The sequence below is a fragment of the Phocoena sinus genome, chromosome 19, assembly GCF_008692025.1.
Source record: "Phocoena sinus isolate mPhoSin1 chromosome 19, mPhoSin1.pri, whole genome shotgun sequence".
NCBI classification, from domain to species: Eukaryota; Metazoa; Chordata; class Mammalia; order Artiodactyla; family Phocoenidae; genus Phocoena; species Phocoena sinus.
The window spans coordinates 4,308,841-4,418,313 of record NC_045781.1 but is presented as its reverse complement, the minus strand read 5'-3'; the positions used below and the strand labels follow the sequence as shown (position 1 = coordinate 4,418,313).

The 109,473-nt window shown below is 42.2% G+C and overlaps 3 protein-coding genes, 1 non-coding gene and 1 pseudogene across 15 annotated transcripts; 2 read left to right on the top strand and 3 right to left on the bottom strand.

Annotated features, from left to right (window-relative positions):
- Nucleotides 1-35,277: 35,277 nt before the first annotated feature.
- Nucleotides 35,278-61,606, bottom strand: LOC116743762 (zinc finger protein 665-like). 11 transcript variants are annotated; one of them, XM_032612687.1, is made up of 6 exons: nucleotides 60,322-61,535; nucleotides 55,974-56,152; nucleotides 55,414-55,748; nucleotides 53,944-54,430; nucleotides 52,305-52,431; nucleotides 35,278-38,311 (listed from the first exon to the last, which is right to left on the bottom strand). In XM_032612687.1, exons 4-6 carry the CDS (start codon nucleotides 54,013-54,015, stop codon nucleotides 36,351-36,353), a joined length of 2,160 nt encoding a protein of 719 aa, XP_032468578.1. In that variant the 5' UTR covers nucleotides 54,016-54,430; nucleotides 55,414-55,748; nucleotides 55,974-56,152; nucleotides 60,322-61,535; the 3' UTR covers nucleotides 35,278-36,350. The 11 variants fall into 11 exon arrangements, with proteins under 11 accessions (XP_032468578.1, XP_032468581.1, XP_032468579.1 ...); XM_032612690.1 differs by having other exon boundaries at nucleotides 53,944-54,033; XM_032612688.1 differs by lacking the exon at nucleotides 55,414-55,748 and having other exon boundaries at nucleotides 53,944-54,033; nucleotides 54,260-54,788.
- Nucleotides 61,607-65,412: 3,806 nt separating this feature from the next.
- Nucleotides 65,413-86,350, bottom strand: LOC116743772 (zinc finger protein 677-like). 2 transcript variants are annotated; one of them, XR_004346876.1, is made up of 5 exons: nucleotides 86,216-86,350; nucleotides 80,683-80,750; nucleotides 72,607-72,760; nucleotides 68,301-71,249; nucleotides 65,413-66,658 (listed from the first exon to the last, which is right to left on the bottom strand). XR_004346876.1 is itself a non-coding variant. In XM_032612719.1 (5 exons), exons 2-4 carry the CDS (start codon nucleotides 80,695-80,697, stop codon nucleotides 68,347-68,349), a joined length of 192 nt encoding a protein of 63 aa, XP_032468610.1. In that variant the 5' UTR covers nucleotides 80,698-80,750; nucleotides 86,216-86,339; the 3' UTR covers nucleotides 65,413-66,658; nucleotides 68,301-68,346. The 2 variants fall into 2 exon arrangements, 1 of the variants encoding a protein (XP_032468610.1); XM_032612719.1 differs by having other exon boundaries at nucleotides 68,301-68,369; nucleotides 86,216-86,339.
- On the top strand, nucleotides 75,335-79,204 carry LOC116743865 (annotated as a pseudogene).
- Nucleotides 86,351-88,024: 1,674 nt separating the features above from the next.
- LOC116744052 (protein FRG2-like-1) lies at nucleotides 88,025-91,146 on the bottom strand. The gene is made up of 6 exons (XM_032613337.1): nucleotides 90,995-91,146; nucleotides 90,789-90,877; nucleotides 90,594-90,674; nucleotides 90,284-90,361; nucleotides 89,558-89,992; nucleotides 88,025-88,122 (listed from the first exon to the last, which is right to left on the bottom strand). Exons 1-6 carry the CDS (start codon nucleotides 91,144-91,146, stop codon nucleotides 88,025-88,027), a joined length of 933 nt encoding a protein of 310 aa, XP_032469228.1.
- Nucleotides 91,147-100,934: 9,788 nt separating this feature from the next.
- Nucleotides 100,935-101,041, top strand: LOC116744852. The gene has a single exon (XR_004347180.1). It is a non-coding gene; the product is annotated as a U6 spliceosomal RNA (small nuclear RNA).
- The last annotated feature ends 8,432 nt before the right edge of the window (nucleotides 101,042-109,473 follow it).

Here is a 109,473-nt window from a genome sequence, read left to right as displayed (position 1 = left end):
GGGGACACGGGTTTGTGCCCTGGTTCAGGAGGATCCCACATGCCGCGAAGCAGCTGGGCCCATGAGCGATGGCTGCTGAGCCTGTGCGTCCAGAGCCTGTGCTCTGCAACGGGAGAGGCCACAACAGTGAGAGGCCCGCGTACCACAAAAAAATAAAGAGGACAATGGCCAGCACACCCTGACGAAAGAGGTGGCAAGCGCCCATACCAAAAGAGCCCCTGCACCAAAAATTTTGGACTCACACACACAGCCTATTCAGGGATGCTCCCGCATAAAAGCAGCCCTTCAACAGTAGATAACTGTTGCTCCTAAATTCATAGAGAAATATAAATAAAATGAAAAAGCAGAGGAATACTTCCAAGTAAAAGAACAAGATAAATCTCCTGAAACAACAAAAAAATTAAACAGACCTCTTCAGTCTATAAGCCCCAAGTTCACAAAGGAGGTAATAAAAATGCTGAAGGTATTAAGAAAGACTCTCAAATAGAAATGCAGATCACTGTAGCAAGGAACTAGAAAACATAAAGAGGAGCCAAACAAAACTAGAAAACTCAATCGCCGAGATAAAAACCGAACTAAAGGTAATGAATAAGTGATCTGGAAGACAGTGTAACAGAAATCACACAATGAGAAGAGCTGAGAGATCTACACCAAGACATATTAAAATGGCAAAAGTTAAAGAGAGGATTCTAAAGGCAGCAAGAGAAAAACAAAGTCAGTTACAAGGGAACCCCCATAAGGCTATCAGCTGACTTCTCTACAGAAACTCTTGCAGACCAGAAGATAGTGGCAAGATATATTCAAAGTCCTGAAAAGGATAAACCTGCAACCTAGAATATTCTACCCAGCAAGATGATCATTTAGAATAGAAGAGGTAAAGAATTTTTCAGACAAGCAAAAACTAAAAAAATACAGCAATCCTAAACCCACCCTAACAGAAATATTGAAAAGATCTCTAAATAGAAAAGAAGAATCTATAGGAAAGGGAAAAATCACAATACAAAAGGTAAATATATAAAAGGATTGAAAATCACATAAATGAGCCAATTCATGGATTAAAAAACAATCAAAAAAATTTTATGAAAGCAATTATAACTACAACAAACAGCAAAAGGATAAACATGAAGATGTAACATAGGACACCAAAATCACAAAATGTGAGGGTTAACATCCTTGAAAACCTGGGTAACCACAAATCAAAAATATACAAAAGAGTCACAAAAACCAAAAAGAAAGGAACTCAAGCATAATGCAAAAGAAAACTATCAAACCACAAAAGTAAAACCAAAAAGACAAAAGGAACACAGGAGAAATACAATATCAACTGGAAAACAAGGTTTAAAATGGCAGTAAGTACATACTTATCAAGAATTACTTCAAATGTCAATGGACTAAATTCTCCAGTCAAAAGACACATAGTGGCAGATCACAAAATAAAACAAGAACCGACAATATGCTGCCTATAAGAGACCCACTTTAGGGCAAATAACACATACAGATTGAAAGTGAGGGGATGGAAAAAGATAGTTCACACAAATGGAAATGACAAGAAAGTGGAGGTAGCAATACTCATATCAGACAAAATAAACTTTAAAACAAAGGCCATAAAAAAAGACAAGGACCCTATACCATGATAAAAGGATCACTACAAGAAGAGGACATTACACTTATTAACGTATACGCACCCAATATAGGAGCACCTAAATACATAAAACAAATACAGATATAAAGGGAGGAATCGAAGGGAATACAATAATAATAAGATGCTTTAATACCCCACTAATATTAATGGACAGATCTTCCAGACAGAAAAACAATAAGGCAACAGAGATCCTAAATGACACAATAGAACAGTGAGGCTTAATTGATATCTACAGGATATTACATCCAAAAAACCCAGAATACACATTCTTTTTCAAGCGCAGATGGAATATTCTCTACAATACACCACATACAAGGACAAAAAATAAATCTCAACAAACTTAAACGGATAGAAATTATTTCAAGCATCTTTTCTGACCACAACAGCATGAAACTAGAAATTAATCGCAGAAAGGGAAATAAGAAAACGATTACATGCAGACTAAACATGCTACTAAAAAACCAATGCATCAATGATTAAAGCAAAGAGGAAATCAGAAAATATGTTGAGACAAATGACAATGAAAACACAACCATAAAAAAAAAAATCTATGGAATGCAGCAAAAACAATCCTAAGAGGGAATTTCATAGTGATAGAGGCCTAATTCAAAAAAGAAAAATCTCAAACAACCTAAACTATCACCTAGAAGAATTAGAAAAAGAAGAACAAAACCTAGTCAGCAGAAGGAAGACAATAATAAAGATCAGAGAGAAAATAAAACATAGTGATAAAAAAATTGAGAAAAATTAATAAAAACAATTGCTGGTTTTTTGAATAGATAAAAATTGACAAACTTCTGACCAGCCTCATCAATAACAAGAGAGGACCCAAACAAACAAAAGAAGAAATGAAAGAGAAATAACACCTGATACCACAGAAATACAAAAATTCATGACAATTCTATGAAGTTATATGCCAACAAAATCAACAACCTAGGAAAAATATACAAATTTCTAGAAACATACAGCCTTCCAAAATTGAAGAAGAAACATAATTTGAACAGACTGATCACTAGAAATGAAATAGAATCTGTAATTAAAAAAAAAACAAAACAAGAGGGGCTTCCCTGGTGGCGCAGTGGTTGAGAGTCTGCCTGCCGATTCAGGGGACGTGGGTTCGTGTCCCAGTCCGGGAAGATCCCACATGCCGCAGAGCGGCTGGGCCCATGAGCCATGGCCGCTGAGCCTGTGCTCCGCAACGGGAGAGGCCACGACAGTGAGAGGCCCGCATACCACAGAAAAAAAATAAAAAATAAAAAAGTTGGGTAGAAGACCTAAATAGACATTTCTCTAAAGACATACAAATGGCCAATAGGCACATGAAAAGATGCTCAGAATCACTAATTACTAGAGAAATGCAAATCAAACCTACAATGAGGTACCACCTCACACTGGTCATAATGACCATCATTAAAAAGTCTATAAGTAACAAATGCTGGAGAGGGTGTGGAGAAAAGGGAACGCTCCTACACTGTTGATGGGAATGTAAGTTAATGCAGGCACTATGGAAAACAGTATGGAGGTTCCTTAAAAAACTAAAAATAGAGTTACCACATGATCCTGAAATCCCACCCCTGGGAATATATCTGGAAAAGATGAAAACTCTAATTCAAAAAGGATACATGCATGCCAATGTTCATAGCGATATTTACAACAGCCAAGACATGGAAGCAATGTACATGTCCACTGACAGATGAATGGATAGGGTGGAATATTACTCAGCCATAAAAAAGAATGAAATATTGCCATTTGCAGAAACATGGATGGACCTAGGGATTATCATACTAAATGAAGTAAGTCAGACAAAGAAAGACAAACATTATATGATATTACTTATATGTGGATCTAAAAAATGATACAAATGAACTTATTTACAAAACAGAAACAGACTCACAGATATAGAAAACAAACTTACCAAACAGGAAAGAGGGGGAAGGATAAATTAGGAGTATGAGATTAACAGATACACAAGGATGGTTCAACACATATATACTACTATATATAGAATAGATAAAAAACATATATATACTACTATATATAAAATAGATAAAAAACAAAGATTTACCATATAGTACAGGGAAGTATATTCAATATCTCATAAAAACCTATAATGGAAAATAACCTGAAAAAATGTGTGTGTGTGTGTGTATATGTATGTATCTGTATATATATAGATATAAAACTGAGTCACTTTGCTGTACGCCTGAAACTAACACAATATTGTAAATTAAGTATAATTCAATAAAATAAACAAGCAAATGAACAAATAATTTGTAGAGTGAATTAAAAAAATGTTGAGGAAACTGAATATCCATATGCAAAGAAGGACCATTATCTTACACAATATACAAAAATTAATGGAAAATTGATCAAAGACCTAAACATAAGACCTGAAAGTATAGAAGTCCTATAAGTAAATATAGGGAAAAACTTGTTGACACTAGATTCAGCAATGATTAATTGGACATAACACCAAGAGCACAGGCCACAAAGTAAAAACAGATAAACTGGACTACATCAAAATCCTAAACTTGTTCATCAAAGCACACTCAATCAAGTGAAAAGACACTATGAAATGGGAGAAAATATTTGCAAATTATATAACTGAGTATAGGTTAAAAATTGAGAATATATAAAGACCTCTAAAAGGGTCTGATCGCCAGTTCCAACACGGCAGGGGGCCTTTCCCCAATTCAATCTTCAACACTAATATCATAAAAAATACAGACCTGATGACTAAATAAACAAAAATCAAGACCATACATAATGCACAGAACTGTACAAAATGAAAGTAGCAGTGCCTTAAACAAAACGAACTATAGCTTATCATTGAAGGTATCACACCAATTCATAAGCTTTTATTAACATGCTTCAAAATTAGGTGTTGAGGTAGAATGAATAAAGGCACACACAGGTGACAAAATATGGAGCGTGAACAACAGTTTAGTCAACAGCCTCACAGCTATGAGGACGAGAACCTGGGCAATGTTATTCGTAGGAGAAATTCCTATACCATTTACTGAAGTTCATAAAGGATGGTCATTAGTATATGTAAGCAACATTGTCACAGTGCCCTTGAGACATGCTTCTGTGACACTCCTCAACCAGAATAAAAACCGGGAAAGACTTATCAGTCAGGCTCTCATGATACTTTCTATCTCACACTGTAGAACATGCTGTCCACTCCAGTAAGTAGCTTCAAGTGGTGATTTTGTATGCAGCTGGAGTATATTGCAACATATGAGGGAAAGTACTCTCCATAAAAGCTTTCTGTTGCCAAGTAAACCCACTCCATAGAGTCCACCAGAAGTTGTCCACTAACTAAAAGTGGATTATCACAGTAAAAAAAAACTGGACAAACTTTCAGACCCTAGGAATATCTATTTCAGAAGCAAGTTTTAGAGTCAAATCAAGCAAACTTAAAGAACATATGAAATCAGGAAGTGTCTACATTACCCAACTAGGAAGAGCACTCCAAGAGAGAAAAAACTAAGATACGGGGGTCAGATATGATAGGATCTTGAGATGGGACCATGTTCTCTACCCACAGACGCCAAACTAAGAGCCTGAAAAGGTTCACATATGCTTCTCTTGTAGGACTGGGGATCAAAGATTGGACGTCTGTCCATGGTCCTTACAGTTTTCCTAAGTAACAATTACGTAAGGTTCAGTCAACCTGGCCGCCACTCGCATCACTGAAGTATGCGGCAAAAGCAGGATGGAGGAAATGGCTGGGAAATCTAACTAAGCAGACAGGGCTTCAGACAGCTCCACGTAGGTTATGAGGTCCAGACGGAATTGAACAGCCAGTGTTTACTATCTGTTACTATCTGTTGATTACATCTTCTCAGAACATCAAATTGGGATTAAACTGACATAGGTTCAAGGCTTGGACTCCGGAGGCATCAACTCTTGTCTCTATGGACTAAGAACTGAGCATCCAGTGGAATCAAGACCCGAAGGAGAGATGAAGGGGCAAAAGACTCCTTTAAAACAGCCCACCTCACGCTTCTTAAAGTCAAGAAAGACTGAGTTCACAGAAGGCATATAACAAAGTGCTGTGGATCAAGATATAGACTGACTTTACCTTTGTTGCAGCTACAGCACCACTAGAAGGCGAGGGGGTAAATTTCACATGTTGAAGCACAGAGTGATAAGTTGCAGAGAAAAATTTCCTCCGAGAGTTCACAAGAAATAAACTTTTGTTTTCCCAGAGAACTCTCCCAACAATGGGAGTTTCCCAATGCCCTTCTGACATCTGACCTGTGTTCACACTTTTGCTACTTTCCCACTCATTAGGTTTTCTGATACTTTCATGTCACTCTTGACAGTCCAGGGCTCATTCTCTTGCTTCTAGATGGAGATAATATTCAGATCAGAAAGAGAAATTCCTGCTTATTAGAAGTACGAAATGTGAAGTGCTGTGGCTCTTCCAGAATCCCAGCTCTTTGTTCAGCTGGGTAGTAAAGACATTACAGGTGGGTCTGCAAAAACATTTCACAAATTCATCCACCGCCTCCTTTTGAACGCAGAGGGAACAGTGTAATACGCACACACCTAGCTCTCTTCCTAGAACTACTGAATCTAAAGCACAGGGGTAGAAAACACAGGAAATTGGGTATTTTACAAGTTTCCCATTGCGCTTTATAAATACTCAAGCTCTGGAACAACCCCCGACGTATCATGAAATGGGCAGATCACCTGAAGAAAAGGATAGTTTAAACTACTGACACTGCACATCCTGAAGCATTTCATGTCCAAGTCAACAGGGATTTCAGATCAGTCAAGCAAAACAGGGGCTCCCAAGAGGCACACAGGAAAAATGCAAAGATATCCAAGAGCAGATCCCATCTTCTAGAGGGAGGGAAGTTATCCTCACCCACAGAGAGCAGGCTCCCGGAGGTCTCCTCCATCACGTCCCTGTACAAGGCCCTCTGAGCAGGGTCCAGGCGTTCCCACTCCTGAGTGAATTCTACGGCCACATCCTTGAAGGTCAACGGTGCCTGAAGTGAAAACACATTTCACCAAGGGGCCATGAGGAGAGTCCTTAATTTTATACAATGTGAGAAGGGGAGAGAGGTGTAACAATCAATCTGGTTGAAATATGTAAATGGCAAAGCTATGTAAAGGTATTTGGAGCAAATTATGTGTCTCTAATTTTAACATCTTATGTTTTATGTAAGAGAGTATGATATCTTCCAAACAATGTGGACTTTTTCATGTTTGTCGACAATACATGGAATGCACACAAATAAAACAACACCAGATTGTCTATACAGATATTATGTTCTACACACTGAGATATTCAATATCTAGATGAGCTACATTATGAGTGGTGTTTTCAGAGATGACAAAGTCCAGAGTGGATTTAAAGAAAGGTCAGAATCTTAAATTATGATCAATAACAACCGCAATGACTAAAAGGGTCTGAGTACTTCCTATATGATAAGCGGTACTCTAAATGTTACATGTATTAACTTGTTATCAACAGAATAGCTCATTAGAGAAAGATGTGTTCCCATCAGACAGAGGAGGAAACGGTCAGAGACACTCTGAGAAACTCGACTCAGGTCAACAGATAAGAAATGACACAGCAAACAGCTGAACTCAGGTGGCTGGGATCTGGAACTGAAGCTAAAGAGCGTCAAAGAATTGGAACTGTTACAATTCACAAATCTAAGGACACGTATAGGTTAAAAGGATGGAAGAAGATATTCTATCCTACAGAGAGTACAGGTGGCTACATATTATGAGACAAACTAAAAACAAAAACTGACACAAGGGACAAAGGATATTATATAATTAAAAATGGTCGATTCAATAAGATTCAACAATTATAAATACACACACACACACATCTAAAATCAGAGCTCCCCAAAACGTGAAGTAAAAATTAACAGAAATGAAGAGAGAAATGGACAGCAGCACAGTAATAGTATGACATTATAAGACCCCAGTTTTATTTATGGATGGAACCATACAGAAGATCAATAAGGAAACAGAGAACGTCAATAACACTACAGACTGACTGGACGGAACATACACGTACACATCACAACCACCCAACAACAGCAGAAAAGACATTCTTCCCAACTATCCATGGAACATTCTCCATAACAGACCACATGTTGGGGCACAAACTAAATCTTAAATTTAAGAAGACTGAGGTCATAAAAGTATCTTATCTAACCACAATTAAATGAAAATACAAATAAGCAGATGGGGGAAAAAAAACACCAAAAACGTGGGGCAAAAAGCCAAAAACCAATGGGCCAAAGAAGAAATCACAAAGGAACTTTAAAGTATCTGGAAGAAAATAAAAATAAAACATACCAAAACTTATAAGATACAGTGAAAGCTACACTGAAAAATGCTTATAATAAAGATCTCAAATCAGAAATCTATTTTTACACCTAAAGGAAACAGAAAAAGAAGAAAAAAACTAAACCCAAATTTAGAAGAGGTAAATCAGAAAGATGAGACCACAGATAAATGAAATAGAAAATATATAAACTAACAAACCAAGAGTTGGTGTTTTGACAAAATTTACTTAGCTATACTATGAAAAAAACAAGATTCAAATAACTAATATAAAAGGGGAGAGATTGCAACTGATGTCACAGAAATTTTTTACGGGATTATAAGCGAGTACGATATACAATAATACGCCAAAAAATTACACAATATAGAAGATAGAGGAAAATTCTCAGAAACATATAACCTACTAAGCCCTAATCACTGAGAAAAAGTCTGAACAGAAATATAACTGAAGAGATTCAAGCAGTAATCAAAAACTTCAAAGAAAAACCTAGGACCAGATGGCTTAACTGCAGATTTTACCAAATATTTACGGAAGAATTACCTCATATCCTAATAAAGATCTTCTGAAGCGTTGAAGAAAGAACACTGGCAAACCTGTTCTATGGAGCTGGCATAATTCTGATACTAAACTCAGAGAAAAACACAAGAAGGAAGGAAAACTACAAACTAATAGCCCCGATGAATACTGATAAGAATATCATTAACAAAATACTAGCAAACCAAATTCACAGCAAATTAAAACAATTTTACATCATGACCAAGTGGAATTTATAAGGCGAGGATGATTCAACATACAGAAATCAATTAATGCAATGTACCACATTAACAGAATAAATCAACCCATGATCATCTCAACTGCAGAAAAAAGCATTTGACAAAATTCAACAACCTTTCAGGATAAAAACCTCAACAAACTAGGAACAGTAAACTATCTCAACATAAGAAATGCCATATATGAAAAGAACACAGTGATCAACACATGCTCAATGGTGAAAGAGTGAAAGCTTTCCCTCTCAGATCAGGAAGGAGTCAAGGATGCACACTCTCTGCGCTACTGTCCAAAAAAGTGCTGAAAGCCTTAGCCAGAGTAATTAGACCAAAAAAAAGAAAAAAAAATCAAAAAAGTACAATTATCTTTTTTAGTAGATGATGAGGCTTATAAAACTGTAAAGATTCCACAAGAAAACTGCTACATCAAAAAACAATTTTAGAAAAGTTGCAGGATATGACAACATGCAAAAATCAGTTGTATTTCTATACACAATGCAAAGTCAAATGAAAATTAGAAAACAATCCTACTTCTATAGCATCAAAAAGAATTAAATACTTAGGAACAGATTAGCCAAGGAGGTAAAAGACTTGCACGCTGAAAACTACTAAATGTTGCTAAAAGAAATCTAAGATGATACAAATAAATAGAAAGACATCCTATACTCATGGATTGGAAGACTTAAAATACCCAGAAAATCCTAAATGTTTTATAGATTCAGTGGAATCCCTATCAAAATTCCAATGGCAATTTTTGCAGAGATAGAAGAAAACATGGTAAAACTGATAGGGAATCTCAAGGGACCCCAAATAGCCAAAATATTCTTGAAAAAGAAGATGGAGGCCACCCTTCTTTAGATTTCAAAACATAGTACAAACAAAGTAATCAAGAATGGTGTGGTATTGGGACTCATCTGGCGGTTCAGTGGTTAGGACTCACTCTCACTGCGGAGGGCCTGGGTTCCATCCCTGGTCGGGGAACTAAGATCCTACAAGCAGTGAGGCTTGACCAAAAAAAAAAAAAAGATGGTGTGGTATTGGCATAAACACAGATACTTAAACCAATGGAACAGATTAACTCAGAAATAATTCTTGGAATATATGTAAAGTGTATTTAAATATATATATAGAATTTATTTATTTTTGGCTGTGTTGGGTCTTTGTTGTTGCACGCGGGCTTTCTCTAGGTGTGGGAAGCAGGGGCTACTCTTCGTTGCGGTGCACGGGCTTCTCTTGTTGCGGAGCACGGGCTCTAGGCACACGGGCTCAGTAATTGTGACACACAGGCTCAGCAACTGTGGCTCGCGGGCTCTAGAGTGCAGGCCCATTAATTGTGGCGCACAGGCTTAGTTGCTCCGCAGCATGTGGGATCTTCCTGGACCAGGGCTCGAACCTGTGTCCCCTGTATTGGCAGGCGGATTCTTAACCACTGTGCCACCAGGGAAGTCCCTTAAAATGTATTGACAAGGGTACCAAGACTACAATAAGGGGAAAGGACAGTCTAACAAATGGTGCTGGGAAACCAGGTATCTACCAGCAAAAGAATGAAACTGACACCTTACCTGCATCAAACGCAGAAACTTCTTTGTGTCAGAAGAGGCAATCAACACAGTGAAAAGAAAACCTCTAAAGAACGGAGGTGATGCAAGTGATTTAAAGAATTTCTAAAATCAGTGATGGAATAAAACACCCTCTATCGCTGATGTTCCTGAACTTTCCATTCCATTCTCAATCATGAAGATTTTGAAGTCAGTGACTCACTCATTTAAATTCAACTACATTAGAAAAAGTCAGAGCAAATTTCTACTTACTGGTCTCTTTTCTAGCACCTACCAGGTATTGTGCATATTAATACCATCACTTCCATGTGCAGCTTCTTTATCCCGGTTTACAGAGAGCAGACAGTGCATCCCGATGGCGCCCTAAGAAATCCCTGCTGCCCAACAGCATTGACACCACGTCTCCAATCCATGGATGTGAAGCCCTGCCCAGTGGGGACTCCTCACAAGTTCCAGGTCACTGGGTCATGGGGAAATGGGATCTAAGTGGAGATGACAGGCCCTGAGGGAAAGACCCGGGTGAGTGTGAATGTACAGGTGTCAGGCAGGATACTTCAGAGTCAGAGATTAGCGAGTCCAAAGAAGGGCATTTCAGGAAGGACAGACAGAAGAAATAACTGAGAATATGACTTTACCTGAGAAACAGCCATTTCTGACTCCTTTTCTTTCCTCTCTCTCCTCTTCCAGGCTTCCTCCTCAAGCAATAGGAGTCTTTAGAGGTCTATCTTGAAAGTTGGAAACAGGCTGTTTAATGCTTGGAATCAACACACCCCCTTCCTGAGTCACCACCACACACACAGGGAAGCCCTCAGCATGTGGAACAGACGGTCCTCTGCTGCCCACTGTCCCAGGAGGGACTCAGGACAGTAAACTCCCATATAGAGTCTAACAGGTGAGTTTTCCCACCCTTTCCTTCAGTTCAGGCTCCCCTCCTGGTGAGGCCCTCACGTACCCAGCAGCAGCGGGCACCTCAGCTGGACCCGACGATCCCCTGCAGGTCACAGACCAGCCCTAATCCATCCCCAGGCAGAGCAGAGCCCTCACCCTCAGCCCAGATCTCAGCCCTCAGGAACGGGGGGACCCGGAGTCACGATGCTCAGTGACGGATCCGGATTAGAGTCATCTGGGGCACGTTAAATATTATTGAGGCTGGGCCTCACCGCAGCTATTTAAAGGGGAATCTTTGGTCAGGGGGCACAAAACATGTATATGCAAAATGCCTCACTGATCTAATGGGAAGCCTGGGTTGAGCACCACTCAGAGGAAAGCCCAACACACCTTCTTTTCCTTTTCCAGCTTAATCGAGGTGTAACTGACGAATAAAAATGGTGCACATATAAGGTGTACAATGTGATTATTTGACAGATGTATACACTGTGAAATAATTATCACAATCAAGTAATTTACACTTCCATCAACTCACAATTACCGTTTTGTGTCTGCGTAGTGAGAACACTTAAGTGATACTCCCTCAGCAAATTTCAAGTATATAGAAACACAGTATGGATAACTATAGTCAGCATGATGTATATTAGAGCCCCAGAACTTATTCATTTTATACCTACAAGTTTGTACCCTACGACCAACATCTCCCCATTTTCCCCACCACCCAGCTCCTGGTAACAAAACCACCTTTCTACTCTGTTTCTATGAGCTTGACATTTCTAGTTTCCACAAAGAATGTCTTTCTCTGTGAGGCTTATTTCACCTAGCATGTTGTCTAGGTTCATTTATTTTGTAGTAAGTGGCAAACTCCTTCATTTTTCTGACTGAATAACGTTTGCGTGCGCACACACACACACACACACACTTTCCGTATCCATCCTTTTGTCGACATCTTGCTTCTCTCCGCATCTTGGCCGTGGCGAATGATGCGGTAATGCTCACAGGAGTGCAGATATCTCCCTCAAAAGAGCAGTTTTGTTTCATTAGCTGTCTAGCCGGAATAGCCTTTGATAGATGGTGTGCCTGTTCTTTTTAAGTTTATTGAGGAACCTCCACATTGTTTTCCATGACAGTCGTACCATTTACATTCCCACCACCAGTGCACAAGGGTTCCCTGTTCTCTGTATTGTGCGTGCGTGTGTGTCTGCATGTTTTGGGACAGAAAGGGAGAGGATAATAGAGTAACCAGCACTGGCCTGGCAACAAGAAAGTCTCATACAGCTTCCCAGGGATGAGCCTCTGGACCGCAGATCACTGTGGTGTTCCTGCCCTCTGATTCTTGGAAAAATCTTTCCCTACATCACAGGACTTTGTCTCCTGTTAAGTTGTGCCCATAGACCCATACATAACAAGACCTCCCTAACGAAAACCTTCTGCCATTTGAAGCTCAGTACTCATAATTTCCCTTCTGGACTCAAACTTACAAATTCTCATGAGGTCCAACACACTCTCCATATACCTGATAATATCCCCCTCCTATCCTGCTATAAAATACCAGAAAACATTCCAACCTCTAATAACTGGTGCATTCATGCTGGAATAATACATATGAAGACACCTAAGGACCCTCTAGACCCAAGACACTATATTTTAATATAAAGCATTATTTTTTTTAATTAATTAATTTATTTTTGGCTGTGTTGGGTCTTCTTTGCTGCCCGCAGGCTTTCTCTGGTTGCGGAGAGCGGGGTTTTTTGTTTGTTTTTTGTGGTATGTGGGCCTCTCACTGTTGTGGCCTCTCCCGTTGCGGAGCACAGGATTCAGACACGCAGTCTCAGCAGCCATGGCTCACGGGCCCAGCCGCTCCGCGGCATGTGGGATCTTCCCGGACCAGGGCATGAACCCGTGTCCCCCTGCATCGGCAGGCGGACTCTCAACCACTGCGCCACCAGGGAAGCCCTGGGGGCTACTCTTTACTGCGATGCACAGGCTTCTCATTGCGGTGGCTTCTCTTGTTGTGGAGCACGGGCTGTAGGTGCGCGGGCTTCAGTAGTTGTGGCACTCAGGCTCAGCAGTTGTGGCGCACGGGCTTAGTTGCTCCGCAGCACGTCAGATCTTCCCGAACCAGGGCTCGACCCGTGTCCCCTGCATTGGCAGGCGGATTCTGAACCACTGTGCCTTGGAACCAGGGAAGTCCCAGGACACTAATATTTTATTTCACAGTGCCCCTAGCCCAAACAATGTCATCTCCAAATCTAATAATAAAAGCAAGATGTCTCCAACGATGCACATGCCCCAAATGAGAACATACATCTTCCAAGGAAACACTCCAACTTCTCTTTTGTATCTTTCAAAGTACATCTAAAACTTTCTTCACTTGCAACCCAAAATACTCAAAAATACCAAAAGTAACCCAGAAAATGATTTCTGAGACTTTCCCTATATTACTCCATGGGTTGCATGATGATGACGCTTGCCCCCCAAAAAACCCAAGAAAAGTCAGTGTGTGGAGTGGATGCTGGGGGGCACCCTCTAGATCCAGCACCTCGGGACTAAGGCACCCATCCTCCTGCATCCACAGCTCCCTGTGGGCTCAGCTCAGGCCTTGGTTCTACCATCACTGCATGATATTTATTTCCCTCTGCCTAATTCCACGCCTTACATTCCTCCTCAGCTGTGATCATGACTTACCCAATTAAAACTAGTACATGCAAAGCCGTTTCAGCACGTGTGTCCCAGGCAACCTGAGTTGACACCAGGGCACCCCAAACCATTCCATGCAGCCCACAACCACCCATAAACCCACTTGCAGATGCTCCAGCCAGAACTGAGACATGCCTTCCCAACATTCCACACACCCACTGATCCCACAAAGAACAGGAGCACGCAGCATGCACTGGGCTCTTGTGTTTGACCACACCTGCTGCCATATCCCTCCTGCAGACCCCTCCACTTTCCCCATTTTACTACCTCCCGTAAGGGCACAGCTGAGCAAATAGGGCTAAAAGGCACAGAGGCTTCTGGGCACAGACATCACAGTAGGAATGCTGCCACCCAAAGGATGCTAGGTATTCTGTATGAATATCAAGAAGTTGGCCCTCCCGGGAAAACTTGCCAGCAACTGGGGACGATATAGAGTCCAGTTACAAAGGCTACTGAGTTCAGTGAGGAAGTCTCCAAGAGAGAGGGTCCCCAGGTCTCACTGTGTCCTGATCTCCCCACACACAGCTAACTGCAAGATACCCTAGCTCTTTATGAGGGGCCTCCTTCATGCCCCTTACGTTCCTGACTCTCTGCCTGCCTTTAACACAGTGAAATCAGTATCCCCAACTCTGAACAGATGAACTGCTGGAAGGCAAAAACCTCTTGTCAAGGTGGCAATTGGTCCCTGGATGTTTAGAGCCTGGAAGACCTGAGAACTATAGTGGATCAATGACACAGCGGACTACACGTGAGGACACCTCAGCACACTGCCTGCGGGTACCAGTCTGAAGTGCTTACTAGGGTTCTCTAAATCGTTTTGTTCTTATTTTGAGTAATAAGCAGCCACAGAGGATAAGGATCAATTAAAGTTGAAATTTCCAAATAGAATTACCATATGATCCAGCAATCCCACCCCTGGGCATATACCCAGACAAAACTATAATTCAAAAAGATACATGCACCCCTATGTTCATAGCAGCACCATTCACTATAGCCAAGCCATGGAAACAACCTAAATGTCCACCGACAGATGAATGGATAAAGAAGATGGGATACACACACACACACACACACACACACACACACACACACACACACACACGAATATTACACAGCCATAAAAAAGAACACAATAATGCCATCTGCAGCAACGTGGTTGCAACTAGACATTATCATACAAAGTGAAGTAAATCAGAAAGACAAAGATAAATACCATATGATATCACTTATATGTGGAATCTAAAACATGACACAAATGAACCTATCTACAAAAACAGAAACAGACCCACAGACATAGAGAACAGACTTGCAGTTGCCAAGGTGGAGGGGCTAGGGGAGGGACGGAGTGGGAGGTTGGGGTTAGCAGATGTAAGCTTTTATATATAGAATGGATAAACAATAAGGTCCTACTGTATAGCACAGGGAACTGTACTCAATATCCTATGATAAACCATGATGGAAAATAATTTTTTTTAAAAAGTTCAAATTTCCAGAACAAATATGCAAACCATCATCATCACTTGTTCAAGTCCCTTGGTCTTCCCTGAGGATTACTCAGCCCAACCCACAGTCCTAGCATCTAAACACATTCTCAAAGTGATGTACTGCAGTCATCCTGGGAAAAAGAGGAACGCTGTGTGCACTTCAATGGAGGGAAAATGGGAAAGACTCAAAATAATCAATGGAGAAAGGCATTTCTGTTGATGACAATTGATACAGAGGCAATAAAACCTGGGTAACCTGACAGAGATTGTCAGCAGGGGATGGGGAGACCTCCCTGAGCCTAGACCTGAAGGAGCACAAGGGGCCTGAGCCATGGTGACTTCAAGGCCAAAGGTAAGAACAGGAACTAAGATCTGACAAAGAAAAGGTGTTGGTGTTTGGAAACAGAGAAAAGGTGAGTGTGACTGGGGCACAGTGAACCATGAGAAAAGCTCCCAGGATGAGGCTGGGGACACTGACAGGGCCCTGATGACACAGGGCTGAGCAGCCACAGGGAGGAGTCGGGATTTTGTCCTGAAGACAAATGGAGGCCATTGGAGGTCTGAGTGCCAGGACCGACATAAACTCCCTTTAGGTTTACACTTAATGCAGAGAAGGGTGACTGACTACGGGCTCTCTGACTCGGAGCCTAGCTTCCGGCCTCCATCCTAACACTTTTGTTTTTCATTCTGGGAGGGCTGGGACCCATTTAAAAAATTCTAATTACAACTGCACACTCTTTCCAAGAACCGCCACACACGGACACACACCCAACTTGGCCAATCCTCTCAGGGGTCACTGTTGCTCAGATGGAGAATTTCTGGGCTAGTCTGTCATCTCATCTCATCTCCTTGAGGCCTAGAGGGGAGACGTTTCTGAGAAGGTCAGAGTTTACAGAACAGACCAGGTGGAACTGAATTCTGAAAAGGTCACCTGAAGGGCCAGTGGGCACAGTTTGTCCTTATCACCTGTCCCATTTATTTATTTAATCACAATAATGAAAGGGACATTTTTTTGGAGAAGTGCAACAATTAGAAAATTCCAGCTTACTTTTTTTTTCTAATGCTTAGACAACAACTTCTTAATTTGCACAAGTCCAGAGACACTCAACCCACAAGAGGGCAGAACCCTCTGAATTCTTCCTAATAAAATGAAAGTCTGTTTTCCCAGAGTACTCAAAAATATTTATGTGAATGAAAGAGAAAATGAGTGAGTTATTGTTATACTGAAATAAGCCCTTACAGAATTAAATAATTTGCTTTATTAAATTTTCATCAGGGTATTTCTTCTCCCTAAAACAGGCAGGAATTGAATAGAAAGAAAGAAACAGAAGTGGGTTGTTATATTCTTGGAAATTACATAAACATGCAAAAGCAAGGGAATGATTAATAAATAAATCTCCAGCTCCAATCACTTCCTGATTCTGGATGCTATTATGGGTTGAACTGTTTCTCCTCAGAAAAGATATGCTGGAGTCCAAACTCCTAGTACCTCAGAATGTGACCTTATTGGAGACAGGTCTTCATAGAGATGATCAAGTTTAAATGAGGTCATTAGTGAGTGTGCTAATCCAATATGACTGGTATCCTTATAAGAAAAGGAAATTTGGACAGAGAGACACACACAGGGAAAATGCCATGTGAAGATGAAGATTCTTCTTAGGCAGAAAAATATCTATGCCAAGGAATGACAGTGACCATCAGGAAACCACCAGAAGCTAGGAGAGAGGCAAGTAACAGAGTGTCCCTCGCAGACCTCAGAAGGGACCAACCAGGCTGACACCCTCATCTCCGATTTCTCGTCTCCTCAACTGTAATGCAATACACTTCTATTGTTTAAGAAACTCAGTTTGTGGAACTTTGTTGCAGCAGCCCTAGCAACCTCATACAGGAGCCTAGAGACCTAGTTATTTTTCTACATGAAAATACTTTCCTTTTAATACTATTTAATTTCTTTATGAAATAATCAACAGCGATATTTTTGGAAGAAAAGAATTCGTCAAAAGGTCAAAAGTTAGAAACATCTTACTCTCAATTTGCTTTTATATGTAACTATTAAATCTATTTTTGAAGTTTCTTTTATGAAAATAGTGTCATTTTCATAGGAAAAACAATTTCTCTATTTCATCATTATATTCTAGGTAATAAAATGGCAAATGCCATTTTGATTCTAACAATTATAAAAACTTTTATACACAATGTATTCAATTTCAGACCATGAGCTTCAAGAAACTATAACAAAAATAAAGTTCTCAGAAGTAGAAAAATAGAGAAGTCAATGTGGTGTTATAACATTAAATTAAAATCAATTACACACCCACTTACCTAACACAAGGGATATAACATACAAATAAAGAGAGAATTAATAAGAGAATTGTTACAGACTTGCAGGATGATCTTCAGAGGATGACTAAAATAGAATTGCATCCTGTATTTACTGATGCCATGATTTTCTCCCCATCTTCATCTTGGGAATATATATGAATAATTCAATCAATAGTAAGTTCTACTGCTGTGTGTTTTAAAATATTTTCCTGGCTCAAAATGTTTAGCAACAGGGTCCATATATAGGATGCCAGACTGACTGCCATCAGCAAGAAAATAAAAACATTTTCTTTGGAAATCTAATCATTAATTTGGATTTGACCGTGGCAGTTACCACATAAAGATTAAGCACTCAACTAATAGATAACTATTATCTTTCGTCCCCTCTTAGCAACAAGCTACTAAAGCATAAAAGTGTGTATAATTTGAGTGAAATTATTCTCCAGTTTAAAAGTGAGTTGCGGGCTTCCCTGGTGGCGCAGTGGTTGAGAGTCCGCCTGCCGATGCAGGGGACATGGGTTCGTGCCCCGGTCCGGTAAGATCCCACATGCCGCGGAGCGGCTGGGCCCGTGAGCCATGGCCACTGAGCCTGCGCGTCCGGAGCCTGTGCCCCGCAACGGGAAGGGCCACAACAGTGAGAGGCCCGGGTACCACCAAAAAAAAAAAAAAAAAAAAAAAAAAGTAAGTTGCATGTGAGTACCTGATAGAGCTGTAGCAGCAATAGGATTTGTTTTTAAATGTTTATCAGAAACCTTTTTGTTGTTTAAATCTACCAGCTTACTAAGACAGATGTGTTTGTTCAATTTTCAGAAGAGGGAGCAGATGCTCAAATTCAAAAATAATGGATATGGCTGATTTTAAATAGCAAAGATGAAAGTTGATTTCCCAATCTTATTTTCTTGCCAAGCAGCCAGGCAGCCATAAAGCACGCTTACCTAATTGGTGCCAGTTAATTACCATGTGGGTTCAGTTTAGTGCTGAACACTGGTTCAGAAGCCTATACCATTCAGGGACTCATCAGACACCTTCAGAAATGCTACAAACATACTACTTTTCAAAATGCGGGTGGCAACTCCTTTAATGTCTCACTGTTAAGGGAAATATGTATTTAATAAAATACTGCCTATGAGATCAAAGCCCCTAGCACCCATCCCTCTCACTAATTACAATAGTAAATTTGGATACATTACAAAAGAAAACTAACACCATGAGGACTCTGGAAGGTAAACAAGAGCAGAGAGGTGATGGGAATGAGCCAATAGTTGGAGAAGCAGCCCAGCCGCATGGTTTTGCACCAAGGGTAGACACCACTTGCACGGTGGCATGTAGCACGTGCAGCTAAAGCTCTGACTGAAAATTTGGATATTTCTGGCCAGGGAACAATGCAACAAAGTCAGTTGGTTAGACCAGAGTATGGGAAGAAAATCCTAGAGGAGAGGAAGCTTGAAAAGAGGCACCAGCATTTCTGTGCAGAAGCCCATAATACTCCCAGCCTAACATGTGAACCACACGTGCTTTGCACAAACCCAAATCAGCATAGCAACAATTTTGAGCACTCAGCTGACATTTAACCACTTGCAAAATCTCAGCCTAGCCTCAGCCTAATCCCTGAACCTAACAGGTTCAAAGGAGACAGGCCAAATCAGCAATGACCAAGGTTTTGAGAAAACAACTGAGACTTGAGCTACTGCAACAAAAGGTTAAACACAACTGGCAGTCTGAACAAAATAAACTCGATCTCCTACAGAAACAAACCATCAACATTCTTCAGAGGATTATAACAAAGCCCAGAGTCTACACAACTCACAACATCCATGAAATAATAAAACAACAGTTAACATACCAAAACTGAGGAATATAGAAGTCATTCTCAAGGGAAAAGGCAACTGAGAGACATTGATTCTGGGATGACTCAGATGATAAAGTTATCAGATAAAGATTTTAAAAGCAGCTATTATAAAACCATGCTCTGTGTGGCAAAGAAACATACGTGAAAAAAATTAAAAAGGTAGAAATTTTAAAGAAATACAAAATTTTATAAGAAGGACAAAATGGAAATTTTACAAATAAAAAAATATTATTTAAATAAAAAACTCCCTGGCAACTCCATGAAGACATGCCAATTTGTCTTCAAACTGTATTTTAACCAGCACTAGTAACAGTTTCTGCTCAGAATAGGTCCATGAAAATACTTAATGAATAAAACCTTAAGTCTGGTAAAATGAAATGTTATTTAAAATATTTTAAATAGAACATATAATTCACATAGGCTGAAAAATTTATATGAAAACACATATAAATTTTTAATGGAGAAACCTCAGTCCTTTATAACAAGGACAAACCACATTATCATCTTTACCTTTTTTTTTTTTTTAGGTACGCGGGCCTCTCACCACTGTGGCCTCTCCTGTTGCGGAGCACAGACTTCAGACGCGCAGGCTCCGCGGCATGTGGGATCTTCCCGGACCGGGGCACGAACCCGTGTCCCCTGCATCGGCCGACGGATTCTCAATCACTGCGCCACCAGGGAAGCCCCTATTTTTACCTTTTGAAATACTAAATATCCCATACTAAAGACAAAATACAAAGTAATCTATTAACGTCCTAGATATATAAAAAAATTAAAAATTTCCCATGTGTCTTGAATCTGCTTGAAAGGAGACTGGAAGTTGCAACTATGTTCTAACAAGGCTGAACGAACCAAAAAATCAACAACTTTAAGAAAAGTAAGGTCACAGAGCCAACAACAATTTTCAGTTGAACCAATAATTGGAGAGACAGAGAGGCAGACGAAAAGAATCACAACTTACCGCAGTGGAAACTCATGAGTTGAAACTCCACCATAACCTGGTCCCAGAGTAAAACAAGAAAAAAACCCTGAACTGTAATTAACAAATTGCTGGAGGCTCCGAGCAGACAAGTCCAAGAAGTAAAAACTCCAAGGGACCCAGTCATAGGTGGGCCTCTCCATGCAACTGTTTCACCTGCAGGAGCTCAACCAAGTTCTCATAGTAAATACTGGAGAAAAAGACTCTGGAGCTTCCAGCGGGGACAGAGAAAAAGTTACTATTTTGAAATACACCTGAGCATACTGTTCTTTTTAAAAAGGCCTGCCCACAGGTAAGACTATTTAACCATAGCCTTACCTACTGGGGTTTTGAACCTAACTGACTTGCTGGGAGGGAAACACCCAACAGCAGACCATACTAGTCATCCTGTCCCACAAAAGGAAGGGAGAATGAGAATTATATACGCAGTTCACAGTGCAGAGTTATAGGCCCACTAAAAGACTGAGACCCACTCATTGAACTCTGAACGCTTCCCGTCCCCCCACACCCCACCATCACATTACTAAAGGCCTATTTACAGCAACTGCTTTTACCCAGTGCATCATGTCTATCACGAGAAAAATTACAAGGCACATCAGAGGCAGCAATTACAGTTGGAAGAGGCAGAGGAAACATCAGAATCAGACACGCCAGGGATGTTGGGATTATCAGACTATTTCTGCTAACGCCTGTCTCATTTAAAACACTGGGACCATCTTTCATGTTCCTGAGCAAAGGAAACTTCTTTCAAGGTCTGATCACACTGATACCAAGCATTTAATTCTTCTTTTCCAGAAAAATCACAGTAAATACTTTAAAAATACAGAATTGCAAAAACATAGCTGTGGAAAACATAGCAAGGGGTCAACTTAGAAATAAGCTCTGAGCAAACTTCTTCATCATGAACACAGGGGCTCTGTTGGAAGATTCCAAGTCAATCCAGCCCATCCTTCATCAACTGCAGTGACAATTAAGAAGGACCTGAGGGGGCTTCCCTGGTGGGCCAGTGGTTGCGAGTCCGCCTGCCGATGTAGGGAACGCGGGTTCGTGCCCCGGTCCGGGAAGATCCCACATGCCGTGGAGCGGCTGGGCCCGTGAGCCATGGCCGCTGAGCCTGCGCGTCCGGAGCCTGTGCTCTGCAGCGGGAGAGGCCACAACAGCGAGAGGCCCACGTACCGCAAAAAAAAAAAAAAAAAAAAAAAAAAGAGGGACCTGAGGGAAACATCTTCATGTCACCTCACAGCTCACGATTTTCACAGATCACATAAAAGGGAAGGCAATGTATTATTATTAAGCTAACTGGTTAAACTAAGTTTTAACTGTTAATAGAGAAGATCACTGACATCTTTCCAAGTCCTTATCAAAATAGTCAAATTATTTACTAGTTACCAAAGAACATTTCCAATATATAACTTAATGAAGAGAAAGCAGGCAGGCCTCGAATAAGCCTGAAACATTTTAAAAAGAAATATTTTGTGAAATTAAAAAAAAATATATTTATTTATTTTTGGCTGCGTTGGGTCTTTGTTGCTGCGTGCGGGCTTTCTCTAGTTGCGGCGAGCAGGGGCTTCTCATCGTGGTGGCTTCTCTCACTGCGGAGCACAGGCTCTAGGCATGCTGGCTTCAGTAGTTGTGGCTCGCGGGCTCTACAGCGCAGGCTTAGTAGTTGTAGCGCACGGGGCTTAGTTGCTCCGCGGCATGTGGGATCTTCCCAGACCGGGGATCGAACCCATGTCCCCTGCATTGGCAGGCGGATTCTTAACAACTGCGACACCAGGGAAGCCAGTGAATTATTTATAAATCTAAAAATTCTGGTGTCAAAGTTTAAAAAACTTGAGAATATATCATATTTAGAAAAGTAGTACACGAGTTGATTATAGAAGGCCACCAAAGCTTATTCCAGAAGTTAAGAATTATTTACAGGAAAGTTCAAATTGTACATACTAAAATTTAAATCCATCACAAAAAAAACAACACTTCCAATTGTTCCTTTACAAAGATACCGTGTGGTGACAGATTCAATCATTTCTTGCCCCACTTGTCCTCTCCCTACTCCTCTGCTCCACATCAAGAAAAGGGAAGGGGGTGACTCACAACTGAGTGAATCAAGTCACTGCCCCCTGGCTGAACATGGTGGGCAAATGTTATCTTCGCATACAAATAATTCCAAAATGTACAAGCCTTGCAGACAGCAGCTTTGCAATTCCCATCCTCATCTGCAAAATTTAAACAAAAAAAAAAAAAAATTTTTTTTTTTTTTTGGCCGCACCGTGCCACATGCAGGATCTTACTTCTCCAGCCAGGGATCGAACCTGTGTCCCTCGCAGTGGAAGCACGGAGACTTAACCACTGGACCACCAGGGAAACCCCAATTTAAACAAATTTTAAATGTATTAGATTCTAAAGACACAAATCAGTATTATCACAACTTAATCATCCATATCCAAACAACTCACCACCCATCTGAATCCAGTTTCCCCTCTCTACCTGCACTACTAGGTATTTCCATTTCATTCTGTTTCTCTGTCTCCCTATTTCTTTCTCTGTCTCTATTCTTGTTCCCCTCCACTCTCCTGTTTCTTCCCTCCTCTCTATTTCTTCCCTCACACCTGTCCTGCTCTGCAACCGTTTCCCCTCTTGTTGCTCTTTCTGCCCAACCAGACTGCCCTCAATGTCCATTACTACTTCTTCTTTCTTCCCCCACCCCTCCTCCCTCTCTGCCCTCTCGGTTACACCTTTTCTGAGACAGGACAGAAGGGGACAGGGCGCGACCTTTAGAAGAATGACACAGCTGTTGAGAATACGACAAAAACTGGTTATAACCGATCAGGCCCGACTTCCAGTAGACTGAGCCTCGTTATACGCTCACTGTAATACATTAGCTAAATGACACACCCACAGGCGCCATGACAGTTCTAAGGCCAACTATAAAAGGTCCAAAAATGGGCAGTTGCCCAATTCCTGGAAATCTCCGCCTCTCCTCGAAATAGTTGGAATAATCCTCCCACTCATTAGACTATGAAATTACTCAGCCCCTAAAAACTAACCACGCCATAGTTTGGGGCCGCTCTCACCTTCTGAGACGGACTGCATTCTGTCTATGGAATGTGCATATCCCTGGGCCTCCCGCCTTCTGAGGGCCTACATTCCGTCTATGGAGTGTGTATCTCTCTCAATAATCTACTTCTTACCTATCACTTTGCCTCTCGCTGAATTCCTTCTACGCTGAGATGTAAAGAACCTGAGCTTCATTAAGTCTTGAGACCACGTGTGCAATGTTAATTAAAAGACAGTGGGTTCGGGCTTCCCTAGTGGCACAGTGGTTAAAGAATCCACCTGCCAATGCAGGGGACATGGGTTCGAGCCCTGGTCTGGGAAGATCCCACATGCCGCGGAGCAACTGAGCCCGCGTGCCACAACTACTGAAGCTCGCACACCTAGAGCCCGTGCTCTGCAACAAGAGAAGCCACCGCAGTGAGAAACCCTCGCACCACAACGAAGAGTGGCCCCACTGGCCACAACTAGAGAAAGCCCTCGCGTAGGGATGAAGACCCAATGCAGTCAAAAATAAATAAATTATTAAAAAAAAAAAAAAAAAAAAAGACAGTGGGTTCGAGTCCCAATCTGAGGTGTGTGGTTTCACTTCTCTCCCTGTTACACTCCCTTCCTCCCAACTCTCTAGCACCCCGTGGCGATGCTTCTTTCCCGCTCTCTCTCTCTCTCTCTCTCTTCCTCTGCTCTTCTAGTCACTAGTCCTCTTTCTCTCCCAGCACCAAGCTGCTCTGAAGGCCAAGGTTCCAACTCTTTTATTCTCTCCCCCAGTTCCATGTGTGAAGGGCCTCATCACTGTTACTCCCCCGCTACCGCTGATCCAGAGCCCCTCTCTCTATGTTGCTCTCCAATCCCTGGAGATCCGGCTTTTTAATTGACTTCTCTATTATATTCACCTGCTACAATCAAGGCTTAATCACTTTCATTTTCCGTCTCTTTACAAGTCCTCGGCCACCCTCTATGTTCCCATCGGTTCTCCCCCATTCTTTTCTCCTTCTCAGTTTTTCTATTTCTCTCAGTCGCTCTGTCTCAGCTTCTTCTGTTTCCCCTCGCCCCCATATTTACGGTGATGGCGACTGAATAAGATGCCCGCGGACAGGAAGTGACCATTTTCCAATGGAGGTGGTGTCACACGGCTGGCCCAGGTCACCTCCCCCTACACGGGGTGAGGGGAAGGGCTGACTAGGAAGGGGAGGCCTGGGGAGCAGAAGGACCGGCCTGAGGAGACGCGAGGACAGAGGCGCTGGGAGGGAGGGAGGGAGGGAGGGAGGGAGGGGGGCCTCAGGAGAGGAGCGGGCTTTCCAGAACCCCAGGACCGGGGAGAGGACGCGGCCTGTCCGGGAGCGGGGCGGCCGGCGCTGCCCTCCAGGGGCCGAGGAGCGAGGCTGTGGGGCGCCAATCCTCGCGGAAGAGGACTTTATAGGGGAAGGCGGAGGTAGTAAAGGATTTAAAGCAGGAAAATGTCACGAATAGAGGTGTCTACCTGGACCGAAGGTAGAAAAGCCAAGGGCACCGGGACCCGCCTCAGAACGATTTCAAACCCAAAGGAAAACATACCCGACCTGTAACGGCGATGTCTGGGTTTACTGGGTCGGAGGACCGGCTGCTGGGAGTTAAGGTCCATAGTGACTCCTAAGACCCTGAGGGTGGAGTCAGCGGGACCGCGCAGCACAGATTTACACTACAAACGAGAAACACTCTGGGCAGTGCCACCTCCAGTCCGCACTGTCTGCTTCCCGGTCCATAAAGAGCTGCGCGCGCAGAGCCTCCGGCGAGGCTTCCGGGGGCGGGGCCCGGGCGCCATCCTTCGAGGGGCGGGGCGAGGAGGGAGCGGAACCCAGTGCAGGGAACGCGGGCTGCGGGGCCGGTGATGCGGAGGGAGGGGTAGTTTCCCCTGCCTCGAAACTGCTCCTTTTAAGTGTCTGTCTGGAGAGGGAACTGCGAGGCGCAGGTTTAAGCTAGAAAAACAATGTTAACTCACGGCTCCCAGTGTGACCTTGGCTCCGCACTATTCGCTTCCCCGTCTGAAAGAAACTGCGCGTGCGCATCCGGGCTACGGCCGGGACCTGAGCGGAGCACCACCACCAAGGGGCGGGGCGTGAGGAGCCCAGGCCTGCGCAGCGACTGCGAGAGGGAGGGGCGCGTACCGGCTAGGGGCGTGGTCTGCGCGTCTCTTAGTTTCCCTCCCAAGCTCTTTTCAAAGTTTAGACATGCTTGAGGGTCTTTGTGTCGTGTGAGGTAGCATTGCTTCCAGTTTAGTTTAAGTTATTGTCTTAAACAGTTTTACAGTAAAAGCTTACAGTTGTGTGGGCCACTTATTTTGGAAATTAAGATATTTTCTTTTTAACAAGCTGAAAACGGTTTAAGTCAGAACCTATTTCTTCCAGAGGGTTGAACGCCCGTCCTGAACTGAGAGAACTGGGATCTCAGTGAGGGATTGATGTGGGGTGGTGTTTGGAGCCAGGAACACTTCCTGCAGTTAGAATTAATTTAAGCAGTTTAAATAAACAGCAACTGGAGTTATATCTGTAGGGATTACAAGCTAGAATATGAAATACAAAACTCTCCCTGGGTAGAATGGGCTCTTTAATACTAAAACGCTGTGAACAGCATTTTGTTTCTAGTCTCCATTCACCCAGGAGGCCAAATTCAACTGTGTTCAGTTCCAGAGGCTCTGATGGGGACAAGACCTGGATGTGAGGAGTGGAGGGCTAAGCAGTAACAATTTAGGTCCCTAATCTTTGCTTTTAAAAAAAGAGGGGTTTCCCTGGTGGCGCAGTGGTTGAGAGTCCGCCTGCCGATGCAGGGGACACGGGTTCGTGCCCCAGTCCGGGACGATCCCACATGCTGCGGAGCGGCTCCGCTAGGCCCATGATCCATGGCCGCTGAGCCTGTGCGTCCGGAGCCTGTGCGTCCGGAGCCTGTGCTCCGCAATGGGAGAGGCCACAACAGTGAGAGGCCCGCGTACCGCATAAAATAATAATAATAAATAAAAAAGAGTAAAAGTTTTGTATGAACTGTATAAATTTGTCGACAAAAAAAAATCAATAGTCAATCTAAAAAAAAAATAGTCAATCTAAGGAAGAAATGGAATATTTTATTTAAGCCAATCTGAGGATCATAACCCGGGAGACAGTCTCTCCGAGAGCTCGGAAGACTGTTCGGAAGAGGTACGGGTGAAGGCCAGTATATATGTGATTTTGGGGAAGAGATACAGTGCAATACAAACACACGTATTGGAAGAAGGTTACTGCTGTTGGTGAGTAACAGCTGTCTTAGTTAATGGTTTTAGTGCTTTTTTAACTATAGGAAGATGCAAGAAACTGGGTTGATAAAATTGTCTCCTAAAAATATCTATCTGTGGGCCAGTTCCGCCAGTTTTCCCAGAGCACAGCAGAGAGTGCCTCATGCTGACCTTAGCCCTGAATTCCTGTCAGGGTGCCTGTAGTTTAGTGACTGCGGTGGCTAATGTCTCGTTCCTTGTAGAACTGGATGGTGAGCAACATTCTCTATTTTACAACCCCTTCCCTTTCGGTCTTAATTTCATCCAAGTTTTGGGAGGCATTTCGTGACCAATTTGTCCCACGGTGCTAAGAATGCTCGTTCCCAGGTCAGGTGAGGATTTCGTGGATGGGCTCCTCGATGTGCTGTAACTGGACTAAGCCCTGTTAACGGTAGACAGAAGCCTCTGGACCGCCTATCTTACTAGTCTGTTATGGTCCAGGTTCCCTCTTGTTGCTTCTTCCCATATCTAGAGTGACACTATGACAATCATTGGTCTTATAGGACTATATTTGGTCAACTGTTTCAAGTCACATAGTCACTATTATTTTTATTGGAGGCTCAGTCACACATTTGGTAATGCAAGAAACAATTATCTTGTCAAATAGGCAGAACACAAGTAGTATAGCTATTATCATTAATAAGGTCCTAAGTAAGTATTTAAGTTACGAACTTCCACTAGGTGCAACCCATTATCTCCCAAGGTTGTCAGACCCAGTCTGTTCTGCACCAATTTTTATCTCTTTTTTTTAAACCATTTTTAAAAATTGAAGTATAGTTAATTTACAATGTTGTTAGTTTCAGGTGTACACCAAAGTGATTCAGTTATACACACACATATAACATATTATATTTATATATTATATATATCCTAAAGTATATATATAATATATATTCTTTTTCAGATTCTTTTTCATTATAGGTTATTACAAGACACTGAATATACTTCCATGTGCTATGCAGTAGGTCCTTGTTGTTTATCTATATTACATATAGTAGTGTGTATATATTGATCCCAAACTCCTTATTCCCCCCACCACCTCTTTCCCCTGTGGTAACCATGTTTGTTTTCTATGTCTGTGAGTCTATTTCTGTTTTGTAAATAAGTTCACTTATATCAATTTTTTTAGATTCCACATATAACTGATATCATATATTTGTCTTTCTGTGTCTGACTCACTTCACTTAACATGATAATCTCTAGGTCTATCCATGTTGCTGCAAATGGCACTATTTCATTCTTTTTTATGGCCGAGTAATATTCCATTGTGTGTATATACCACAGTTTCTTAATCTATTCATCTGTCAGTGGACACTCAGGTTGCTTCCATGTCTTGGCTATTGTAAACAGTGCTGCTATGAACATTAGGGTGCATGTATCTTTTTGAATTAGAGTTTTCTTCAGCTACATGCCCAGGAGCAGAATTGCAGGATCATATGGTAACTCTATTTTGAGTTTTTTAAGTAACTTCCATACTGTTCTCTCCATAGTGACTGCTGCAACTTATATTCCCACTAACAGTGTAGGAGGGTTCCATTTTCTCCACACCCTCTCCCTCATTTATTATATGTAGACTTTTTGATGACGGCCATTCTGACAAGTGTGAGGTGATACCTCATTGTAGTTTTGATTTGCATTTCTCTAATGATTAGTGATATTGAGCATCTTTTCATGTGCCGATTGGACATTTGTATGTCTTCTTTGAAGAAATATCTCTTTTGGTCTTCTGCCTATTTTTTGAACCAATTGTTATCTTTAAGGGAAATAATAGATTGACATTGTACATAAAGTACACTAAAGATGTCTGCATGTATAACACAGGTGGTGAGTCACCATGACCCCTTACAGGAGTGAGAAAGGAATGTTATCCTTTAAGGAGTTATGTAGCTAGCACCAGAAGAATAAAAGTTGATCTTTAATGTTGAGCAGGTATTTTTCTTGTCTTGCCTTTAAAATACGAACTTTAATTCATCAAATTGCATTTTTAATATAATTGTTATTCTATTCCACACTTGAGATAAACTTGTTCACTTCATCATATACATATCAATAATATCTAAATATAATGTAATTTCAAATTCATTATACATTCATTCTGAAAGTACCTGGAAAGTTTATTTTTTATTTTAAAATTGGAAGGCATTTTAGCTCTTTGTTTTCTATTTCTGAATGTTCAGGTATGGATAACGAAGCTTGTAAAATATATAGTCTCCAGATGACATTGGGATTATTTTGACCTAAAGAATAATCGATTTTGCATTATTTCTATGGATATTTAGTAGGGAGGTATATTCTCTTTAATATGAACACGAGAGAAAGTAAAACTAGATTACCTGAGGTCTGATAACATCATTTCCACCCTCAACAGTATTTAATGGTGTTCCGGAATTAGTAGAATAGAATGCAGTAAGCTAATGAGGGCCCATTTAGGAAAGAAGCTTGTATTTCTGACAAACACACATTGGTTCTATGCATATTTTTCCATTGTCTTCTCTAGAATAGTAATGGTGATACTTTCACAAGTGGGAGACTTGAGGAACAAAGCGGTTTGTCTGCCCCTTGCCTACGTTTCCTCCCTCAAGTCTTCCAGCTTCCCCTCTACTCTTCGGTCAGACACCAGCTTCCTGCTGTTCTACCTTCTACTGTTGGTTTACACAATCTCAACAAACCCAATCAAGTCAGCATTTGTGGCTGTGAATATTTAAGCCAATGTCATTGCAAACAACCAAGAACTTTTGTCCATCGAGGGGTCTAGGCAGCCGGGAGGCCTCTCCTTTTTCTGCTGATTTTAGGCTCTTTAATTTCCGAAATGGGTCTTGCTCAGCCTGAGGCAGCCACCCCTTGGTTGAGCTCACTGCGGTCCCGGTTGAACTTACACTTGCCCTTTGCACTTGTTGAGGGTAAGGGGCATTGTCTGGATGGAGGACCCTTGGCTAGACCCATTTCTGCTGTTCCTGGTCAGCTCTTTCCTCACTCTTTCCAGGGCAAAGGATCCCTGCACACATCTGTCCCCCAAAGTGACGACCATGCCGGAGGGTGTACGAGTTTCACTCTGTGCTCTTCTCATTAATTTGCTGACTACATACGGAGTATGTACTATAGCCCAGGCTTGTTTTGTCTGTATCAGGGGTAAAATGATAAGCCAGTGGGATACACTCCCCCACCTTATCCAGGTTGTTTTTCCATAATGGAGACAAGCACACCCTGTCACTTACTTACAGCCGTGCAGGTCAGATGCCCCAAAGCAAAGGACGTGTGCACTCATTCTCCTGTGACCCTCTACTTCCTTGCCCTCCCTGGCATCCCCATCACATCCAGCTGTGCCTCCTCCGTGCTGTCCCCGTGTGGCTCATCACAGCTGGAGAAAAGCACACCCCCAGATTGACTGGTCTCACTTCAGATTCCTGGCTCTGTTCCCTCACATTCCCTGTGTGTCTGCTCCATGCCCCTCCTTTACAGGCCCTCATAAGTCCAATTCATCTTCTCCCATCTTTTCTCTCAAAGGCCCTGTTTCTTCTTCATTGAGCCCCTGGAGCGAAGGGAAGAGATCTCCTCTAACTGGCTCACCCATCTGCCTCAGCGCCTGTGTTGTCTCCTCAGTATCAACTGTGAAGAGTCTGTCCCTGCTCCTGGCTGCGGCTGACCCCGCGATTGTGCCCTTGTTGCCAACTTCACTCTGTGTCAGGACGGCATGGCATCCTTCCTCCACTGCATCATGTATTTGACTTTTAGGGGGTTATTTTCATCAGCATACACAAATGGTGGTGTTGCCTGTCTTACACACAAGGACCAACACACACACACACACACACACACGCCAAAACCTTTTTATGCACTCTACCATCTTTAAAACAAAGCATTCTTAATTAACTACATTTTCCCACTACTAAGTACCTTTTTTCTATGCTCCATTTCAGAGCACAATATACTACAAACGTTTATGTTCTTTGTCTTCAATTCTTGCCTCTAGTTCTCCCATGAACCCCACCCAATCAAGCTTTCACATCCACCATCCACTGATACTTTCTTTACCAGAGTCACCAATGACCTCCTCTTCTCTCAATCCAATAATTTATTTCCCCTTCTCATCTGGGCATTTCCAGAACACATTGTTTATATTAGGACACCCTGTCACTCTATTATACATGTACACCTTCATTGTACTTTTTTTTTTTTTTTGGCGGTACGTGGGCCTCTCACTGTTGTGGCCTCTCCCGTGGCGGAGCACAGGCTCCGGACGCGCAGGCTCAGCGGCCATGGCTCACGGGCCCAGCCGCTCTCCGGCATGTGGGATCTTCCCGGACCGGGGCACGAACCCGCGTCCCCTGCATCGGCAGGCGGACTCTCAACCACTGCGCCACCAGGGAAACCCTTTCATTGTACTTTTAAACATCGTACCTTATTGCTGAATTACCCTTATGGAATACAAGCTACTGGAAGCTAGGGCATTGATTTTGTTTCCTGCTATGTCATCAGTGATTAGAATCATTTTTCTTTTTCTTTTTTTCCAAAGGGGATGATGCTCTCTGTCATATTATTATTTTAAAAATTGAAAAAAATAATTCTTTTGGCTGTGCTGCACGGCATGTGGGATACTAGTTCCCCGAGCACAGATCAAACCCGCAGCCCCTGCATTTGAAGCATGGAGTCTTAACCACTGGACTGCCAGGGGAAGTCCCAGAATCACTTCTTACTGATAGAATGAATGAATGCATTTTATCAGTGCAAAGAAGAAAGTTTCTGTAATGGGTACAATCACAGATTAGTAGGTCAAACGGTCAAGTAAAATATATTTGTGACACTGAATTCCTCACTTCCATAACTTTCCAACATAGTATACTAAGCATCTGTCGTAAATGGTCACACTGCGTTTTGTTCACACATTGTGAATTTTAGGCAACATGTGCTAAACGGATCTAACTCATCAGGGAAGTAATGTTTTCATGGAATTTTTCCAATCCACCAAATACTAATTTCAAGATTCCCTCTCCAATGCTCCATTCTACTCCCAAAACAAAATAATAATCCTATTTGTCACGTAGAACAGGTTTGTGTTTTTGTTTTATAAGTGACCGACTGCCTAGAAAACAGTGAATGAAACAAGTAGGAGGTTTATCATTCTCGCCTAACAGCAAGTTCAGAGGGTGCCGTGGGCGGTGTGATAGGTCCTCTGCCCCTTCTACCGCCATGAGCACTTAAGTCTTTGGTGTCCTAATAGCAACCTGGCTGAGCGATGACGAAGAAGGGTGAAGGCTGAGGGGTAAAACCCTTTTCATTGTTAGATTTTATCCTGTTTTCATGGAAACAATAATCCCAGACATTTTTTTCACACAAATATTATTAGCTAGTTGTGTTAAATGGCCACCATAATTAATAAGGGATTGGAATTTTGGAATTTCAGATTCCCACCTCAAAAACAGAGGAAGGTAAAGGAAAAAGATGTTCAAGAAAACATTTTTCAGATCAAAGTAAAATACCCCTTATTAATGATATTAAATGACAAGGTAGCCAAGGATAATTGTGGGAAGAGATATATCAACTGACTTTGTTCTAAGGCCCGAGAGTATAATATTCCATGCAACTCATGGCCAGACTATGAGGTGTTCCAAATGAGGCAAAAGTTATTAGAGGACTTAGTGTTGTCTAAATTACAGATTTATTTCCTTTCAGCTTCATCTCAATCTAAACTAAAATAATTCTTCAGGGACTCCCCTGGTGGCGCAGTGGTTAAGAACCTGCCTGCCAATGCAGGGGACACAGGTTCGAGCCCTGGTCCAGGAAGCTCCCACATGCCACGGAGCAACTAAGCCCGTGCACCACAACTACTGCACTCTAGAGCCTGCGAACCACAACTACTGAGCCCGTGTGCCACAACTACTGAAGCCCGAGTGCCTAGAGCCTGTGCTCCGCAACGAGAAGCCACCGCAATGAGAAGCCCGCATACCACAACAAAGAGTAGACCCCACTCAGCACAACTAGAGAAAGCCCGCGTGCAACAACGAAGACCCAACGCAGCCAACAATAAATTAAAAAATAAAATAAATAAAAAATAATAATTCTTCAAGCTTTAATACAGATATTCTGATTCTAGTTTAGAATATAGTGTAATGCCATCTCTAAATGTATTTTCATATTGAACTATAACTTAATAGAAATATAACTGTTATATCATAACTCAGTGATGTTCAGAATTGGGAAAGCTACAATAAATATTTCCCATGAAACAGCAGAGATGTCAACAGGATTTCCCTGGAAATGGCAAACATACTCAATTGAGGGTGAACTTAAAATGTTATTTTAAAGTTGTGTTTGTTCTGAAAGACATGAAATAATTCTTACATTATACTTCTCAATTATATTTTTCACTTTTATTCATTTTAATTTCCACATATAGCTGCATGGTAATTACACCAACATAATGACTTTCTTCACTCTTTTAATTGCTCCACATCAAGAGCTATGCGTTCCCCTAATTTCTCAGCCACTGGCAGCTAGGCAAGACCGTGAGAACAGTTTCGCCAAATAGGGTGTGAGTGGAAGTAATACATTACTCATCTGAATGACCAAATCTATATGTCATAAATCACAATATCACAATCAGAGCTTCCTCTTATACAAATATACCTGAGAGAAGGGAAAACACATATCCACAAAGACTTCTTGTAAAAGATGTCCATAGAAGCATTTTTCTTAACAGCCAAAATGTGTAAAGAACCCCTCCAATGAGTGACGACTGGGTAATCAAACTGTGGATATTACTACTCAGCAATAAAAAGTTATGAGGTGGGCTTCCCTGGTGGCGCGGTGGTTGAGAGTCCGCCTGCCGATGCAGGGGACGCGGGTTCGTGCCCCGGTCCGGGAGGATCCCACATGCCGCGGAGCGGCTGGGCCCGTGAGCCATGGCCGCTGAGCCTGCGCGTCCGGAGCCTGTGCTCCGCAACGGGAGAGGCCACAACAGTGAGAGGCCCGCGTACCGCAAAAAAAAAAAAAAAAAAAGTTATGAGGCACTAATAAATGTTACAATATGGATGACCCTTGTAGAGAGTAAACTAACTGAAAGAAGGGAGAAATAAGGCCACGTTATACGACTTAATTTACATGAAATGCCCCAAAGAGCCACATTCATGCAGACAGAAGGTAACTTAATGTTTCCTTGTGGCTGGGGATGGAATATGGAATAACTGCTAATGTGTGCAGGTCTGTTTGTTTTTTTTAAAGGGGAGTGATGAACGATGAAAACACTGTGGTTGGACATTGTAAATATACAAGTCCTACCAGACTGGGCACTTAAAAAGTGTGAATTTTATCGTACGCAAATTACACCTCAACAAAACAAACATAATCTAGTATCTCCATATCAAACTCAGGAAAGAGATCTGCTCTATTATACTAACCGTGGCCTACACGGTGTTGGGGATATGAGTTCCAGTTTCCATTGTACTAATGGAAGGAAAAGACGATGACAGGAATAAGGGCAAGATGGGGAGGAACTGAAGAGATACATTGTAAGATAAAATTAACATATCGAGTTTCCAAAAATTCCAGTGATGCACCCGCACGTCAGCAACAAGTCTCCTGCTTCCACATTCTGAGCCTTTAGTTCATTATCTCGTATCCTTTCAATTCTCTCAACCTAAATGAAAAAAAGTGAGAGGCCTCTTTCTTTGTGTTTAATATAACACATGCTTTGTACCTGTCATTGCTCTATGTACACTTTCATACCACACAGAACTGAAAATAACTTGATTTATGCATCCTCCAGATTTTTCACTGAATCCATAAAAAGGAAATACAAATTAAATATACAAATTGGGCTAAACAGTATTTTAAAAAGACGATAAATATGACTAACAAAATGGAATGTTACTACAGTTTAGAAACTATGAAACATATTACTTATTACTGTAACTTCAAATAGATTTTTATAGCCTTTCAAAATGGCTATTATGGGGCTTCCCTGGTGGCGCAGTGGTTGAGAGTCCGCCTGCCGATGCAGGGGACACGGGTTCGTGCCCCGCTCCGGGAAGATCCCACATGCCGCGGAGCGGCTGGGCCCGTGAGCCATGGCCGCTGAGCCTGCGCGTCCGGAGCCTGTGCTCCGCAACGGAAGAGGCCGCAACGGTGAGAGGCCTGTGTACCACAAAAAAAAAAAAAAAAAAAAAAAAAAAAGGAAACTCATGAACACCGATCCTTTCAAATTATTTCCCTGAGTGCTCCAATTACAAAAAACAGGCTGTTATATTTCTTTACTTCTGAAATTTCTTCTATTTTCTTATATTTTTCGTATCCTTACTATATTTCTATTTTCACTTCATGTAAAGGTGCAATCCATGGGTCTAATTTTGGCCTCCACGCACAAAAAGGCAGGCAAAACTATAATCATATCGTGTATACCCATGAATGTTGGGAGGCAGGTATTAGGGTGTGAGAATCTGAAATTTCACTGTATTTTTATTATGGGCACCGAAATAATCTAGGATACACCATGGAATGAATAGCTAAATGCAAATTATGAATATACATTTTCAAAACTGTAAGTTGTTTGAGTCTAACATGGAAAGAGATTGTTATAGATGCCATTCAACCCAAACAGCCAAATAATGTATTATTAGGGTTCATCTATTCTGTCACTCCCCAGGCTCTCAAATTTATATCATATTGTACCTTAAAATTGTGTCCTAGTTTTTCTAGGTTACACGGATATGAATAAACCCCACCTAAAGAAGTAGGTCCTTTTTTTTTTTTTTGGCCGTGCATTGCAGCTTGTGGGATCTTAGTTCCCTGACCAGGGACTGAACCTGGGTCCTTGGCAGTGAGAGTGCGGAGTCCTAACCACTGGACCGCCAGGGAATTCCCAAGAAGTAGGTCCTTTCATCTTACTGATCCCTTTCCTGAGACCATCATGGTGACAAATGAAAAGCATGTAATGAAACTATGACATCAACAGGTTTCTAACTTCAGGTTGCCGGTCATCAACAATAATGCAGCCTTTTCAAGAAACCTCAAATAACTGAATAAAAAAATTTCACAAACTGAAGATAATTAAACTTTCCCACAGATGTCCTTTCTCCATTGGCAGGTTTAGTTCCCCCAGTATAAATTTTCTTATGTGTAAGTCGATTGACAGCACTGGTTGAACACTTTATCACCTTTGTTACATCTGTAATGTTTCTTTCCGGTATGAATTCTTTGTGGTGTATCCTGAGGTCACTGCTTAAAGGCCTTGACACACTTGTACAGTTTTTATCTTATGTGAATTCATTCATGACCACAAAGGTACACACTTCTGACAAAGCTGGTCACTGTCATTACATTTGGAAGGTTTCTCTCTAGTAAGAATTCTGTTATGTTCCACAAGCCTGGTTGCAAGCTTTGCCACATACTTAAGGTTTTACATTTCTCTCCTTGATGGAGTCTCTGATTTTAAGGCTTGACCACCTGCATAAGTTTTATCTCAATCCTTATATTCTTTCTACTATGAATTCTCCAATGATCCCCAAAGCTTCAGCTTTTAATAAAAGCACTGCCACATGTATCAGCTTTATAATGTTTCTTTTCCGTATGTATTTTCTGATGCCTAGCAAGGTTTGTAAATTGGGTAAAAGCTCTGCCACACTCATGACATTTGTAAGGTTTCTCACCAGTATGTATTATCTTATGTCGATTAAGATGTGAACTATCTGTAAAGGCTTTGCCACACTCATTACATTTATGAGATTTCTCTCCAATATGAGTTCTCTTGTGACGCCAAAGCTGTGAATTCTGGACAAAAGCCTTATCGCATTCAGTACATTTATAAGGTCTTTCTCCTCTATGAATCCTCTGATGTGCTGCAAGGCTTGAGTGCTGGGTAAAAGCCTTGCCACATAAATTGCATTTGAGTTCTCCAGTGTGAGTTCTCTCATGACCCCAAAGCTGTGAATGCTGCATCAAAGCCTTGACACACACACTACATTTATTTGTTTTCTTTCCTGTATGCCTTCTCTGATGCCTACTAAGACTTGAAATTTGGGTAAAAGCTCTGCCACACTCATCACATTTGTACGGTTTCTCTCCAGTATGGATTGTCTTATGCTGAGTAAGATTTGAATGTTTTGTAAAGGCTTTGCCACACTCAACACATATATAAGGTTTCTCTCCAGTATGGATTCTCATGTGCTGGGTAAGGATTGACCGCACGGGAAAGGCTTTGCCGCACTCATTACATTTGTAAGGTTTCTCGCCAGTATGAATTTTCTCATGAATCCAAAGGAGTGAACGTTGAATAAATGACCTCCCACACTCTTGACACTTGTAAGGTTTCTCCCCAGTGTGCAGCCTCTGATGACTTGCAAGGACTGAATTTCGACTAAAGACCTTGCCACACACATCACATTTGTACGGTTTCTCTCCTGTGTGGATTATCCGATGGTTCCTTAGGGCTGAGTGCACACTGAAGGCTTTGCCACACTCATTACATCTGTAAGGTTTCTCTCCAGTATGGATTATCTTATGCTGCGTAAGATTTGAATGCTTCCTAAAGGCCTTTCCACACTCAACACATAGGTAAGGCTTCTCTCCAGTATGGATCCTCTTATGCTGAGTAAGGCTTGAATGCTTCCTAAAGGCTTTGCCACACTCATTACATGTGTAAGATTTCTCTCCAAAATGCACCGTCTGATGACTTCCAAGGATTGATTTTCGACTGAAGACCTTGCCACACACATCACATTCATATGCCTTCTCTCTCGTATGGATGACCTGATGTCGAGTGAGGTTTGAGCGCTGATTAAAGGCTTTGCCACACTCTTTACATTTGTAAGGTCTCTCTCCAGTATGAATTCTCTGATGACACGCAAGGTGCGAATTTCGACTAAACACCTTACCACATACATCACAATTATATGGTTTCTCTCCTGTGTGGATTAACTGATGTCTACTGAGGTTTGAGCCATAAGGAAAGGTTTTGCCACACTCATTACATTTGTAAGGTCTTTCCTTGTATGCTTTCTGGTCTTGTGTCAGTACTGAAGGATGCATAAAGTCACTCTTATATGTATTAGAAATGTTGGTTTGGACAATAGGAGAAATTGTCTGAAGTGGTAAAAATGAGGCACTACTGTTGATACTCTTGTCAGCCTGATTAAATTGATCAAATTTCTCTTCACTTTTAAATATATGCAGTTCATCCCGAAAGCTTAATGTAAGCTTATTTTCAATAAGTTTGTTTCCAGTATCCCTTCCACCATGTTGATTTTTTCTGTCAGTGAGATTTTCACTATGGGTTATAGGCATTCCTTTGTAATTTCTTTCATCATCTCTCCACTGACACTCAAACACATGCATGTTTTCCTGGATCTCCCTGAAGTAAAAATCTCTGATTTCATGGCTTTCATGTCTTCCCAACATCACTGTCTGGAATACTTCTCCTGTGTCACTGTTCGCTTTTGGTTTTAATTTCTTGATCACATGTATGTGAGAGACAGCTACAAGATATAAAGAAACATAGGTATCCTATTAATTACAGATCGTAAATAAATGTTTCATGTTGAAAACGTGATATGACGCCAAAGGTAATACTTATCCTGAACAGAGTTATAAAACTTCCCAACCATGATCTTCAAAATTTTTGACACACTAAAGAAACAGGATCCTTTATTAATGAAAGAATAATCACATGTAATTCAAATTAATTTTAGGGTAGCCTAGTCAAACACCCTATGACAAAAACACTCACATTGTGCAAACTTAGCTCTCAAAGAAAGGGTATTTTCCACCATGACCACAAAGATCACATGCCTGTTGGCAGTAAACATACTGCTGTCTCATAACTGAGGAGAAAAACCCATAATATATATTTTATGCATAATTATTGTACATAAATAAGTACTAAAGGACAATGTACTGTAATGGTAAATAATCCAAAACAAGCTTATCTAATGAATAATCTAAATAACTCGCCGTTTAGAATCACAAAACCATTGCAGCATTGAGAAAATAAACCAATAAAACAATTTATAAGAAAACAAAATATTTATCTTAATACACATTATAAATCCACATGTCCCCATTGAGAATAGGCATTTTACAGCATTAATAAGTGGTGCGTGTCAGATATATTGCATAATACATGCTGAAAAAACATCATCTATAAATCACAATATAAATTGGTAAATATTCTAGTAAATCATGATAAAGCCAGCATAAATAATAAGTCACCATATTATAGAAAATTTTACTCTGTGGAACTCTTTTTTTGCGGTACTCGGGCCCCTCACTGTTGTGGCCTCTCCCGTTGCGGAGCACAGGCTCCGGATGCGCAGGCCCAGCGGCCATGGCTCATGGGCCCAGCTGCTCCGCGGCATGTGGGATGTCCCGGAGCGGGGCATGAACCCGCGTCCCCTGAATCGGCAGGCGGACTCCCAACCGCTGCGCCACCAGGGAAGCCCTACTCTGTGGAACTCTTAACATTCCCCCTTTAGAATAAAGAAAGGACTTCTATTCTAGAAGGAGCACACAGTATGAGAACTGGGAGTTATGTTGAAATCACCGACTCATGCAATATCATGTCAGGAAAATACATAACATTATAAAGAAGAGCTGGAGAAAGAAGTCAGAAGTCACAGTTATGATTTCATGACTGCAGTTATATCAATTAATTGAGGAATTCCCTCTCTATGCAGTGCCCTTTAATTATCCTGTTCACTGGCACCAAACTATATGTGATACAGAGTAATGTGCTTTGAAAATTTACTAATTAAGGTCAGAGACAACATTGTTGAGAATATACTGCAAAATAAAAACATACAAGGTGTATTGCAGACAAAGGGATATCTCATAATAAATATGACAGCAAGTTGACATATCCTATTACAGAAAAGTAACTTTTTGAGTCTTTACTGTAAAACATACAATATTCTAAGCCATCTAAAAACACTAATTTGGGGACTTCCCTGGTGGCGCAGTGGATAAGACTTCACGATCCCAGTGCAGGGGGCCCGGGTTCAACCGCTGGTCAGGGAACTAGATCCCACATGCATGCCGCAACTAGGAGTTCACATGCCACAACTAAGGAGCTGGCGAGCTGCAACTAAGGAGCCCGCCTGCTGCAACTAAGACCCCACACAACCTAATAAAAAAAACCAAAAACAAAAAAACCACTAATTTGTTTTAAGGCTTGAGGTAAATCACCACTATTTTTAAAATAAGGACAGCAGATTCACAGGGTTTATGTACCTAACACAAATTTACACAGAAAGTGACAGAAGCAAGATTTGAACCTGTACCTACAGAATCAGACGTGTTCTTAAGCATGACTGGCCACTCAGGCAGTACAGATTACAGAATATTACAACGAATACCAGGAGCTTAGAAAGAAATACTTCAAGGGAGATATAGGAACTCAGCTGTGTCACTGTAACAGTGAGACTCGGCCACTCCTCCTGGAATTTGCTTTTGAGTCCTCAGCCCTGTACATTCTGATTCAGGTCCTGTCTGGAGAAAGTTGTTCAGTGGATAAATAGGGGTCATTTTTTACAGTGTGAGTAGTGCAGGGGTAGGGTGGGTGGGTGGGTAAAGGAGTGTTGTGGAAATCGGGGAGTTCCAGAGTACAGACTTAATAACTCTAGGAAATAACAGTGTATTCCATCCAAGTCAAGATACCTGGTGAGAAAGGTCAGGTCTGAGGAAGGGCAAGAGTGGAGGGCAGGGAGTAAAAAACACGTGGGTGCACAGCTTGTGTCTGCATGTCTGTGGGTCTACAACCATACAAGGGTGACTAAAATACTGAGCTCGGAGGAAAAGAAGAACTGGCAAGGAGCACAATGCTGTCCCAGTTTTAACTAATGTAATTATATACAGACTATGGGGCAAAAATGGAAGAGCAGGTTTACACCTATATCAATACATGCTGTGAAATCTGTTAAACTGAGCATCTCATGCGTTCCGTTTCCAGGCATGTATTCAACACACAATGATATTCCAGGATATGTGCAAGTATGGGAGAAGAATAAGGAAATGGCCATCAAGAGGAGATGGATGTGTTTACTCTGTACACACACATGCAGGTACAATAAAATGTTATCAATGGTACAGCAAAATAGGGGGACCTTGATTTTAAAATGATGATCTCCTGGCTGGGTGGGCAGAGAGTTTGTCTGGAGAAACCAAGATAGCAGGAGGTGTTTGCTAAGGTCTGAGCATTTTAAGATGTGATAATGTTAGTTTTTTTTTTAAAAAAGAATTTTATTAAATAAAACACTACTTACATAAAATCTTTTAAAAAAGAAATCTAAGACTGTTTGGTATTAAAAATAATAGTGTCCCTTTTCCTGGGGTCTCTAATTACTTGAACTCATATCCTGGATCTCTTAACACAATCTCCGCCATATAAAAGGCATGAGGAGTGATGTCAGCAAGATGGTAAGACCAATAAACTCAAGGCAATGATTACCCCATGGAGACACCCAGTTAATAACAATATACAACCAAAGGGGAAAAAAAATCCTTTGGGAAAACTCTGGAAACCAGTAATAAAGCTGCAGCACTCAAACAAATGACTACCCCCAAAACACTGAACCAAAAAGTGTCAGAAAGATCATGACGATTTGCTAGTCTTTGACTCACTCACTCCCCAGCACATTGCTGTGAGAATGAACAGGAGAAAGCCTCCCAAAACCCAGATCTGCCCTCAGGAGGAAATGCAAATCAAAACCACAGTGAGATATCACCTCACACCCCTCAGATGGGTTACCATCAAAAAAGACAAGAGATAACAAGTGTTGAGCAGAATGTGGAAAAAAGGGATCGCTGCTGGGAAGAATGTACACTGTTGCAGCCACTATGGAAAACGGTATATAATTTCCTCAAAATATTAAAAAAATAACACCCCGCTATCATATAATGCAGCAATTCCACTGCTGGGTATATATCGAACAAAATAAGATCACTGTCTTAAAAAGATACCTGCATTCCCATATTCATCACAGCAGTATTCACTACAGCCAACACATAGAAACAACCTAAGTGTCCAAGAGATGAATGGATTAAAAAAATCTAGTAGGCATACACAATGCAATATTATTTAGCCACAGAAAAGAAGGAAATTCTGCTATTTGTACCAACATGGATGGATGTTGACAGTATATGCTCAGTAAAATAAGTCACACATAAAAACTAATACTGAATGATCTCACTTATAGGTGGAATATATATATATATATATATATATATATATATATATATATGAACAAAAAAGACCAAAGCTAGCAGAAGTAGATCAGAGATAAATGAAATAGAGAATAAAAACTACAGAAAACCACAACCACAACTGGGAGGAAGCTCCCCAAATTCCAGCTCCTTCCTCAGGAGGAAATGCAAATAAAAACCACAGTGAGCTATCATCTCACACTGGTAGAACGGCTATCATCAAAATGTCAAGGGCTTCCCTGGTGGCGCAGTGGTTGAGAGTCCGCCTGCCGATGCAGGGGACACGGGTTCGTGCCCCGGTCCGGGAGGATTCCGCATGCCGTGGAGCGGCTGGGCCTGTGAGCCATGGCCGATGGGCCTGCGTGTCCGGAGCCTGTGCTCCGCAACGGGAGAGGCCACAGCAGTGAGAGGCCCGCGTACCGCAAAAAAAAAAAAAAAAAAAAAAAATGTCAAGAGATAATAAGGGGAGGTGAGGATGTGTTGAAAAGGGAACCCAGTGCAATGCTGGTGGGAATGTAAATTGGTGCAGCCACCAATGGAGCGTTCCTCAAAATATTAAAAAACAAACAAACAAAAAAAGAATGAAACAGGAGGGAAGGAGGCAGGGCACAACCTTTGAAAGAATGACAAAGCCTGAGGACATGACATAAACTGATTAGAACCAAATGGATCCAAGATGACTGACAAGTCAACTTTTTCCACTAGACCTTGAGCCTCAGTATACGCTCACATCAGCAAGCTAAATGACACACCCACAGGCGCCATGACAGTTCCAACACCGACCATAAGGATCAAAAAGTGGGCAGTGGCCCAATTCCTGGAAATCCCCGCCTCTTCCTAAAATAGCTGGAATACTCCTCCCACTCATTAGACTATGAAATTACCCGCTCCTATAAAATTACCCTCCTATAAAAACTGACAACCCTATACCCTGGCGCTTTTCTCATCTTCTGAGACAGCCCACACTCTGTCTGAGGAGTGTGTTTCTCTCTAAATAAATCCACTTCTTACCAATCACTTTGTCTCTCACTGAATTCTTTCTGCCATGAGACATCAAGAACCTGAGCTTCATTAAGTCCTGAAACCAGGTGTGTGATCTCACTTGGAAGACTGTGGGTTTTGGCTGGGTTCGAGTCCTGGCACGTGGGTTCAAGTCCCAAACTGAGGTGCATGGTTTCACTCCCATAGGATATAGCAATCCCACTTCTGGATACATACTGAAAGGAAGTGAAATCACTACCTCAGATATCTGCCCCCCATGCTGTTGCAGCATGATTTACAATAGCCAAGACATGGAAATAACCTAAGTGTCCAACAGTATGTAAATAAATTTTAAAATGTTACACACACAATGGAATATTATTCAGCAATAAAAAAATTAAGTAGTAAATCCTGCTACCTGTACCAGCATGGACAGACCTTCAGGGCATTATTCCAAGTCAAGTAAGTCAGGAGAGAAACACAAATACAGTATGACCTCAATTATATCACACGTAGTGGAATTTTAAAACAAAAACAAAAGCGAAACGATTAGAAAAAGAGTAGAATAGTGGTTGCAGGGGCTGCGGATTGGCAGTTTCAGTTATAAGGCGAATAAGTTCAGGGGATCTAATACACAGCATGGTGACTGTTGTTAACAATACTGTAATTATATACTTGAATTTGATAAGACAGTAGATGTTAAACGTTCTCACCACACACACACAAAATTGTAATTATGTGAATTGATGTATGTGTTACCTAAGCTGTGATAATTATTTAGCAATATATTATATGTATATCAAATCATCACTCTGTACACTTTAAATTTACACCATGTTATGTTTGATTATATGTCAACAGACCTGGGGAAAAAGAAAATACAAAGGAGTGCACAAAAGAGATCCTGGGTGAGCTTTGACAGGGCGAGAGAGAGTCATGGACATATACACACTAACAAACGTAGTAAGGTAGATAGCTAGTGGGAAGCAGCCGCATGGCACAGGGATATTAGCTCGGTGCTTTGTGACAGCCTGGAGGGGTGGGATAGGGAGAGTGGGAGGGAGGGAGACGCAAGAGGGAAGACATATGGGAACATATGTATAACTGATTCACTTTGTTATAAAGCAGAAACTAACACACCATTGTAAAGCAATTATACCCCAATAAAGATGTTTAAAAAAATGACATATATGATGTGACCCCAATTATTAAAAAACATTTTCATATAGAAGAAAAAAAAAAAGAGATCCTGGTTTATCATATGAATAAGAATTTCAAAAAAAAAAAAAAAGCAGAGAGAGAGAAAGGAAGAAAAGATGGGAAAGAAAAAGATCTCAAAAGACCAAAACAGAGCCAAAGCTCCAGAAGGAAAGAAATGAGTAAGATTAGAGATAAAGGAACTAGAAAATATAAAAACCACAATCACAAAACTAAAAGTTGGTTCTTTGAGAGACAAAATTTACACTCAGAAAGATTAAGAAAAAATCAGAAGACTCATAGCTAATATCAGAAATGAAAGGGGGAACATTATAACTGATTACAACTGATGCTACAGAAATCGAAAGGATTATAAGAGAATAGTATAAGCAATTCTATGTGTAAATAAAGAGTGGTAAACCAAGGAGAAATGGCTAAATTTTTAGCAACACAACCTCTGAAGACGCAACAATTCAGAAATACAAAAACTGAACAGACCTATACCAGCAAGGAGATTGAATCACTAACCAAAAAGCATCCAACAAAGGAAAGCCAGATAGCTTCACTGCAGAGTTCTACCCAACGTTTAAAAACAATGAATGCCAATCTTCCTCAAACACTTGCAAAAAAACATGAAGTGGAGGAAATACTTCCAATCTCGTTCTATGAGGCCAGAATTACTCTAATAGTAAAACAGACAAAGACACTGCTAGAAAACCACATACCAATACCTCTGATGAATACTGATGCAAAAATCACAAATAAAACGATAGTAAACCAACTGCAACACCGCATTAAAAGAATTATACACCACGACCAAGGGGGATATATTTTTGGAATGCAAGGGTGGTTCAACATATAAAAACGTTTCCATGTAAACATGCACATTAATAGAGTAAAAGGAGGGCTTCCCTGGTGGCGCAGTGGTTGGAGTCCGCCTGCCGATGCAGGGGACACGGGTTCGTGCCCCGGTCTGGAAGGATCCCACATGCAGCAGAGCGGCTGGGCCCGTGAGCCATGGCTGCTGAGCCATGGCCGCTGAGCCTGTGCATCCAGAGCCTGTGCTCCGCAACGGGAGAGGCCACAGCAGTGAGAGGCCCGCGTACCGCAAAAAAAAAAAAAAGAGTAAAAGGGAAAAAAAGCTACACAATCATCTCAATTGATGCAGGAAAACTATTTGAAAAAAGTTAACATGATAAAAAACACTCAATAAAGTGGAATACAAAACAGCTACCTCAACACAGGAAAGGACATGTATTAAATGGCCAAAACATCATACTCCATGTTGAAAGACTGAAAGCTTTTCCTGGAAGATCAGGAACAAGACAACAATACATGCTCTCACTATCTGTACAAAACATATTACTGAAAAAAAATTACTAGAAGTCCTAGCCGGAATGGGACGAAAAAGAAATAAAAGGTATCCAGATAGAAAAAGGAAAGAAAATTATCTGTTTCCAGCCGATATGATCAAATGTGGAGAAAGACCTGAAGATTCTGCAAAAATCCTGCTAGAACTAATGAATGAATTCAGAAAAGTTGCAAGATATATTACCAACATGCAAAAATCAAGTGTTGTTTTTTTTTTTTGTTTTGTTTTTTTTGCGGTACGCGGGCCTCTCACTGCTGTGGCCTCTCCCGTTGCGGAGCACAGGCTCCAGACGCGCAGGCTCAGCGGCCATGGCTCACAGGCCCAGCTGCTCCACGGCATGTGGAATCCTCCCGGACCGGGGCACGAACCCACGTCCCCTGCATTGGCAGGTGGACTCTCAACCACTGCGCCACCAGGGAAGCCCTCAAGTGTGTTTTTATACATTAACGATGAACAATCTGAAAGAAAACTGAGAAAACAATTCCACTGACAATAACATCAAAGAATAAAACACACATAACCTTAGCAAAGAAGATTTGTACACTGTAAACTAAAAACATTGCTGAAAAATATTAGGAAAGATACAAATAAATGCAAAAACATTCCAAGTTCATGGACTGGAATACAACATCGTCAAGATGTCAATATTACCCAAAACAATCAACTTCTTCAATGCAAATACCTAGCAAAATCCCAAGTGTTTCTTATAGAAATAGATAATTTCATCCTAAGATGCATATAAAATCTCAAGAGACAAAGAACAGCAAAAACAAGCTTGAAGAGAATAAAGTTGGCGATCTCCCACTTCCTTATTTCAATACTTAACACAGGGCTTCCCTGGTGGTGCAGTGGTTAAGAATCTGCCTGCTGATGCAGGGGACACGAGTTCAAGCCCCGGTCCGAGAAGATCCCACGTGCTGAGAAGCAACAAAGCCCATGCGCCACAACTACTGAAGCCCACGCGCCCTAGAGCCCGTGCTCTGCAACGGGAGAAGCCACCGCAATGGGAAGCCCGCACACTGCAACGAAGAGTAGCCCTTGCTCACTGCAACTAGAGAAAGCCCGCACACAGCAACAAAGGCCCAACACAACCAAAAATAGATAAAAATAAAATAAATAAATTTATTTTAAAAAATACTTAACACAAAGGTACACTCATCAAAACAGTGTGGTACTGGCATAAGGACAGAGAGACCAGTGGAACAGAATAGAGAAATAAATGTCAGAAAGAAACAATGTGTATACGGTCAAGTGATGTTCCACAAGGGCGTCAAGACCAGTCAGTGGGGGAATGATAGTGTATACCACAAAAGATGTTGAGAAAACTGAATATCCACATGCAGAAGAATGTAGCTGGACCACTGGCTTACACCACATACGTCTAAACATGAGCTCCAAAAGTATAAGACTCATAGCAGAAAACAGGAGGAAACCTTCATGACACTGAATTCAGCAATGATCTATCAGACATGACATCAAAAGCACAGGCAACAGAAGTAAAAATGGATAAACTGGACTGCATCAAAATTTACAAGGTATTGTGCATTAAAGCACACTCAGTAGAGTGAAAAGACAATCTACGGTATGGGAAGAATATTTGCAAATCATGTATCTGATAATAGGTTAATAGTGGGAATATAGAAAGAATTCTAAAAGGGTCTGATCAGCAATTCCATCATGGCGGTAGGGGTGGATCCCCACGCCAACAAGCAATGTTCAGGCATCAGCTGGGTGTCCTACAGTTGAACTCAGTTGTGACACTATCTACCTGGAGATAGTCATATCCGACAGGTTAAGGGCTTGGTGTTACAAAACTGCCAATCTCAAGTCCAGGATGTCACCAGGGCTTCTGACCAGCAGCCTACAGATCAGAGGCTCCAACGATTTATTTGTTAAGAATGTTTCATAGAACTCAGAGAAACATGTTACTTATTAGATCATCAGTTTATTATAGAGGATATAACTCAAGAACAGCCAGCTGGAAGAGATTCATAGGGCAAGGTATGGGGAAAGGGTTCAGGGTTTCCACGCCTTCCCCCAGACCACCATTCTCCCCAAATCTCCACGTGTTCACCAATCTGAAAGCTCTCAGAACCCTCTCCTTCTGGGTTTTCATGGAGGCTTCATTACGCAGGCATGACTGATTAAATCAGTGGCTATTGGCAGGCAAACTCAATTTCTAGCCCCTCTCCCCAACCCCTCCAATCAGGGGTGAGACTGAAAGTTCCAACCTTCTAATCACATGGCTGGTTCCCCTGGTGATAGCCCCCCATCTTGAGGGAATTTCCAAAAGTCACCTTATTACCATAAACGCAGCTGTGACTTAAGGGGGTTTGTTATGAATAACAAGACACCCATTCTACCTTCATGGCTCTGAAGTAATTTCAGAAACTGAGGACAAGACACCTAATATACCAAAAGATGCTCCCATTGCTGTTATCACTCAGGAAATTCCAAGAGTTTGGGGAGCTCTGTGCCAGACATGGGGAAGAGGGTCCTCCTCAGAACTGAACCATGTTGGCACCCAAATCTCAGACTTCCAGCCTCCAGAATGGTGAGAAATAAATTTCTGTTGTTAACAAGCCACCCAGTCTATGGAACTTTGTTAGAGGAGCCAAAACCGACTAGGAGACCTATGATCTAGCAATTTCACTTCCCTGTATATGTAACAAAGAAACTGAAAGCAGGATCTGGAAGAGATATTTGCATACCTGTGTTCACAGAGGCATTATTCACAATAGCCAAGAGGTGGAAGCAACCCAAGTGTCCACTGACAGATGAATGCACAAAAAGGTGATTATTCAGGCAAAACAACAAAAGACTCAGATCCCGGCATGTGCTACAACATGGATGAACCCTGAGGATGTTACGAAATAAGCCGGTCACAAAAAATACGATACGAGTCCACTTATGTGAGGTTATCAAACACAGTCAACTTCACGGAAACAGAAAGCAGAATGGTGTTTGCTAGGGGCTGCTGAGGGGGGATAATGGGGAGAAATCAAGTGAGTTTAAATACTCATGGTCATCAACTGAATCTATAGTCAAACAACAAGAAAAACGTGGTATATGTTAACTCTTCTAAGCTCAAATGATGTAAAACATTATGAAAGTTATTTGACACAATAAAAAAAAGAACATGAGGTCGGGGGTGCTTCTACTCTTAATACTATGTATTAGTAGATACATAATTATTTCGAATCCATCAATAATATGCAATGTGTCTAAAATTAATCAATTAGACTTCATAAATATCATCAGGAGAACAGAAGTAACCTTATGGAGACAACAGCTGAATGGCCCTCATGGGGGAGGACTTGCATTAATGGGCGCTGTAGTAACAGCAGTTCCGTGCAGAAACATTTTCTGGCCGTGGCGTGGAGACTGATGGAGGAGACCCATGTGCACAGAGGTGGTGACCAACACACACAGCAGATAAGCTGGAGGACAAGAGCACAGCACCAGTAGGAGGGACAACGGGGACCAGGTGCACTTTATATGAAGCTAATGGAAAGGAAGATGGGGAACAAGACGGTCTTCTAGTGTTCACTCAAGAATGCAATTTCCAGAAGAGGGACTGGGAGTTTGGGATTAGCAGATGCAAACTATTACATGTATGTATGAATGAATCACTTTGCTGTACACCAGAAACTAACACAACATTGTAAATCAATTATACTCCAATATAAAATAAACAAACAAAAAAAAAGGAATGGAGTTTCCAGAACGTTAGAAGTTTTGCAGGAAATACAGGTGTCAGAAACAAGTGGAGAAGAAGTTCATAAAGTGCAAGAAATGGGCTAAATTTTCTATAAAACACAACGGCATATATAAGTATTAATTCACTATATCAACACGGACATTAATGAACCTAGACAGGGAGCATTATTATTAGAATATCACAGTCATGCCCCAAAATAAAAACTCAGTGAAATTTATATAAAATTCAACAAATTATATACAGAAAATTGAAAACATACAATAGAAAAAGCAATGAATTTTATATAACAAATTATGGCAAGGCAATCAAATGGTATTCCTGGGATTAAGAGAGTGACAATAAAGAATACATATATTCTCAAGATATTAAAAATCTCAACTTAAAAATTGTAATAAATTTAATTTAATATTTGGTACTCAGGTGAAAAGAAGTAGAAGGAATTAATGAGACTATGTTTTCAAAATATTCTGGACTAAGTGTAGGATTTAGGGAAACAGCTGCTGAGCCATACCCCCAACTCTAAAGGAGGAAATACTGTAATATATAGAAAACAATATCCACTCCCTAATCCCCTCCCACACACCGCAAATATGAAACAAAGAACACAAAGAGTAGCAGCGGCTTAAACACAACAAATCACGGTACTCCACTGAAGGTATCATTCAGCTTCGTAAGTTCCCTCACTAAGTTGCTTCAAAATAATGTGTTGAGGTAGACTGAACAATGGCACACACAGAGGATAAAAAATGTGGTATGGACAATAGTTTAGTCAACAGCCTCAGAGATATGAGGATATGATCTTCATAACAAATGTTCCCAGCAGAAATTCGTGTGTTATTTATTGTGGCACAAAGGGGATGGTCATTCGCATATGTGAACACCACTGTCACAGTGTCCTTGAGAGACGCTTTCATGACACTCCTCCGAACTGGAACGATTACTGAAAACACTTATCAGTCAGGCTCTCCTGATACTTTCCACCTCAGTATCCTGGGACATGCTGACCACTCTACTGAGTAGCTTCAAGTGGTGCTTCTTATGTAGCAGGATAACGTCGCAAGATATGAGTGACAGTATTCTCCATCAAGAATTTTGTTACCAAGGGAAACCCACTCCATAGGAGAATCCACCAAAAATCGTCCGTTACTTAAAGGTGGATGATCACGGCAAAAAAACAGGAAAAAATTTCAGACCCTAGGACTGTGTATTTCAGAAGCAAGTTTCAGGGGCAAATTCATGCAAACTTAAGAGAACATGAAATCTGGAAGAGTCTGTATTACCCAACTAGATAGAGCAGTGCAAGAGGCAGGAAGATACAAGATGTGGGGGCAGATCTTGTAGGCTCTTGAGAAGGGACCATGTGCTCTATCCACAGATGCCAAGCTAAGAGCCTGACAGACTGGCACGTGCTCCTCAGGTAGGGCTGGGGATTAAAAAGATCTCTCTGTCCACCGTCTTTACAGTATTCCTAAGACAATCACAGATGATCCAACCCACCTCCCGTTACACACCCCCAAGCTGTGTGACAAAGATAGAACAGGGGCTTCCCTGGTGGCGCAGTGGTTGAGAATCTGCCCGCCAATGCTGGGGACACGGGTTCGAGCCCTGGTCTGGGAAGATCCCACATGCTGCGGAACAACTGGGCCCGTGAGCCACAGCTACTGAGCCTGTGCGTCTGGAGCCTGTGCTCCGCAGCAAGAGAGGCCGCGATGGTGAGAGGCCAGAGCACCGCGATGAAGAGTGGCCCCCGCTCCCCGCAACTAGAGAAAGCCCTCGCACAGAAATGAAGACGCAACACAGACAAAATAAATTAATTAATTAAAAAAAAAGAACAGGAGGAAGGGTGGAGGGATTTGAACAGGCAGGCAGGGCTTGAGACAGCCCCATGCAGGTTCCAGGGTGACAGATGGAATCAAAGAGCAGCCAGTGTTTTCTCATCTCCTGATTAGGTCTCCTAAGTACAGCAAATGGAGATGGAACTGGGAAAGGTCCAGGGGTTAGGACTGTGGAGATGTCAGCTCTGATCAATATGGACTAAGAACTAAGCATCTGATGGAATCAAGAACAGAACGAGGGACCAAGGAGAAAAGAGACCCCTTTCAAACATCCCGTCCCACGCTCCTCAAGGAGCCAAAGAGTTCACAGGAGCCAGATGACGGGGTGTAGATCATGATAAAAGCTCTGCCTTTGTCTGTTTTGGAGCTGCAGCACCCCTGAAGGGTGAAAAGACACATTTTACATGTTGAAGGACAGAGTGGTAAGTTAGGGAGGAGAAAATTTTCCTCTGAGAGTTCACAAGAAATAAACTTCTGTTTTTCCATAGAACTCTCCCACTTAAGGAAAGTTTCCCAAACACTATTAATGGTGAGGTTTCCTCTCTGCTCTTCTGGGCTCCGACCTGTGCTGGCACCTTTGATACGTTCCCATTCATTTGATTTTTTGCTATTTTTCACTTCACTCTGCAGAGCCCAGAGCTCTTTCCCTTGCTCCAAAATGGAGATAATATTCACAACAGAAAGAAATTCATACTCATAAAAAGAAAGGAACATGGTGTCCTGTGGCGTTTCCAGAATCCCAGTTCCTTGTTCAGCTGAGGAGTGAGGACATTACACGTGGGTCTGCAGAAACATTTCACAAATTCATCCACCACCTCCTTCTGAATACACAGGGAACAGTATAATATGCAGACACCTAGCTCTCTTCCTAGAACTACTGAATCAAAAGCACAGGGGTAGAAAACAAGAAATTTTATATATTAAGAGTTTGCCATTGGGCTTTGTAAATACTGAAGCTCTGGAACAACTAGTATATCATGAAATGGGCAGATTCCTGAAGAAAAGCAATTTTAAACTCCTGATGTCGAATCATAAAGCTTTTCATGTCTGAGTCAACAGGGCTTTCAGGTCAGTCAAGCAAAACAGGGCCTCCCAAGAGGCACACAAGGGAAAATGCAAATATACGCAAGGGCAGATCCCAACTTCTAGAGGGAAGTTATCCTCACCCAGGGAGAGTAGGTTCCTGTAGGTCTCCAACATCACGTCCCGGTACAAGGCTCTCTGAGCCGGGTCCAGGCATTCCCACTCTTCCTGAGAGAATGTGATGGCCACATCCTCAAAGGTCAACTGTCCCTGAAACAAAAGATACATCTCACCAAGGGGCCATGAGGAGAGTTCTTACCGTCACATAAAAGGAGAAGAGAGAGGATCAACTGGGTTGAAGAGAGCGTTCTGACAGATTTGAGTAAAGGCATTTTGAGCAAGTTATATGCCTGAAATTTTAGTTTCTTTGCTTCCACAAAAGATTACGATATCCTCCGAGTCAGTGTGGATTACTGGTTTTTGTGGATGATACATGAAATATACAAGTAAAAACGCAACACGGGTTGTCTACACAGGAGTGTCAGATATTACGTTCTACACATTGAGGGTATTCAGTATGCAGACGAGCTAGGACATGAGTGGTGTCTTCAGAGGCGACTCCACAGTGGCTTTACCGAGAGATCAGGATCTTAAAATTGCGATGAGGATAACAAAGAACAATGATGAAACGCATGTGAACACGTCCTATGTGCTAAGCATTACGCTTGAGACTTTACATATACTAACTTGTTACCGACATAATAGCTCATTAGAGAAAGACCTGTTCCCACTTTACAGAGGAGAAAACTGTGTCACAGACACTCTAAGAAACTCGCCTCAGATCAAATAGCTAAGAAATGACACAGCGAGCACCTGAACTCAGGTGGTCGGCCCCTAATCAAACCAAACAAACAATCAAAGTTAAGTTTAGCATGAAAAGTACCCTGACAGAGGGCTCCCTGAAAAACCCTGAAACGTACAAGGTGAACAACGTGCAAATGCATAAAAAGTCATATGTAAATACATACGTGTCTACACATAATGTTACCATTTTTGCTACTATTTAAATTATTAATGGGATCGTGTAAAAGAGGATTAACATGTAATTTCAACTGCTAAAAAAATATAAAACTTATTTATAAAATGATATTTTATAAAAGCCATGGACTTTCACATCCATGCACTAATGCACACACATGTAGACACACCATTCACTAAAATGAGAGCATCCATATTTTGGATGATTTTTAAAATTATTTTGATCAATGTATTTCAACATCTCTGGGACAATGAAAATGTACTAAGTGTACTTAATTTAGTTTGTCAACATTATTCTATAGTAGGTTAGTAAAACACAGATACAAACATGAAGAAATATATAATGCTTTAATGTCTATAAAACACATATACTCAAAAAAAAAAACAAAAAAAACCACATATACTCAAAAATACAAATATAATTTTATCCATTTAAATTTAGATATGTAGCTATTAAAAAAAGCCAAACCAAGTTTATTTGTTTATTCCAGTAATAAAATATTGATTCAAAATTGGAAGGGTTCTTAGTGGTGTACATTAATTTAACAGATTAAGGAAAGAAATTATCAAAATAGTAGAGTTGAAAAATTCTTGGATAATTAAAAATCATGACAAAAAGAATACTAAAAAAAAAACAAAAAAAACTTTTATTGAGCAAACTGAAGCATCAGAGAAGATTGGCAAGTCCGAAGAAGGGCATTTTGGAAGGACAGACAAAATAATCAACTGACAATACGACTTTACCTGACTCACAGCCATTCCTGACTCCTTTTCTTTCCTCTCCCTCCTCTTCCCGGCTTCTTCCTCAGACAACATGAGTCTTTAGAGGTTGACCTTGAAAGTTGGAAAGATGCTGTTTAATGCATAGAATCAACACACCCCCTTCCCGAGTCACAACCACACACACAGGGAAGCCCTCAGCATGTGGAACAGATGGTCCTCTGCTGCCCACTGTCCTAGGAGGGACTCAGGACAGTAACTCCCACACAGAGAACAACAGGTGAGTTTCCCCACACTTTCCATCAGATCTCGCTCCCCTCCTGGTGAGGCCCTCACGTACCCAGCAGCAGCAGGCACCTCAGCTGGACCCGACGATCCCCTGCAGGTCACTGACCAGCCCTGATCCATCCCCAGGCAGAGCAGAGCCCTCACCCTCAGCCCAGATCTCAGCCCTCAGGAACGGGGGGACCCAGAGTCCTGATGCTCACTGACGGATCCAGATTGGAACATCCTGGGGCAACATAAATATTATCGAGCTTTGGTCTCACACTGACTACATGAAGAGGAATCCCTGGTCAGAGGGTACAAAACATGTTTATGCATAAAGCCTCATCGATCTAATGGGAAGCCTGGGTTGAGCACCACTCACAGGAGGCAAGCCCAGCACAGCCCCCACTTTCTTATTCTTTCCCAGCTTTACTGAGGTGTAACTGATGAATTAAAATGGTGTAAATATAGGGTGTACGATGTGATTATTTGACAGATGTATACACTGTGAAATAATTATCACAATCAAGTAATTACACTTCCATCAACCCACAATTACCATTTTGTGTCTGTGTGGTGAGAACACTTAACATTTATTCTCTCTGCAAAATTCAAGCATATAGAAATACACTACAATTAACTACAGTCAGCATGCTACACACTAGCTCCCCAGAACTTACTCATTTTACAACTGAAAGTTTACCCCTTTGACCAAAATCTCCCCATTTTCACCAACTCCCAGACCTTGGTAACCACCATTCTACTCTCTGGTTCTATGAGTTTAACTTTTTCAGTTTCCACACATTAGCGAGATCAGACGGTATGTCTTTCTAGGTCTGGCTTAGTTTACTCAGCAGAATGTTCTCCATGTTCATCCACGGTGTCGTAAGTGGCAGGACCCTTCATTTTTACGGCTGAATAATAATAGTTCATGGTATGTATATAACACATTTTTGTTATGCATTTGTCTGTCACCAGACCTTCATGTTGTTTCTACATCTTAGCTGCTATGACTAATGCAGGGATGCTCACAGGAGTGCAGGTATCTCCTTCCAAATACTGATTTTGTCTCCTTTGCATCAACAGCCAGAACGGGCCTGACCTATTTTCAAGTTTTGAAGAAACTCCACACTGAGTTCCACAACTGCTGTACCATTTACATTCCCACCAACAGTGTAGGAGGGCTCCCTTTTACCCCCACCCTTGCCAATACTTGTTATCTCTTACCTACTGGCTAACAGCCATTCTGAAAGGTGTGACACCTCCCTGTGGGTCTGCTCTCCCCTGAGGCCTGGTTCTCACCAGGAGTCAGCCAGTGGAAGGGGAAGAAGCAGAAGGAAACGTGCAGAGCAGGCGTTAGGGACCAGAGGTGCGGGTGAGGGTGTGGCTGGCATGTTAAATGGGAGGGGGGTGGTCAGAGAAGGCTCCACTCAGACGCTGACATCAGACCACAGACCTGGGAGAGGAGGCGTGTTTGCCACCTGGATCTGAGGGACAGCCCCTGTGAGGGCCCTGGGACAGCAGGAACCTTGACCCCAGGAAAAGGAAGGAGCCTTGGGTGCCTGCAGCAGGGTGAGGAGATGGGCAGGAGGGGAGGTCAGAGAGGCACCAGGGGAAGCTGATGACACAGGGCCTTGGTCTCTAAGCATTTTTCTTCCATAAGAAAAAAAGAATTGTAGCAACCACATATTCCATCACTCGTTTTAAGTAAACATCTAATATTTTTGTATCTTACATTTTAGAACAATTACACATAACATAGTGTTTTATATATTTTATATACATACCAAAATGTTCATCAGAGCCCCAGGAAACATGGTGTCGCCCTCAAGCAAGATGTGTTAGACGGCAGGGGGAACACAGTCAGGGATCTCAAGGAGTCAGTTTCGGACAAATTAAGGCGGAGATGCCTGTTAGATGTCCCAGCAGAGATGTCGAGGAGACAGCTGGACACAGGATTCCAGACCTTAAGGGAGAGATGTGGGCTTGAGAGGGCAAACTGGGAGACGGGCAAGTGGTGTGGAAAACTCTTGAGAAGAGATGATGAGGAAAGGCAGCGGATGTAGACAAGAGGTTCAACGACTAAAACTTTTGGAGGCTGCCACGTTCAGAAACCAGGGTGTTCAGAAAAATTCATCAGAGGACAGCGAGAAGGGAACAGGGAAGTGAGAAGAAAATTGAAGCAAACGGACTTTTAAAGGTTAAATCAGTCTTTCAAGGAAGAAGGACTGATCCAGTGAGCAACACGCTGCCGATACAACAAGCAAGATGAGAAGAGGAAATAAATTATTCGATTGAGATATGAGGTCATTGGTGACTCTGGAAAAGAAAGTATCAGTAGATGGTGGATGTGAAAGCTTGATTGGGTGGGGTTCACAGGGGAACTAGAGGCAAGAATTGAAGACAAAGAATATAAACAAGTTTGTAGTATATTGTGCTCTGAAATGGAGCATTGAGAAAAGGTACTTAGTAGTGGGGAAAATGTAGTTAATTAAGAATGTTTTGTTTTTTTGGGTTTTTTTTTTGCGGTACACGGGCCCCTCACTGTTGTGGCCTCTCCCGTTGCGGAGCACAGGCTCCGGACGCGCAGGCTCAGCGGCCATGGCTCACGGGCCCAGCCGCTCCGCGGCACGTGGGATCTTCCCAGACCGGGGCATGAACCCGTGTCCCCTGCATCGGCAGGTGGACTCTCAACCACTGCGCCACCAGGGAAGCCCAAGAATGCTTTGTTTTAAAGATGGTAGAGTGAGCTTCCCTGGTGGCGCAGTGGTTGAGAATCCGCCTGCCAATGCAGGGGACACGGCTTCCAGCCCTGGTCCAGGAGGATCCCACATGCCGCAGAGCAACTAAGCCTGTGCGCCACAACTACTGAGCCTGCGCTCTAGAGCCCTCGAGCCACAACTATTGAGCCCACGTGCTGCAACTAGTGAAACACACATGCCTAGAGCCCGTGCTCTGCAACAAGAGAAGCCACTGCAATGAGAAGCCCGAGCACCGCAACAAAGAGTAACCCCCGCTTGCTGCAACTAAAGAAAGCCTGCGTGCAGCAACGAAGACCCAACGCAGCCAAAATAAATAAATTAATTAATTAAAAAAAAAAAGAAAGAGTGCTACTTCCAATAGAACATCTTTAAAAAAATAAAGATGGTAGAGTGCATAAACAGGTTTTGGTGTGTGTGTGTGTGTTGGTCCTTGTGTGTAAGATAGGCAACACCACCATTTGTGTATGCTGATGAAAATAACCCCCTAAAAGTCAAATACATGATGCAGTGGAGGAAGGATGCCATGCCGTCCTGACACAGAGTGAAGTTGGCAACAAGGGCACAATCGCGGGGTCAGCCGCAGCCAGGAGCAGGGACAGACTCTTCACAGTTGATACTGAGGAGACAACACAGGCCCTGAGGCAGACAGGTGAGCCAGTTAGAGGAGATCTCTTCCCTTCGCTCCAGGGGCTCAATGAAGAAGAAACAGAGTCTTTGAGAGAAAAGATGGGAGAGGATGAATTGGACTTATGAGGGCCTGTAAAGGAAGGGCATGGAGCAGACACACAGGGAATGTGAGGGAACAGAGCCAGGAATCTGAAGTGAGACCAGTCAATCTGGGGGTGTGCTTTTCTCCAGCTGTGATGAGCCACACGGGGACAGCACAGAGGAGGCACAGCTGGATGTGATGGGGATGCCAGGGAGGGCAAGGAAGTAGAGGGTCACAGGAGAATGAGTGCACACGTCCTTTGCTTTGGGGCATCTGACCTGCACGGCTGTAAGTGAGTGACAGTGTGCTTGTCTCCATTATGGAAAAACAACCTGGATAAGGTGGGGGAGTGTATCCCACTGGCTTATCATTTTACCCCTGATACAGACAAAACAAGCCTGGGCTATAGTACATACTCCGTATGTAGTCAGCAAAGTAATGAGAAGAGCACAGAGTGAAACTCGTACACCCTCCGGCATGGTCGTCACTTTGGGGGACGGATGTGTGCAGGTGTCCTTTGCCCTGGAAAGAGTGAGGAAGGAGCTGACCAGGAACAGCAGAAATGGGTCTAGCCAAGGGTCCTCCATCCAGACAATGCCCCTTACCCTCAACAAGTGCAAAGGGCAAGTGTAAGTTCAACCGGGACCGCAGTGAGCTCAACCAAGGGGTAGCTGCCTCAGGCTGAGCAAGACCCATTTCAGAAATAAAAGAGCCTAAAATCAGCAGAAAAAGGAGAGGCCTCCCGGCTGCCTAGACCCCTCGATGGAGAAAAGGTCTCGGTGTCTAGGATTTCTCACTCTGCAATGACATTGGCTTAAAAAAAAATCACAACCTGGGACTTCCCTGGCGGCCCAGTGGTTAAGACTCTGTGCTTCCAACGCAGGGGGCGCAGGTTCGATCCCTGGTCAGGGAAGTAAGATCCCATATGCTGCGGTGGGGCTGGGGGGTGGGAGGGTCACAGCCTGAAATCCTGACTTGATTGGGTTGGTTGGGATTGTGCAAAGCAACAGCAGAAGCACAGCAGGAAGTGGGTGTCTGAACCGAACAGTAGAGGGGAAGCTGGAAGACTTGAGGGAGGCAAGGCACAAAGAGAGAAAACACGTTTCTTCCTCAAGTCATCTACCTGGGAAACCACCAGCACTGCCATTCTAGCGAACACAACAGAGAAACGTGTATGAAGGGCGAGTGTGTGTTGGGTAGGAACACAAGTTCCTTTCTGTCATCTGACCTCATCAGCTCACCCCATTCTACACTCTACTAACTGCTGAGCCCCAGATCCACTGGTGAGTATGAACAGAGCTTTTCCTTCATCCCACTCCTGAGTTTTCCCGCAAATACCAGCGCTGTAACTCCCCAAATGAGGCTCCCCTTCCGGTCTCCAAATTCCCTTCTCAGACCATAGCAGCCCTTCTCATTGGTTCCGCATTTAGTTTAAAACATCTTGCTCATCTGCTCCCCAGCTGCCTTGTGACTGGTGTGTGTGTGTGTGTGTGTGTGTGTGTGTGTGTGTGTGGTGTTTTGGGACAGATGGGCAGAGGACAGTAGAGAACCCACCACTGGCCTGTTAGGAAGAAAGTAGAAGCTGCATTTTCTCAACAATGAGCCTTTGTACTTCAATTCACCTTGGTGTTGACTGCCCCCGATTCCTGGAACAATCCTTCCCCGAGTCATAGGGCGTTATGGCCCCTCTCAAGTTGTGCCCATAGACACATCCCCCACAGGTCCTCCGTATGAAACTTTTCTGCCATCTGCAGCTTAAGACCCAATGTTTCCCTTCTGGAGTCATACAGACTTACGAAGTCTCATGCGGCCCAAGACACCCCATAATGATCCCTTATCCTACTATGAAACCCCACAAAACATTCCAAACCCTAATAACTCATGCATTTAGATGGAACAGTACACATGAAAACCCTCGAGGACCCACTAGACTGAAGACACCATATTTTCATTCAGTGACCTCAGCACAAACACTGTCATCTCCAAAAACTGCTACTAAGAGAGGTGTCTCCAGTGATGCACATGTCCCAACAAGACCCCAACATCTTTGAAGAAAACACTCCAAATTCTCTTTCGTATCTTCCAAAATGCTACTGGAACTTTCTTCACCTGCAACTCAAAATATCTCAAAACACAAAAGGTAACCCAGAAAATGATCTCTGAAGGTTTTCCCTGTAATTACTATATGGGATGCATGATGATTCTTGCCTTCCCAAAAGATCCCCCAGACGTCACTGAGTGGCGTGGATTCTGTGGGACACCCTCTAGGCACCCGTTAGGACCAACACCCCATCCTCCTGCATACAGAGCTCTCCCTGTGGGCTCAGCTCAGGCCTTGATTCTAACAACATCACAGGAATACATTTCTCTCTGCCAAATCCACTGCCTTCATTCCTCCACAGGTGTGATCATGAGTTACTCGATTAAACCCATGTGTGCAAATCTCAGTCTCCGCATCTGTGTCCCAGGAAACGTGAGCTAAGACACTAGGGCACCCCAAACCATTCCATGCAGCCCACAACCACCCATAAACCCACTTGCAGATGCTCCAGCCAGAAATGCAGCATCCCTTGCCGACAGTTCCACACACTCCATGATCCCACAACTCTGCTTGGGACAGGTTCACACACCATTCATTGGGCTCATGGAGAGGCCCACACTTACTTCCGTATCCCTCCGGCAGACACCTACAGGCTCCTCTCCACTTTCTCCATTTTTCCTCCTCTCCTTCATGCATGCCTGAGCAAACAGGGCTGAAAGGCACAGAGACCTATGGGCACAGGATCGCGAGAGGAACACACACAAGCTGCAAACTGAAGGGCACTGGGCATTCAGTATGGAGATCAAGAAGGTGGTCCTCCTGGGAAAACGCTGAAAGGGGTCAGCTTACACATAAGCTCTGGGCAAACGTCTTCATCATGAATAGAGGGGCTTTGTTGGAAGAAGGTTCCAGGTCAATCCAGCCCATTCTTCATCACTTGCAGAGAACAGACAAGAGGTACTTGAGAGGCACATCTACTTAGTAGCTCACAGATCACATAAAAGGGAAGAAAGCGCAATACTAGATTGACTGACGGAACTCACTTTCAACTGTTAAAAGATCACTGACATCCTTACCAAGTACTCATTGAAACAGGCCCTCACCCATCCTCTACGTTGCCATCTGTTCTCACTCATTCTTATTTTCACCTTAGTTTTCCTATTTCTCTGTCAACCGCTCTCTGCTTCTCCTGATCCCCCTCGCCCACATATTTACCGTGATGTCGACTGAATTAAGATGCCCGCCCAGCGGAAGTGCACATTTTCCAGCGGGGTGGACTTTGAGACCGAAGAACACTGAGCGTCACACGGCTGGCCCAGGTCACCTCCCCCTATGCGGGGTGAGGGGAAGGGCTAAGAAGCGGAGGCCGGGGAAGCAGAAGGACCGGCCTGAGGAAGACACGAAAAAAGACTGGCGTGGAGGAAGGGGGTCTCAGGAGAGGGGCGGGCTCTCCAGAATCCCGGGACCGGGGAGAGGACGCGGCCTGTCCGGGAGCGGGGCGGCCAGCGCTGCCCTCCAGGGGCCGAGAGGGCGAGACTGGGTTGGAGCGAATCCACCTCACAGAAGAGGACTTCACAGAGGGGGCTGAGGTCAGTAAAGGATTTTAACCAGGAAAATGCAGCGAAAAAGAAGCGAAAAGAAAAGCCAAAGGAACGAACTAGCCTCAGAGCGATTTCAAACCCAGAGGGAAACGACCCCTGCCCTGTGACGGCGACGTCTGGACTTACTTGGGGCGGAGGGGCAGGTGCGGTGATTTTAAGGTCCGTAGTGACTCCCACACCCAGAGGATGGGTTGGGGTGGGGGTTGTGAAGCGCAAATTTACACTAGAAAGAAGAAACTTACGCTCCTCCTGTGACCTTCGCTCCGCGCTCTCCGCTTCCGGGTCCGTTGGCAACTGCGCACGCGCGGAGTTGAGCGGCGGGGGCGGGGCCTGGGCGGAGCGCTACCGCGAGGGGCGGGACGTGGGGCCCAGGTCTGCGCGGCCCCAGGAGAAGGCGGGGAAGGGTGCGTCCCTCCGCCTAGCTGCGAAGGCGCAGCTTTCGGCTTTAGGAATACTTGACTGTCTTTTGCGTTTTATGACGCAGCGTTGTTCCCTGCCTGGATTAAGTTACTGTCTCTAACCGTAAAGCTTCCTGTTGTGTGAAACACTTATGATGTTAATAACATGTTTTCCTCATAACAAATTGAAAACGGTTTAAGTCAAAAGCTATTTGTGCCAGTGAGTTGCGCCCCAGTCCTGCTAGTGAGGCTGAAGCAATTCAGTGGTGAGGGATCGCTGGTTGGATCCAGGAACATTTCCTGCAATTGGATTTAATTTAAGCAGTTTAAGTAAACCAGAGCTGGAGTTGTCTGTGTAGCGATGCTGACCAGAATGTGACATACAAAACTCTGCCTCTGAATAATGCCATTTGCAGTAACATGGATGGACCTAAAGATTATCATACTAAGTGAAGTCAGAAACAGAAGGACAAATTTCATATGATATCGCTTATATGTGGAATCTTAAAAAAAATGATACAGATGAACTTATTTAGAAAACAGACTCACAGACTTAGAGAAGGAACTTATGGTTACCGGGGAGAAAGGGTAGGGGGAGTTTGGGGTTGACATGTACACACTGCTATATATAAAATAGATAACCAACAAGGACCTACTGTATAGCACAGGAAACTCTGCTCAATATTCTGTATTAACTTAATGGGAAAATAATTTTTAAAAGAATACATGTATATGTATAACTGAATAACTTCGCTGTACACCTGAAACTAACACATTGTTAATCAACTACACTCCAATATAAAATAAAAATTTTTAAAGTTTGAAAATAAAAATACTTTTTTCAGAAAAAAAAAACAACCAAAACCAAAAACTCTGCCTCTGTAGATTCAGCCACTTCATACTGACACCCTACTTGACAGCATTTCCTTTTCTATTCCCTGTTCTCGCAGGAGGCCAACTGGACACTGTGCTCAGTTCCAGAGATTCATGGGGACAAGACTGATAAAAGCAGTTTTCACATATTGAGATATAGGGAAGTCATTCTGGCTTATACACGAGTTAACTTGAATTTGATGTTAACTTGAATTTGATGTTAACTAAAATAGCCTGTTTGTGGCCTAGCAAACATATATTGTATGTCTGCTTTAATTATTAAAGAAAAGGGCACATTGACCAGAACTGAAGAGTGTTCGTGCTAAAAATAAAGATTAAATGCCTCTCTTCTTGGGATGCAGATGCCGGTTCTCCTTTCATGATAAGACTCCTTTCCCAGGTGCCAAGGCTATGCTTGCTGACTTGCTGGAGTACGTGCTGATCTGTTTTTTTTTTTTTTGAAACCCGTAGAAATGTAACCCTGACTTGTTTAATGTTCTTTGTCCTGTCAAGATATAAAAGTGTGGCTGAAAACTCTGCTTCTCTGAAGCAGTTTCTCAGAGTAATCTGGGAAGCAGGCTCTGGGCTAGTCCTCAGTTTGGCTCAAATAAAGGTCATTTCTATTCTTATTGATTGTTTACTGATTATCTTCGTTGACAAGACAAGGTCTGAGACTGGAGGCCTGAGGCATGTGATAATTTAGGTCGGTAACCACTGCTTTTAAAATAGGGATATTTTGTTACAATTAAATTATAAATTGCATTGTTTTCTTTTTGCTGAAGTGTTTTAATTATTTGCCTTTTTAAAACCAACTCTTGGGGACTCTCCTGGCGGTCCAGTGGTTAAGACTCTGCGGTTTCACTGCAGGGGCGTGGGTTTGATCCCTGGTCGGGGAACTGAGATCTTGCATGCTGCGTGGCATAGCCAGAACAAACAAACACACAAATAAAACCAACTCTTTCCCCGAGTTTTATTGAGATATAATTGATATACTTCACTGTATAAGTTTAAGGTGTATAGCATAACGGTTTGACTTACATATATTGTGACATAATTATTGCAATAAGTTTAATCAGCATCCATCATCTCATATAGATACAATAAAAAGAGAAGGCACAAAAGAAATGTCTTTTTCATTTTTGATGGGAACTGCATTTGTCTTTATAACAGTTATAAATATTGTGATGGATTACCTTCAAATATCTTTCAGAAAAACATGTTTACATCCTAATATGCTTAAGTCAATAATATCTAAATGTAATTTCATAGTATCTGTATGTTCATTTTGAGAATATTAGAAAGTTTAATTTTAAAATTGTGATATATGTTAGCTCTTTTCTGTGTTTTCCATTTCTGCACATTCTGTCAGGTGTGGATGACAAACCCTGTAAATATATAGTCTTGAGAAGACTTTGGGATTTATTTTCACCTAAAGAATAATCAATTTTGCATATATGTAAGGCATTTAGTAAGGAGGTATAGTCTTTTTAACATGAACCCTAAAGAAAGTAAACATGAAATAATTCATTTCTATTATGGTTTATCACAGGGTATGAATATATTTCCCTGAGTTATACAGTAGGACCTTGTTGTTATCCATTCTATATATAACAGTTCGCATCTGCTAATCCCAAACTCCCACTCCATCCCTCCCCTAATCCCCTCCCCCTTGACAACCACAAGTCTGTCCTCTATGTCTGTGAGTCTGTTAGAAATACTCTATGTGAGTAAAACTATAAAACATTCCTGAAATATATGAAAGTAGGTATAAACAAATGAAAATTGGCATCTTGTTCTTGGTTGGAAAAACTCAATATTACAAAAAGATCAATTCTCCTTAAGCTAATTAATAAAATTACTGCCTCCCTGTATAGACAACTTCAGCTAGTTTTGGAGCTAGCAACGTTACTGCAAAAATCTTACAGAATGAAGAGCAAATAAGAAGAGCCACAAAAACTCTAGAAATGAATCAAAATGAGGGAGGCTATCTCTAGGGAATATGATTATTCATGAGTAGACTGACAGATCAGTGCAGCTAAAATTTATGCCAAAATGCATAAGAAAAGTTAATAAGCAGCAAAACTACAGCGGGGCTATCATTAATACTTTATATTTGGGAAATGGAGATTCCTACAAAAATGACAATAGGTTGGGACTTCCCTGGTGGCGCAGTGGTTAAGAATCCGCCTGCCAGTGCAGGGTACACGGGTTCGAGCCCTGGTCCGGGAAGATGCCACATGCCACGGAGCAACTAAGCCTGTGCGCCACAGCTACTGAGCCTGCATTCTAGAGCCCAAGAGCCACACCTACTAAGCCCACATGCCACAACTACTGAAGCCCGCACGCCTAGAGCCCGTGCTCCACAACAAAAGAAGCCACGGCAATGAGAAGCCCGCTCACCGCAACTAAAGAAAGCCCGCATGCAGCAACGAAGACACAACGCAGCCAAAAGTAAATAAATAAAATAAATAAATGAAAAAGAATTTTTTTTTTTTTTTTTTTTTTTTTTTTTTTTTGCGGTACGCGGGCCTCACTGTTGTGGCCTCTCCCGTTGCGGAGCACAGGCTCCGGACGCGCAGGCTCAGCGGCCACGGCTCACGGGCCCAGCCGCTCCGCAGCATGTGGGATCTTCCCGGACAGGGGCACGAACCCGTGTCCCCTGCATCGGCAGGCGGACTCTCAACCGCTGTGCCACCAGGGAAGCCCAGAAATTTTTTTTTTTTTGAAAAAGAAATTTTGAGCTAGTTTGTTACATTTACAAATATTTGATTTGTAAGCACTTACTTGTAAGTCAATTCAATAGAGCTCCTTTAGAAGTTAATTTTAATAACACCATCCGGAGTTAGGGACATATCACATTTATTATGTATAGATAGACATACATTCATCCAGATAGACACAGACAGAGATCGTTTTGTTTTTTTTGTTGTTTTGTCCACGCTGTACAACATGTGGGATCTTAGTTCCCCGACCAGGGATTGAACCCGGGCCCACTGCAGTGGAAACACAGGGTCTTAACCATTGGACAGCCAGGAAAGTCCCCTACACAGAGATCTCAGTTTTCCTGCTTCAGTTTAAAAGTCCTTGCCCCTCCCCACTCCTTTGTTCTTTTCCAGCTTTAAATTCTACTAACTGACCCAAGGCTGTAGGTCAGGCAACGCGGGCTACATTTCAAGGATATGGTAAGAGTTATAAATTTTAAGCTTTCTCCTGGGAATACTTGTTCTCCCAAGGTCAGAAATGAAAAGATTAACCCAGCTTTCTCTACAGTTTTGGAGTGTCAGTAGAGTGCCATCCTGGCCATTTAAAAGTTGAATGCTTGCACGTATTGGCTTTGTTCCAGCTGCACACCAAGCTGGCCAGAGTTCCCGTGAGTGGCTGTTTATTAGGGAGCTGTTCAGCCTTTGAAGCGCAGTTTCTCTTTATTACTTTGCGAGCCTAATTCAGATATAATCAGAACAACTTTCTGAGGGCACTGTGATGGATCGCACGTGTGCTGGTCCTGAGTCTATCTCTCCAAGGAGTTACTCTTGGGTCGGTTCGAGCCTCTTCCATGTCTCGGTTTCTCCCTCCAGCAAAAACTGCTGTGCCCCTCGGCGGCAAGCAGAATTTACTTAATGGTTGTAGTGGGGTCCCTTGTAGGACACCAGCACATCTAAAGGATTGATCTTCAGATATGTCCACTAGGTTCTCAATCCCCTGAGGAGGCCTTGTGGCTGGAAGGAGTAAGCGTACCTTTCTCAATCTCTCATTCTACTATCAAATGGTTTGTTCAGATTATAATCTTTTTAATTTAAGCCAAATTTAAAAAAAGACCAGCTAACCCAATTCACTCCAAAGTTCCCCCCCAGGTCCCTGCCTAGGGAATGTACCATACTCCCTCTTAGGACTTCAAGTCCCAAGAAAAAAACAGCTTGAATAAAATTCAGGATGTCATGTAAAGCAATGATGTCTGAATATCAGGAGAGATCACCAAAGCAGCTGAGGAGTACCGAGAAGTGGATGCGTCTCAAAGGACCCATGCTGGTACCAAGCATCGGTTTGGGGTAGACTCCAGGTGTCCTCTGATAGGTGTCTCTGGTATCATACTGAGTACAACAAGAAAATGTCAACAAAAATTCAATTAAGAATCGAGGAGAGGGCTTCCCTGGCGGCGCAGTGGTTAGGAGTCCGCCTGCCGATGCAGGGGACACGGGTTCGTGCCCCGGTCCGGGAAGACCCCACATGCCGCGGAGCGGCTGGGCCCGTGAGCCATGGCCGCTGAGCCTGCGCGTCCGGAGCCTGTGCTCCGCAATGGGAGAGGCCACAACAGTGAGAGGCCCGTGTACCGCAAAAAAAAAAAAAAAAAAAAAAAATCAAAGAGAAAAAAGGGAATTTTATTTAAGCCAAACTGAGGATTCTAACTTGGGAGACAGACTCTCATAAACCTCTGAGAACTGTTCTGCCTGTTGGAAGTCAAAGGCACAGTTGTATTCATTTTCAAGACAAAGGATCGTTCATCAAAATGACATACTGATAATTTTTCAAAAAGTTCACCAAGGATACATATCCAGGTTAGTACATACAGAGCGAGCAGCAAGTCACCATGACCTCCTACAGAGTTGGGAAAGAACTGTATTCTTTTAAGAAGTTAAAGCACTAGTGTCAGAAGAAAAAAATATATTGATCTTCATGGTCGAGCAGGCACTCCCACGTTTGAGGAGCTGTGGTTGATGTGTAATGCAGAGGCACACTGCACTTTAGGGAGGGAGGAGGCCCAAACAAACAGAGAGAATTTTGTTTAATTTTTTCTTGTCTTTCCTTAAAATACAAATTTTATTTCATCAACTCCAAGCACAAAAAAGAGATTATTTTTATCCCTATTTCTGAAATTTTATTTCCTAATAATTTTTATATGCTTACTGTATCTTCATCTCCTGTAAAGGTGCAACCCAGGGGTCTCGTTTTGGCACACACAAAAAAAGGGATGTAGAAATCTGATCATGTGGTGCATATTTACAAATGGGGAGGCAGGTTTCAGGGGGTTTGAGTCTGAAATTGTACTGCTATGGTATTTTCATTATAGTTACAGAAATAATCTGGGTTACACTATGGAGTTCATAGCTCACATGCAAATTATGAATATACATATATTTCAAAAACTGTTGTTTGAATCTAAATAGAAGGAAATTGTGACAGATGTCAGTCAACTTAGAAAGCATGATGATGTGTAATTAGTGACCATTTATTATAAAGTGCCCCAATGCGGTGGGATATGCTTGGGTTAACAGAGGGCACGTGATTCATTAAGGGTTGTAAATAAGATTACATTTTACTTATTTGTTGTTGTTTTCCTATTTTTTGGCCACGCCCCGAGAAATGTGGGATCTTAGCTCCCCGATCAGGGATCGAACCCATGCCCCCTGCAGGGTCTTAACCACTGGACCTCCAGGGAAGTCCCAACATGTTACTTATTTGGATGTGAGTATGATACATTCTATATAAAATGGTGTCAAAATGCAATTCCAGAGGCCAAATCTGCAGCCTTCACAAGCACACTCTACTCTGGTTCTTTTGATTACTGTCCTCTATAATACTGTGTCTTCAGTCTTCAGTTTCCAAAAATAAGACTAATTTTTATTATTTTATATATACAGCAGCCATTCCCTTTCAAAAGACAGGGAGACCATTGTTCCCCCCCCATTTTTCCTCCCACGTATGCCATGTCTAGTAACCCATCATTCTACTCACATGAACACCTCGTTCTCGCAATATCCTGTCCTGCTCTCGTCCATGATCAGCTGGTAGAGTAGGCCCTTCCTATAATAATCAACAGAGGCCCTGAGTCCTGTCAACAAATCCAGAGAAGGGGCTGTGACCCCCAAAAGCACAGTAATTTAGAAAACAGTTTTATATTTATATTCTGTCACTCCATACATTTGTGTAGTTTTTCCTCAAAGATGTATTATCTGATATCAAGTGAGGTATGAGTCCTGGCTACAGGCTTTGCCATACACATTGGTTTTACACAGTGTCTCTCCATGATGGAGTCTATTTTTCCCTTCACTGAAACACAGGTGATATACAATATTTTGTTTCAGGTGTACTACATAATGGTTTAACAATTGCATACATTACAAAATAATCACTTCAGTAAGTCTAGTAGCCATCTGTCCCCATACAGTTATTATTACTATGTTCCTTATGCTGTATATTACACCCCCGTGCTTTATTATGTAACTGCAGATTTGTACTTCTTAAAGCTCTTCTGTTTCACACACACCTTGAACCCTCCCTCCTACCTTCTGGCAACCATTTATTTGTTCTATGTATGAGTCTATTTTCCTTGTATTTTGTTTTCTAAATTCCACATATAAGTGAAGTCATGTGCTATGCCATTCTCTGACATTTCACCTAGCAAAATACCCTGCAGAGCTATTCATGTTGTTACAAATGCTAAGACTTCATTTTTTCGTGGCTAATATTCCATTGTGTGTGTGTTTGTACGTACGTATATATATGTATCATATTTTCTTTATCCATTCACCTATCAGTGGACATTTAGGTGGTTTTCTTAACTTGGCTATTATAAATAATTATACAACGAAGTGCATATATTTTTTTGAATTAGTATTTTTGTTTTCCCTAGGTAAATACCCAGATGAGCAATTGCTGGATCATACGGCAGTTCTATTTTTAATTTTTTGAGGACCCACCATATAGTTTTCCATAGTAGCTGCACCAATTTACAATCCTACCAACAGTGCCCAAGGGTTCCCTTTTCTCCTCATTTTCACCAACACTTGTGATTTGTGATCTTTCTGATGACAGCCATTCTGAGAGATGTGAGGTGGTAGCTCACTGTGGTTTTGATTTGAATTTCCCTGATGATTAGGGATGTGCCTCTTTTCACACACCTGTTGGCCATCTGTATGTCTTCCTTTTCCATGATGGGAGTCTCTCAGCCTGAGTAAGGCTTGGATACTTGCACAAGTTATGTGTCAATCATTACCTTTTAAGGTTTCTTTTTGCTGTGAATTGTCTGATGATCCCCAAAGCCCGAGCTTTGAATAAAAGCATTGCCACATATGTTAGGTTTATGTTTGTTTTCAGTATGTATTTTCTGATGCCTAGTAAGGCTTGCGAATTGGGTATAAGCTTTGCCACACTGACTACATTTGTAAGGTTTCTCTCCAGTGTGGATTGTTTTATGTTGAGTAAGATATGAACGCATTGTAAAAGCTTTGCCACACTCATTACATTTGTAAGGTTTCTCTCCAGTGTGAGTTCTTTCGTGACCCCAAAGTTGTGAACGTTGGATGAAAGCCTTATCACAGTCTTTACATTTGTAAGATTTTTCTCCTGTATGAATTCTCTGATGTGCCATAAGGCTTGAACGTTGGGTAAATCCCTTGCCACACACGTTACATTTGTGTGGCTTCTCACCAGTATGAATTCTCTCATGACCCCAAAGTTGTGAAAGTTCAATAAAAGCCTTGCCGCACACGTTACATTTGTGGGGTTTCTCCCCAGCATGCATTTTCTGATGCCTAGTAAGGCGTGAAAATTGGGTAAAAGCTCTGCCACACTCATGACATTTGTAAGGTTTCTCTCCAGTATGGATTGTCTCATGTTGAGTAAGATTTGATCGCATGGTAAACGCTCTGCCACACACGATACATTTGTAAGGTTTCTCTCCAGTATGGATCTTCTGATGTTTGTTAAGGCTTGACCGCTCAGCAAAGGCTTTGCCACACTCATTACAATTGTAAGGTTTCTCACCAGTATGCAATTTCTCATGACTCCAAAGGAGTGAATGTTGGATAAAGGCCTTACCACACTCATGACATTTGTAAGGTTTCTCCCCAGTGTGCATTCTCTGATGATTTGCAAGGTGTGAATTTCGACTAAAGACCTTGCCACATACATGACATTTATATGGTTTCTCTCCTGTATGCACTCTCTGATGTGTAGTGAGATTAGAACACTGGTTAAAGGCTTTGCCACACACATTACATCTGTAAGGTTTCTGTCCAGAATGAATCCTCCTGTGATTCCTGAGGTTTGAGCTTTTGCTAAAAGCCTTCCCACAGTCATTACAGCTGTAAGGTTTTTCTCGAGTGTGTGTTCTCCTGTGCTGCGCAGGTGACGACGTGTTTTCCACACTAGGAGGAACTCTGTGAAGTGGTGAAACTGAGGAGCCACTGCTGACTGGCTTCTCACCTTGACCGCACGCATACGCTTTCTCCTCAGCGGCACATCTCTGCAGCTGAGCCGCCTGGGCCTGCAGCCTCACTCCAGGTCTGCTTTCCAAACACCTGAGATCTCTGTTTCCAGCAAGGCTGACGTTATTTTTCGTTGTTAACAAACTTCTTATGGATGGCTTTTCGTGCGTGAAGTATTCACGTGCATTACTTCGTACAGAAACACTCTGAGGAAAATTAATTAAGGACTTATTATCTTGATCTTCTCCGTGAGTGAGATTTTTGTTATGGGTCAAAAGTACTTCTTTGTCATCTCTTGCATCACAGCCCCACTCACTCTCACATTCCTGCACACCTGCACAGACTTCCTCGAGGTCAAAATCCTTGATGCCGTGACTTTTACTTCTTTCTAATGTCACTAGATGACATAGTTCTCCTTTAGAAATGTCCTCTCTTGGTGATAACTCCTTGATTGCAAATCCAGCAGAAAGGCTTCCTATTACATCAGTTGGAAAATAAATATTTTATATTGAATTACATAATTATACAAAAAATAGGTTTAATAACATGTGGAAATATATACGAAAAAAGATATTTTTAAAAGTCTGTATATCACAATAATAATTAATAAAATGTTTTAGAAACCCATGATAAATCTAGCAGGTAAGTTAATAAGTAACCACAATTATACAAAATAATAGTCTCTGGCATTCTAAAGGATTTTTCCATAAAAACCAAAGAAAGAATTTACATTCTAGAAGGAACATATAAAAGGAAAAGTGAAATATATGTTGAGAATCACTGAACTTTGTCTATCTCCTGAGTTCTTCCAAGGATATAAAATATGAAAGGAAACTAAATAGGTCCTGCGGTCAGGACTACAGAGGACTTAGCCCTGATATGTATTAAATGAAAACCAAAAGAGATCAAGGGGAAAGAGGACTCCAGAGAGAACCGTCTCAGTCCCTCTCAAACCAAGGCACCAAAATGGTCAATGGTGTCAGAAAATAAGAGTATTGTAGGTCATGACAAAGCTTCTCCTCAGCTCTGAATGAGCTGGAGCATCACGGTAGAGGGGGAGCTTAAGCTTTTATATATTTGAATAACAGAGTGACAAGTTTTAGTGTGTGGGAGGGATTTCCTTTGAGCACCCAAAAGAAACAAACTTGTATTCTTCCACAGATCCTTCCCATTTGAGGAGAATTTCCTAAACAATATTTAATGGAGCAGTTTACTTTGTGCCCACTTGAGCTCACATCTTGATATGTTCCCACTTGCCTGGATTTTTTTCCTATTTTCACTTTACCCTCCAAAGTCCAGGGCTCTTTCCCTTGTTCTAAAATGGAGGTAATATTCAGCTTAAGAGATTTCCATTCATAAAGTAAAATGGAGTATGACATGCTATGCTGTTCCAGAACACATGCCCAGCTCTTTGTTCAGCTAAGAAGAAAGAAAACTATAGTTGGGTCTAGAAATGTATTATAAAAATTAGTCAACTGACTGCCTCCTGAATGCTTAGATTATTTTAAGTATGCAGATATCTAGCTCTCTTCCACGAACTACAGAATCAAAAGCACAAGAGTGAAACCACAGAATGACATATTTTTAAAAATTTGCCATAAGGCTTTCTGACTGCTGATGTTCTGCAACCACCACTAATCAACCATGAATGCAGAACGTCTGAAGAAACGAGAAGTTATAGAGTCATAAGCCACATTATGAAGGCTTTTCATTCTGAATCCAAACAGCTTCAATCACTCTCTCAAGAACAGAGGAGATCTGAAACTCTCACAGGCATGCTAGGGGCTCATAAAAGACTCAGAAGGGAAAATGCAAAGATATACAGTAGTTACCAACTTCCGGAGAGGAGTTATCCTCACCCAGGGAGAGCAGGTTCCTGTAGGTCTCTAACATCACGTCCCTATACAAGGCCCTCTGAGCAGGGTCCAGGCATTCCCACTCCTCCTGAGAGAACGTGATGGCCACATCCTTGAATGTCAACAGTCCCTGAAAGGAAAGCACATTTCACCAAGTGGACAAGGAGAGAGTTCTGAGTTTGACACAAAATTACAGAAGCAGCTCTGGCTAGAGCAAATGTTCTGACTGATCCATAAGATAATTGTAAGCAAGCTACATTTCTCGATTTTTTTTCAACTGAGGTGAAATTCATGTAACATAAGGTTCGCTATTTTAAGGTATCACTCAGAGGCATTTAGTACATTCACAATGTTGCACAAACACCACCTGTTTAGTTCAAAAACATTTTTATCATGCTAAAGGAAATTTACCCATTAAGCAATCACTTCCCATTCTCCTTTGCCCCCATCCCTGTACACCACTAATGCCTACTGTCATTACACATTTACCTATTTGTGATATTTCCATATAAATGGAATGGTATGAAATGAGCTTTTCCGTGTGGCTTCTTTCACTTAGAATGGTGTTTTTGGTTCATCCATGATGTAGTGTCAGTACTACAGTCCTACAGTATCAGTACTACAGTCCTTTTTTAGGGCTGAATAATATTTAATTCTATGACTACACCACATTTTACTTATTCACTCATCCCTTGATGGCCATTTAGCTTGTTACCACTTCTTGCCTAGTGTTAACAGTGCTGCTGGGACTTTCATGTACAAATATGTGTTTGAATACCTGTTTTCAATTTTTTTTTGCTATATAGCTAGAGAGGAATTAGAATCACACTGTTTAAACTTTTTAAGGTCTGCCACACTGTTTTCCACAGCAGTACATTTTACCAGCAATGTGTCAGGATTCTCATTTCTCCACATTTTTACTAATACTTGCTATTTTGCATTTTATTATACTCATCCTAGTTGGTGTGAAATGAGATCTCTGTTTTAAAAATTTATTATTTTGGGCTGCATCACGTCTTAGTTGCGGCATGCAGGATCTTTTGTTGCAGTGCGTAGGTTTCTCTCTAGCTGTGGTGTGCGGGCTCAGTAGTTGCAGCGTGTGGTCTTAGTTGCCCAGAGGCATGTGGGATCTTAGTTCCCCAACCAGGGATGGAACCCGTGTCCACTGCACTGGAAGGCGGATTCTTAACCACTGGACCACCAGGGAAGTCCCAAATGATGTCTCATGGTGGTTTTAATTATGCATTTTCCTAATGACTAATTTCGTTGAACATCTTTTCATGTGCTTCTTGGCTGTTTCTATATCTTCTATTCTTGAATTTTAGGATCAGAGAAATGTCTACTAGAAGTCTTTTGACCAGCTTATAACTGGGTTCTTTGTATTTTTGTTGCTGATGTGTAGGCGTTCATATACTCTATAGAGAGTAGACCCTTACCAATATGTGATTTGCAAATATTTCCTCCCATTTGGTAGATTATGTTTTCACTTACATGACAGTGTCATTCAGTGCACAACCATTATTAATTCTGTTGAAGACAAATTTATGTATTTTGTCTTCCTGTTTTTTGCTTTTGGTGTCATATCAAAAAAATCCACTGCCAAGCCCAAGGTCATGAAGATTTACCCCTATGCATTCATCTAAGGGTTTTATAGTTTTAGCTCTTATATTTAGTTTTTGATTCATTTTGAATTGTTTATATGCAGAAAGGCAGAGGTTCAATTTCATTCTCTTTCACATGGATATCCAGTTGTCCCAGCACCACTTAAGAGACTATTCTTTTTCCATTGTATATTCTTGGCACCCTGGCAAAAAAAGGAATTGACCACAGATGTATGGGTTTATTTGTGGACTCTCATTCTATTGCTTTGATCTGTATTTCTATCCTCATGTTAGAACCCCAGTCTTGATTACTCTAGGTCTGTAGTAAGCTTTGATGTTGGGAACAGTAAGTCCTCCAACTTTGTTGTTTTCTTTCACATTTATTTTGGTTATCTGGGGTCTGTTCAAATTTAATATGAATTTTATTTTATTTTATTTCTTTGATTTATTTATTTTTGGCAGTGTTAGGTCTTTGTTGTTGCACGCGGGCTTTCTCTAGTTGCGGAAAGTGGGGACTACTCTTTGTCACGGTATGTGGGCTTCTCATTGCGGTGGCTTCTCTTGTTGCATAGCACAGGCTCTAGGTACGCAGGCTTCAGTAGTTGTGGCACACGGGCTCAGTAGTTGTGGCTCACGGACTCTAGAGCACAGGATCAGTAGTTGTGGCGCATGGGCTTAGTTACTCCTCAGCATGTAGGATCTTCCTGGACCAGGGCTCGAACCCGTGGCCCCTGCATTAGCAGGTGGATTCTTAACCACTGCGCCACCAGGGAAGTCCCCAATGTGAATTTTAGGATCAACTTTTCCGTTTGTGCAATAGAGACTGCTGGGATTTGATGGGGATTGCATTGAATCTTCATAACACTTCAGAGAGCACTGCCATCTTTTTTTTTTTTTTTGCAGTACGTGGGCCTCCCACTGCTGTGGCCTCTCCTGTTGCGGAGCACAGGCTCCGGACGCGCAGGCTCAGCAGCCACGGCTCACGGGCCCAGCTGCTCCGTGGCATGTGGGATCTTCCCGGACCGGGGCACGAACCCGTGTCCCCTGCATCGGCAGGCGGACTCTCAACCACTGCGCCACCAGGGAAGCCCAATAGTGCCATCTTAACAACTCTAAGTCTTCCAATCCATGAACAGAGGATATCTTTACATTTATTTAAGTTTTTTTTCATTTCTTTCAGCAATACTTGTAGTATTCATTATATAAATCTTCCATTTCCTTGGTTAAATTCTTATTCTTTTTGATGCTGTTGTAAATGGAATTGTTTTACTTTGAATTTGTTGATTGCTAGGTACAGAAATACAACTGATATTGAGTACTGATATTGTATTCTGTAATTTCAGTAAATTTGCTTATATCGCTAGTAGTTTTTTGAGGATTCTTTAGGTCTTTCTAAATATGACATCATGTATCCTGTAAATATAGTTTGACTTCTTTTCCAATTTTGATACCTTTTATTTCTTTTCTTTCTAATTTGTATGGCTACAACTTCCAGTACAATACCAAAGTATAGTTGCAAAATAGGGCTCGTTGTCTTCTCTCTAACATTATAAGAAAGTTTTCAGTCTTCTACCAGTGAGTATGATGTTAGCTGTGGGATTTTAATAAACATGCCTTTTCAGATCAAGGATATCCCTTCTATTATTAATTTTGAGTGCACTCTGTTTTTGTTACATGGAGTGTTCTGTACATGTCTGTTACGTCTCGTTGGTTTACAGAGTTGCTCAGTCCTTTATTTCCTTATTGGTCTTCCATCTGGTTGCTCTACTTATTATAAAGGGAATACTGAAGTCTCCAACTATTATAGTCTAACTGTCCATCTCTCTTCAATCTTTGCTTCAAAATATTTGGGGTTTAGTTGTTATGTGCATATTATTTATGGTTGTTTCATCATATTGATGGCTCGATCATTTTATTGATATATAATGTCCTTAAAAATCGCTGGTAACAATTTTATGACTTAAAGTCTATTTAGTCTGATATTAGCATAGCTAGGATGGGTTACTATTTCCATGGAATATCTTTCTCTATCCTTTCACTTTCAACCTATTTGAGTATCTTAAAGTGAGCATTTTGTAGAAAGATACAGTGGAATCATTTTTTTAAATTCCTGCAATTGTTGCCTTTTAATGTAGAATTTAATCTTTTTACATTTAAAGTAACTCAACAGAAGAATTGCTTCTGCCATTTAGCTATTTGCTTTCTATATGTCCAATATCTTCTTTGTTTTGTAATTCCTCCCTTTCTTCCTTCTTTGTGCCTCTGTGTGCATAACATTTGGATTCCCTTCATATTTACTTTTCTGTATACTTTAAAATTATTTTCTTAGTGGTTACCCTGGAAATTACAGTTTATTAGTTTATATTAAACTAATATCTGAGTTCCAGTTGATACTCACTTAACTTTAATAGCATATAACAATTGCTCCTATACTGTCCCCCTTTGTATTGTTATTGTCAAAAATTACTTCCTTATACATTTTGCACTCAGTAACACAATTACTGTTTTACACATTTGTCTCTTAAGTTGCATAGGAAAAAATGAGTTAAAAATCGAAAATACAATAATACTGGCTTTTAGGTATGCCTATGTAGTTACATTACCACTGTTCTTTATTTGTTCCCACGGCTTTGAGGTACTGCTGTTATCCTTTCATTTCAGTCTAAAGAACTCCATTTAATATTTCATGTAGCATAAGTGAGTCAGCATGAACTCCTTCAGTTTTTGTTTATGCAGGCATCTCTAAATTTCACAATCAGTTTTAAGTCATACTTTCCCTGCTAATGAATTCCTGGTAGTTTTTTTATTTTAACCTTTCAAACTTTAAATATATCATCAGACTCCTTCCTGGCCTCCAGTTTCTGATGAGTAATAGGCTGTTAATCTTATTGAGGATCCCTGTACATGAGAAGTTGTTTCTGTTTGCTACCTTCCCCATTCTCTTTTTGTCTTTTAACAGTTGGTTATGTGTGTTGCCCAGGCTCTCTATGTGTTTATCCACTTGAAATTTGTTGAGTTTCCTACATTTGTAGTTTTTAAATAAATTTATGGTTTTCAGCTCTTATTTCCTCAAATATTCTTTCTGCCCATTCTCCTTTCCTTCTGTGACCCCTATTATATGTATACTGGTATTCTTTTTTTTTTTTAAACAAATGTTTATCGAGTTCTCATTTTGTGCCCACATTGTTTAACTAAGAATCACCATGTGCATCTTCTTTCATTTTTTTATTTTTTGGCCGTGCCACACAGCATTCGGGGATCTAGTTCCCTGATCAGGGCTCGAACCTGTGTTCCCTGTATTGAAAGTGCGGAGTCTTAACCACTGGACCACCAGGGAAGTCCCCTATACTAGTATTCTTGAGAGTGCCCCAAAGGTTTCTTAGTCTCTGTTCATTGTTCTTCTTTTTTCTACCTTTCATCTGCTCAGAGTGGATAATTCCAAGTAATGTATGTTTAAGTTCACTGACTCTTTATTCTGATGGTCAATCTGCTGTCAAAACCCTGTAATAAATTTTCAATCTCAGCTATAGTAGTTTTGGGCTCCAGAATTTCTTTTTCTTCTCTTTTCTATAATTTCTGTCTCATTATTGATATTTTCTATTTGTTGAAACACTTCTCCCACTTTGCTTTAGTTCTTTGTCCATGGTTTCCTGTGGCTCTCGGAGTATGTTTAAAACAGTTGAGGTAAAATCTTTACTTAGGAGCTGGCGGTGGTCTCGAGGGGCGGCGCCGCACTGCTCCCTGCAAGCTGGTCCCATGGCCAGGTGGGTAGCCAGCCTGAGGGTGCGGCACCATGAAGCTGTACAGCCTCAGCGTCCTGTACAAAGGCTATGCCAAGGTAGTGCTGCTCAAAGCCGCGTACGACGTGTCCTCCTTCAGTTTCTTCCAGAGGTCCAGCGTTCAGGAATTCATGACCTTCACAAGTCAACTGACTGTGCAGTGCTCCTCGAAAGGCAGCAGAGCTTCTATCAAAGAATATCTGTGCCATGTCTACGTGAGAAATGACAGTCTGGCGGGAATAGTCATTGCTGACAGTGAATACTCATCCCAGGTGGTGTTTACCTTGCTGGAGAAAGTACTAGATGAATTCTCCAAGCAGGTCGACAGGATAGACTGGCCAGTTGGATCCCTGGTACCATCCAGTACGCAGGCCTGGATGGTCACCTCAGTAGATACCAGAACACCTGAGAAGCTGACCCCATGACTAAAGTGCAGGCTGAACTAGATGAGACCAAACTCATCCTGCACAACACCATGGAGTCTTTGTTAGAGCGAGGCAGAAAGCTAGATGACCTGGTGTCCAAGTCCGAGGTGCTGGGAATACAGTCTAAAGCCTTCTATAAAACGGCCTGGAAGCAAAATTCATGCTGTGCAATCATGTGACAGCAGCTGGCAGAGGCCCCTGCGCTGGAATGTCACCATCATTCACATCACAACTGCAGCCACCAGGGAGCAGAGCCGCTGTGGAACGACCCGAGTGGGACAGTCTCAACTTTGGCTTTGGAGCTCATGGGAGGAACTGAAGGGTGGAAGGGACCTGGGGGTGGGGAGGGAACGTTCAGATTCACACATCTAGTAATTTGAGGTCTCCTAAAAGTGTATTTTGGGGCCGAATGAAACCATAAAGCTCAGTGACTCCCATAAAAAAAAAAAAAAAAAAAAAAAACTCTTTACTTAGTACGCAATGTCTGTTCTTCCTCGGAAATACCATCGTTAATGCAGTAATCATGGTTAAGCTGCCCCATCTGGAGAAATCCTTAGACATCTGTACTGAAGTTGGCCTGCACAAAAGCAGCCACTATGGCATCTTTTTTTTAACAGTAAAAAGTGTGAAAACCCTTGTGTTTTCATTAAGAGAATAGTCCAATGAGGAAATAAAAGAGAAAGTCATCTCTATATTTACTAACATGAAAATAACTCCAACACATATGGCATGTAAATATTTAAATTTGCAGAATGGGGGGGAGGGATAAATTGGGAGACTGGGATTAACACATATACGCTATTATATATAAAACAGACAGCTAATAACAACCTGCAGTATAGCACAGGGAACTCTACTCAATACTCTGTAATGGCTTGTATGGGAAAAGAATCTAAAGAAAAGAAGAGTGGACATATGTATATGTACAATGATTCAGTTTGCATACGCCTGAAACTAACATGACATTGTAAAGCAACTCCAATAAAATTTTTTTTTTAAATTTGCAGAATAGGGCTTCCCTGGTGGCGCAGTGGTTGAGAGTCCACCTGCCGATGCAGGGGACACGGGTTCGTGCCCTGGTCAGGGAAGATCCCACATGCCGCGGAGCGGCTAGGCCCGTGAGCCATGGCCGCTGAGCCTGCGCGTCCGGAGCCTGTGCTCCGCAACGGGAGAGGCCACAACAGCTCACATACCGAAAAAAAAAAAAATTTGCAGAATAAAATACCATAACAAAACATTTACCAAAAAGTATTTTCTAAAATCACTTTAGAATATAAAATGCATTTTTATAAGATTTGGGCTAAGAGCTAACAGTTGTACCTAATGGAGACAGGAAGTGATGGTGGAAGACATGACAGAGAAGGGGATGTTTTACTTCTCAGTCTCTAAACCGCATCACTACGTGGGGCTGAACCACAAATATACATACACGAGATGTCTAATTTAAAAAAATATAACCCTGAACAACAGTTAGTAGAATCAGGAAGTGGCTCCAGGCTCTCTGATGGTAGAAAGTTCTGCTCCTATGCCTTGGCTAAATTATAATCATTTTAATCTAAAACACCTGCTGCATGAGAGGCCTTAGAGGAACACCTGGGTCTTTGTGAGATGAATATGGTGTGAATAATTTATAGAGCCTTTCCTGTTAGACAATTAATTTGATTCCACTTTTTAAAACAAATTATGTACTAAAACACCCTCTCTACACCTTATTTCTATTTTGGAACTTCCCATTCTAGTCTAAAGTACTGATACTTTGGAGTCAGAAACACACTGATTCACTTAACTTCAAAGGCACTTATAAAATCCGACAAAGCACGTTTCCCCGTATCAGTCTTCCTTCCCAGACCTCCTCAGGTATCCCTGCACAGTAGTACATCACTTACACATGTAGTCGCTTTCATCCTGGGTTACGTGGATGGAGATGAAGGGGCACCCAGAAGGGTGCACTAAACAATCCTCACTGCTCTACATCACTGACACCACAGAGCCGACTCCCCATCTCCGATCCACGCCAGAGTATAAAACCTTTCACGGATGACCACCTGAAAGGGGGCTCTGCCCAAGTTCCCCGTCACTGGGTCACAGTGACATGGAATCTGTAGGGAGGTGACAGGAGACTGAGGTAAGGCCCTGTGTGTGAGTAAATATTTTAGACAGGAACCTTCAGAGACCAAGAAGCTCAGTGCGTCCAAAACGTGTCATTTTAGGAAGGAGAGAACAGTCCACAAAGAATATGACTTTCACCTGGGAAAGGGCCATTCCTTCTCCTTTCTTTCCTCTTCCTCTGAGCTTCTTTCTCAGGTAGGATTATTCTGTGTGACAAAAACACGTTCTTAAATGCTTGGAATCAACATACCCCCCCACCCACGCCACAAGTATACACACAGGGAGAACCTTAATACGGGGGAGAGAAGGGCCACAGCAACAGGAGGGATGCAGACAAATAACCTCCTGTAAGGAGCCCAGTCGGTGGGCCCGTCACCCACTTCTTCAGGAAGCCCTCCCTGCTGCTGCTGGAACGCCCACTGCGCTGCAACTGCACCGTCCTCGTCCACTTGGCCCTCAGCCAGAGGCAAGTGCCTCGCCCCAGCCCCTGGCTCCTCCCGAGGAAGCCAGCATCCACTGACTGGCTGATGCAGGGTAGGATGCTTGTCCCATCCCACAGGCGGGAGCAACTCCGAAGGGCCACCCCAGCTCCAGAGCTCCCCGCTGAAGCTATACTGAAGACTTCAGATTTTTGTCCTGAAGGCGATGGGAAACCCTAACAGGGTTTAATGCCAACAGATGACGCAATTAAACTTAAAATTTACCCTAAAACCTGTAATCATACTTGTTTCTTCAACTTAATTAGTGGCACAGTATCTGTTCTTCCAGGGAACAATGTATCATCTTCAATTACTCCATCCTTTCCTCTTACCTACATCTAGTAAATCATCAAACGACACAGACTCTACCTTCTCAATAGGTTTCAAATTCATCCTTTCCTTTCCTATGACGCTTTCTACCCCACACGCATCCTCACGTGTCACTCAGATAATTTCAAAGATCTGCGAAGTTTCCCTTGCCTGTAATCTCGTCTTCCTTCAATCCATAATCCACATACTTATGAGAGTTCACTATTTAAGATGCAACACTGACCTATTAGTATCTTGTTTCAGCCTCTCAATGACCTCTTCGTGTCAACAGGATCAAATCAAGCACCTGAGGAGAGACTATGTCGTGAGTCCCCTGGTGACAGGACCCCTGCTTTGCCTGCACTTCTTTCACTCTGCGTCACGCTCTGCATCCAAGCAACACTGCAGGATGCTACTATCCTCTTCTCCACCCTGACAATACACTTACTTTCTTTATTTCGGGATGCTGCTTCTCCTTCATTAGCTGTTGAATTAATATAAACTATTTAAATCCAACTTGGATAATAAAAATAAACTAAGATGAAATGGCTGTAAGAGCTGCCTCTCCTGATTCTTTCTCTTCCCCTAACGGCCCCATTTAGTCCCACCCAGAAGGAATCATTCACCTCTGCAGTTTACGCATGCTTCTGCTATTTCATTTAACAAGGTATGTTTTAAAATATTCACATATCTATTTTCCCTAAAAGAATGTAAGCTCTGTGTAACAGGGAACATGTTTTCCACTCTGGTAGCTTGCATTCGGTTCCACATGCTGGCAGCCACCTCCTGAGATCTCTTCTGAACATAATTTGAAAGCCCACCTTATGGTAACTGACTGACCCAGCTCCTCATCATTCGGTGGGGTCTGCTTATAAGCCATTTGAAACAAGGCGCTTGAGTGGGAAGACGATATCCTTTTTTCAAAATTGTATTTATTTATTTATTTGGCTGCCTCGGGTCTTAGTTGAGGCACGTGGGATCTTTTTAGTTGCGGCATGCAAAAGCTTTAGTTGCAGCATGTGGGATCTAGTTCCCTGACCAGGGATTGAACCCAGGCCCCCTGCACTGGCAGTGCGGAGTCTTAGCCACTGGACCACCAGGGAACTCCCGAGACGATATCCTTAATCATGTAACACTCGATGAAAACATAATTATTAAGAAAGAAATATCTGTGTTTCAATGTCTTATTGGAAATAGGTTGTTGAGATTGAATGAGCAGAGGTATAACTGCAGAAGAAGTAAGCATACACCAGTTGGTAGATGTCATTGTGTTTACAGCAATATTATTTCATAGTAATATCATTTTATTATGAATATCATTTTATTACTTTCCTATTGGATGACTAGTGCTAAAATTTGTCTGTACACCAGAAGGTACAAGGATGCGGCTCCCAACACATCCACTGGTGCAACCTCGAGCACTATTTCAAAAGTGGATTTTATGCCAGCTGGGACTGGACCCAGGTCATTAAATATGAGGATATAGTAATACCTAAGGAGCTAGGGAAGTCCATACTGATGAGGTATTTTCTATCTTCAACAAGTAGCCTTCTTACCCCCTCAATGTAATCAGAGAAGGAACTGTCCTCCATTTGACTGCATTACCTGCCCACTCATACTCTCAATACTGATTAGCGCGGACACACACAGCAACACATCCAACACTACAGGTTTCCACAAACACATGGTCTAATCTTTTCTTCATAACCTCTGCCTTCAGTAAAACATACTATATATTTTTTTATGACAAACATCATAAACCAATAAATACTGTGTTTTTTTGCACTCAGTTATAGTGCTCCAATGTTTATGTGAAGATTGTAATTAAGCAATTATTCAAAAAGTTGTCTCAGGTCCTCTGGCTCAGTTCTGCTTTCTCATATAGGCATCCTACGTTATCAAAGGTTCTTCCTAAAATTTGGCCCAAAGTCTAAAACATAATATTATACTGAAGAGATGGAGGACCAACCATCTGTGTTTATGTTATTGATATTGAATGTTGCACTTATAGCAACATATTCTAAAGTCATATTAGTTTTTTTCTCTATTTTGTTGAAATACAGTTGATGTACAATATTACATTAATTTTGGGTATACTACATAGTGATTTGACATTTGCATACACTATGAAATGTTCATGTTAAGTTTTAAAAAAAGATCTGCCCCATGATACAGAGATAGAGAAAGAGAAGCTGAGAGAAAGGTATGCCTCTGTCTCTGGGCCTATGCCCCTGCCCCTTTCTTAAGAGTTTTTCATACTTGTTGGAGGACTGGGGCACGTTTCAAATTCTAATTATAACTGGGCACTCATTCCAGAAAACTGCCAAATGCAAACACAAGACCAATTTTGAAAATCATTTCAGGGATCTCACTTGCTCAGACTCAGAAAACCTGGTCTACTTTAATTTCTCCATGTTATAGGTGGTGCATGAGACTCACAGGGGAAGTAATTTAACCAAGTTACTTTGAAGAAGCCTGAGTTGAGTGAGCAGAACTGAGTGTAAGTGGTGGCTTGTACAGGTTTAAGTAGAAAGAGTTTGTCCTAATTCCAGATTACCTTTCATATTCCTTAGCGAGAGAAGCTTCTCCTTCAGGGGTTTAATCAAACACAAACATTTAATTTTAATTCCTCTACTCCAGAAAAAAACAGAATCAAAAATTCCAAATTATATTGGGCCTCCCTGGTGGCGCAGTGGTTGAGAGTCCGCCTGCCGATGCAGGGGACACAGGTTCATGCCCCAGTCCGGGAAGACCCCACATGCTGTGGAGCGGCTGGGCCTGTGAGCCATGGCCGCTGGGCCTGCGCGTCCGGAGCCTCTGCTCCGCAGCGGGAGAGGCCACAACGGTGAGAGGCCCGCATACCGCAAAAAAAAAAAAAAAAAAAATCCAAATTATAAATAGTTATTACTGCAGGAGAATATGGAAGAGGATCACCTGTGGAGATGAGCTCTAAGCAATCTCTTCATCATGAAAACATGGCCTCTGTTGGAACAAAGTTCCACATCAGTCTAGCCCATCTTTCAACATCTGCACAGAAAGGACAAAAGAGGACTAGAGGGGAATATCTACTTAGTCGCAGACTTCAGCTCAGAGCTCACTAACTTAGCATTTTTTCTTAAGGGAAGAAAAAAGCTGTTAAATATTAAACTAACTGGTTAAACTAGGATTTGAGTGTTAAAAGATTATCGACATCCTTAACCACATGCATAGTGAAATGCTGTAAAGTTATCTACCAGACATCAAAGAACAGTTCTAAGTTAGGATATAAAGCATAAAACCCTCATCATCTGAACAATAAAATTTAGAGGGAAAATCATCTGGAAATTTAAAAAATAGCCACTGGGTTCTGAGATTAAAGTTAAAACAAGTGTGAGGATACGTCAAATTTAGAAAAGGATGGCATGAGCCACAGTAGAAAAGGGAGAGGGCAACAGTACTGTTAATGATAGCCATTTTAGGAACTTCCCTGGTGGTCTAGTGGTTAAGACTCTGCCTTCCAATGCAGGTTCGATCTCAACCCACATGCCTCGCGGTCAAAAAGTCAAAACATAAAACAGAAGCAATACTGTGATAAATTCAATAAAGACTTTAAAAATGGTACACATAAAAAAAATCTTTAAAAAACAAAACAAACAAAAATAGCCATTTTAAAAAAGCACCAAGTGAAAGAAATTCTTCCCCATTTCTTGAAAGGTAAGAGGAGGACCTAGAATTGACTAAGTCTCTGCCTTCTGGATGAATAGGGCTTGTAAATGAAATTATCATCTGATGCAATGATTAGAAAATGCAGACGCCTCAAACACCTAGCTTGGCAACTGTCTTCTGCATAATTAAAACAAGTCAATAAATTTTACATAAATTAGATTATAGAGCCACATGTTAGTACTTCAGAATTTAATATCCCACGTCCAATCTACTCAATACTCACCTAGGTTTGGGGACCCCATTTTCTCCACCACTATGTGCTTTTTTCTCTGTGTATGTCTTTCTGTGTCCTTCTGCTTCTCTTTCCTTTGACCATTTCTGTGTTTCCTCCTCTCTCTTCTATGCATCATTTTCTTTCCCTCTCTCTCGACTCCTCCTCCCCCAGACTGTTTGGCCTCACTCTGTTGCAACCTCTGTATCAACACCTGTTGTTCTTTCTCCACAATATTTCTTTCTTTTTTTTTTTAAAATCCATTCTCTGACAAAGGCCTTCCTGACAACTTTCCATACAGTCATAAAATAAAAAAATACAGAACACAGCAAACAGTATCTCATACACTAGAAACCAACATGACAGGAGTCCCTTCTCATTTTTCTCATCACTGTAAAAAAAACAAAAACAAAAAAACCCCAAACCTAAGAACTTAGTTTTGGTGAGGCACAGGACGTTGGTCCCCTACCAAACGAACCGAAATAACCCAGCAGAGAATTCAAACCAAGGGAGTAAGATTTGGAACGGGGCGGGGGGCGGGGGGGAGGCGGGGGGTGGTGGTCATGGTCAGTCTCCACAATATTTCTGATGCCTCACTAGCTGCATATATTTCCGCCTCTGTATTCCCTCACTGGTCTCCCGGGAGGGAGGTGAAGAGCGCAAATCCACCTCCTGAGTCAGGACTTTACCCGACGCAGGGTGGGGTGGGGTGGGATTGGGGGTGGGGAGGGGCGCCGGGGTCAAAGGTTTGAGAAAGGGAGTCAGAGTAGGAAAACATCGCTGCAGGAAGTCAGTGTCTATATGGACCGAAGGCAGAAAGTTGGGGCCGGTACCTGCCTCAGAGCGATTTAACCGGAACCGGACCCAGACTCCAGGCACCCGAACCGAGTCTTCTGCCGACGCCGAGACAGGCGAAAGATTAGACTCAGAGCAAGAGCGACGAGCGCGTTCAGGGGTTTTAACTTACCGGGAGACGCCGGAAAGCCGGGTGTGGTGGAGCAGTGCCCGAAGACCTCATCGCATAATTTCCAGAAAAACCGAGACTTAACTCTCCTGAGTGCCCGCGACGCTCCACGGGATCCGCTTCCGGGTCTGCAGGGAACTGCGCGTGCGCACCGGGGCGGGGGCGGGGCCGGGGCCGTCAAGGGGCGCGTCTCGGACTCTCCGGCGGGTGGAGGCGGTGTCTCTGGTGGAGCCTCCCCACCCCGCACCCGCCCCTGGAAGATTCTGGTCTGTTCCTCTTCTTTGCGGACAGGCTCCGCGTTTCTACTTTGAATCCTTTGAACGTGTCTGTCGTCCTTTGGAGCCAGGCTACGTGCAGGATTAGAGGTGCGCGGGCCTGTTGTATTGGAAGCGGAGAGTTGAGAAAGGTTTACGTGAAAACAGCGAGCGGATGAAGATGCGGATCCACCAAGGACGGCACGAGCACTGGGACCTTGGGGGCGGGGCTTGGCGTTGTGGGCGTGGTCCCGGAACTTGTGAGGCCCCAGGCAGTTACAGCTTTTTATTTAATTAAACGAAAGCCTGAGTTTGATTTAGAGGTGATGGAAACTGGAGTGACAGGAAAGGCAAAATTGTGCCTGTGCGGAATGTGCAGTTTTATACTCACTTCCCTCCAGGGCATAATTTAAACTTCTGTCCCCCATTCACTTGGAGGCATCAAAAAGATCAGTGAGGAAAAATTTCAACCCCAAACCTGTCATTGTCTGAGGTACTCGGTTGGAGACTGTGAGCAAGGAGTTGGCTACAGTCAGGAGCTGGAGAAACAAACTTTAGGAAGGAATTCAACCATATTTTTGTATTTTACTGTATAGATTTTTCTTTCCTTTGAGTTGTATCATGCTATAGGATGTGAAGAGTAAGACCATTTTGATAGAAATTTCCATTTCCCAAATATCAACTACTAATGATGTCATCTTCAGTGTAGTTCTGCTGCTTATTAACTTTTCTTATGCACTTTGGCATATTTCTGAATTTTTAATGTCACTGATTTATCAGTTGTGAACAAACATATCCCCTTTGTCCCAGGCCCCCGGTGCAAAACTTCAGAAACCCTTGGAATTTCCACTAACTGAATCACTGTGCTGTACGCCAGAAACTAACACAACATTGTAAATCAAGTATACCTCAATTGAAAAAAAAAAAAAAACACCTTGGAATTTCCTGAATGATAGGAGTGTCTTTGCTATTATACTAATAAGGCAACTCTGAATGGGGGTTCCGTACAAAGCTATGGAATGGAAGCCTGGACATCAGAAAGATCAACCAGGTGATCAGGGGATTGGAACCTGCAGCTGCCCAACTTCTGGAGAGAGGAGGGAGGCTGGGGATTGGGTTCAATCACATGGCTGGTGATTTAACCAGTCATGCCTGATTAAAAACTCTGGACAGAGAAGCTGGAGGGAGTCTTCTGCTGAGGAACAGAAGCTACTGCGCCAGGAACCCTACCAGAACCAGCTCTTATGTATTCCTTCATCTGTTTTTTTTTTTTTTTTTTTTTTTTTTGAAATGATGTCAAATGACAAAACAATGTAGTAACTAGTTTTTGGTTTTTTGCGGTACGTGGCCGCTCACTGTTGTGTTGTGGCCTCTCCCGTTGCGGAGCACAGGCTCTGGACGCGCAGGCTCAGCGGCCATGGCTCACGGGCCCAGGCGTTCCGCGGCACGTGGGATCCTCCCGGACCGGGGCATAAACCCGTGTCCTGTGCATCAGCAGGCGGACTCTCAACCACTGCGCCACGAGGGAAACCCGATGTAGTAACTAGTTTGATGTCCTTTATTCAAGGGAAAACTGGATTTCCCGGCGCCCCCGGCGCCCGGCGCCCGGCGCCACGCCCAAGTAGCAGCCCACTGCAGGTTGGTGAACCCACCAGCCTGGGAGACAGTGGCGGCCTTCACACATTTTTATTACATTTATTCCTAAGTAGTTTATTTTCTTTCATCATTTTGTAACTGCATCCTCAGTTTCCAAGTGTAACTTGTCAATTCAAATGTTTGTACATACGTAATCACTTATTTCGTATAATTTGAAGCCATGTCATGGGTGCAAACTGATTTGTAATGTAATATCACTGAATTGGCCCCATTTACTGGAATGATAAATTGCTAAGCTTAGGTACAATAATAGCTGGTAGGTGTAGGAAAGTCAAGGTGGAGATGAAGCTGAGGTGAAAAGAACACTGCTTCCCGACCCACACATACAATAAAAGAAATTCCATGTGGGATTTTAATCCCATATGGGATTGTATTCAGGTATACAATACTTGAAAACATTACTATTTCATCACTAAGTGACATGGGAATGATAAGGCAAAGGCTAAAACAGATTCTCAAAGCTTTAATTTTATTTTTCTCACATAAAAATTATATACATTTATATGCTGAGACTGCACGATCCCAGTGTAAAATGCAAATCAAAGAGTATATAGAATTAAATATAACAATATATTAATATAAAGCCAATGACTATATCTATATTATATTTAATATCCTCCAGGAAATATAACAAACTGGAATCTATGAAGTAGGAGAAAATTTTAAAGTAGGTACCTAAGGTGAAACAGATGAAGAATAAATACACATGGTCAAAAAACATTTCATATATCTTGACTTCCAGTTTATCTAAAGTAAATAAAAAGCAAACAAAAACATGTGGTGGCATCACCTGCATTTCATCAAACTGAAAAATATAAACATTTCTCAAGGTGAATTGTTATTAAAGGTTTGTGGATATCTGTCCTGCACGGACTGGAGGTGAAGGAGGGAAGAGCTACAGCCTTTTCCGAATAAAAGGGGGAGGATACGAATATATGTTTACTTTGCTACACTTTAAAGTATGCACATGAATTACACCCTGATATTTGTTCTCATTATAAAATAGTGCTTGACTTTCCTCACTATAAAATAATGCCAGTGTAGAACGTGCACCTCAGCGCTAGCGCTCCTGAGAGGCAAGAGGCCTGGGGGGTTAATACAGCAAGTTGATTGTCCTAAGGCGCATCAATTGTCTAACACGAATGTTAAAAGCGTCGTAATATTCGTCCTCAAGGAAACTCAGATTTCACCATTTTGACTCAAGTTTTCAAACTCCTTTCCGATGACCACCCCAGGTTCTAGTGTTTATGAGGAACACCCTGTGTGAAAAATTGGCCCTGCCGGTCACCTTGGAGAATCTGGGCAGTTGCAGGGCTTTGCTGTCTTTCAGAACTGCAGTCTCTGCTGACTAGGCTTGGGTACCCTTAGTTTAAGTCAAGCCTGATCCACTGACAGCCTGTCTAGGGAAGAGGTGGACTGTCCTTGGAGCACGGACCTTCTCCTCCATCCCCGGCTGGACTCCAGGGAGCCGACAGTGGGGTTGGGACGAGCCAGCCCTCAGCAGGGAAGACATAGGCCGCCTGGTTGGCCATGGCGTACATGGTCAGCACCGCGGTGCACAGCGGCCCCCGCAGCTGGGCCAGCTGCTCCCAGAGCAGTGGGGAATAGCCCTTCTGATTGTACACATTAACTATGTTCTGATAAATGGCCTCAGACATAGAGTGCAGGGCAGTCAAGAGGCTTTTCCGAAGTGGAGGCGGCTGGTCTCCTGGGGACCTGGATCTGGGCCTCTTGCTGCGCCCAGGGCGCCTCCTCTGGGACCTCCTGGGGCGGGCATCCCGGATTTCTTCACTCTTCCTGCTGTGGCCAGAGTCAAGGACCTTCTGTTTCTTCTTTTCCAAAGTCGCACTGAGCTCAGCTGGAGAGGCCCCTGTGGAGCAAGCATGTAGGTGAGAGACCTGCCACATCAATTCTCATGGACCCCCATTCCCAGGATCTCACAATGTCCCTTCCGTTAACCCCATCTCTCTCCTGCTCCTGCCCTGCCCCCTCAGCTCTAGAATGAGGTGATGCTATGCCCATCTTGGGCCCTCCAATGCTCCCTGGATCCCAGAGTCTCCAAACGGCTTCAGCCATTGAACACGGCCCTTTGTGCCCCCACACTGGATAGGTTCCCTGCTTTTCTCTCTGTACACCTGGGGACCCAAAAGCAAGATCCTACCTGTTCTCTCGCAGGTGCCGTCCCTGGACTTGAGCTTCCTCTTCCTGGAGCTCTCCGGACTGGAGCCGCGTTCTGAATCTGTGGATCAAGTGACAGTTTGAATGACTGCCTGCACCCGGCACACTGGAAACCTAGCCTATCCCGGACACACAAGGAGTCAGGATCCCAACCAAAGCTCGTGTCCCAGCTGCACATCCTACAGTCCAGGATGTGCAAGGCCTGGCTGCCAAAGCTCACCCACTTCCCTGCCCAGGGAGACTGACTTACTCCATATGCCCTGTCCCTCCTCCCCAGAAAAGCGAAATCGTACCTGACAGAGTAGTACAGCTGTTTCTGTCTCGTGTCTCGTTTTCCTTCGAATTCTCCTCCTCATCTGTCTCGGGCTCTGACCCTGGAGAAAAAGAGGGATTGAGATGACTGTCCTCCCTCGAGGGACACAGAAGCCCTTAGTCCATCCCTAGCCTGTATTTGTGGGCAGTTCTCTCTACCGAGGGCATTCAGACACATGAACTGGAGCAATAATATGGTTCCGGGGGATCATTGCCAGAATACTCAAAGCCCCCATAGGGCTGGGGGACGTCTCCCATCACCGATCTCCAAATAAAATCCCAACAAAACACAAATTCGGTATCCCTGATTCCATCCCTCCTTCCAGCCTCAGACAAACAGCCCAGGACCCTATCTGGCCTTTGGTCGTGGCTGTCTCTTCACCGGGAAGAGAATGTCTTGCCTTTTTCTTGGGATAGTTTGTCCTCCACATCAGAGCCCCTTTCTTCCATGGAGTCCTGCTGGACGGGAGGCTGGTCAGTGGGGTGTTCCGTGGAGGGGCTGTGAGGGTGTAGGTCTTCAGTGCCCGATTCCATCTTGAAGCCCAAACGAAAGGTCCTCTCTCAGAGCGGTTCAGAGTCAGAAGTGTCCACAGGCGCGATGTGCCTGCCTTTTATTAGACCCTCATGGGGCGTGGCTTGTTCCTATTGGCTGATTGGATTCTACAATCCTATCACTTATCCCAGCCTGAGATGGTGCGAGATTATGAACCTTGTTGGTTGTGGTTGTACGGGGGAACCTGACACCGGAAGAGAAGGTGAATCTCTGTTTACCCTTAAGACCTCTTCAAAATGTTCAATGTTTTTCCAGTCTTGAATCATACATCTCAAACTTCTCCTTTGGGTGGGGGTTAGGTGGGACATGGAGATGATAGATAGACTTGAATGCAAATCGTAGAATTATGTATTTGTCTAATAAATAAGTTGGAAGCCATCAAATCAGTTCTAGGAAGTAATCATTTAAGGATATAAAAGACAATAAAAGACTCCCAGGCTTTATAACACAAAATTATTTCAAAAAATTTTAAATATCATCTAATACCCAGTTCATATTCACATTCTTCTAAATCTAAATTACTCAAACACATTTTATTGGTTTTGATTTTTTTTAGCCAGGATTTAAACAAAGTTCCTACATTAAAATTACTTCTCATAACATTAGAACTGGTACATTTTGTCTGAAAATATCATTAAAAGCAGTTACAAAATGGAACCACCTACTTATAATTCCCATCACTCAGAAAGAAATTGTATCCAGATATATAAAGTGTAATTTCTACCGATTCAAAACAAAAGGAAACTATTCACAATAAATTGGAAAACAATTGACAAAACAATTCACAGGTTAGTAAACTCATATGATGAAAACTATGTTACATTACATACAGCATTGCTAGTAATAAAGTCAATGCAGATAAAAACACCACCAAGTTTTCACATACATACTACTAATAAAAATTCAGATTGTTACCCAGTGTGCCTATGATGTGGGGAACTGGAGATTCTCCTCTGGAGTTAGTGAGATTTTGGGGCTTAACCACTTCAGGAGATACATGATTATGCAAACTAAACCCTAAGATGCGTGAAAATGATGACTCACCAATTCAACTTCTCACTTTCTGTTTATGACAACAAGGAGATTGCCCAAGTGTATTCATGGGAGCATTGATAGCGGAAGGAAAAACATAAATGCTCACCAATAGGATCAGGGATTATAACCAAAAAGTCCAGTGCATTGACACACAAAAATTACAAACAGTGGTGAAACACAATGAACTACAGGTACACGTGTAAAAAGGAGATTTTTCCAAAACAATTGGGAGCAAAGTCCTGATAAAATATTAGACAGTATAAGGACATGTGTATAAATATTTTACATTTGCAGAAAATAATATATTCAAAGTATGTTCAAAGTATGTACATATATGTTAGAATTTCTTAAAATTTTGGGAATGAGAAATATCAAATTATAGTTGATTGTATCAGATACATACATATGTGATCAAATCAAAATGCAGAAGAAAAGTAACCAGGAAATAAATATCTCTTAAGGTCTTGTGGGTGAGAGACCGGCCAGATCAATTCCCATTGACCCCCATGATTAGATCTCATGTGATTGCATTGTGTTCGAGGGCGAAGGGAACAAAAATGCCCAGTGAACTGATAAGCCATCTTTTTTTAAAAAAATTCTTGAGATCATGATGATATTTACTTTTTAAATTTTTTATATATATATTCATTCTTTTTCATATTCTTTTCTCATATAGGTTATCACAGAATATTGAGTAGAGTTCCCTGTGCTATACAGTAGGTCCTTGTTGGTTATCTATCTATATATAGTAGTGTGTGTGTGTTCATTCCAAGCTCCTGATTTATACCAACACCCTCCCCCCCAACATTTTCCCTTTGGTAACCATAAGTTTGTTTTCTAAGCCTGTGAGTCTGTTTCTCTTTTGTAAATAAGTACACTTGTATCATTTTTTAGATTCCACATATAGGTGATATCATATGACATTTGTCTTTCTCTGTCTGACTTACTTCACTTAATATATAGTCTCTAGGTCCATCCATGTTGCTGAAAATAACATTATTTCATTCTTTTTTATGGCTGAGTAATACTCCATTGTATATATACATACCACGTATTCTTTATCCATTCCTCTGTTGACGGACATTTAGGTTGCTTCCATGTCTTAGCTATTGTAAATAGCGCTGCAATGAACATTGGGGTGCATGTATATTTTCTAAGTATGGCTTTGAGAAGGCATCTTGAGACCGAGAAAGGAGGCAAGGACCTTTATCTAATCAATGGATCCATCTATGATAGTGTAACTTACTCACAGGGTGGGATCTAGATCAGGCTGACAATGGTAAGATCTGGAAGTTTTCACAGCTGCGTTCCGCACCACCCAGGGCCCATTCCAGAATTTTATAGTTAACCTAGGGTATCGGGGTAGGTGCTTGGAAACAGGATGAACTTTCCTAAGTTAAGATTTATGAGCAGGTAACTAGTCTTCTGGGCACCGAGAATCCATCATGGAGAGTTTTCATTATTGCTTGGGGACTAACAGTATGGAGTTATGCTCACAGTCATACATATCGAATTGGTTAGGTTAGCACTGGTGCTTGAACAGGGCATCCTGAAACAACAGAAAGTCTAACGGGATAGGGAAACTTCTCCTCATGTTTCCTCATCTATTCTGGAAGCCTCTTTGTTTCCCATGGAGTTTTCTGAGCATCCACAATCTGACCTGATAAGGATAGTTGAGTTATTATCAGCGTTAGAAAAAATTTTTAATTGAAGTATTGTCGATTTACAATATTCTGTTGGTCTCAAGTATACAGCATAGTGTTTCAATATTTGTATAGATTATTACAAAATAATGGCTACATTGCCCTGTGTCGTGCAACATCATCCTTGTTGCTTATCTATCTTATAGGTAGTAGTTTGTGTCTCTTAATCCCATTCCCCTATTTTGCCCCTCCCCACTTCCCTTTCCGAAGTGGTATCCACTAGTTTGTTTTCTATACCTGTACCTGTGAGTCTGTCTGTTTTATTTTATACAGTCATTTGCTTTGTGTTTTAGATTCCACATCATCAAGGAAACTCAAATCACAATCACAATGAGATATCACCTTGCACCTGTGAAAATGGCTGTTATCGAAAAAACAACAAATAACAAGTGTGGGTGAAGATGTGGAGAAAAAGGAGTCCTCATGCACTGTTGGTAGGAATGTAAATTGGTACAGCCACTATGGAAAACAGTATGCAGTTCCTCAAAATATTAAAAAAGAGGACTACCATATGATCCAGCAATTCCATTTCTGTGTATTTTTCTGAAGAAAATAAAGACACTAATTGAAAAGATATATGTATAATACTGCAGAAATCTACCCCATCCCAATTTGGATTAATGGATGCAAGTGTGCATGGCTCCATATTAGAATGGGAACAGAAAGACTCATTTGCTTTGTGCTACAAACAAAAGCACAAAGGAAACTATTACATGAATTACTATCATTATTATTATTATTAGGCCACACCATGAGGCATGCGGGATCTTAGTTCCCCAACTAGGGATCGAACCCGTCCCCTGCAGTGGAAGCACAGAATCTTAACCACGGGACCACAAGGGAATTCCCTACATGCATTATGGAACAGTCTCATGCCATGCCCTAAACTATGAGACCTGAAACAGTACTGAAAGATAAAATAATGCAGAGTAGAAACTAAATCGTTACTAATTTCAGATCATATACTTATTAACATCTGTATTAAGTAAAACTATTAACAATGAGGTATTCACATGAATGTAGAGAAAAGAGACAAAAAAAACAGTGACCATCTCTGGGAGGAAAATACCAATAAAAAAAAAATGAGAGTACTTTTTTACCGAAACCAGAGTCACTATGTCCTAAGGAACTAGCTATGCAAATATTGTCTGCTGTTAATCTAAATTTAGAGAGAGGAAAGGGACTCATCATTTTCTCTTCCACCAGACCTTGTGGGCAGATATCTGGGAGGCTGACATGGCAAGAAATCTTACCTTCTGCATCTTTCTCAGTTGTCCGCAAATTTACCTGCCTTAGCAGCCTCAGGGTGGAAAGCATGAGAAAGAAAAAGAAAATAGAATGGATGTAATTAAGGTCATCCAAGAAGTTGAAGAATCTATTCGTAAATATATTCATTTTTAAATTCACCTTGAAGACTTCTCCTACTAAAATCAAATATTTTTTGGTCTATTCAGTTGGATATTATCCCAAGACATACACCTAAAATATAAGGTTTTACATAGAAAACTGAAAAGCATATTCTATGTAAAGTTAAAAAATTGAATAAGTAGCTCTGGAAGGTGGATATATATATATATATATATATATATATATATTCATGTGTGTATATATAAAATATAAACATATATATCATATAAATATAAATGCATATATATATTTCAGATTGACTAGACTTAAAGATTAAAGCCACTTGCAATTACAATAATTAGTATCATATCTTATTTTTTAGTTTATAATTTTTCAATGTTATTGATTGATGAAAAAATAATGACAACCTATATTTTATGTATATGCATATAGAACATAAATACACTGACACATGTGTATTTATACATGCATACGTAAATGAAGTTTCAAATACATATATGTTAACTTGATAAATATATCACATTTCAATTAAATTGCTATTGATGGCACTGTTTTTTTTTTTTTTTTCGGTACACGGGCCTCTCACTGTTGTGGCCTCTCCCGTTGCGGAGCACAGGCTCCGGACGCACAGGCTCAGCGGCCATGGCTCACGGGCCCAGCCGCTCTGCGGCATGTGGGATCTTCCCGGACCGGGGCACGAACCCGCGTCCCCTGCATCAGCAGGCGGACTCTCAACCACTGCGCCACCAGGGAAGCCCGATGGCACTGTTTTTAAGAAATAGAAGCTCAGTTTGTGCAGTTTACCGAACTTGGTAAATGTGTTGTTGTAATGTGACTATTTCATAAATGTACCTAAACAACAAAGAAGATTAATGAATAAACAACCAGGCTTTCTGATTATGCATACGATTTACATATTCATGATAAGTTTAGGGGATTTATAATTCCACAGCAAGCAAAGCAGAACCTACACACTCTGGAGCCAAGGATCATGAGAATATAGGGGCTTATAGTTGGGAAACATGCAGTGATGTGTGTAGAAGTATTTTTCATCCACAAACTGGATTGTTAAAAACTGCCAAACAGGGGCTTCCCTGGTGGCGCAGTGGTTGAGAATCTGCCTGCTAATGCCGGGGACAAGGGTTCGAGCCCTGGTCTGGAAGGATCCCACATGCCGCGGAGCGGCTGGACCTGTGAGCCACAATTACTGAGCCTGCACGTCTGCAACAAGAGAGGCTGCGATAGTGAGAGGCCCGCGCACTGTGGTGAAGAGTGGCCCCCGCTTGCCACAATTAGAGAAAGCCCTCACACAGAAATGAAGACCCACCACAGCAAAAATAAATTAATTAATTAATAAACTCCTACTCCCAACATCTTCTTTAAAAAATGAAAATAAATAAAAATAAAAACTGCCAAACAAATGTGAAAGATAGAGGAGAGAGTCCACAAAGAAACAAAGAAGCACACCAGGACAAGGATGCTTCGGATAGCTGTGGTCTCAGGAGAAGCTCTGACGGACGGATTGTTCCTATGGATATATTGGACCCTCTGCTTGTGCCTGTGCAGAAGGAAAACCATGGAACCACTGGACTAGACCATCAGCACCAAACAGAAGCCATCATGCAATAATACCAAGAGCAGATAGAAGGACTCTGTAATTTTGCCCTGATATACTGCAAAACAGTAGCCATGATCTTTTTTCCTTATGATGTTCATGTTGTTCATTTTGTTGGTCGTATGAAAAGGAACCAAAATATTTAACATCATGTTCAAGATCCAGCAGAGGGTGTTGAAGGTGCCTATGAACCTGGGAGCTTTTACCTTAAGCTCTGCCCACCTAGAGTCTCTGGGACTGATCAAGATGGCTTGGAAGACACTCAAGACGCAAGTGGTACAAATGGACACATCCCTGCTCACTCTGTGAATATAGAAAACAAGTTTGCATCCAAAATCATTGAAAAAAAGTTTCAACCCCAAAGCTGCTGACGTTTCAGGGATTCCTTTGGAGAAAATAACCAAGAGATTGGTACAGTCATGTGCTTGAGAATCAAATCTGTGGACCTAAACCTGCACTTTGTGAAGTAAAGGAAGAGAAAATGGTAAACAAGACAGAAATTCCCCAGAATTCCAACTGTAGTCTGGAATACAAAGATCATTCCTATTGTCAAATTCCTGGTGGCCATCTGTCAAATCCCAAAGAATAATATTTTTCTTCTGAGCCTGAGATTCCTGCATTGGAACATGAGGCAGAATTCTATAGCATGTAACTGAAATTTAATATTCTTCACTTAAATTAGTTCCCACTTATAAGTAATTATTTATATATTTTTCCTCCTAAACAGGTGTCTGAAAGTTGAATATATAACACTGAAAGAGCTTTACAGCATATGGATCACTGTATAAAAGCCAAGTATGTCGTACACCCTGTATTCTACATAATTCATGACGCAGTTGGCACTAGTATCTTCAATGAAAAGATAAGGAACACCGAGACAGATAAATTCATGATTTGTCCAAATTTAAAGGCTTTTTATGAAAAGGAAAAAAGGAATTAGAACCTTGCTAGGTTGGTAAAACACCAGTGCATTTAAACACGATGGTATTTAACAAACCTAGCTAGTTATGTTCTTAAATAAAATACAGGTGTGTATCTACATGTTTTCATACATTTTCATTTCATTTTAGATTTGATGGTATTTTTAAATGTTTTTTGTGGGGCTTCCTTGGTGGCACAGTGGTTGAGAGCCCACCTGCTGATGCAGGGGACACGGGTTCGTACCCCAGTTCGGAAGGATCCCACATGCCGCGGAGCAGCTGGGCCCGTGAGCCATGGCCGCTGAGCCTGCGCGTCTGGAGCCTGTGCTCCGCAATGGGAGAGGCCACAACAGTGAGAGGCCCGCGTACCGCAAAAAAAAAAAAAAAAAAAGGAGTAAAATATTTTTTGTAACAAGTTTCCATTTACCTTTAAATATTTATTGTATAAGTCAATACTAATTATGAATAAAGTTTTAAGTATTTTAATAAAATTAGATACATGGATTGGAAATGATATAAGAATATTTTAAAATCAAAGAATAGGTCACTAGATACTTTTGTGCCTGATATCTGCTATCTGAAACCCATTTTCAAAATTACCATTAAAAAATTCCTTCCCTAATTTGGAGACAGAAAACGCTCTTACCAAAGTTAACCAACAATGGATGTTTTCAGTTAATATCTCCTTAAGGAATTTCATACACCCAGAGGTAGAGAAAATATTTCTATTCCAGCAATTGTCATTTATATACACTGTTTCTCTGCAGGATTAGATGATTCCTGTAGATTTATTGTAGCTTTTGTTAATCATGGAGATGTTAATGGCATACCTCTACTAAACCTGAAAACTCATTCTATGATACCTGTAAGGTAACCTGACTACTGTATTTCTGAAGTATCATCATTGGTGAAATTAAAAATCAGGTTTCACTTCACTTGGATTAAACAATAGCAATCACTGTTATTGAGAATTACACTAAGTCACTTTAGGAGGCATCAGGAAGTGGTAGCAGGTCTAGGACCCCATCTCACTTTACTAACTCAGCTCAAGCATCAGAATTATTCCTCCTCCTTTTTTTTTGCGGTACTTGAGCCTCTCCCGTTGCGGAGCACAGGCTCCGGACGCGCAGGCTCAGCGGCCATGGCTCACGAGCCCAGCCGCTCCGCGGCATGTGGGATCCTCCCGGACCGGGGCACGAACCCGTGTCCCCTGCATCGGCAGGCGGACTCCTAACCACTGCGCCACCAGGGAAGCCTTTAGCTGTTTTTAGCTCACAGCAATAGAAGCAGAAAGTCCAGAGATTTCCCATATACCCACTATCCCCACTCATGCACAGCCTCTCCCGTAGCGACATATGCATAAATATTTTAGACGTAGTATATATTGTTAAAATTACATAGTTATACGAATGTCGTTTTAAAATCATAGAAAATGGCAAAGACCAAAATACAGCGTATTGTTTCAGATGTACAAATTTGAGAGAAAGTGAGAGTGTGAAGGAATGGTAAACACCCAATAGAACGTTGCATCCAGTCAGTGGATTGTGGGTGGTGATTGGTTAGCTGTGATTAGGTTAGGATGATGAGATTAACGGGAGGGAAAATCCAGGGGGTCCTAAGACAGTGTAAAGCCCAGCAGAAGAAGGAATTCTGGTCAGCGGTCTCTTCTCCAGGCATCCTAGCAACCGCTCTCTCTCCGGTGGTTTTGTCCAGTGTCCACATATCTGGGCGGTTCTGGACAGACAGCAGAAGCGCACTTCACTTTTCATTACTGTTTATCGTCAGTGAACTAGGAGAGTGGGAACAAGCAACAGAGGGCCATTTTAGACGTTGAGGTAAGGATTAGTTCATTGTTTAATAGAATTTCTTAGCACAGTGACTGATACACAAAATACTTCCAAAATGTTAATTTTTCAATGAATGTCAGACTTTTCAAAGAATGGTCACCAAGCACTTGATTTGTGTGTGGTGGTGGATTAGCAGTTATGGAACCCTTTGAGCGAGGGCTTTATAAAACTATAAACGATTTGTTAATCTACCTTTCATCCTAGTGTATTCATGGGAACTTGTTTGGAGATGGCTGAAATTCAGGACCCTGACCCTAAGCCTGTACACAAAACAGAGCAACACCTCAGGTGTGAAGTTCCTAGTGCAATGTGGAAGCAACCTTATTTTATGGTTGGGAAATCCTTCCTCACTACTTGATTTTGGTCATTGAAATTTGAAGAGGAAAGCGTACTTTATTCTAGACCTTCAAATAAGTCAGCCCCAATATCCGACATAACATGTTCTGACCCTTTCTTTCCTGTTTCTATGGCAAAATTGTCTTTTCTTTTTCTTAATATAATTTAGTATGATAAATCATATTTACTTTTCATGACAGTCTGTGGATTAAGATATTTTCCTGTTGCATTCTATTTGTATTTCCATTAGAACCTGTTTAATTTTTAGTTAGCCAATTCCCCGTTATTTATTTTACCTTTTGTAATTTTTTTTCTGTCCTCATTTTCTTAAGATAAACACCTTGGTAATTCTCTGGCCGTCCAGTGGTTAGGACTCCACGCTTCCAATGCAGTGGGCCCGGGTCAGATCCCTGTTTGGGGAGCTAGGATACCACATGCCGTGTGGTGTGGTCAAAAACAAAACCAAACAACAACTACAAAAAACCCAGAACACTTTGGATAATTTTTTTGTTTTTTGCTTGTTTATAACGTGTCCGTTTAGACTAAGGAATCTCCCCTGAAGTCAGATTTTGTCCTGCTCCTAAGTTTTGACCCAAAATGGTTTATCTGTTTTTTCTTCTTTATGATTTCCATTTGAATTTCATTTCTGATTTAAGGAATTTGATTTCAGCGATTTGTGCCAGTGTATTTCACATTTTAAAAAATACTTAGTGCTTGCGGGCTTCCCTGGTGGCGCAGTGGTTGAGAGGCCACCTGCCGATGCAGCGGACACGGGTTCGTGCCCCGGTCTGGGAAAATACCACATGCCGCGGGGCAGCTGAACCCGTGAGCCGTGGCCACTGAGCCTGCGCGTCCGGAGCCTGTGCTCTGCAATGGGAGAAGCCACAACAGTGAGAGGCCCGCGTACCGCAAAAAAAAAAAAAAAAAAAAAACACAAAACACTTAGTGCTTGCTTCGGCAGCACATATACTAAAATTGGAACGACACAGAGAAGATTAGCATGGCCCCTGTGCAAGGATGCCACGCAAATTCGTGAAGTGTTCCATATTTTTATACAGTGGAGAGGATTTGAAAATGACTTACATTTTGTGCATAGAGCAAAATAACCGCTTTTGTAGATGGTTTCTAAATCCTATATAAAAAGTATAGTCTTGACATAACACGGTGCAATGACAATTGGTTTAGAAGCCATGAATCAGAATAAAAAAGAAAACTGATTTTTTATGAATCAGAGATAAAAAAGCAGTAAAAAAAAACCTTAATGTTATTAAGAAATGTAAAAAAGTAGTTATATTTAATTTTGTTAAAATGGACAAAAGGGAACTCTAGATTGTAAAATATCTTGAATTTTCTTTGAGAGCTATTACCTGAATACTTTTTCCAAGTGTTTTCTGGTATATAATATAAGGTCTCTAAATATGGAATGTGCGTTTATTAAATATAATATGTTAAGTAGTTGAGGGGGAAAAATCAGAAATTTCTCTATGGCAAGATAGTCGAGCTAAGTCAGAATTGAAACACACATAATATTCCTCCACATGTCCCCATTTGAAGAGGACAGGCCTTTCCAAATGTGCAGTTTGCACCTGCATTATACATTAACCGGAACTTCTCAAGGCAGGAGGATATAGTGAAACTTTGAGAAAAATTGTCCCTTTCTTCAGATGCCAGCATTGTAATTTTTTTTTTTTTTTGCGGTATGCGGGCCTCTCACTGTTGCAGCCTCTCCCGTTGCGGAGCACAGGCTCCGGATGCGCAGGCTCAGCAGCCATGGCTCACGGGCCCAGCCGCTCCGCGGCATGTGGGATCTTCCCAGACCAGGGCACGAACCCGTGTACCCTGCATCCGCAGGCGGACTCTCAACCACTGTGCCACCAAGGAAGCCCCAGCATTGTAATTTTTAAGATTAATATTTCTTTTTCATCCTGTACATGGGATGTTATTGACCTAAAAGTTCACTCTGTCCGTGCATACCTAACCAAAATATCTCTGATGACATTCAGGTATAATGTTAACCTGCCCATATGATACATAATTCATTGTCTTGAAAAGGATAAAACTGCATCTCTAACTCCTGACCAGAGGAACAGTTCTCAGAGCTTCTGAGAGTCTGTCTCCTGGCTTATCATCCTCAGTTTGGTTCGAATGAAGTACTCTTTTTCTCTTCCTGGCTTGATTGTTAATTGAATTTTCATGGATATAGTGGAGAAACTTAAAAAAAAATTATCACCTTATTTTTTAAAAATTATTTTATTGAAGTATAGTGATTTACAGTGTGTTAGTTTCTGGTATACAGCAAAGTGATTCAGATTGTATATATTCTTTTTCATATTCTTTTCCATTATGATTTATTATGGGATATTGAATATAGTTCCCTTTAGTATATAGTAGGGCCTTGTTGTTTATTCATTCTTTATATAATAGTTTGCATTTGTTAATCCCAAGCTCCCAATCCATCCCTCCCCCACCCTACCTCCCCCTTGGCCACCACAAATCTGTTCTCTATTTCTGTGAGTCTGTTTCTGTTTCATAGATAAGTTCATTTATGTCATATTTTAGATTCCACATAGAAGTGATATCACACGGTATTTATCTTTCTCTTTCTGACCTTACTTCACTTAGTATGATCATCTCTAGGCCCACCCATGTTGCTGCAAATGGCATTATTTTATTCTTTTTGGCTGAATAGTATTCCATTTTATATATATATATATATATATATCACATCTTCTTTATCCTTTCATCAGTTGACAGACATTTAGGTTGTTTCCAAGTCTTGGTTATTGTAAATTGTATCAACTTATTTTTCATTAATTGCTACTCTGTTCCTAGTAGAAGAATATGTACATGTACTTTGAATAAAAGGTAGTAGTTGAGATGGTGGGCAGAGAAGAGGGATGGGACTTGACTGCGTCCTGTATGTGTTCCAGGGATGTACAAAATTCAATGGTTTCCTTTTCTACTCTCCACAGAGAAAAAGAATCCTTGGGGTAGTACTGGCAGCGATGGACCCCAGCAAACTTTCAATGGAACAGGGCAAAGCGTTCTTAAAGAAGGTTGGGATTCCACAAAGAGATGTAAGTGTGGGAGTTGTTAGGTTGGGCAAATGAGATGTAGAGGGATGAGGTGGCCTCCCTGTCTGGTATCAGTGCTCAGGTAGGTTCTCCTGTGCCCAGGGGTGAAATTCAGTGGTTAACAACATGGGTGCACAAAGCAAAGGGTGGTTGGAGATTTAGTTAAACCACATGGCCAATAAGTCAATCAATGAAACTGAAAATTCTGGATACTGATGTTTGTGTGAGCTTCCTGGCTGGTGAACACATTGATGTGCTAGGAGAGGGACATGTCCTGATTCTGTGTGTCAAGGACATGGAAGCTGTGTTTGGAAACCTCCCAGACCTCACCCTATGTGTATCCTTTATTATAAAACTGTAATTATAAGTACAGCAAAAAAAAAAAAAACAAGAAAGAAAGAAAGAAAAACAAAACAAAAACATGGGTGCATGGGCATTGGTCAATGAAAATGGACATGCAATGATTAGATGGACAGGACATATGCAACAGCTGTGGCACCTCAGTTCCCACCTGGGGATCACCAGCATTCCCTCAACACTCTGATTCCACTCCTTGCCGCCTGCCCCTTGGAGGTCACAGGCAAACTCATTATGGGATTGGAGGAAAGAACTTTTCCACTCCAATTAGCATTACATTAAAGAACTCAAGAAACTGGGAGTTTTAATCTTCTGTAATCCCAAGTTTTCTTCCTGTGTTCAGAACTCTGGTTGTGTCTTGATTCTCCATCAGATCGACTTGATGACAGAGAAGTGGGTAGTTGATGCCGCTGTAGAGGTTCTGCTACGGTTTCCTCTGTTGCCGGGAGAAGATCCAAGTGCCCGCTGTGTCCCGATTAAGAAATGTCATCCTTCAGTGATCCAGCCTCACAGAGCTTCCCAAAGACCTGGAGTCCAAGAGGAGAGGTAAGTCAAATGTCAGGCAGTGATGGGGTAGAGCCTGGAGGGTTTCCAACAGGGCACAGGTGTGCGTTGTAGATTTCTGCCGGGATAGAATTTTGACTTGTGTATCCCTCAGCATAACACAGGCTTTTATTTGTGGGTTGCCTGGTGTGAATTTGCACATATATGTGAGCTTGCACAAGCACCCTCAGATTGCTTGTTCCTCTGTGGCTTTGTGCAAGCCTCTGTTGAACACAGGCATATGGTTCAGGGGTCATGTCTGAAATTTCACAGGTGTTCATTAACTTACTATCAAATCTTTGCCAAGCTTTGTCAGAAGAACTGACAGGTTTTCTCAGGAAGAAGCTCTTCTGCGAAAATTGTGAGTTTTCTGAAAATACGTGGGAAAAAAATCCATAGTTGTTGTCTGCCTGTGCATTGTCTTCAATAAATATTGATAGATGTTTAAATGTTGGAGGGAGGGCCTGTCTAAAAACCCGAAACACAGGCCCAAGTTTACACTGAAATTCTCAGGGAGAAACATTATGAGCAGCCCTGAGCACAGCCAACTCGCCAAAGCCAGGCATTCCAGGTTGCAAATCTAATTTCACTGTTTGTTCATCTAGGGGTCTTATCACAGGCAGTGTCCCGCTCTGGGAGTTAGTAATGATGGAAAAAGGTCACAAATTTCACAGAATGGGACATCACTTCCTGAGGAGAGACCAACTCATAGTGGGAACGACTTAGTGGTCAGTGAGCCCTCACATTCATTCAGAAGTAGGAGTAGGATGGGCTTCTGTCTCTGTGTCTACATACTATTTTTTATTTTTTTCTTGTGTCTAGAAAACTGAACAGTCAATTCCTGAGGAAGAATGACCAGAAGCCCAAGGACATGAGGCAGATAAAAGGTCACAACATTCACAATCTGCCCCAAAGACCCGCTACGGCCCAGAATGTGAAGATGCTACAGAGGGAGCCAGTGAGGCAGAAGACTCCCTTCTCAGGAGAGAAGGGTACCAAGGTAATCGGAGGCTTGGATATTTCAAGAACCAGGGTGTCTGCATGGATCCCAGAGAGTGGGGTTTTTTTTAATTAACTTTAAAAAATTAATTTGTTATTTTATTAATTTATTTTTTATTTTTGGCTGCGTTGGGTCTTCGTGGCTACGCATGGGCTTTTCTCTAGTTGCGGTGAGCAGGGCTACTCTTCATTGTGGTGTGTGGGCTTTTCTTGTTGCAGTGCACGGGCTCTAGGCACATGGGCTTCGGTAGTTGTGGCATGTGGCTCGCGGGCTTTAGAGTGCAGGCTCAGTAGTTGTGGCGCACGGGCTTAGCTGCTCCACAGCATGTGGGATATTCCTGGACCGGGGCTCGAACCCGTGTCCTCTACATTGGCAGGCAGATTCTTAACCACTGCGCCACCAGGGAAGCCCGGAGAGTGGTTTTTACCATGGAAACGCTTGCGGGATCTTTGTTCCCCGACCAGGGAATCGAACCCCCACCCGTGGCAGTGAAAGTGCCGAGCCCTAATCACGGGTCCACCAGGGAACTCGGAAATGCCTGTGTCTTATGACAGATGTTCTTACTTATCCAAGTCAGGCTGGCCTGGTTTGTAGTATCCTCACCTGGGTGATTGGCCCATCGACTCCTCTGAGGAGCTACCTTATTCCCTGTTCGGTGTCATGTCAAGCTTGGTGTCTGTCCAGTGCACAAATCTGGCTCATTTTCATCGCCTTTAGACACTAAATTCTCTTCTCCTTGATCTCTCTTGAAAATGCTCCATGGGCAGCACCATAGTATCTCAATGTCCTGGCAGTTCTAATCCATGTCCTGTATCCCAAACCACTATCCAACTTCAAAAATCTGTCCTTATGCAGGTGACTCTGGAACAACAAAGGGGTTAGGGGCAGCAAACTCTAGTCAGTGGAAAATCCACGTATAACTTTATAGCCAGCCCTCTGGCCCTTTGTACCTGAGGTTCCCCATCCGAGGATTCAACCAACTCTGGATGGTGTAGTACTATAGTCCAGGTTTATGAAAAATATCTGAGTGTAAGTGGACCTGCCCAGTTCCAACCCACGTCATTGAAGAGTCAACTGTGTTAACCTTTGAAACTTGCCTGCAGGGACTACCCTGGTGGTCCAGTGGTTAAGACTCCGTGCTTCCAACGCAGGGGGTGCAGGTTCGATCCCTGGTCGGTGAACTAACATCCCACATGCCCACAGCATGGCCTAAAAAATAAACAACTATAAAATAAATAAAATTTTAAAACAAGAAAGAAACTTGCCTGTGGTTGCTGTTGACCCCACACTCCTCCTCCACCCCCAGGTGAAATGCAGGAATTGTGGAGCCTTTGGACACTTGGCCATCAGCAAGTGGTGCCCCATGAAGTCCTGGGGTGGGGCCCTTGCTCCCCAGCCTTTGGGCTCCAATAAGAAGGAGAATCTGACACCCACGAACCCCCAGGACCTCCAGACTCCAGGGTCCATCAACACGGCTGCCAGAGAGAAGGAACCAGAACTGAGGTGAGGAAGCACAGGGTCAGAATGAGCTGGGGGACAGTGGTACCAAGGGAGATGGTCTTGCCCCTCTACTCTTTCTATGTAGATCTCTCAGGTGCAGACAGGGAGACTCAAGAGCAGCGTTCGAGAGCTTTGTGCCTTCCAGGGCTGCACACTCAGAGCTCAGTCTAGTCCTGAGAATCGTGAAGGGGGAGGGGCCGGAAACTCCCTTGGAATGATGCACATGGCAGGCAGAGAACCACCTGAAAGTATTCAATGATGAAACCACGGTAGGGAAGGAGGTGCTTCCCGGAAGTGAGGGCTGCCTCTGAAGTCATGGAAGGACTCGCCTTTACAAAGGTCACAGGGTCTCAGATGCCTCCTTCACCCCCAAACAAGGGCTAGGACTGGGTTCCCACAGTCTTCTTGGTTCCCAGTCACTGGTGAGGGCTTCCAGACACTTAAGATGAAATGTTCTGCAGGCAAGAGGGGCGGCAGAGAAATCCTCTACCACAGACATGTCCCGAGAGACGCCAAGAGAAGAGGCAGAGACCCTGGAAGGAATCCACGGAATTGTGTGCCTTTGTGAGGGTGAGTCCCGCCCCTGCTCCCCTGCTGTTTCTCCCCTCCATCCCCATTGTGCTTCACTCCTATGCCCCTCATGTGTGCAGGATTATGTTAAACCCAGGCTGGATGCTAGGAGTCCTGTTTTTTTTCTCCCTGTATTTCTCATATTCTAATTTTTTTCTGTGTTTTACATGTTCCTTTTTTTTTTTCTTCATGGGTTAGGTAATCCAAAATTCTGGTCCCATTTTATTTTTTTTTTCAATTTTTTTTATTTGAATTTTTTTCCTATTTTGTGCAAGTAGGCCAGCAAATGCTAGTGGAAGCCTTTCAGCGCACATGTGAAGGGTTTTTTTTTGTGTGTGTGTGTGTGAAGTGTTTTATCAGCTTCCTTCTCTGGCTTCATGTCAAGACAAGGGATCATTTAACTTGTAAATACTCCCAATTGCCCTCAAAAGGTTAGTTGCTGTTGATATTCTCCACACTGCACAGGAAAATGTTTTGACCCTTGACCTCAACAACAAGCAACATGAGGAAAGTTTTCATACCATATCTGATAGGCAAAAATCTCAGATTGGTATTGTAATTTTTTCCCTTGACCACCTCTGAGGTGGGTATCTCTGCAAATGTGTAATGGCCATTTGCGTGCCTTTGTGAAACTTAATTTTGCATGTGTTGTCTATTTCTATTGGGTTGTTCCTCTTCCTCCTGATACAGAAAAGAATCCTAGCGTATATTGGTTATTTTCTGCCTATTTGTCTGCCAGTTTCCCTTTGTCCTAAGTTGCTTATGATTTTCCTGTTTTCTATTACGATATGGTTGAAACTGTCAGCCCTGTATCGCATGCAGTTTGATAACTCTGACTCCTGAAGTGTCTAAATGAATTTCCTTCTCCCACAGCATCCCACCCGGCCAGTGCCTGTCCAAACATCCAGGAGGAGATCTGTCCTGGGCCCTGTTCTCACAGGTCAGCCACCAGTCAAGAACCCTAATAGGAGATGATTCTGCCCTACACAGTCTCTCAAGAAAGCCCCCGGGCTTCCCTGGTGATGCAGTGGTTGAGAATCCGCCTGCCGAAGCAGGGGACACGGGTTCGTGCCCTGGTCCGAGAGGATCCCACATGCCACGGAGCGGCTAGGCCTGTGAGCCATGGCCGCTGAGCCTGCGCGTCTGGAGCCTGTGCTCTGCAACGGGAGAGGCCACAACAGTGAGAGGCCTGCGTACCACAAAAAAAAAAAAAGAAAAGAAAAGAAAGCCCCTGAACTGAGTGCTTGTGGACCCAAGACATGAGGTGGATTCCAGTGCCTTGCCCACCAAGCTCTAAAGAGCTTCTGCCGGGATGCCTCTCTCGCGGCCAAGTTGACAGCCAGCAGGCCTGATGGTGTCTCCTGTGACGTTCTGCAGTCTAACAGGAAGACACTCGCCCTGGGTTGTGTCTGTGACCTCCAGGCACAGGTCAACTGTCCTGATGGGGATTCGAAGCCCAACCCACAACCTGCCACACAACAGTGTGGCCAGAACTGTGAATGTAGCATCAAGGCATGATTTGAGAGGTCTTCCCAGATCCCCTCCAGACTTGCCAGAATTCCCCACAAAAGAGCAAGACTCAGCCTATCCTACAGCTCCCAGCCCAGTTCTCCGTGACCTGGTCTGGGGCCGACAAGCTCTTCAGCTTCCCCTCATACACCTGGACTTGGATCCTAACAAGCAACCCCACGTGACCAGGAAGACACCAGCCTTGATGCCCAGCTTTTTTTCTTTTTTTTTTCTGGCTGTGCATTGTGGCCTGTGGGATCTTAGTTCCCCAACCAGGGATCAAACCTGCACCCCCTGAAGTGGAGGCACAGAGTCTTATGGACTGCCAGGGAAGTCCCCTGATATCCACCTTTGACCTGCAGACTCCATCCGACTCACGTTGCCTGAGCCCAGTCGAGATTTGCAGTGTCCCCCACACCCACCATGAATGTTTCAGGCCAGCTGGACAGAGCTATCTTTATGAGACTGGACAAGCGATGGCCGAGCTCCGAATCTCAAATGCTCTCATCTTCCTCAAGAAGCCTACACTTGTTGAGCCCTCACATCATAGAGGAGTCTGAGGGACAGGTTCTTCAGTCCTAGTAAGTGTCCTCTGTGAGGACCTCCTGGTCTCTTCCTCCCGTTGACTGTGTGACCGCCCTCCTCCCCACCTCCATGGAAAGAGGCTCAACCTCAAGTCTCACGTGATTGGACGAGACTGAAAGACTGAGGATTGGAAAGATGTAGGAGTACCTGTGTCTGGTGAAGCAGCACTTCCCCACGTGGTACCTGTGCAACTTCTGGAACTCCAAATACGACTGGGGACTAACACTGCCTTTACATTTTGTAAATTCATGTTGTATTTAAAATGGAGCTTGTGAAATTGTCATATGTAGTCCTTTGTCAGTTACGTGTATAAGAAACGGAGTCAATACAAGGAAACCGTGTTACG

Coding starts and splice junctions, on each gene's coding strand:
- LOC116744052 (XM_032613337.1), bottom strand. CDS start 91,146: ATGGAATCGGGCACTGAAGACCTACACCCTCACAGCCCCTCCACGGAA. Junction 90,878..90,994: donor GGCAAGACATTCTCTTCCCG/GTGAAGAGACAG, acceptor TTTTATTTGGAG/ATCGGTGATGGGAGACGTCC. Junction 89,993..90,283: donor CGGCACCTGCGAGAGAACAG/GTAGGATCTTGC, acceptor CTTGCTCCACAG/GGGCCTCTCCAGCTGAGCTC.
- LOC116743762 (XM_032612694.1), bottom strand. CDS start 54,015: ATGTTGTCTGAGGAAGAAGCCGGGAAGAGGAGGGAGAGGAAAGAAAAG. Junction 52,432..53,943: donor CAGGAATGGCTGTGAGTCAG/GTAAAGTCGTAT, acceptor CTTTTGTTTCAG/GGACAGTTGACCTTTGAGGA. Junction 38,312..52,304: donor CAGGAACCTACTCTCCCTGG/GTGAGGATAACT, acceptor TATATCTTGTAG/CTGTCTCTCACATACATGTG.
- LOC116743772 (XM_032612719.1), bottom strand. Junction 68,370..72,606: donor TAACTCCTCTCCGGAAGTTG/GTAACTACTGTA, acceptor TGATTATTATAG/GAAGGGCCTACTCTACCAGC.